A 141,794-nucleotide genomic window follows, 5' to 3' on the forward strand; every position below is an offset into this window, starting at 1 on the left:
TATTACTGATGGCCAGAATTAAAATTAATCAAGGAGCAGGGCGAGAATGGATCCTTGCACCTAAAACTATCCCACTCACCCCCTGCATATATCACATCACTTAAGCTCAAACCTTTCCATTTAAAAAACTATAGCATAATCGCATGAAGTAACTGCAGGCAGTTTAAACAAGATTGACTCCTCTGTACTCTCTACTCTTTAATCAAAGAAAGAAAATCTGGGATAAAGCTCAAAGGTCAACATTGTGCATCATCTAGTCATAAAACTCTATCAAATCAATGGAGTTCTGAATTTAGAGCATACCAAAACTTGAGATTTTATTATTCCATAACTCAAATGACACTTGCAATGTGATTGAGCAGAATGCAACTCCCAGAAAATTGAAACAAATCCACAACTTTGCTTTAAAACAAACATAATTAAAATAAGGAAAACCTTCAGCAACGAATGTTTATAATCTTGATAGTTTATAAAAGGTCACTTCAAAAGTTCCAAGTCATTGCCACCCCTACCCAGTGCTTTCAATAATTCACAACTATTTAATGCACCTTCCAGAAGGTTATAATACCATAGTTCAGTGTTTAAATCGACTTTTGAAGCCTCGAAGAATCCTACCAAAAGAAAATGGAGGTTAACTTATACACAGAGTCAAAGGGTGAGAAAGTGTAGGTGGTCACCATTCTGAAATGTGAAAAAAAAACACCCAACACCGGTTATTTGAATTAAAGTGACATTTTATTGAATTAATTAAATCTACAAGATACCTCTCACCACAATCAAAATGTCTTTAAAACTGTCAAATTCAATGCCTTCAACCGTCAAATTCATTGCTTTTGGCATCTGAAAGAGTTTATCAAATTCATTGAGTCATTTTGGTAATAGTATCATCTTAAGGGATCCCACTCTGGATCAGATGTGGTACTGTTGAGTTCAGGATCATCCCTCCACAACATAACTTCTTCTCCATCCATTGAACTGGGTATTCTGCATTTTGTGAATGATCTGATATAAGTTTGTGCATTGATAGTACCCCACAATTTGATGAAAAAACCACACAAAACATCAAGTGGAACAGCACACATATTTCTACTCTGTGGCAGGTTTTTCTCCATCAACCATCCAACTATTCAATTCAACACAAACATGATCCTTGAATAGCTTATTGAAGCATGAATCCAAAGGTTGAACTACAGGCCTTATCAACTCCCTGGTAGAATGGCAATTTTGGTGTTATTTCTTCACAGTGACCTCCTGATCTCATTGGTATATGGGCTCTGAACGTCCCACATTAATAAGTGGCATTCTTTGTATAGGCTACTGGGACCCTATCCATGCATTATCAATAAAACATCAACTCCAACCTCATCCATCCAACCAGCACAACTACTCCCTGCAGGGAACTCGATTTTCAGCGTGGTTTTACATTTGAAAATTACCACAGGCTTTAATTTCATTCCGTTGGCCTTGTAGGCTAGTACCACTGTGAACCTTTTCTTCTCATGTCCTGCGATTTACACTAGAATGGTTTTCGAACCTTTCCACTCAGCATATTAAAATTCATGCACGTTTCATTCATGTTGCTGAAGTGACATAATGGGTACTTGAGTTTTTATTGTTGTTGAATTACTGGAAACTGGTAATTATGGTATCAAGGTCTTTTGGCTGTCTCTGAGCGATCTTGGTCTCCTGCTCCAACACAAGATATTTTCATTCCATAAAACAGCTACAACATCTAGCTGTTTCTCTGAAATCTTGGCTGGACTTGGGGCTTGATTTGTCTCACTTAAATGCATACTCACTGCATTTCTGGTGACAATGTAATCATAAGAGCCCATTCCCATATATGCTTCTCATTATCAGGTCAGTGGCTGGTACCTGTTCTCATGGCACACTTGGTCTCAAGCATCTTCTTCAGGGTGGATTCCTTCTTCCATTCTCACGCCAGTCGTTCATTAACACCGAATTCCCTCACTGCAGTGCCGTTATTTGAGAAGTTAGCAAATGTTACGACTTAAGAGTTTGAAACCACCAGGGGACCCATTTCTGTTTGTCGTTCGCCATATGCGGGCATGGCTTAAACTCCCACCCATCCTTCTTGGCAACATGGTCTATATTGGCTGCTTGCTTCCATGTGCCAACTTATGAGTAAAAGATGAGGTGAAAAATTGAGGCTGATTCCTAATGTTAAAATACAGTATTTCTTAGCAGAAAAGGGGGTCAACTTCTACACTGGGTATAGGCATAAACATGATTTTTGGCACAGAGAAAATGCAAATATGAGACAACCATTAGGTCCATTTCATCTTATTCACCGAGAAAAATTCAACATCTCCATCACTTGAAAATAAAGATTTTGTGCCTCCATTACAGTCCAGAAACCCAATCTAGCTTAGTTACTGTACGCCATCAATCCTAAATTTGCCATTCATCAGTTTAAGCTTGCCCTCTCCTTCCCGCATAGAGTAGCCCAGGTTTATCACATATACATGTAAATTTTCTCATAAAACCCCATAATTCCCTCGCAACAGTTTCCTTTCGAAGCCTGAAAGCACACATTTCTCTCATCGTTCCTCAAAACAGAATTCGCATGACATGGATCTGCCTTGAAATATGAAAGTTTTCCTTGTATCTTTGAGTAAAACTGGACATGGCAGTCAATTAAATTTTGCCTTTATTGCATAATTTCCAACCACTGAATTAGCATATGTTATAGAGGTGACACTATGATCACTGACATCTGGAAGATATATGGACAATGTTTCAACAGCAGTAGACAAGAATAAAGTTTGCAGTGACCTTGGTTGAACACAACTTGTATTTATATAGCACCTTAAACATAATAAAATGACACGAGTTGCTTCACAGGAGTGTACAAAGCAAAACATGACCCTGACCTACATCAGGAGATATTAGGGCAGATGACCAATTGCTTGGTCAAAGAGGTAGATTTTAAGGAATATTTTAAAAGAGGAAGGAGAGGTAGAAACACAGAGGGATTCAAAGGAGGGAATTGGAGAGCTTAGGGCATTGGCAGCTGAAGGCACAGCCACCAATGGAGGAGCATTTAAAAATCAGGGATGTTCAAGAAGCCAGATTTAGTGAAGCGCAGATATACCTGCATCTGTCCTCCAGCCTCAGAGATAGAGAGCAGCAAGGCTATAGACGGATTTGAAAAACTGGGGTGAGAATTTTAAAATTGATGTGATGCTTAACTGGGAGCCAACATTGGTAAGCAAGCACAGACATGGATGTATAAGATTTGTTACGAGAGAGGAAACAGGCAGTAGAGTTTTGGATGACCTCAAGTTTACAGAGGGTAGAATGTGAAACCCCAGTCAGGACTGCATTGGAATAGTCAATGTAGAGGTAACAAAGGCATGGATGAGGGTTACAGCAACTGATGAGCTGAGGCAGGGGTCGTGTTGGGTGACATTATAAAGATGGAAATATGCGCTCTTAGTGACGGCATGGTTATTTGGTTGCAAGCTCATCTCAGGACCAAATACGACATGCAAGGCTGCATAAAGTCTATTTCAGCCTCAAATAGTTCCCAGGGCAAAAGATGGAGTCAGTAGTTACAGGACAGGGTTTGTAACAGGAACCAAAGACAATGGCTTTGGTCTTCCCGATATTTAATTGGAGGAAATTTCTGCTTTTCAGTACTGGATGTCAGATAAGCAGTCTGATAATTTAGAGATATTAGAGGAGTCAAAAGAGGCAGTATGAGGAAGAATTGGATATTGTCAGTGAACATGTGAAAACTGAATCTTTTTTCAGATGTTGCATGAGGGGCAGCATGTGAATAACAAAGAGAGGGCCATGAATAGATCCTTGCGGGGCACCAGAGGTAACAGCATGGGAGCGAGAAGAGAAGTCATTGCAGGTGATTTTCCGGTTACAATTTAGAGAGAAAAAAATGGAACCAGGCAAGTGTAGCCCCACCCAGCTTGATGACAGTGCACAGGTGTTGGAGGAGGGTGATTTGCTGAACCATGTCAAAGATTGCAGATAGGTCAAGAAGGATGAGGAGGGAGTTTACTTTTGTCGCAGTCACATAGGGTATCATTTTGATTTTGATAAAAGCGGTTTCAGTACTGTAACAGGAGTAGAAACCAACTTGGAGAAATTCAAACATAGATCTCTTGGAATGATGGGGATAGTCTTGAGAGATGATAATATTCAATGACTTGAGAGGAAAGGGAGGTTTGAGATGAGGCAATTGTTTGCAGGGTTTGTTGGGTGAAGGGTGGCTTTTTGAGGAGACAGGTGATGACAGCAGATTTGAAGGAGTAACAGTAGCTGAAAAGAGAGAACCATTAAGACTATTGGCTAACATGGGAAGAGAGATGAAGTTGAGTCATCAGCAGTTTAGTGGGGCTAGTGTCAAGAATGTGAGAGGTGGGTCTTGTGGACAAGTTGAGCTCAGAGAGCAGGAGGGATGATAGGAGAGAAACTAGGGAATAATACAAGCTCATGGCTAGCCAGGGGGAAAACTTTAGAGGATCTGGTTCAATGAGCTAGGAAAAAGGAGGGAAGTGGCAGAGGCTACTGATCGAATGGTCCAAATCTTAGTGACAAAGTCCATGAGCTTTTCAAATTTGTTACTGGAGTTGAAGGCGGAGGAGACAGGGAGAGGGTTTTAAAAAGGTGGCTTGCAGTAGAGAAAAGAAGCCTTGCAGATTGATCCTGGAATAGTGAGCAGTTTTAGCAGATGTGAGCAGGACCCAATAATGCTTTACATGGCCCAGTCAGATGCAACAATGGCTAACCTGGTGATTAAATAATGGTTTAAACTTGTTGCCCACCATCTCCTTTCAAGCCTGCATTCCTTGGATTTTAAGGGTGCAGATATGGGGACTGTCCTAGAAGAAACAGCCAAGGTGACTGAATAGTCTTCGCTAAAACCAACACTAAGTTGTGCAGATGCACAGCAATCCCGAATGCACCATGCAAGCGTTCTTAAAGGGATTGCACAGTGAAACAAAAGGACTTGCAGATCAGAGGAAAATTAGAATGCACACTGATGAGTGTGGCATTAAAATGTAAGTGAGGGCACAGTTGAGTAAATCAGTAGCTGGAGAAATGTCATGGTAAATGGAGGGCTGAGCTGGCCATTTGGGGTTTTGAAAGTGCAGTTGTAAGTGATTTGGGGAATAGTTTTTTTTCCAGGAACAGACACAAAAGAAAGTTGGAATGAAAAAAGGGAGTGTACATGGAGGGTAATACAAGGAAGGGATCAAAGATGGTCTTATTTGTGATTACAAGAATAGCAAAGCCACATGAGATGGCAAGGTCAAGCAGGTGGCCTTGAATGTGGGTTGGAGATTCTCCATGTAAAAAGAGAGATTATTGGAGGATAAGAGGACAGTGAACTCAGGAGAGAGAGCAGAAGTTGAGATGGAGGTTGAAATCACCAAGGATGAGAAGTCGCTTGATGCAGAAACAGAAGGAGTAAAGCAATGAGGAACCTTGGCAAGAACGTTTACGGTAGGGAACCATGATTTTAAATGAGGGATGACTGGGTGGAATCAGATATGCTCAAAAGGTGGCGCTGAGATTTAGTTGCAGACCACCATGATTATCTTGGCGGGCAAGTGGCAGATGGTCTAGCCAGATGAGGCAGCTTTCTTTAGAGGGAAGGTGTCAATATTCTTCAGTGAGGTTTCCGTCATGACTACCTTGTTAATGCAATCATCCACAATAAGCTCATGGATGGCCAGGGCCTTGCGCATTCTGGTGGGAGATGAAGATAAAAATGTTTTTTTTTAAGCTGAAGCACTGGCAGAGTTCACAAGGTCAGCGTGGGGCAGGGTAGGTTAGATGGGAAAGAGATTCCAGGCTTAATGGCAGGCAGGTCAGTCCGAGAGTTGGATGGGGCAGTTGGGTTGCTGCTCAAAATGGAGCAGCGCTCAGTGACTCAATGGGCCAGAGGATGTCAAGAGAAGCTTAAAGGGAGTCAAGCCTGAAAGAAGAGTAGGAAATTCAGGTACTAAGGAAGAATTTTGGAGGGCAGAGGGGGAAGAAATGAAAGGAGGCATGATAACATCTGGAAGGATGTCAAGGAGGAGTAAAGAAAATCTGTCAGTAAACAGAAAAATAGAAAGCAAAACAAGGTAGTCCAGAATTACAGTCAGGCATCTCATGGTGTCAGTACGGTGGAGTCAGCAAGAACTATCAATAAACTGTTGTCCAAGTTCTGATGAAATCCATAGTTTGCAAGCTGTTGTCTGCACTGACTGTGGTTTCAAAGGCCCAGGCAACAATTAGATCATGTCCATTTATGCTTTTTGAAACAGACCTCAAACTGGAACTGAAACAGAAACTTCAGCTAACTGAAAGGGAAACAGAGCCTTCAGGTTTCTTGGAACATTAAAATGGAAATGGAAATTTCAGGTTTCTGGGGAAACTAACTGTTGAAACCAGACACCAGACACAGAGCCATTCAAGCTCAGGTCACAATGGTGCAGTATAGGCAGACTGAAGGCGATAGAGGCTGAATCCAGAAACTGGGAATGGACAAATAAAGTGTTGCTGCAGCTGTTTGTTACTTGAAGATAACGGTGGAAAAAAAATAGGGAAAAAAAGGCCATCATGAGCAGTATTGAGGTGGTTCTACAGAAGTGTGCCATTTTGGTGATCATGCCCGTGGAACTTGGGTTGGTTGGGCCCTGCTGTCAGCTGGGGATCAGGCTAAAACTTCAAAGGGAACTAGAATTTTACCTGAGGTGGTTCAGTGCTTTGAGGGGCTTGTGTGAAATTAGTGCCAAGTATGCTAAGTGGTCTGTCGAACAAAATCAGATATCTGTGTTTGTTGTATCTGCTATTTAATGTGTAATTTAAATCACTTATATTGACAGTAATCTGCCTATTAATGCATGTTTATGTTGATTTTGGGTTTGATCGTCACAATGAAAGGGGGGAGAAAGAGGGCAGCGAGAGGGCAACTTTGCGCACACGTGCAGGAAAAGTTCCCTGAGGCACAGAGCTGCCTTAGGGAGATGAAGATTTAAAAACATAAAAATAAATTTAAAATGTTAAAAAATATGTTCCCTCATGTGACTCTGTCACATGAGCAGGGACATGCTATTGATGAAATATTAAAATTTTAATTTAATTTTTAATAGCTGTTGAAAACCTCATCCCGCCCCTGGATGAGGTTTCCTAAAAAATCCTAAGGCCACTTGGCCTTTTTGCCTGCCCACCAACCGTAAGGTTGGATGGGCAGCGAAAAATTTAATTCAATTGGTACTTTAATGGCCTGAACAGGCCTGTTAATTGTCAGCAGGCATACTGCCAACTCTTGCCTGCGCCCGCCAACCGAAATATCACACAACTGAAGAATGACATCGGGACGCTCACCCGGCATCATCACGCATCATTTTACACTCATTCGGTCAGGCACGCGCCCGAAAAACGAATCTTGTATTTATAGGGCATCTTTCACAACCTCAGGACTTCTCCAAAGTGCTTTACAGCCAATGAAAAATATTTGGAATGTTACAGCTGTAATGTGGGAGATGCAGCAGGCAATTTGCACATCGCGAAATCCTACCAACAACAATGAGTTCATGAGCATCTGCTCTCTTTTTAAAAAAAGCAGTGATGTTTGATCATCAAAAGAAAACGTTGGCCAGGACAACAGCAAGAACTGCCCTGCTCTTCTTCAGGGTGCTTTGGGATCTTTTACATCTATCCAAAAGGAGATATGGGTGTCTCAGTTCAATTTCAGTCTTTTTCACATATCTTCAGGTGGATATTGAAATGAAGGGATTTGGTGATTTGAAGAGAATGGCGTTAACTAGAGGAATACACAAGAGATAAGCAAAAAAATTGGGAAATTGAGATTTAGTGTTCAAAAGTGAGGTAGTGGCCTGGAATGAGATGGCAAGGTCAGGTAGTTAAGCCAGAATCACAGAATTGTTATAGTGTAGGAGGTGGTTATTCAGCCCATTATGTTTGCACCAGCTCTGAGCATTTTAATTTAGTGCCAATCTCCTGTCCATTCCCCGTAGCCCAGCACATTGTTTCTATTTAAATAATCATCCAATGCCCTCGAATGCCTCAATTGAACCTGCCTCCACTACACTTCCAGACAGTGCATTCCAAACCCTGACTCCTCGCTGTGTGAAAAAGTATTTTCTCACCTTGCATTTGTTTCTTTTGCAAAACACTTTAAAACTGTGCCTTTTGGTTAACAGTTCTTGCAATGTATGAAGATCCCCCTGTTGGTCAAGAGATCTGATGATGCTGGAGCTGGAACTGACAGCTACAATTTAAGATAGTAATGTTTTACAGAAACTGAGACCCCCAAGAAGGCCAGAAATGTGACAGGAAGATACAAGCAATTCAAACTGTGTCAGGATATAGGAAAGCCTGCTTCCTTGTCAAAAAGGCATGGACATAAGAGTAGAAGAACAACTACATTGAACTTGGAATGAGTTGAGGTGAAAACATGGGACAGTGAATGAGGCAATGCCTTTTCTTGAGGTGGGGTAGGAAAAAGGGGGATGACAACAACCTGGCAGGGAATGGATCAGAAGAATGATTGGCATTCTTTCAAGAGTAGCTTGAGCTCTGGTCCTTGTTATCCCAAAAGGAGAAAAAGATTAACGATGCAATTTTGTTATACCAATGACAGTCAGTGTAACAGGATTTCACTGTAACAAAGCTAATGCTGACTTTAAGTAGCTTTATTAGTCCTAATATTAGACATGTTTCAACACTTCTCTATGAGATTAAAACACAGTCTGGAATTCCTTGAGCTTACTAGTGCTTAAAGAATTAAAGTTTAAACATTTTACCCAGCTACATGAGACACAGTCAGCAAGAAAATGCTCATCACAAAAGCAAAAAACTGCGGATGCTGGAAATCGAAAACAAAAAAAATACCTGGAAAAACTCAGCAGGTCTGGCAGCATCTGTGGAAGGGAGCACAGTTAACGTTTCGAGTCCGCATGACTCTTCAACAGAAGAGTCTGTTGAAGAGTCATGCGGACTCGAAACGTTAACTGTGCTCCCTTCCACAGATGCTGCCAGACCTGCTGAGTTTTTCGAAGAAAATGCTCATACTCATTTTCAAGCATTCTCAGTGCTGATCCTCGAAATGTTTTATTTTTGGAAGAATTTTAAATATATTTTGGTGTTAATCAAATGTTTGAGAAGTAGAATTCCATTTTGGGAAGTCTTGGCTTTGACAGCATTGCCCAATTGATGTAAAAACGTGTATTTAAAATCTCATTAGTAGCAGCTTTAGGCTGTAAGACTCAAATTTTTCAGTTTTGAAATTAGTAGGCAAGCATCCTATCCCAGTGGATTGAGAGAGAGAGAGAGAGAGATGCAATTAACAAGGTGCCCAACTCAATATCATTTCCCCCATCATGCCTGACACCCTTCATTTCAGGATCAATGCAATGCAATTTTGCAGCTGCCTTCCCAACAGAAAGTTCAATTTGTTTAGTTTTGATGTTCTCAAAAAAAAACTTCGTTAAACTTAAATGTTAACCACATTCAACAATGTGGACTTCAATCACAGCAGGTGGTTCAAGGACAATGTATCTTTGGTTCAAATGAAAGATTGTCACAAGAAAAAGCTTCAGAGAAAGCAAAATATTTGGTCAGACAACATGAAATTGTGGTCAAGTTTTAATCACAATTCTAATTAATGCAGTTAATAACTCAACCAACATTTCTCCTTTGGACGTTAGCACATTTGTACAGATTCCGTGGGTTAAAATTCAGATCCACATCGTGCAGAAATACAGAGTTCCAATTACAGTATACATAAATGTATCCCATTATTTATTGTATTCAATCTTCTTTCCCCCTGTTATATACACTGCACTGTTCCTTTGTTAAAATGCAGGCAACCTCTGAAGACTTCCGTCGGTTCTAATTAATCAGAGCAGGTGTATTACAGCGGCTTTGGTGATACTTCCTTTAAGAGTGACAAGGCTCCACTCAGTAACTCTCAATAGCCCACCCAAGACAAAAGTAAAATACTGTGGATGCTGGAAATCTGAAATAACAAAAAAATGCTGGCGGGAAACAGAGTCAACATTTCGGGTTAATGACCTTTCATGACCATTCTGATTAAAGGGTTAGTCCAACTAAGAACCTGTTTTATTAATAATAAAAACAGAAATCTGTTTAATTAGGTACAATCAATCACCTTAAATTGGCAACTACACAGGTTTTAAACACGCCTTTTAAGAAGCAAATATGTAGAATTAATTTTTTTGTTGAATTTAGTTTGGGGACAGCATTAATTCCCATTCCACACTGCTTCATGTCTGACCAGAAAAAATGTTGAAGTAGCATCTTCTGTTGATGAGTTCATAGGAATGAGTTATGTACAATTCTATAGGATTTCTCAGTTAGAACGATATATCCTGTAGCAATTTACAGGTCATTGGATACATTCAGTCAGAGGACAAACATACTAGCAAAAATAATGATCGGAGAGTGGTTTAAATGCAAGGAAGATGGCAAGACAAGACGACAGACAGGAATGGAGTGTATGTACTTAAACACATGGCTGGAGAGGACCACAAACCTCAAGAGGATAAAATTATAGGAGGGACTATAGGAGGGAATAAAAGTAAGAGTAGAATCTTCAACTCAACTGCCTGGAGCACAAGGAGCAAAGCGTCAACCCTCCCCTTTCACCATCATTGGTGATTATGCCTTTAGTTGCAAAGCACTTTAAGTACCCTCTTTAAACCCCACTACATATCCATCTTCCTTAAAACCCAGCTGTTTGACTAACGCTTTTATTTATCTTAACAGCTTATTCACTGGGTTGATATCTATTTTTTTGGTGAATACACAATTGCCAAGAGCTTTGGGATGATTTTCTACTTTAAATTCTCTATATAAATTCAAGTTCTTCTTGATAAAGCAAGGACTCAAATGATGAACATCTGAGTTTTGTTGTATGTGAGGACATGAATCAGTGTTCTATGTGCCTTTTCGATTATAGGACAAATCTACTCTTGAATTGGCAAAAGGTATATACACAAAAGGTTTTGGCAGTAGTGTAACAGGCAGATGCAGAGGCGAATAATGTTTTGAAGGTGAAAGAAAATGATCAGAATAAGCAAATGAAGTAGGAAACTGAAAATGGGGTCAGGCATTCTGTGCCTCTAGCTTGAGCAGAGGTTAAACATTTCATAAAATGAATTTTTTTGCAGGTATAATTACAAGTTCCCAAAACTCATAAACTGTTTACAGCTGGTAGTTCAAAACTGATTTAATATCACTGGAACATGACAAATGGTTTAAATCACAGTTTCCAAAACAAAACTTGCAAAACATCAGCTCTCATCAACAGTTCATAAATATAAAAGATTATATTTAACTATTGCCTGCTTCCCAGTCACATAATATAACAAGCCAATCTGTGATCCTCATTTAATAGCAGATGTGGCCCTACACTTTTCTTTAAAAATTCATTCACAGGATGTGGGCTTCGCTGGCTGGGCCAGCATTTATTGCCCATCCCCAGTTGCCTTTGAGGTGGTGGTGGTGAGCTGCCTTCTTGAACCGCTGCAGTCCATGTGGTGTAGCCACCACAGTGCTGTTAGGAAGGGAGCTCCAGGACTGTGACCCAGCAACAGTGAAGGAATGGTGATATATTTCAAAGTCAGGATGGTGAGTGATTTGGAGGGAAACTTCCAGGTGGTGGCATTCCCATCTGTCTGCTGTCGTTGTCGTTCTAGGTGGTAGTGGTCATGGGTTTGGAAGTTGCTAAGGAGCCTTGATGAATTCCTGCAGTGCATCTTGTAGATGGTACACACTGCTGCTACTGTGCATCAGTGGTGGAGGGAGTGAATGTTTGTGGATGTGGTGCCAATTAAGCGGGCTGCTTTGTCATGGATGGTGTCAAGCTTCTCGAGTGTTGTGGGAGCTGCACTAATCCAGGCAAGTGGGGAATATTCCATCACACTCTTGACTTGTGCCTTGTATATGGTGGACAGGCTTTGGGGAGTCAGGAGATGGATTACTCATCACACAATTCCTAGCGTCTGACCTGCTCTTGTGGCCACAGTATTTATATGTCTATTCCAGTTCAGTTTCTGGTCAATGGTGACCCCCAGGATACTGATAGTCGGAGATTCAGTGATGGTAATGCCATTGATCATCAAGGGGCAATGGATGGATTCTCTCTTGTTGGAGATGGTCATTGTTTGGCACTTGTGTGGCACTAACGTTACTTGCCACTTATCAGCCCAAGCTTGGATATTGTCCAGGTCTTGTTGCATTTGGACTTGGACTAGTTCAGTATCGGAGGAGTCGCGAATAGTGAATATTGTGCAATCATCAGTGAACATCCCCACTTCTGACCTTATGATGGAAGGAAGGTCACTGATGAAGCAGCTAAAGATGGTTGGGCCGAGGGACTACCTTGAGGAACATCCGCAGTGACGTCCTGGAGCTGAGATGACTGACCTCCAACAACCACAACCATCTTCCTCTGTGTTAGGTATGACTCCAACCAGTGGAGAATTTTCCTCCTGATTCCCATTGACTCCAGTTTTGCTCGGGCTCCTTGATGCCACACTCAGTCAAATGCAGCCTTAATGTCAAGGGCAGTCACTCTCACCTCACCTCTGAAGTTCAGCTCTTTTGTCCATTTGTTAAACTTAGGCCATAAAGGCTATCCTTCATAAATCTTTCTGGTTGTTGCATCCATGAAGGAGGTAACAAGATCATGCAAAATTATGAAAGTTTAATATTGGATTTTTAATTTTAATGGCTTGCTTAAATAAATACTCATCACACTTCAAACTTGTTCACAGTACATGTTTCAACGCCATTAGTGCTACAGGATTGCAAGCTTCAATAATTCATTGCACTTCCTCTTCTTAGGTGCAGAGGATAATCATCACCTGCGAGCAATTTAAAGAGGAATTCCTCTGGCTTCATTTTAATAAAGGTGATTATTGAAAACATTGAAAAAAAAATCTATAAACTCATCAACTGTGTCATTTGTAAAATCCATAAAATTAATGACAATTTGAGCATTCCAATTAGATCAAATGAGATTTGTCTGGCTTCCTTCTTCCCCTAATCTATAATTTAGAATGCCAAAAGTTTTTATGCTTTATAATCCAAATATCCTTTATTCATTTCTTCAAAATTCCCTCTTCTCTTTAAAATTCCCCAGCTTCCATTAACCATTGGGTAGTCGAACGAAGTGCTGCTTAGCATCTTTATCCTGCTGTGTAAATGGCTACTAAAATAATTATGTGACACCCTATATTTTATTTTTTGAGAAAGCATCTAAATCTTCGGCTTCCGCTTAATAGCGGAAGAAGCGGCACAAAAAGAGGCTGGTAAAACCTAACTGGATTATCCAGCCTGTCCCATCCTGAAATGGTGCAGCTTACATGCATCATCAGCCCACTCCTGCCCCCACCCCAAGATCTTGCGCGTTCCAGGAAAACGTGGAGAGAAATAAAAGCTATTTTAGGAATACACTCTGGGAAATTCTCTCCAGGGGGCCATCATTGCTATGTTCTGTAACTTGAAATGCCTTCCACTAACATCAATTTGTCCAGCTCCATTTTGACAGCCAAATTCACAATAGCTTCGTGTTCCACCCATCTACTCCAAAAAGCGATGTCTGAAATGCACTTTTTGGCACCAAACCTACCTCAATGTTTTTTTGTTTTGCCTTCAGATGCCTTGACATCATCTCCTCCCCTCCAGACCCAATTCAATCACCTACCACCCCTGAACAGAATCTATTCTCATCATTTTAAAGATCCCAGTCTATTTATTTCTTCTAAAGTACAAGCTCCCACACCTACAGATGTCATCCACAAATTTAAGGCCTGTACTCCTGATTCACCCCATCAAAATCATTGATAAAGGTGGACAGCAACAACCGCAGCAGAAATTGCTGTGGGACTTCACAAATGGTCAAATTCATGCAGAGTTGCTACTATCAATAAGTATCCTCTAAGAGTTCACTGTCCAGTTTAAAATTTGACAATTAACAGGATGCAACTTTACTGAATGTCCTTCTGTGTAGCACTTTATCACAGACATATTGAAATACAAGATACACTATCAACCAGATTACCACCATCCACAAACTGTGATCACTTCAAAATATTCAACCAAATTGGTTTAGAAAAGGCCTTAATTTTCTTATGCAAATTGTCATTCCCCAATGCTTTCTTCTCTTTCCAAATGTTATAGCGCATCTCTAATAATTCCTTTGACAAATGGCCTATAATTGATGTCAATCAGCCGTTAATTCCTTGGTTCTAACTTGCTCCCCTTAAATTTAGGCAGCACATGGACCATCCTCCAATCCATCTGAACAATCCCAATCTGTTAAGTGCACGAGTCAGTGGTCATCAAAGTACAGGTCCCATTGATTTTAGTACTCTTATGCTAAGTACCATCAAGCCCAGGAGCCCAATCTGCCTTAAAAGTCCAAATTCTCCATCAATCTCCATGGATTCTATTTTAACATATCTATCAGCTCAGGAAATTCCACATCATCAATAGTTTAAACAAAAATAACCATTCAATACCTCAACCAGGTCCTGGGACTTTTCTCAATGGCCCAATGCAGTTCTCAATTATCGAAACTAAGGCATGTCACAATTTTCTTCTCCATTGCTCTTTTAAACTGATATTAGATTGTGTTAAGCATCAGATCATTTTTGGCTATTCTTATTCTTGATGATTGATTTTGTATTTGCTAAAACGTTTATGCTTCAGTTTGATGTATCTTCAGACATGACCATTGTGATTTAATTTTACACAGCACCTTCCTTTCAATTCAGGGGATAGATACAAAAGTCTCTATTTATCATACCATCACCCAATGAACCATGACCAAATCCTCTCATGCTTGAAAATGTAACTCTTTCTTAATCTAAATTTGACTTCAGCAGTATCTTGGTAAATGCACTTAAATCTGACGTTCTGAGCACTGTTGTCCAGGCGCTTCTCCAAGTGAAGTTCTGAATAGACACCAACACAAGCCGACATTCAACTATTTTGATAATTTGCAGATAAAAACATACATACAATACCTTTGTTAACAATCCTGACCAAATTACGAATTGTGGGCCAGATTGATTTTTGGGTGGGGAAAAGGCATTATTTCACACTTAAAATCAGGTGTGCCCACCTTTTTACCAGCATTAACTGCTCCTAGATCAAGTGCAGCTCCTATATCCTGTCATATTGCGCTGCCAGTCTGTCTTAACAGCCTTGGTTCTGTGGTAACCATGGAAAAATGAAACCAAAATGGCTTAAAGGTGACATAGAATAACAAATTAAACTAAAGCTCAAGTATAATCAGACAAACTACTTCGAGACACATCAGTCTCTGATCAATGGCAGCATTCTCACCTCACAGTCAGAAAGCAGTGGGTTCCAAACTCCTTTCTGGCAGCTGGAGCACCAATTTCATCTGACACTTCAGTGCAGTACTGAGGGAGGGCTACACAGCTAGATGTGTAATCTTTTGAATAAAACATTAAACAAAAACTCTATTTGTTCTCATGTGGTTGTAAAAGATCTCTTGACAGCATTGTAAGGACATTCAATCATTTCCCTAGTCAAAATGAATCCTTCAAACAAAAATCACAAACTCAGAATATCTACCATTTATCTTATTTCTGTTTAAGGGACCTTGCTGCGCTCAAACTGGCTGCCATATTTCATTATACTACAACAATAAATACTTGATTGTCTCAAAGCACCTCACAGCCAATCAGTACATGAAAGGCCTATATAATTGTTCCTTTCTTTAAAAAGCAGTGATGCACAAGTATTGTTTTCCCCTTCTCCAACTACATTGGTGTAATATTAGCAGTACTTCTTGAAAGCAGTCATCTTGTGCTTTTATCAAATATAATGCAGATTAGTGCCAAACCCTGGATAGTATTTTTCTGCAGAATCAGACTGAAGATCAGAACAAATTAAGAGAAACTGTTTCCACTGCAGATAAGATAATTGGCAAAAACAAAAGGCAGAATTGTGGTAATTTATGATCCAAATTACATTTCCTCAAAGGGTGACAAAAGCAGTTTCAATCATAGCTTGAAAGACTATTCTTATCTCGATCATATTTTTTATGTCCATATATCTAACTTACAAATAGAAATTGGAAGTAGACTTGAAAAGGAAAAAGAAATTAACAGCTATGGGTAAAGAACAGGGGAATGGGACTAATTGGAATGTTCTACTAAATAGCCAGCACATGCTTGATGAGCTGAATGACCTCTTTTTATGTAAGAAGATTGAGATTCTGAATCCAAATTGATTTACAGCTCCAAATAGCCTAAGGCAAGATTGTTCCCATCTGTGAATATGACCATGAATCTTCACGGTGCAAACTTATAAGATCAGATTTTGCAAACGTACTTGATGTTGGAAGGTAACTCCAAAGAGTTTGACAACCTTCATCCGCTGTCAAATTTTGTAATACGCCAGCAGTGGCTTAATTCAACATAAACAAGGTTAACCAACTTCCCCACACTCAGCGTTTTTAACTATTCACCTGTCCATGAGGAATTCTCTCCCCCACACATCCTGCTGAAGCTTTGTACCATTTCTGAAACATGAAGTTTCTAAATCCCACAGAATTATTCTTTGCAACAATGACAATCTCTGTGATTCTCAGACTGCTCCATCATCTGCATGGTTAAATATACAATGTATTCAAGTTTTGCAAAAATGTCCTGTGGTTGATAAATACAGCACACCGTCAACCTTTTGGGATCAGACTTCTAAACAAGAGGACTGCATATCAACAGGAACAATTCATCTCAGAGAAAAGGAAAATGCACCAACCTACCTTCCAATTGACAGTCATAGAATGTCAAAGTCAGTGACTACAAATAAATCTTGAGCCTCACACACCTATAAGCAGAAAGTGTTGCAGTAAAAGGAGGCACAAAGATAAAATAATAGGTCTTCCACTAAATTAATTATCTTTTATTCTAGCACCAGAAGCTATACAAGGGTATAGTAAGACCAAATTTCAAAGAGTTGATGTATAGTCACTGTCAGGATAGTTGTGTACAACCTTTCAGTGCTCCAGCTCGAAGAACAAACCTCAAACCAAGTTACAAATCTGCTGAACTTGTACTCAGAGACCATTCACAGTCAAACCCAAAAAATATCAGGAGTTTCTCAGATTCCACATTTTTACATAATAGATCCATCTTCTGTAATGCCTGGTCGTAGCATTCTGGAAAAATTGAGTTAAACTCTGTGTAGGTAAACTTTGTAGGCACATGTCCACATATAGCTGGGTACACCCAGCTACTACGAGGACATTAGGAAAGGACTACCACAGTTTTGTAAATTATACCTATAATTTTGTCAGTTAAAAGTGAAATGTGAGAATTAAATACTCATCTTTACATATACACAAGTTATGCTGTGAAAGCATATTTGTTTACAAACATATAAAAATACTTGTTAACTAGTTTGATAAGAAAATAATGTATAAAAGTATATAGCAAAACATTTAATCATCTTCATCAATGGAAAGGTCAATTCCATCTCTTTATATTACATGAGGAAAAATCAACTACAATTTAGCACTTTGAATCCCTTATCCCAAAAAAAACTCACATCAAAGGAAGGCAAATAGAAAGACTTGCAACTCCTCAACAATGATGTGGAATTGCTTTCGAAAAAAATCTAGAATGTTCATATCCAGTGAGATCACAGGTTCTTAGCCACATTGTTTCTTCAAAATCTCTCTGGGTCGTTTAAAATAAATACAGTAGACTGACTGGATCTGGCCACTGGAACAAACTGCAGCATGACATGAAACTCAGACTCTTAGCAACAATGAGGAGTTGGTTAAGGCTTATTTCTGTGTGTTATCCAGGGCAAAGAAATCATCAGTTCACCCTTCCTTGCTGCCCTTTCCTCTCTATAAATTGATAAGTTTTTTTTCTCTTGGAAATAAAGGATCCCTATGTACAATAGCTGATCAGCATGTAACCACACCACGAGAAATTAAATGGCACTTTGGACAAGACACGTAAGCATGGATTTTAAACACTTCATCCGGCAAGTTAGCTCAAATCAACTGTGTTTACATTCCAAATTTTCTTTCATAATTAATAGAAATATCATTCCTGAAACAAATACAATGGTGTGACATTCTAAGTAGCAACCTTAGTGTTTGTTTTCTTGAAATTTAACCTTTGGTCTTGAGGAAAGAGGGGTAACAAAATTCTCTCCCCCTCAAGAGCATAACACAGTCAACTTCTTCATCAGACTAAGGCTCTCTGCAACCAAACAGTAATCATGCAGGTAAAGAGGCAATACTGATAGACACACAAAATGATTTTGAAGGCAGAAATAAGGACAGGTGGTGGTTTGGCAGCTGCTGGGTGAATACAGGAAACATCTCAAAATAGGACACAGTGACAGCCACTACTGTCTTTTTCATTCCGTGAAGGTTCTGGAGAAGGAGGGCATTCTTGCTCTTGAAATCTCCTGCAGGAAAATGAGACAGGGAGGGAAAAAAGTGAATTATTCTCTCTCTACATGAAAACATGGATATTATAGCATTATACAGCACAGAGTAGTATTTTGTCCCATCATGCCAAAGCCAACTCTTTGAATGAGCAATCAAATTGCTTTTTCTGCACAATCTTACAAATTTACTTCTTCCATCTACATATCAAAATTCCATTTTGAAAGCTGCTGTTGAATCTGCTTCCAATACCCCATGAGACAGTGCAATCCAGGTCATCATAACTCATTACATACAAAAAGAAAATTCTCTCCTTCCCCTGGTTCTTTAGTCAATTACCTTAAATTTATGTCTTCTGGTTACCAACCCTTCTCCCAATGGAAATTGTTTATCCTTATTTACTCCAGAAAACAACATTATTTCGATCACATGCATTCTCTGCTTAACGTACTCTGTTCCAGCCCCAGCTTCTCCAGATAACTGAAATTCCTCATCTCTGGAACCATTCTAGTACATTCCCTCTGTGCCCTCTCCAATGCTTTGACGCCTTCCCCGAAATGTGGTACCCAGAATTGACAAAATACTCCAGCTGAGGCCTTTATCAATGTTCAGCATTACTTTCTTACTTTTGAAATCTATGATAAAGCCCAAGATCCCATGAGCTTTAAAAGTCTCAACTTGTCTTGCCACCTTCAAAGGTTTGTGTAAGTGAGCCCCTAGGTATCTTTGTTCCCTCATCACTTTTATGATTGTACCATTTAGTTTATATTGCCTCTACACATTCTTCATTCTAAACACGCATCACTTTGCACTTCTCTGCATTAAAATTCACCTGCCACATACCTGCCAATTTCACCAATGTCTTTGTAAAGTCTGCTGCTATTCTCATTACTGTTGACGACATGTTCAACCTCTGTGCTATCTATGCTGAGATCAGCCCATAATGACCCTCTTCTAGACTGCAATGGTGGCTCTCATTTTCAGTATGCCAATCATCCTCATGCATCATGATAGCAATGGGTATGCTCTCAGAGGGAGTGCCCCCAGTTTAGTACCGTTTAAGGTAGAGTTCTCTATTTCTGAAACACTTCCTACATTTTACAAGCAATCAATATCAATTCTTATGTCAAACATATTGAGCCACTGCATGCTGAAAAGTTGTCGCTCATGAAGGTCAGTTTGTCTATCAGTGATCATAGATTGTTCTCAGCATGTATACTTTTAAAAAGTACAAAGGTTGAGAAATCCAACAGACAAGAGTTAGTCATTGTTAACATTTAAACATGCAAATTACTTTCCCCCTCAATGTCCAAATTGCATTCTCTCCATCCTCTCTGCCACTGCAATTTAACATGAATGATTAAACAAAAGGTCCTTCAAAAATAAAACTTTGACTTGCATTTTTGCTGAAGCTGTACATTCCAAAAAAATCCCTTGCCATTCAAGGAAATAACTTGGAGCATAAAGCTTTAAATCCAGAGTTTTTTTTTAAAAAACAGCTCAGCCATGATGGTCAACCTCCACAGAAATTTGTGGGAGGGTTCTAATTTCAAGTTGATATTTACTCTCCAGTGCAATTTTGCATGCTTCACTGCTTTCCCTCCCAAAGTGAGGCAATAAACCCTCAGATGCTAATCATTTCCACCTTATAACTCGGACTAGTTCGTGAAAAGCTTGATCTACATTCAATCGAATTTTGGCTGAAGCCTCCATGTATGTTACTTTGAGCTGTCTTGCAAGTTGTTGCCCTTCTTCTGATGTCACCTGTGGAGTAAAAGATACACATTAAATTAACCAATAAAAAAACCAATTCTGCAAAAATTGCACTTTGCACAACTTACATTAAGAAAAGCAAAAATGTTGGAGAAGGGAGGTGGTTTAAAAAAAATACAATCACCAAGAGATCAGGGGTCAAATCCTGGAATAAAAAACAACCAAGACATGATGAACAATACTGCTTTGCCAGTGCTTACCCTGCAATAAGTTCTAAAAAAATTCCAATTACTCAGATTACACAATTGAATATGTAAAGATTTGATACATCTAACATTGGCCTAAAGCCTAAATTGAGCAAATGCACAGATTTTCTAAACTTTTGAGAGGGGGTGCTTTTACCAGGAACAATGGCATTGTGCACAACATTCAATATGAAAGAAAAATTATTCCGAACATTGTCCTTGGAAATCTAAATGGTTCCAAATCTGACCTTCCACACAAGGTGAGGCCACTTCAAAGAAAAGTAGCTTCACTCCCCAAATTGAGGAATGCTCACTGATTATTCCTCACATCTGAATAAACTAAAGACTATAAACCCTACATACACTACAATGAACAGTTTGAGTAGAACAAATTGTATAAAATGATAATGAGGGTTTTACACAATGATCTTCTCGCCACCTTCTTACGAGGTTTACATTGCAACACCATACTGGCTTAATTCGTCTTAAATGGCACCCTCATGGCTATGGTCATGATCAAACTTTCACTCATCATCCACCTGGCCTCTCCATGTTCTTTCCCTATTAACTACATCACCCACTTCAAGTGTTTCTTCCCTGCTGAATGAGACAGTCTTGCTTGGTTCAACTCTTCATTATCCAACCAACATATTCAATCAACGTTCTGCAGTCCTGCCACATCCAATCACGAATGGAGGACGACAATTAAACAACTAACTAGAAGAGGGGGCTCCACAAATATCCCTATCCTCAACGATGGGCAAGGCCAGCATGTCAGCGCAAAAGACAAGGCGGAAGCACTTGCAATCATCTTCAGCCTGTAAGTGCCAAGTGCATGATCCATCGCTGCATCCTCCCGAGGTCCCCAGCATCACATATGCCAGTCTTCAGCCAATTCAATTTACTCCACGTGATATCAAGAAACAGCTGAAGGCACTGGATACTGCAAAGGTCATGGGCCCTGACAACATTCTGGCAATAGTGCTTAAGAGTTGTCCTCCAGAGCTAGCCACACCCCTAGCAAAGCTGTTACAGTACAGCTGCAACAGTGGCATGTATCTGGTAATGTGAAAAATTCCCAGGTATGCCCTATACAAAACAAGCAGGAAAATCCAACCTGGCCAATTACTGCCCAATCAGCCTCGTCTTGATCATCAGCAAATTGACAAAATGCCAAGACAGTGCTATGAAGCGGTACTCAGACAGCAATAACTTGCTCACTGAAACTCAATTTGGGTTTTGCCAGGGCCACACAACTCATGCTCGCATTACAACCTTGGTCCAAACACAGGCAAAAGAGCTGAACTCCAGAGGCAAGGTGAGAGTGACTGTCCTTGACATCAAGGCAACATTTGACTGAGTGTGGCATCAAGGAGCCCAAGTAAAACTGGAATCATTAGGAATTGGAGGAAAACTCTTCACTGTCTGGAGTCATTCCTAGCACAAAGGAAGATGGTTGTGGTGGTTGGAGGTCAATTATCTCAGTCCCAGGATACAGCAGCAGGAGATCCTCAGGGTAATGTCCTAGGGCAAACAATCTTCAGCTGCTTCATCAATGATCTTCCCATCACAAGGTCAAAAGTGCGGATGTTCACTAATGATTGCACAATGTTCAGTACCATTCACGACTCCGTCAGTGTCCATATGCAGCAAGACCTGGACAACATTCAGGCTTGGGCTAAGTGGCAAATGCCATTCATATCACACAATTGCCAGGCAATGACCAGCTCCAACGAGAGAGAATCTAACCATCTCCATTGGACATTCAATGTTATCATCACTGAATTCCCCACTATCAAAAGTCCTGGGGTTACCATTGACCAGAAACTAAACTGAAGCAGCAATAAATATACCATGGCTACAAGAGCAGGTTAGAAGCTGGGAATTGTGTGTCAAGTAACTCACCACCTGACTCCCCAAAGCCTGTCCACCATTTACAAGGCACAAGTCAGGAATGAGATTGAATATTCTACACTTGCCTGGATTACAGCTCCAACAACACAAGAAGCTCGACACTATCCAGGATAAAGCAACCCACTTGAGTGGCACCCCATCCACCAACCAAAACACTCATCACTGCACAGTGGCAGCCATGTGCACAATATACAAGATGCACTGTAGCAACTCACCAAGGCTTCTTCGACAGCATCTTCCAAACCCACGACCTCTACCACCTAGAAGGAAAAGGGCAGCAGATGCTTGGGGTCACCACCACCTGCAAGTTTTGCACCAAGCCTGCTTTGGAACTATATCGCCTTTCCTTCATTATCACTGGGTCAAAATCCTGGAACTCCTTAACAGCACTGTGGGTGTACCCACACCACATGGACTGCAGTGGTTCAAGAAGGTGGCTCACCACCACCTTCTCAAGGGCAATTAGGAATGGACACAAATGCTTGTGTAGCCAGTGATGCCCACATCCCATGAAAGAATAAAATCTGCAGGCAAAGCATCTCCAAAGCACATATTTTTATGCATCCATAATGTTGCCTCCAGAGTCACCAAAGAATCTATCCTTGCTCCTGCTTCTTCATTTCTAGATTACTCCTTGGCTGCATCTAAACATACGAGGTCAGCTTCCACAAGTACGCTTGAGATATCCCCTGATCCTGTCTTTCAATTATCAAAGTATTTGTCCAAAGATCTTCGATGAGTCTTTATTTCTTCCAGTTAAACACTGGGAAGACCAAAGCCATTGTCTTTGGCTCTCAGCACAAACTCCGTAACTTCCCAAACCTCAGCCACATCCATCACCTCTAGCCTCATCTATTACAATACAGGGAAGAAAGAGCATCGGCACCAAATAATATTTTTAAATTATTTGTTGGAGAGAAATGTAGCACTGGAAGACTGGCAAGCTAACATTATACCTATATTTAAGAAGGGAGATAAATATTCAGGGAACTATAGAACAATTAGCTTACATTGGTGGTAGGAAAAATAATGAATTCCCTCCGAAAGGAGGAGAGAATAGAATTTAGAAACCAAAAATATAATAATGAAGTCAGCATGGATTTCAAGGAGAAAAGTCTCACATGACCAACTCATAGAGCTTTTTGAAGAGATAACAGAGAGAGAAGACAAATGTAATGCAGATGTAAATTATTGAGATTTTCAAAAAGTCTTTAATAATTTTCTATGTTAAAGACATTATATAACTGCAATTTATTGCACAATAAATGCCAATGCCAACCAGGTCCCAAGAATGAAATAAAGCAGCACCAGCGACCCTTCTGAAATTAAATCCAGAGCTGAAAGACAATAGGATATCTACCACTGAGCCCCATCCAGTGATCCCTACTTTAAGATGCACACATGAGAGCACTGGTGTGGGTAGAAGGCGTGTCTAAGAACAAAAGAAACAATAAAGCTGCGATGTCTCCTAACACGCACTCTAGATTCACAAGTCACAAACAGTCACTCGGGTGGGCACAAGAGACCAACAGATCCTCATGGAACCGGAACCCAGGAGTAGCACCTTCGGCAAAGAAGTTTTAAAACACACACAAAACAGCAAGGAAAATATTCTGTCCTCTGTCCAATATAGAATGGACTTTGTTCCAGTAAAGTTCCGGAGTTGTACTGTCCCTTCATAAATCTAGAAGCAAGGTTTTTATGCTATATTTTCTGACTAAGTAGTGGTATTAAAAAACTAAAACTGTTCCTCTGATTTAATTTGGACTTATTTAAACGCCATTCAGCTTAACTGTAAAACAAAATCACTAAGTTACAAAACAAATTCTAAAATTTAGTCGAGGCTCTAAGCTTATATACACTAACACAATACAGCAAGTTGCTAAAATCAAGTTGGCTCCAAAACTGTTAATCCTAGATGTAGAAGAGAAATATAATATAAATCTAATATAACGGGGCTGTATAAATGCTTCAGTTAGATTCCTAACAAGGAAAACACTTCTGCGTCTTCTCTGCCCATACTGTTTGCTAAGAATATGAACTTCTCCCATCACCACTCCCTCAATGATCACTAGGTGGGGTGGCAGCAGCCATGGCCACACTGGCCTCAAATCTTCCTTTGTTCCCCCTACTAGTGAGAAGTGCCACCTCATTCTTATCAATTTTCCATTACCTCAGTTAACATCAAGAACTCTCAAATTTACAACGATACTAATTGCTTCACTCTGCTGGACATAATTTATTATTACATGATGCTGTGTAATTAATTCATTTGTTCAAGTGGCATGACCCCATAATTATTTTTCACAAATGATTATAATACACATATTTGGCATTAGAACAGTGGGAAATACTTGCTCCATACTTGTGATGTCAAGTGCTCAACATAGATGACCTGGAATACCTTTCTACCAGTCTTTCAGTGAATATGTAAATAAGATTTAAATCTGTGCTACTCATCCTCTAACATATCAATCAGAACATCACACTACAATGGCACAGGTTTGAAGAAGGGTTGGGAGAGCAGTAGAAAAGAATATTTTTGTTTCTCCGTACAGATCTAGATCATAAGGTGCCAACTATTGACATCAACAGGTGAATTTTAGTCTCAGTAATAGACAATGTGGTACTGTAAACTTTTGGAAAGGTTCTCAGCTAATTTTGAAATCAGGTGGCAGCTTTGCTCATTTATAGCCAGGATTTTCAACTAATTGTCATGTAACTTTAAATAGACTCATTTTGGCTCCAATCTAATTTTACGAACATGATAGGGCTTAAATTTTATTTTTGACAAAACCAAAACAAGGAGCTTACTCTTCTCCCTGTAAAGGTATGGAAGTTAAAAGCACATCTTGTGGCATAATTGGAACTGAATAAAGGAAAAACAATTATCATTTTAATTCAGACTGCAGCAGGCTTTTCTTTATTCGTTCATGGGATTTGGGCATCGCTGGCTAGGCCAGCATTTATTGCCAATCCCTAACTGCCCTTGAGAAGGTGGTGGTAGCTGCCTTCTTGAACCGCTGCAGTCCATGTGTTTTGGTACACCCACAGTGCCGTTAGGGAAAGTGTTCCAGGGTTTTGACCCAGCAACAGTGAAGGAACAGTGATATATTTCAAAGTTACGATGGCATGTGGCTTGGAGAGAAACTTCCAGATGATGGTATTCCCATCTGTCTGCTGCCCTTATCATTCTAGATGGTAGTGATCATGGGTTTGGAAGGTGCTGTCTAAGGAGGCTTGGTGAGCTCCTGCAATGCATCTTGTAGTTGGTATATACTGCTGCCACTATGCATCTGTGGTGCAGGGAGAGAATGGCTGTGAATGGGGTGCCATTCAAATAGGCTGCTTTGCCCTGGGTGGCATCAAGCTTCTTGAGTGTTGTTGGAGCTGCCCTCATCCAGGCTTAGATCAGGAACCTGTAAAGCAAATCCCTTCACACACGCCTTCCTCATCAGTTGATCTACTCAAGTTTTCCAAAACAAAAAAAATCAATATCTTCATCCTTTTCTGACATAAGGCCTGTTGTATATTCTTATTTAAATCACAGAGATGTGACCAGTCTCATCACTGATTGATGCACATCAGAAAGGAACCAGTCATATAGGGCCATAACCTCCACCTAGCGTTGGAAAGTGCTGGCCCACAGAAATTAGAGGAAATAAACATGTGCTTACCCGGTCTTGGAAATTGTCCAGCCATTTCCGTTCACTGGAGCTGCTTGGGGCCTGCAGTGAAAGACTCCTTGCAGGCCCCAGCAAAGTGTAGCTCCAGTGTATTAAAGGGGGCCACGACCCCTTTCTTTCACAGCACTTGCTGCCGTCAAGCAGGTAAGTTTAAAGGGCCAGGGAAATCGACAAGCCAGGGGGAAGGTATAGGTCTAAGTTAAGTGGATAGGATTTGTGGGTTGGGGATGTATGGAAGTGAGGGCAGCCTGAGCCTTTACAATAGTTACCCAGAAGTTAGAAGAGGTTTTAATTCTTCTAACTTTTTCTGGGTAACTATTGGCATAACCCTGGCGGAACCATCAGGAGTTTGCGATTTAACTCGCATTTTCAGATGGTTCCCAGTGCAGCACAATTGTCCAGAGCAAGTTAGCACTTCTGGGCTATTGCCAAGCAAACCCTTACTTGGGAACCATGCCAGAGGGATTCCCCAGCACATCTTTCGGGTACCCCCTCAAATCCAACACTGGGGAGTGCAGACGTTACAGGCCATAAGGATTTGCATGATTGATGTGCCCATGAATCCAAATCATATCAAAGTAAACACACTAGAATTTCTATAACAGAGTTCTAACAAAAGGTCATCCACCTCAAATGTTATCGGTTTCTTCACAGATGCTGCCAACATTTCTGCTTTTGTAAATAAATTTGGATTTCCTTATATTTTTAAGACTTAAATGTTGCTTGCACTGCTCAATTACATGAAGTCATCATCAAGAGCAAGAAATTTCAAAACACAGATAATTGTAGATTTAATTTTAAACACTGCTGTGGGCAACTAGGAGACATCAATAGCAGAGCAACATGAGATATGCACTGGAGGCAATAAATAATCACAACACCATTGCAAACAGTACAATGTACACTTAACAACACCACTTGTGATCTATAAACGGATATGGCCAAGGCACACAAACTGGTGCCTGAAAGGAGCTTATCAGCATATATATGCATAAAGCTCACACATGTATTTAGAAATGAATGCTGAAAATTCTAACATTCTAAATTTTCTGCTTATTGCTGAGAGTAGGAGGTAGAAAGGCCAGAACTGTGATTTAGACCAACGAAAATTCCAACAAAAGCTTTCCGTTGGTAGTCCAATGTGGTAGAATTATTTTCTGCCTCTTGATAACACGTGCATTTATAGTTTCACGCATAGTCATATTGGAAAATGTCAAGTTCTATGAAACTAAATTAAGTCAGAGCCCCCTACCCAACTTAGGGAAAAAAAGCACAAAATCAAGGGAAGTCTTTTAACTGTCTGGGACTGAAAGCAAAACAAAGGTAAAGGAAATGTTTTTACGATTCTCAATATGTTTAAGTGGAACATGTACAGAAAATGGTTGGTCATCTTCTCAGTTTGTTGATTATACTTCAATTTGCTGATTCTTCGTATATTTTTATTACGATAAACACAAGATTGACCTGATCAGAAATGCTCATCTTGTCAGAACTAAATTTATGTCACAAGAATTCTGTAGAAAGAGTTGGTGCAAGTTTAACTCAAAATACTTCAGCATCCTCAAAAAAATCAAATTAAGTTAATTTGATTGAACTAAGTCCCAAGATATAGGATTATTATACAAACTGCTTGTTTTTAATACTTTTTTTGCAAATAGGGTTTGCCATTTTAACCAAAAAAGGCTGTATTCATTGACATTTCTGTAGACATCAGGAAGCCACACATCAAAAATCAAAATCAATAACCACTGGAGCTACCCAACTTTCATTTTATTTGCGTTGCCTTCACTGTACAGAGCCACAAGTAAAAGTTCAGAAATGTCACTTCATAGCATTTACCTGCCTTTGATGTTCTAGGTCAGCTTTGTTACCCACAAGGATCATAGGGAATTCATCACGATCTTTTACTCGGAGGATTTGTCTTTGGAATTTGTAAATTTCTTCAAAACTGAAAAGGAAAATAAAACTGCACAATTTAAAACATAATTTTTAAAGTGTCCTCCACCTAAAGAAAGTCTCAATTCATGTTTATCTGAATGGTTAACGCTTCTGATAAATTAGAACACGGTTTGGATTCATACCAATGTCACTTTCAACCCGTCCTAAATATACTCTGTATATACTAGCGTAAAAGTTGAATTTCTGAGACTGATGTTTTAGGTCAAAAGTCATGGAGTCTACTTTTACAAAGGGAATGTTTAAGGGGTTGACATACATGCTTAATTTGGGCCAAGTGAAATCCAAACAGGAATGTCACAATGGAATAAAGTAAAAACCAACATGAAAGAATTTGTATTAATTATCTAACATTTATTCATTTTATAACATTACAAGCTTATATTGCATTGGGTGAAATGTGTAACAAATTAGCTCCAACACTTCACATTGAAATCTTTCAAAATCACTCTGGTCATGATCTGAATCATCAAGTAACTCATCCCAATTGCCTGGCTGTATAACATCAGTATGGATCTTCCGAGTCTCCATTATCATCAGCAGTAATTTTAGCATCATCATTCCACAAGTAATCCTGCTCTGTACTGTTGAGCACATTCGATATTACATATTTTACAAATGATTTTTGACAATACTGGGAACAAGTTCATTCCACACATCTGTGACCCATTGACAATATTGCTAGTAAGTCTGCTTGCATATTTCAGCCCTTAATAAATAAGTTTTTTGCCTTCTAACATCCAATTGTTCCACATCTTTCAGAAACTGCCTTAAAAAGGTTTATTTACACACACATCCAAGGGACGAGCAACACAAAGACTGCTAGGAATAACAACACATCAGTGTTGGTCAATCCTACATCACTGACTACATTATCGACAAGGTGAAATTCAAACGTGTCCCACATAGGCAAACCTTTTCTTCGCATAGTCCTCTTGGTCTGAAGTCCCACACTTTGATCCATTTCTTGCATTCACCTTCATGCATCCAGCCTCTCTCATGAACATGGATGACAATGCATTTCTGAAATTTCTTTTTTTTGCTTGAATATCACCATCAACTTTAATTTTGTGCCATCCACTATGCAAGGTGAATCCACTGTGAACCATATCTTCAGATGGCCAGCCATCTTTACAAGGACAGTTTTATCACCAATCTTAGCTCTGTCATGTCGAAGTTCATCGATGTTTCATCTGTATTTCCAATGCGGACTAATCAATATGTGTATTTCTCTTGATGTCGGATAACAAATTGGTGGAATTCAGGCGGTAGACATTAAAATTTTCATTTTCTGACAGAGTACTAAGCCATGCCTTTATGAATTTTGTGCACTGCCCGGCACTGGCCTTAAATTCTAAAATACTGTCTTTCTTCCCTTCTCTGATGGCATAGAGTTGGATGGCTCCACAGATTATAACGTGACCTTTTTGCTAATACTCATTAACCTATTCTGCCACTTTTTTCTCTGGATGAGATCACTTGCTAAGTTTTCCTCTGTAGGCATTTATTCTCCAACATCTCTCTAGTTTATTGGATATATTTCTCCAGTCAAACTTTTTTTTACATTTGGAAACATTAAACTCTCTTACTGCTGCGCAATTATTAGTCTCCTCAGCAATGCTACAACTTTCAGTTCAAGTTGAGCTGTGTTCTTGTCATTCGTTCTTGAAGGCATTATGATAGGTCATGTGGTACACGAGGCATGGAGATTGCCACTAGAATTGGCAGAGGGAAAATCTAAATGTTTCCATGCATAACTTTAAACTAATGAACCATAATAATTGCCAGTAAGTAATTAATAATCACAACATGATTTGTCATTCACAGTCTGATCACTTTAATAATTTGAATAAATACAAACAAAAACTGAAAACATTTACTTGCTTTCATTAGCATTTTTACATTTACAATGCAATTGAATCATTAAAATCTCCAGGATTAACTTTAGGGTCTGAATTTTTTGGGCTTTGATAGCTGAAAAACTAGGGTCAACTTTTACATGATGCATATGAAAAATTACGGTTTTTAAGCCAAAAATCATGGGGTCGATTGTTATACAAGATCAACTTTTGCACAAGTATATACGGTGCAAAAACAACTAAGTCAATCAAGTGTTGTAAGATTTGCCCTGTGTTTTATCATCCTTTGCTGAAACTTAGCTTTCTTCTTCAATCACTCACTTCAATTCTCCAAACATTTATTTCTATTTTCTCTCGCTTATATTTTCCTTTTCACTCTTCCTGTCCAATTCTAGTTGAGTGTGACACAATTACAGCTAGCAGCTGAAGATGTATAACCACCAAAACTGGTGAAATACACAATACTCCTAGAATTAGTTGCCAGAAATTAGGTGAAAAAAATTCTGCAGTTTAAATGATGAACAAATTACATAAAAATGTACAAGAGCAAAAAAAAATGGAATACTGAGGAAATTTAAGATTGAAGCAACCTTGAACGATCATGTTTCAGACTTGCCAAAATCCAGCGAAAAACTCGAGTTAGGGAACTAGCAGCCCAGGTTAACACTAGTTTTTCACAGACAGGACACCATATTGCAATATCCAATGCAATTGGATATTGCATCCAATATATTTTTTTTATCGAACTGGATTCCTGATGGAACTACTTGCCAATATGTTTGCAGGGACATCAACCAACTTGCCATGTGAGTTGAATTCCTAAATGTAAAGGCTGGTAAAAGTACAATAAAACAAGTCATTTCCTAGGAGACGGCAAGTTTTCAAACAATAGATGAAATAAAGGAGTAGGGGCAGAGAAAAGGGAGTGGAGATGGGGAAGCAAGTAAAGAGAAAAGAAAGAAAGAAAGGAGCAGAGAGGGAGAAAAGTGTACAGAGCAAAAGAATGTGAGGGTAAGAGAAGGAAGAAGGCTAGAGGGAACAAGATCAGCTGGTATTTAGATAGATCCTTTAACATAGAAAAACACCACCAGCTGTTTACAAAACTGGATGCTAATCCAATGAAAAAAATACCAGGAGAGGTGAAATCAAGCTTGGTCAAAGAGATGGCTTTAAGGAAGTTCTTAAAGATGAAGCAGAGGAGATCAGGGAGCTTACTCCAGAGCAAAGGAACTATATGATTGAAAACCACAACCAATGGTCCGGCAAAAGGGGTGGGGGGTGCCGTCCTTGCCAGTCTTCCATTTTTCGAATTTCAGCAATTTCACCGTATCAAATATTCTGCTGTGCACATCCTATCCAACATTAAGTACTACGAGAGCCTATATTTGGAGGAACACAGGTAGGAATGAAAGACAGAAAAGTAGAAAGTAGGAGTGGAAGGCAAAGGAAAAAAGGGCTAGCTGCAAAGAGGGAGTTGTTCTATTTGGATGGGTTTAAACTGGCCTGGGATCTGTGACCTGGTGAATCGGAATAACTAAGACTTATCATAGGGCTTTAAACTACAGGGATGAGAAATTTCTGCCAGTTGGTGGCATTCTGACTTCTGGCTCATGGAATTCCACCCTTTTAATTTTCTTCTGACCTCCGCCTGTCCCAGTGGTGCTGTCACTCAGTCCCTCTCTTTAATCCGCCACTAATTCTGACCTGGTTTTGACCCCATATCTGTGATTGGGTGATGTAGAGGTTGTGCCCCCAGTAGCTGCTGTTCTCATTTACAGCCACCCCACCTCCTTTTCCTTTTAGCCTGTCCATCCTAAATATCGAGAACCCTTAGATAATCAGTTCCCAGCCTTGGTCACCCTGCAGCCATGTCCTTGTAATCGCAATCATATTGTACCCGTTTACATCTATTTGCGCTGTTAATTCGTCTACCTTATTACGAATGCTCTGTGCATTCAGATACAGTGCCTTTAGACTTGTCTTTTTAACATTTTTACACTTCTTTGTTTCCCTCTCTTGTGTCTCCCTGCTCAGGTTCCCATCCCCCTGCAAATCTAGTTTAAACCCTCCCTCACAGAACTAGTGAATACCCCTGTGAGGATATTGGTCCCAGTCCTGCTGGGGTGCAACCCATACAGCTTGTACAGGTCTCATATTCCCCAAAAATCAGTCCCAATGCCCCAGGAATCTAAATCCCTCCCTCTTACAACATCTCTCCAGCCACGCATTAATCTGGTCTATTCTCCTATTCCTGATCACACTAGCACGTGGCACTGGGAGTAATCCTGAGATTACTACCTTTGAGGTCCTGCTTTTTAATTAATTTCCTAGCTCCCTACATTCTGCTTTCAGGACCCCATCCCTCTTTTTACATCAGTGAGCTGTGTGTTTAATTCTCTAATCTACTTGACTTTATGGTAATTGGCACATAGTTCCGGTAACAATTCAGAGATTATTCCTTTGAGGTTCTGGGTTTTAATTTGGATCTTAACTCCTCAAACACTCTCAGCAGAGCATCTTTCCTGCTTCTAAAAAGTCATTGCTTCTTATGTGGACCACGGCAACTGGATTCTTGTCTTTTTTTTAATTAATTCACGGGAAATGGGCTTCGCTGGCTGGACCAGCATTTATTGCCAAACCCAGTTGCTCTTGAAAAGGTAGTGGTGAGCTGCGTTCTTGAACCACTGCAATCCATGTGGTGTAGGTGCACCCACAGTGCTGTTAGAAAGGGAGTTCCAGGATTTTGACCCAGCGACAGTGAAGGAGCGGCAGTATATTTCCAAGTCAGGGTGGTGAGTGACTTGGAGGGGAACTTCCAGGCAGTGTTGTCTGCTGCCCTTGTCCTACTAGATGGTAATGGCCATGGGTTTAGAACGTGCTCTCGAAGAAGCCTTGATCAATTCCTGCAGTGCATCTCCCACTCCAAGTTAGTCTCCTCTGCAAGGTGTCTTGACCCTTGCACGGGGGAGACAACATGACCTTCAGGACAATCCTCATGTTACCTTAAAGATTAGTTAGCAGCTCAAAAATTCAATCACAAAGTAACTAAAACCTACTGCCATTTTATGGATCAAGAAATTGAAGTGAACCTTCCTAGTCCAATGCAAATACTGCATTGTAAATTTTCTCCTGCATCATGTTTTTAAACATACCTTCCTCTATCAGTGACAGAGAAGACAAGCAGAAATCCTTCCCCAGTCCTCATATATTGTTCTCGCATGGCTCCAAACTCTTCCTGTCCTGCTGTGTCTAAAACTAGATGGCAAAACAAAAACTCCAAGTTAAGAATTATATGACAAAGCATAACAGAGAAAATATGGGCTGAGCTGCTGTGCACACAAAATGTTCAGTTACTGCATTTCTCTCAAATGTGAAAAGACAGTTTTTCAATCTCTAAATGAAGCTAGTGGTATCAGTCACAATTTCATCTGCATCAGTGAGGACATTAGAATGCAAAGGTCAACTTGAAAAATCACATCCACTCAGCCTCCAGACAAAACAGCAGGTGCATGCTAGAAAAACCATTTCCAGGCATTTTTTATAGTTACACACCCATCTATATAGGCAAGATTCACAATTTTTTCAAAATGCAATTCTGTAATTATTTATATAATGTCCTCAATTAACTGAAATCAGTCCATGGTTTTTCAGATCCTTTTGGACTTCTAAGAGAATGCAAGAACTGAGAGAAAATGTGAGATTACAGCCTTTTAGCATGATGCCTGACGGGACTAAATTCTGCTCTTCTTTAAAATTCATCAAATATCAGGTTAGCAAAATTAATTCAGTCAAAATTAGTTGAAAGCCACTGCTCTTTGGCTAACTAGTTACTGGAAGTTAATGGCATGCTGCAGACTAGTTAATCAACTTCTGATCACAATATTGGCATCAGCATTAAGTTTGCTTTTTCTTAAAAAATCACAAATCAAAAATATTCTGGTGAAATTTAGTTGCAGCTTCAGCCTTAATTATCTCTCACTTACCTGCTCTGATTATTATTCATCTTAGAATTCTATTGCAATAATTTAAACCAATTTTCCCTCTCAACAGTGTGAAACTAGGTATGTGCCATAGGTAGCATAACCTCATGCTTGGTACCTAATTCAAAATCACCTCAATCCTATTTTTCACTCAAAATTAAGGCTCCCAGTTCAGACCAAAAGAAAATCTGGTTTCTAAATGATCTGTTAGGTATAGCTTACTGTAGTGGATCACCCTAACCTTCCACTAGAATGGTCTTCCAGAGGGCTGCCCACAAAACTTAAAAGCATTCATATACCCATGGTTAATCTGGTTTCAGAATACTTACTATCTAATCTTGCCACTCTGTCATCAATAACACATTGCTTGGTATAAGAATCTTCAATTGTTGGATCATAATCTGTAACAAAGTAAGACTGTAAAAGAAAAAAAGCAGAAATGTTTTTTAGAAAAACATTTTTCTTTAAAAAGCCAGAACTGCCCCCCATTATGATATACAATTGTAAATATAAAATTGTATTTACAAGAAGTGGATCGCACATATTTGCAACTCAGGAGGCAGCGATTCAGTCGCATATGTCTCAGAATGACACAGCACAGAAATAGGCTATTCGCCCTATGCTGCCTCTTTTAAAGAGCTATCTAATCTTTTCCTCTCATGTCACCTCTGGTTCTTTTGTCAACTACCTTAAATCTGTGCCCTCTGATTACAGTGTCAACTCTAAGAGCAATCAAAACTAAAGTGTCTATCTCAACCAAACCACCATTAAATCATTCAACGCTCCAACAACTCTATGCATAACTAATTTCTTCCGGCATCTCTCCTTTCTCAAGTGAAATTTTAAAAATCGACAAACAGCGAGCGATTCCCTGGGCAAAAGAAACATTGGGCCGTAACCTCCGACTAATGTCGGAAAATGCTGGCTCGCAGAACTTAGAAAAAATATCTACTTACCTGGTCTTGAAAATTACATTGCCACTTGCATTCATCAGAGCTGCCTGGGTCCTGCATCAAAAGACTCCTCGCAGGCCCCAGTGAAGTGCAGCTCCAGCAAATTCAAGGAGACCACGCCCCCTTTTTTTTTTACAGCACTTGCTGCCTTAAAGCAGGTAAGCAAAAAGGGCCAGGGAAATTGACAAGTCAGGATAAGTGTTTAATGTAAGTGCGTAGGATTTGGGAGTGCCGGTCAGAGGCCCGGGGGGGCAGGGGGCACTAGGTCAGAGGTGGTCCAAGGTCCGGAGGAGGTGGGTGGGAGTTGGAGTTCCATGGGTGGGGGGTGTCGGAGTTTGGAGCAGTGGGGGTGGAGGGGGAATAGAGTCCGATGGGGTCGGTCTGGGTCTTTACATTGGTTACTCAGAAGTTAGAAGAGGTTTTAATTCTAACTTTTTCTGGGTAACTATTGGTATAACCCTGGCAGAATCATCCAAAGTTTGCAATTTAAACCGTATTTTCGGATGACTCCCAGTTCAGCGCAATTGTCCAGAGGAAGTGTGCGCTTCTGGGCAATTGCCGTGCAAACCCTTACCTGGGAACTTCCGAGGGATTCCCCAGCACATCTGTGGGGTACCCCCCAAATCCGACACTGGGGAGCATGGAAGTTACGGGCCATTGTTTCTTTATTCACCATGTCAAAACCATTCCTAACGTTACCAACACACTAAGTCTTCTCTTCACTTTCCTTACTTCAATGGAAAGAAAAGACTTGCATTTATACACTGTAGTGCCTTTCGCGACCAGTGTCCCAAAGCACTTTACAACCAATTAAGCATTTTTTGAAGCATAGTCTCTGTTATAATCTGGAAAACCCAATGTGCACACAACAAGCTCCCACAAACAGCAACATGACAATGTGCAAATAATCTGTTTTTGAGATGTTGATTGAGGGATAAATATTGTCCAGGACACCAAGAATAATTCCCCTGCTCTTCTTCAAAATAGCACTATGCAATCTTTTACTTGCACCTAAGGGGGCAAGACAGGACCCTCTGTTTGACATCTCATCCAAAGACAGGGCCACCAAAAGTGCAACACTCCCTCAGTGCTGCATTGGAGTGTCAGCTTTGATTTTTGCGCTCAAGTCCTAGAGTGAGACTTGACCTGACTCGAAGGCAACACACAACAGTCCAAGTATCTCACATCGATCATCATGACTACCATTTTGCATTTCTATTATCAACCAATCATATCCCTAGCATCATCCTGGTTTTGTCTATGCTGCTGTCACTGGGCATTATTGTCCTTTCAATTAGGATATATTTTTCAAACTGTAGCCTGATGCATTCTGACAAATTTATCAAAATCTCTCAACTTTTGTAACCTATACCCCCATATGAAGTCCAAGATTCGCTCAACCTTTTTATTTTGTTTTAGGCCATAAGACGTAGGAGAAGTAGGCCATTTGGCCCATCGAGTCTGCTCCGCCATTCAATGAGATCATGGCTGATCTGAATCCTCAACTCCACTTTCCTGCCTTTTCTTTCTTTTTTTTTTAAAAAAGATTAATTATTGATTTATTTCTGGTTTGAAACACATGTTTCATCAAGCTTAAAGGCCATTACTACAGCTCTCGAATTTTGTCTTCCAGTGTTGTTCAATTGGCTCAAGCAAAGTCAACACCCTCTCTCCTTTCTTGTAGAAACGGAATGTTGGCATGCAACTTATTTGACACTGTTCAGCAAGAACTGGTGCATCATCCACATCTACCTCACAGAAAATTACACTTGGGCTTTCTCTGCCAATTCATGGAATCGTAGCTTGATAGTTTGACACAGTCCACATCATGTTGTGGAGAAGTCAATAACCACCAGTTTGCATCCCACCTCCTTCAGCACCATTTCAAAATCTCTCTCTTGTGGAGCGGGAAATGGCGATGGCGAAAATGGCTTGGCCTTGATCCCATTCTTCCTCCACGCGTCCACCCACCCATAACCCTTGATTCCCTTACTGAATAAAAATCTATCTCAGCCTTGAATATGCTTAATGACCCAACTTCTACAGCCCTTTGCGGTAAAGAATTCCACAGATTAACTATCCTCAGAAGGAATTCCTCCTCATCTCCATTTTAAATGGTTGACCCCTTACTCTGAGATTATGCGCTTTGGTCCTAGGCTCTCCCATAAGAGGAAACCTCTCAGCATCTACCCTGTCAAGCCCCCTAAGAATCTCACATGTTTCAATAAGGTCGCCTCTCATTCTTCTAGACTCCAATGAGTACAGGCCCAACCTACTCAACCTCCATACCAGGGATCAACCTAGTGAACCTTCTCTGGACATCCTCCAATGCCAGTATATCTTTCCTTAGATAAGCGGACCAAAACTGCTCACAGTATTCCAGGTGTGGTCTAACTAGTGCCTTGTATAGTTTCAGCAAGCGTTCCCTATTTTTATATGCCATCCCCTTTGAAATAAAGGCCAACATTCCATTTGCCTTCCCTATTACCTGTTGAACTTGTACGTTAGCTTTTTGGGATTCATACACAAGGAATCCCAAATCCCTCTGTGCTGCAGCCTTCTGCAGTCTTGCTTCAATTAAATAACATTCAGTTCCTCTATTCTTTCTGCCAAAGTGCATAACCTCACATTTTCCCATATTATATTCCCATCTGCCACCTTTTTGCCCATTCACTTAACCTATCTATATTCCTCTGTAGACTTCTTGTGTCATCCTCACCACTTGCCTTCCCACCTATTTTTGTGTCATCCGCAAATTTGGCGATAGTACATTCACTTCCCTCATCTAAGTCATTTATATATGTAAATAATTAAGGCCAGAGCACTGATCCCTGTGGCACTCCAGTAGTGACAGGTTGCCATCCTGAAAATGACCCCTTATTCCAACTCTGTTTTCTATTAGTTAGCCAATCCTCCATCCATGCTAATATACTACCCTCAACACCATGGGCTCTTATTAAGTAGCCTTACATGTGGTACCTTATCAAATGCCTTTTGGAAATCCAAACATATTACATCTACTGGTTCCCTTTTTATCTAATTTTATCTCGTGATATTCACATTTTCAAGGATCTATTCTCTCTGCATCCAAAGTCTCAATTATTTCATATCCTTCAACTTCTTTCCACTGGGCAGATACTCACATTCCTTATTCCTTTCCAAAAATTGTGTCAGTTATAGCTTTGTTGGTAGCACTCTTGAACCTGCAATCTTCTGACTCAGAGGCAAGTCTCAGTCCAGTGGCTGGACACAAAAGGAAAGACTCCCGCTCTAATGCAGTATTGAGTGGGTACTGTAATGTCAGAGGTGCCATCTTTAAGATAAGACATCAAACCAAGGCTCCATTTTCCCCCTCAGGTTGGGGTAAAAGACATTTTCAAAGAAAGGCAGGCAAGTTATTCCCCAGTGCTCTGGCCAATATTTACCCCTCAGTCAACATCAAAAACAACAGGTTATCTATCCATTATCACATTACTTCCAAGGGAGCTTGCTGCACATAAATTGGCTGTCGCATTTCCTCTACTACAACAGTGACTTCACTTCAAAACTATTTCACTAGCTGTGAAATGCTTTGAGGTGTTTGGTGGTCATGGAAGGAAATATATAAATGCAAGTCTTTCTTTTTTCTCTTCAGCTACATGTCATCACAATTGTCTGCATTAAATTCCATCTGTCACCTTACTCCTAAAGTCTCAGTAATCCTTGTGGTTTTCAAGCTTCTCACTGATGTGCCATCTCACAAATTTCAACATTATACTCCCAAGTCCAATTCATATCTTTCTCCCTCAACAAAAAAACTGAACACACTAATAACCCTTGTGGTATATCAGCACCAACTCTTCAATGTGAGCAATTTGCATTACTCTTTCCTACCTGTCAGCCAGCCAGCCTCTCCATGCTGCTACATTTCCTCTTATGCCATACCTATACCTGAATGGAATGTCGGATAATTTCTTAACTTTTAATATAATTTAGATTCAGGCTTCACAACTTAGATACAATATCAATTATAAAAAATCAATTTAATTTTTGTTGAGTGATAGAAGGTCCAAGGTCAAGCAAAGCATACAACATTGATCGTAGTAGTATGAGATGGCACATTATAGAGAAAGCTCAATTATAAGATATAGTTAATTTATCACGCAAATACAACCAGCCAACATCCCACCCTCCCTCTCAAAATTTGCTGTGGATCCCCTCGTGATATGGCCTTTCTTATCACAGCTACATAATGACTGGCCTGTCTATTCACTGCATGATTATAAAATTAGCTATCAAGAATTCTATATAAGGAGAAACTAATAAGCTAACCTATATCCCATAGTAATTCAGCTTATAAGAAAACACATTTCTGTTCATGTGCATTTAATGGGATGAATTCTCAACCAGTGATCATATATCTTCCTTCATTTGAGCTAATAAAACCAGTATAATTCCCAATTTGTTATTTTGTCAGAGGTTCCCAAACATCTTTTTGCTCAGCACTTTTTCAGATTCATGTGTTATTCATCCCTGTCCATTCCCCCACCATTTTATTTTTCAAAAACATCTTTTATAAATAGAGCTCAATCCTATTGGTTTCAAAATCTGGAGGAAACAAATCAAGGAGTTCAAAATGATCACCTACCTTCAATCACACACGGATTATGTGCTTTAACCAATCAACTGCTTCAAGGATTTCTACTTTTGTGCAGAAATCAGGAAATGACAAATGTCTTTCACTAACCTCACCTAGTCATAAATGGTGTTCAACAGGACAATCTCAGCACAGTGCAGTATGTCTGAATCTCAGCCAATTTCTAGAAGCAGACACTGGATCTCTGTGCTGCTCCTGGTGCAACTTTCACCATTCACCAAAAGCAGCTCTGATCTGGTCCCATAATGTACCTCGAGTTATATGATGCTGCACCAGCAATGGTTCTTTGTGGACATCCACCCTCCTCATACTCCCTGATAACTTGATGCTCTGAGATGAGGGAACCTCTAACTTATCACATATCACTTGCATTCTGCAGTTCATTATTCAACCATATGAATTTTCTGAATACATCTGTGTTTCTAAATATTTTAGTACAACAGTTCCAATGGAAACTTCAAATTAGTTTATGCAGATGCGATCAGATTAAAACCCCTGGTACTTACATCAGAAGGGCATGTTCTCAACTAGGCAAATTAGCTCATTGAAGCAACCTAATTAAAACAGCCAGTGCTCCAAGGGCAAGTTTCAGTTCAAACATTCATTGGCCAATTATGTATACCAGTAATGCTGTACAAAGACAATATCATTCTTTGTCAACAGAATGGTAAGTCTGCATTACTGCAATATATTTTCTAACTTCCATTTTAACAACACAGCAGCATTTTACAAACAATTGCCATCAAATTGACATCAGCTACAGATTCCCAGCTGTTACCTATTTAACTGGATCCATTTTTGCCTATTACATTTTCCAAAAATATCAGTACAGTACATTCAAAAGACTTGCATTTATATAGCACCTATCACAACCACCTAAAATTCTTTACAGCTAATGAAGGTCTTTTGAAGTATGTTCACTGTTGTAATGGAGGAAATGCAGCAGCCAATTTGCCAACAAACTCCCACAAACAGTAATGTGATAATGACCAGATAATGTTTGTGTGTTGTTGATCGAGGCATAAATATTGGCCAAAAATAAAAAAGGGAAAACTCCCCTCCTCTTCTTCAAAATAGTGCTGTGGGGTCTTTTACCTGGTTTAACCTCTCATCCGACAGACAGCACCTCCAACAGTGCAGCATTCCCTTAGTGCTGCACTAGAGTGTCAGTCATGATATTTGTATTCAAACCCTGGATTACTTCTTTAATCCACAACCCTGTGACTAAATTGAGAGTGCTACCAACTGAGCTATGGTTGACACATGTGGGAAATGCTGCACTTTCCATTTCAGGTTCAGCATCAAAGGATTAGGTAACATTACATTGCATCTGGCTGTGCTAAAAGTTCCACTGCTTTGCCTAACAATGTGTTACTGCCATTGGGATATATTCTTCATTTCTAAACGTTTCAGAAATTATAAAAGTTGTAAATTGAGCTCAACTTCAATTTAATAAAAAAACAGCAGAATGCAGTTGTCAAGCATGATCGCAGTGTGCACATCATACCAGATAGTAACTCTTGAACAGGTTTTGAGTTAAAATCTTATCCATCATTTAACAAATGCTTTGGATTGGATGGAATATTGCTTTGCTGCCCCTCTCGCTATTGGCCAGATAACAGCCAATGCTTTTTTTTACTCAAGGGACGTGGGTTCGCTGGTTAGGCCATTAGTTGTTGCCAATCCCCAATTGCCCTAGAGGTGGTGGTGGTGCGCTGCCTTCTTGAACCCTTGCAGTCCATGTCATGTAGGTACACCCACACTGCTGTTAGGGAGGGGGTTCCAGGACATTGATCCAGCGACAGCGACGGAATGGCAATATATTTCCAAGCTAGAATGGTGAATGGCTTGGAGGGGAACTTCCAGGTGGCGGTGTTCCCATCTACCTACTGCCCTTGTCCTCCTGGACGCTAGCGGTTGTGGATTTGGAAGGTGATGTCTAAGGAACATTGGTGAGTTTCTGAAGTGCATCTTATAGATGGTACACACTGCTGCTCTGTGCATCGGTGGTGGAGAGAGTTAATGTCCGTGGAAGGGGTGCTAATCAAGCAGGTTGTTTGTCCTGGATGGTGTCAAGCTTCTTGAGTGTTATTGGAGCTGCACTCATCCAGCAAGTGGAGAGTATTCATCACAGTCCTGACCTGTGCCTTGTAGATTGTGGACAGGCTTTGGGGAGTCAGGAGGCGAGTTACTTGCCACAGGATTCCTAGCCTCTAACCTGCTCTTGTAGCCACAGTATTTATATGGCTAGTCCAGTTCAGTCGCTGGTCAATGGTAACCCCCAGGATGTTATTGAGAGACATATAATACCCACAAACAACAGCTACCAGTGTGCAACTTATACACTGCTTCATACTCTAATACCTTTTAATAATCTGTAAATTGGACATTTTGAGAACTGAGTGGTACAGTGGCTAAACACTGGCTTTTTACCTTTGAGATCAGCATTGAAAGTCAGAGCAGACTAAAATGACCAAAGTTTCCTTCCTGAAAGCCCCAAGTGCCCTCTGTTAAACAAGTCTAAACAGTCTTAATCTAATTCCAACTGGAGGCTATGGGCCTACTGCACAGGAGATGTTCCTCATTTAGATGGAAAAGGTCACATGACCACATTTTTGAGAAAGAAAATGCCATGCTGATGCAGCTCATCTTCAAGCTTTTGGCAGTGCAGAGGCATCATTTGTATTTCACCTGTATTTTGTATCACACCTGACTTGAGGCTGCTTGATGCTGACACTGGTTGCCTGAGCTGAGAAGAGCTCCATTCTTCAGTAACATCTCTTACTTCAAAATGAGCACAAAGCATGTTTTTTTAAACAATCCTGCTCATGATAGCAATAAAAACACCCGCAACAGAATTGAAGCCATGTTATACTTTGTTGCATTCTCACGCGCAAGATGTCTAAGCCATTCCAAACCTATGCTAAAATATTTCCCAAATTAACACTGCTTCGAACCTAATTTCTGGAAAAGTGATAGCAAATCTATTAATTTCTTCGAAGAATATTGGACATTCCAGCAAAATGAACATCTGCTTGGCAATATTAACCATCATGCACTGCATACATCAAGTGCACAGTTTTAAACTTAGCCAGTTGATCACATAATGTGATCATTGCCCTGATTAGGATATGCTCATTGTGGAGACTAGTCACAACAATGGGAAGCAGGGACTAGCAGACGATCCAACAACAACCCAGACTCTGCAGAAGGAATCCCATGTGAGGTGTTAATATTAGATTGTCCAGAATAACAGACACTGAAATGGACACAAAAGTCTGCAGAATCACATCAACCATCTCAGATGGTTTCAATGTGACCTCATGTTCCTTTGAAGTGCTAAGCATGAAACTACAGTACAAGTTAGTCAGAACAAACAGGACAGCTATTACGTGTTGAACAGAGGTGTCAGCTACAGTTTTAATGGTTCATGAGATGGGGTAGATATGCTGCCCGTTTAATGGACTAGCCAGGGAACAAGATTGCGGTCTGCAGCTTCTCATTTCTTGCGTTTAAAAGCAGAGGCAATTTTGCTTTTCAAGCTGTAGGTTGGAAACTGGGTTGAAGGGATGTGGGGTTCTAAACAAAAAAGGAGCAGGTAATATCAGGCTCAACCTAGAGGAGTGGATAATAGCAGTAAACTACTGCTTAAATACTTGTTCTTGATTATTTGCTGACAGCAAAATAGCCACTTTAACTTGTGTTAGTGTCAGCCTTGAACCATTCGACCTTTCCTCTACAAATGTTTTTTTTCAGATCACTGCTCTATGGCATCCAACAAAGTAGGCGGGTCACCTGCAGGGCAACCTTTATCTGCTCAAAGATTCCTCGTGTACAAGGTGACGAGGACCCGGGCATCACCCCAAACCGTTATTTTCCTTACTCATTAGTTCTACAAATTACAGCACCACAAACTGACAAACCTGCCTGGAGACTGACAAATAGTGCTTTTGTTGTTCTCAAGTTCTAAGGTTACCCTACTTGGCCAACAAGTCACTTTGGAAAGAAAGCGATTTAACAAACGTGGGAGATTTGCATCACCTACCACAGTCTCAAGATGGTCCATGGACCAAGAAATGGCAGTCTGAGAGGCTAACTTGTTACTGATGTCAAGAAGCCTCTGCTGAAGAAATAGGAGATATGTGGCTGATATGATCTCTGTTCTTACGAGCAACGAATGAAAAACTTATCAGAAGAACCGAGTTTCACTCAAAAACAGAAAAAATGAAAAGATTGAAGTTAGACAAGGGTATTAAATTTAGACATACAATATTTGCATACAGTAGTGACTGAAGAGTTGAGAAACACGTAAGAAAAAAAGCAACAATAAGTTGAGCAGCCCGAGCAGGAAAGAAAGCTGTTAAAACAAAATAGGGATCCAACTTGCATGGATCACGCAATTATAGTCAGGAGGTGGTATTGCCACCACACAGGGATTTGGGTGCAACAGATGAAGGAGAGTAGATTGGGAGGCAGACCACACTACATGTTCGTTAAAATAAAAATGGTTGGGGAAAATTGGGATGGCAAGTAGCAGACATGCCAACTAATGACAAGAGATAAGATTTCTGAAACACGCTCATGATCTCATGCTGGAACTTCCAAATCTTGTAATTTTTTTTGTTACCCGGAACACACACACACAAAAAGGCAGAGGATTTTTTTTTAACTCAAAGTAAACTAGGTCTGCAGCTCTGGCAGTCATGAGGCTTATCTTAAGCTGGGTTTTGGTAGACAATGATAATAATCCTCTGGAAGTGATCAGTCCGAAAATGCAGTGGTTCACAAACTGAGGTCCAAGGACCCCTGAGGGTCTCCAAAATAATCTACCAGGTTAAAAATCGAAAGTTAAAAAGGGGAAAATAGGAAAAAAATGACTAGACACCTGCTTTGTATAAACACTTTGTAGTTATTGTTAGTCCCACACAAAAGGCTGACAAACTACCCAGCCCCAAAGCTCCCAAATACTCTCACTCCTTCATACCGATTGGCATCGTGCCTGCCATGGTTTTCAGTAGTGAGTCTTGCATTTACTTTCAGTGGGAGGCCAGCTGCTGCTATAACTAGGGTGCATTCAATTTGGACTCATGCAGTGAGCAAATGCCAATATAATGCTGCCTGGCCTGTACAGTGTTTCCAGCATTTTCATTTGTATTAATCGCCTGTTGGTTTCATAGAGCTATAATGGCACAAAAAGGAAGCCACTCAGCCGATCGAGTCCATACCGGTTCTCTGTCGAGCAATCCAGTCAATCCTCTTCCCCTGCTCTCTTCCCACATCACTGCAAGATTATTTCCCTCAGGAGCCCATTCAATTTCCTTTAGTAATTATTGATCGGCTCAGATTCCACCACCTTTATAGGCAGCGTTCCAGATCATTGCCACCGGTTGCCTAAAATCTTCTTCCTCACATTCTCCCCTGCATCTCTTGTCCAAAACTTTAACACCTTGTCCCCTAATGCTTGTACCACCACCTTATGGGATCAGCTTTTCCTTGTCTGCCTTAAGTTAAACCTGTCAATCTTATACACCCCTGTCAAATCTCCCCTCAATTTCCTTTGCTCCAAGGGGAGCTTCTCCAACCTAACCTTGCAGCTAAAATCCATCACCCTGGAGCCATTCCGGTAAATCTCCTCTGCACCCTATCAAGGGCCTAAACATCCTTCCTAAAGTGTGACAGCCAGAACTCGATAGGATACTGTAGTTGTGGCTGAACCAGAGCTTTATAAAGGTTCGGTATAACTTCTCTGCTCTAGTACTTGATACCTCTATTTATGAAGCCCCAGATCCCATATGCTTCATCAACTACTCTCTCAACATGTCCAGCCATCTTCACTCTTGTAATCATGGCATAGCTGTCAGTTTGACTTGCTTAAATCTTCCACTGTGTTGCAATAGTGCAAATTCCTTGAATAACTGAACCCTAAGAACTGGGCTGGGTTTGCACAGATCCGTAAAATATTTCCAAGAATGCCATGTTCTGTAATAGAATTGAAGGGAAGGAAACTTCTATGTTTATGTAATAGCCAGCCTTCAGCCTGTTAAACATCTACATGGGGCGAGAATATTGTTAATATGGATTGGACAATAACTGTTACTATTGGATGTGATTTGTGAACTGGTTACCTGTTATGTACACACACACACATTAAAAACAGTTCAGTTGGCATGTGCTAACAGTTTGAAACAGCGAGGGGAAAGCCGGGATTTTTACAGTTTAAAACAGCGAGAGGAGAGCCTGGAGCACACGGAGAGTGGATCTAGAAGGGCAGTAGTGCCAGGAGGTGAAAAAGAGCCCCTTCAACCTATATCTACTTGTCAGAGCCAAGTGTGACATCACAGGAAAACAGGTAGGTGATTGGTGGGTATATCTTCCCTGTCTCTTTTGATTGGCCAAGTGGTTTAAATCCGGGGACGTTATTTACAGCTGAAGAGGACAGTTAAGTAATTCACTTTTAAAATATTTAACATCCAAATTAATTAATTAAATAGAATAGGGATAGCTGGGCAGGCAATGTGTAGCAGCTGTATTGCATAGGAGCTGGTGAACGTTGGTGCAATCCACGGTGACCACATCTGCAGCAAGCGTTGACTGCTCAAGGAGCTTCGGCTTAGAGTTGATGAGCTGGAGTCCAAGCTGCGGACACTGCGATACATCAGGGAGGTGGAGAGTTACCTGGACACTGTTTCAGGAGGCAGTCACGCCCCTTAGATTAATTACATCAAATTTGGTCCATGCTCAGGGACAGGAGGATGTGACTGCGAGGAGATCCAGAACTTAGCTTTGGAGGAGCCTCAGCTGGTGCTCTTGTCCAAGAGATACGAGGTTCTTGCTCCCAGTGTGGGCAAGGGCACAGGCTGCAGGGAGGATGAGCAGGCTGACCACAGCACCGTGGTGCTTAGTGCCATTCTAGTGGCGGGAGAAAAGAGAAATGTAGTAGCAATAGGAGATAGCACATTTATGGGAATACATACTGTTCTCTGCAGCAAAGACAGAGTCCCGAAGGCTGTGTTGCCTCCCTGGTGCCAAGGTTAAGGACATCTCTGATGGGCTGGAGAGGAACTTGAGAGTGGGAGGGGAAGGATCCAGTTGTCGTGGTCCATGTAGATACCAACAACATAGGTAGGACTAAGAAACAGGTTCTGCTGAGCAGCTCGGGGCTTAATTAAAAAGCAGAACCACAAAGGTAATAATCTCCAGATTACTACCTGAGCCACGTGCAAATTGGCAAAGGGTAAATAATGTTAGGGAGGTAAATGCGTGGCTCAAAGATTGGTGTTGGAGAAGTGGGTTCCAATTCATGGAGCACTAACACCAGTTCTGGGGAAGGAGAGAGCTGTTCCGTTGGGATGGACTTCATTTGAACCATGCTGGGACCAGTGTCTTGGCGAATCATATGGCTAGGGTTGCAGACAGGACTGTAAACTAATTAGTTTGCGTGGTGTGGGGGGGTGGTGTTGGTTCAATTGAAGCGAAGTTTAAAAAATCAAAAAGAAACAAGACAGCAGGGGTGCAGGGTAGTGAAGGGGCGAATGATAATCCAAGTGTGACAGGAAGGGGCAGAAAATATAAGAAGAGTGCAGCAGAAATTAGAACCAGAATGAGTAATAATGGTCAAAAGTCGAAGCTTAAGGCTCTTTATCTGAGTGCACGCAGCATTTGTAACAAGATAGATGAGCTAAAGGCACAAATAGAAATATATAGATATGACTTGATAGCTATTACAGAGACATGGTTGCAGGATGATCAAGACTGGGAACTCAATACTCAAGGGTATTCAACGTTGCGGAAAAATAGGCAAAAAAGAAAAGGAGGTGGGGTAGCTTTGTTAATAAAGGAAGGTATCAGTGCGGTGGTGAGTAGTGATACAGGTGCCATAGATTGTTATGTGGAATCAGTTTGGATCGAAATAAGAAATAGCAAGGGGAAGAAGTCACGGGCAGGAGCCGTCTGTAGGCTCCTAAAGAGTTGCCTCACTGTGGGACAAAGTATAAATCGGGAAATAATGGAGGCATGTAAGAAGGGCGCTACAATTGTCATGGGTTATTTTAATCTGCATATTGATTGGACAAAGCAGATTGGCATGGGTAACATGGAAGGCAAATTTGTAGAGTGCATCTGGGATTGTTTCTTCGAACAATACGTTGCAGAACCTACCCGGGGACAGGTTTTTTTAGATCTAGCAATGTGTAATGAGGTAGGATTAATAAGAGATCTCTTAGTTAAAGATCGAGGGGATATCAATCACAACATGGTAGAATTCCAAATTCAGTTTGAGGGCGAGCAACTTAAGTAAGGGCAATTACAGAGCTATGAAGAAAGAGTTGTCTAAAGCGGGCTGGGAAAATAGACTAAAGGGAAGGTCAGTGGATCATCAGTGGCATACATTTAAGCAGCTATTTCATAATGCTCGGCAAAAATTTATCCCTCAAAAAGGGCTCAATGAGAAGGATGAACCAGTCGTGATTAACAAAGGCAGCCAAGGAGAGTATCCAATCAAAAACTAAGGCATACAAAGCAGCGAAAACTAGTGGTAGGCCAGAGGATTGGGGATTTTTTTTTCTTTTGGAGCCAACAGCGGATGACTAAAAAGCTAATAACAAGGGAGAAAATTGACAAGGAAAGTAAATTGGCAGGTGATATAAAAACAAACAGCAAGAGCTTCTACAGGTATAAAAAAAGAAAGAAAGTAGTTAAAGTGACCGTGGGACCCTTGGAGGATGCAACTGGAGAATTGATAATGGGGAACAGGGAAATGGCAGATAATTTAAACCAATATTTTGCATCGGTCTTCACAGTGGAGGACACTGTAAACGTTCCAAAGATATCAGATAAGCAAGGAGCTAATGGGAGGAAAAATCTTGCAACAGTCTCTATCACGATGGACAAAGTATTTGACAAACTAATGGGACCAAAGGCAGACCAGTCACCAGGACTTGATGGGCTGATGGCAGAGGTAGTGGAGGCATTCATCGAAATATTCCAGAACTCTGGATTCTGGGAGGGTCTCAGCGGATTGGAAATCCGCTGTGACGCTCCTGTTCAAGAAGGGAGGGAGACAAAAAGCATGAACTATAGGCCAGTCAGCCTAGCTAGAGTCCATTATTAAGGAAGAAATAGCAGGGCATTTAGAAAAGCTCAATGCAATCAAACAGAGTCAACATGGTTTTGTGAAAGGGAAATCATGTTTGACAAATTTGCTAGAGTTCTTTGAGGATACAACAAGCAGAGTTGATAAAGGGGAACAGGTAGATGCAGTGTATTTGGATTTCCAGAAGGCATTCGATATGGTGCCACATAAAAAATTATTGCACAAGCTAGGAGCTCGCGGTATTGAGGATAATGTATTAGCATGGATTGAGGATGGGTTAACACATAGAAGACAGAGTGTCTGGATTAATGGGTCTTTTTCAGGTTGGAAAGACTTAAGAAGTGGGGTGCTACAAGGATCAGTCCTAGGGCTTCAGTTATTTACTATCTATAATTAATGACTTGGAGGAGGGGGGCAGAGTGTAATGTATCCAAATTTGCTGATGATACAAAAATAAGTGAGAGGGCATGTTGTGATGAGGGCATAAGGGATCTGCAAGGGGATATAGGCAGATTGAGTGAGTGGGCAAAAACTTGGCAAATGGAGTTTAATGTAGGAAGTGTGAGGTCATGCAGTTTGGTAGGAAGGATCAAAAGGCAGACTATTTAAATGGAGAGAGACTCCCAAAAAAGTGCAGCACAGCGGGATCCAGGTGTTCTTGTGCATGAAACACAAATGTTAGCATGCAGGTGCAGCAAGTAATTAAGGCGGCAAATGGAATTTTGGCCTGTATTGCTAGGGGGTTGGAGTTTAAAAATGGGGAAGTCTTCTTACAACTGGTGAGGCCGCACCTGGACTACTGTGTACAGTTTTGGTACCCGTATTCAAGAAAGGATATATTGGCATTGGAGGCAGTTCAAAAGAGGTTCACTAGGTTGATTCCTGGGATGAAGGGGTTGATTTATCAAGAACAGCTAAACAGGTTATGCCTTTATTCATTAGAGTTTAGAAGAATGCGGGGTGATCTTATTGAAACGTACAAGATTCTGCGGGGGCTTGACAAGGTAGATGCTGAGTAGATGCTTCCACTAGTGGGGGAAAATCTCGAATTAGAGGACATAGTTACAAAATAAAGGGGCATTCATTTAAAACTGAGATGCGTTGGAATTTCTTCTCTCAGGGGGTCGTCAATGTCTGGAATTCTCTACCCGAGAGAGTTGTGGAGGCTAGATCATAAAGTATTTAAAGAGGAGGTAGATAGATTTTAGAAATATATATCGGGGAGTTGAGGGCTATGAGGAGCTGGTACGAAAGTGGAGTTGAGGCCTGGGGCAGATCAGCCATGATCTTATTGAATGGCAGGGCAGGCTTGAGGGGCTGAATTTCCTATTTCTGCTCCTATTTCTTATGTTATTATGCTCATCTTTGGTTTGTCTCATCATTGCCTACATCAGTGAAAGAGTTCTTTAAATTTCTTTTCCAAGTAGACATCTGTTTTTTTTTTAAACATTTACAAAAATATGCTTGCATGCAGCACTTTTGTATTCTGAACAGTGTGGAGTATTATTAACTTAGACAGGAAATCCATGACAGAATTGTAAGCTTTATGTTTGGTAAAAACATGTCGACTCATGATTTGGATACTGAACCTCCTTGATTTTTAGAAATTTGTCTCTTGATTTATGAGATGGTGGGGTTGGAAGTAGCCTTACTATCAGCAATTAGTACAGGGGTCTGGGAAATCGGACAGATTGGGTGAGCTTAATCGAAAAGCTGTCTGTTACAATGACCCAGGTTATGGAGATGGAGGACCACTGGTAAAACCAGTTAACATTGTAACATCCAATCAACTGCAGATGGAGCTACTGGGCCAGCCATTGCAACCATTGACAGTGCTGACCTTATACCAATCACCAGGGCATGGGGAAATTTTAAAGACACCACATGGAATTGAAAAATGCAGATCTTAAAACGGGTCTCATTTGCTGACCTGAACATTAGGGCAGCAGTCAACTGAATTATCTGCAGAAACTGTCAACAGTCTCAGTGGGAAACGTGAGCTCTCTGCTCCCAGATGGTCCAAGGGTCCATTGAGCACCCAACAGCTTTTGGCAATTGACTTTCGGTCCCAAGAGAGGACCCAGCCCAGGGTTCCACCACAGAGGGGTGCGCTTCATGACTACCTGTTCATGATATCCTGTTCAAACAAATATTTCTAAGTCAATTGCAACTGCTGTCCAAATGGAATTGGGAACATCACTCTTGAAAAATATACTCGGGAGGCCATTAATACATGGACCCTTCAGCAAGTGTGAGAAGTCACATTGCCCTTCCCACTGGTAGTGTCTGGAGCAAACCAGTGGGAGTCATAACAAGACACCATGAATTTATTCCTCAAAACTGAACAAATGGAACTTCATTTCAATCAATAACGAGTGTGGTTTGACAGTTCGCGAAAGATTCCAGGGAGGATAGAAAGCTCCCCCACTCCTACTCAGAATCTAGCCATCAGGTGCCAAAGGACTGGAGAACAGCTAATGTGGTTCCGCTATTTAAGAAGGGTTGTAGAAATAAGCCAGGGAACTACAGGTCAGTGAGTCTCATGTCAGTGGTAGGGAAGCTATTGGAGAAAATTCTGAAGGAGAGAATCTCTCTCTACTTGGAGAGGCAAGGTTTGATCAGGGATAGTCAGCGTGGCTTTGTCAAAGGGAGGTCATGCCTAACAAATTTGATTAAATTTTTTGAGGAGGTGACCAGGTGTGTAGATGAGGGTAGTGCAGTTGATGTAGTTTATATGGATTTCAGCAAAGCCTTTGACAAGGTCCCACATGGGAGACTTAAAAAGAAGGCAAATGCACAGGGTAATTTGATAAGGTGGATTCAAAATTGTCTTAGTTGTAGGAGACAGAGGGTGATGACAGAAGGATGCTTTAGTGACTGGAAGCCAGTGTCCAGTGGCGTACCACAGGGATCTGTGCTGGGTCCCCTATTATTCATCATTTATATAAACGATATAGATGACTATGTGGGGGGTAGGATTAGTAAGTTTGCGGTTAACACAAAGATTGGCTGGGTGGTTGACAGTGAGGTTGAGTGTCTTGGGCTACAGGAAGATATAGACGTGATGGTCAAATGGGCAGACGGAATTTAACCCTGAAAAGTGTGAGGTGATACACTTTGGAAGGAGTAATTTGACAAAGAAGTATTCAATGAACGGCATGACACTAGGAAGTTCTGAGGAACAAAGGGACCTTGGCGTGTGTGTCCATAGGTCTCTGAAAGCGGAGGGGCATGTTAGTGGGGTGGTGAAAAAGGCATATGGGACACTTGCTTTTGTCAATCGAGACATAAATTACAAAAGTAGGGAGGTCATGTTGGAGTTGTACAGAACCTTGGTGAGGCCACAGCTGGAGTACTGTGTGCAGTTCTGGTCGCCACATTATTGGAAGGATGTGATTGCACTGGAGGGGGTGCAGAGGAGATTCACTAGGATGTTGCCTGGGATGAAACATTTAAGTTATGCAGAGAGCTTGGATAGACTTGGGTTGTTTTCGTTGGAGCAGAGAAGATTGAGGGGCGACCTGATCGAGGTGTACAAGATTATATGGGGCATGAACAGGGTGGATAGGGGGCAGCTATTCCCCTTAGTTGAAGGGTCAGTCACGAGGGGACATAAGTTCAAGATGAGGGGCAGGAGGTTTAGGGGGGGATGTGAGGAAAAACTTTTTTACCCAGAGGGTGGTGACGGTCTGGAATGCACTGCCTGGGAGGGTGGTGGAGGTGGGTTGCCTCACATCCTTTAAAAAGTACCTGGATGAGCACTTAGCACGTCATAACATTCAAGGCTATGGGCCAAGTGCTGGTAAATGGGATTAGGTAGATAGGTCAGGTGTTTCTCAAGTGTCAGTACAGACTCGATGGGCCAAAGGGCCTCTTCTGCACTGTGAGATTCTGTGATCAGAAACCCCCCCTCCTCAGGGCTAGCATGGGACTGATGGAATCCAAAACGACAAATATTGACTTTGACCGCCAGCAACATGACCAGACTTATATTTGTCAAATAAAGTTGCAGTCTTGACCACATTGTCTGTTCTTCCTGTCCAAAGAAAGGGACAGTAAGTCACAATCTCAGAACCAACAAAGGGAGTCAGCATCTCCAAAGTCAGTAGTGAAGTTACGACACGATAGCTATGCTAAACCTGTAATTTCTGTTATACATTAGGGGCAACTATGCTTGCATACACAGGTTACAGTCATCATCCATACTCCATAGCCTGAACAGCATGTTGCATGCTCTTAACAGGCTATGATAATTCGTCACATTGTGTTTAAATTGGGTTCAGGTCAACATCGTTGCAGGGTAAAATCAGCTTCAAAAATTGACAATGCAAACAAATGAAGGACGATCCATACTGGGAACTGATTATAAAACCAGCATGATATTATTAGAATCATGGGAATGGATACAGTATAGAAGGAGGCCATTCAGCCAGTTGTGCCCATTTTGACACTCTGCAAGAGCAACTTAGCTAGTCATACTCCTTTGCCTGTTCACCTCGACCTGAAAATTTGTCTCTTCAACTTGTTATTTTTATTCGTTCATGGGATATGCGTGTCACTAGCTAGGCCAGCATTTATTGCCATCCCCAATTGCCTTTGAAAAGGTGGTCGTAGGCTGCCTTCTTGAACTGCTGCAGTCCATGTAGTATAAGTACACACACTATTAGGAAGGGTGTTCCAGGATTTTGACCCAGTGACAGCAAAGGAACATCGATATAGGATCCAGGTTAGGATAGCTCGTGACTTGGAGGGGAACTTGCAGGTGGTGGTGTTCCCATGCATCTGCTGCCCTTGTCCTTCTAGGTGGTAAAGGTCATGGGTTTGGAAGGTGCTGCCAGTGCAGCCTTGGTGAGTTGCGGCAGTGCATCTTGTAGATGGTACACACTGCTGCTATTGTACATCAGTGGTGGAGGGAGTGAATGTTTAAGGTGGTGGATGGGATGCCAATTAAGCAGGCTGCTTTGCCCTGGATGGTGTTGAGCTTCGCTTGTTGTTGGAGCTGCACTCAGCCAGGCAAGTGAAGAGTATTCCATTACACTCCTGGCTTGCACCTAGTAGATGGTGGACAGGATTTGGGGAGTCAGGAGCTGAATTATTTGCAACAGAATTCCTAGCCTCTGAATTGTTCTTGTAGCCACAGTATTTATATGGCTGGACCAATTCAGTTTTTGATCAATGGTCACACACACACACACACCCCCGCCCCCCACCACCCAGCCACCCACCAACCAGGGTGTTGATCGTGAGTTTCAGCGATGGTAATGCCATTGAACATCATGGGGAGATGGTTGGATGCTGTCTTGTTGGTGATGGTGATTGCCTAGCACCTGTGTGGCACAAATGTTACTTGCCACTTGTCAGCCCAAGTCTGAATGTTGTCCAGGTCTTGCTGAATATGAGCATGGACTGCTTCAGTAACCGAGGAGTCACGAATGCACAATGTCCAGTATCAATCATCAGCGAACATCCCCACTTCTGACCTTATGTTGGAGGGAAGGTCATTGACAAAACAGCAAAAGATGGTTTGGGTTGGGGACACTACCCTAAGAAACTCCTGGTGTGATGTCCCAGGACTGAGATGATTGACCTCCAACAACCACAACAATCTTCCTTTTGTACTGGATAGGACACCAACCAGTGGCGAGTTTCCCCTCCGAGATTGCCATTGACTTCAGTTTTGCTAGGGGTCCTTGATGCCACACTCGGTGAAATGCTGCCCTGATGTCAAGGGCAGTCACTCACAACACACCTCTGGGATTCAGCTCTTTTGTCCATGTTTGGACCAAGGCAGCAATGAGGTCAGGAGCTGAGAAGCCCTGGCGGAACCCAAACTGAGCGTCAGTTAGCAGATTTTTGTTGACTAAGTGCTGCTTGATAGCAGTGTCAATGACACTTCCCATCACTTTGCCGATGATCAAGAGCAGACCGTTTTGGGCAGTAATTGGCCAGGTTGAATTTGTCCTGCTTTTTGTGGACAGGACATATCTGCACCATTTTCAACATTGCCAGGTAGGCACCAGTGTTGTTGCTGTACTGGAACAGCTTGGCTAGGGGTGCAGCAAGTTCTGGGAAACAAGTCTTCAGTTCCATTACCGGAATTTGTCAGGGCCCACAGCCTTTGCAGTATCCAGTACCTTCACCATTTCTTAATATCACGTGGAATGAATCAAACTAGCTGAAGACTGACATCTGCGATGCTGGGGAAATCAGGAGGGGGCCTTATTTAATTCCCCTTTGAAAGTCCCAGTTGTATCTGTCTGCAGCACAATTTCATGTAATGCACTCCAGCTCCTAACCATTCAATGCATATAATAGTTTTCATGTCGCTAATCACTCTAAATCAGTGCTTCTGGTTCTCAACTCTTCCGCTAATGGGAACAATTTCTCTCCATCCACACCCCTATGATATTTCCTCTCAATCTTCTCTCCTCGAAGGAGAGTAGTCCCAGCTTCTCCAAACTATCCACACAACAGAAGCTTCTAATCCTTGGAACCGATCTCAAACATTTCTTGTACCCTCTAACACCTTCATATCCTTCCTGAAGTGTGGTGCCCAGAAGTGGACACAATACTCCAGTTGAGGTCGAACCAGAGTTTTATAAAGGTTTATCATAACTTCTTGGCTTTGTACTCTATGCCTCTATTTATAAAGCCCAGATTCTCTTATGTCTCTTAAATTATTTTCTCACCCTGCTCTGTCACCTTCAAAGATTTGTACACATATACACCTAAGTGTGTCTGTTCCTACACTCCCTTAGCTCCTTTTGTTTTATATTGCCTTTCCTCTTCCTTGCTCCCAAAACATATCACTTCACACTTCTTTACTTTGAATTTCACCTGCATGTATCACCCATTCCACCAGCCTATGTCCTCTTAAAGTCTGTCATTATCCTTTTCACAGTTCACAATACGTTCAGATTTTCCAGCCACTAGGTATTCCCATTGTATACCTTCCTCCAGTCCTAAAAAAACTGTTATCACGACAGAAAATGCTGGAAAAACTCAGCAGGTCTAGCAGCATCTGTGAGGAAGAGAAACAAGAGTTAACATTTCGAGTCCATATGACCCTTCTTCAGAGCGAAGAAGGGTCATATGGACTCAAAATGTTAACTGTTTCTCTTTCCACAGATGCTGCTAGACCTGCTGAGTTTTTCCAGCATTTTCTGTTGTTATTTCAGGATTTCCAGCATCCGCAGTGTTTTGTTTTTAACTGATGTCACTACTGTTTTCTATCACTTAGCCAACTTCATATCCACATCCACCCTAACCACTTTCTCTTTTATTCCACGGGCTTCAACTTTGCTGACAAGTCTATTGTGTGGCACGCTTATCCAATGCCTTTTGTAAGTCCAGACACACCATGTTGCATTATCCTCATCAACCCCCTCTCAGTTTTTTTGATGAAGTTAAACAAGTTAGTTAAACATGATTTGGCTTTAACAAATTTGTGTTGGTTTGCTCTAATTAGTCCACATTTGAACAAGTGATTGTAGTTTGGGACAAAATTATTGTTTCTACAAGCTTTCCACCACCTCGGTTAAACTAACTGGCCTGCCAATGCTGGGCTTATTGTTGCACCCTTCCTTCAACAAGGGTGCAACCTTTGCAACTCAGCAGTCCTGACACCGTGCCCTATATAAGGAAGATTGGAAGATTGTGGCCAGTGTCTTCATATTTTTCACCTTACTTCCCTCGGGTGCGTCCCCTCTGGTCCTGGTGACTTACAGCCTGTCTAGGACCTCTTCTTTATCAATTTTTAGACCATCCAGTGTCTCAACTACCTCCTCTCTCACTATGACTTTGGCAGCAGCATCTTCCTTGGAAAAGATAAATGCAAAGTAACTCACTGAGCAACTCAAAGAAGATGCAGGCCTGATCGCCCTGGACCAGAGCCAGCCCTTCCATTTGGAGGTAGGAGTAACTGATCAGAGCTTAGTAGCTGCCCTACACAAAATCAAGGCTATTTCAAAACCTAATTTTTGGGAAACTTTAGGAAATTAACCAACTTTTTAAAAATACAACTGCACTATGGTACTGATCAACTACTTTATCCTGAAGCAAAGGTTTTCAAATTTGTGGGGGGGGAACCTCCAAACAACATTTAACTCTTCTTTGATTTACATCTTAATATTTTAAAGAAAGTAACTTGCAAATCACTGAGGCACACACTTATCTCTCTCCACTACTTTAAGAGCTTTAACCCATTTAATTTTAATGGAATAAAGCTTGGGCCTGCAGCTTCAGGAGGAAGGAAAAGAAGTAGGAGCAGAATAGATCTAGGTTCAAGTAAATGTTGTTAAACATTAATGAGCAGCATTACTTAATCACTGAAGTTTCCTCTGTGTGACCTGCACACTTGTGAAAACTAGTCACATCATTCATTAAGCTCCCAATCAGTATAATAAGCTATACATAAAATCATAAAAACATTCGAAAATCTCAATGTTAAAATTACAGCAGTCTATTTAAGATAGATTAAACTTGGAAAAAGTAATAACCTTTGTTTTAATACAAACAGATGCTTGGTGTGCAGCTTTTGGGTGTTTTCCAAAGCCTCAATAAAAATTCAAAATTGAAGTTTGGATCTTAAATGCGATTACTGAAATCTGACATGCCAAGTAAAAAAGCAATCTTGAATCCTGTACAAAAAAACTACATTTTCAGTATGGGACAGACTTAATATGTACATTATTCAGAGGAATACATTTCTCTCAATTTCTCCCTTTAACTCATACTGCTTACAATAAAGTGACAGCACTGTTCATTCATACAGCTTACTCAAGTCTTCAATATTCTCATTACATATGGATGGTGAAAGGGAGCAAATTTTTTTAAAATCTTGTAACTATTAGAGGGAATTATTTTAGTTAAACAAATGTTCCCCCAATCAAAGAATGTCTCAAAATTGTACATTTGCCACACATGGCAACGGCTTATACTTAACAGCATAATGGTTGGCTTCTCCCTCCAGAGTCCAGTCTCAGCAAAGCTCACAACAAATGAATCACAGGAAGGAAGCCACACCCTCAGCTACTCCCATCATCCTAACAGCCCATCATGTAACACCTGTCAAACAGCAATTGCTGCTCGAAAACCAATAACTTAGTGCAAATAGATTTGGAAAAAATTTGAATTAATCAGAACATGACCTGCTGATCAGCAATATTGACAAAAAAAGCCAAAAATTCTCTCTTCCCCACCACTTCCCAAAAAAGGAGTTGCAAAGCCCAAAGGAAAACATCACATTGGTGAGAACATCACTTGAGTTCTCACTTTGAAAAGGCGCTAATCTCAAATTTCATTGCTGGTTAAAACTGGATAGAGTTTTAAATCATGAAAACCCAACAAAGAAGTAACACACATACATAACACTTTACACATACGCATAAACTGTATAGAGGCCATGAAGTCAAGGGCTAGTTATCAATTTATTTCAACTTAGGGCAAGTTCTTAGACTCCTGACAAATAGTTATATGCAGTGTGCCAGTTTTAGTTTATTTGAAGAATCTTTTGGCTAAGTAGGAATTATTCCATACCAAGAATGCCATTGCAGCCGAAAGCAGAAATAAAACAATCGATATTGAAGAGTCCGTACCGTTTAATACTCAAAAATAGTGGGAATACAAACAAAAGGAGCTATTAATTATTTTGCAAACCATCTTTCTCAAACATTTAAGGCCAGGTGCAAAGTTTAATTCAGTTAATAAAGCCCATAGTGGAGTTTTACCTCCATTCAAACATGCAATCCAGGTTAGTCAAAAAGCGAGGAGGCCTACTAATGTAAAAGCAAAAAACTGCAGATGCTGGAAATCCAAAACAAAAACAAAAATACCTGGAAAAACTCAGCAGGTCAGGCAGCATCTGCGGAGAGGAACACAGTTAACGTTTCGAGTCCGAATGACCCTTCAACAGAACTAAGTAAAAATAGAACAGAGGTGAAATATAAGCTGGTTTAAGGTGGGGTGGGACAAGTAGAGCTGGATAGAGGGCCAGTGATAGGTGGAGATAACCAAAAGATGTCCCAGACAAAAGGACAAACAGGTGTTGAAGGTGGTGATATTATCTAAAGGAATGTGCTAATTAAGGGTAGAAAGCAGGACAAGCAAGGTACAGATGGCCCTAGTGGGGGTGGGGTGGGGTGAAGGAATTGAAAAAGGCTAAAAGATAGAGATAAAACAATGGATGGAAATACTTTTAAAAATAATGGAAATAGGTGGGAAAAGTAAAAACTATATAAATTATTGGAAAGGCGGGGGGGGGGGGGGGGGGGGCGGAATCGGAAAGGGGGTGGGGATGGAGGAGAGAGTTCATGATCTAAAATTGTTCAACTCAATATTCAGTCCGGAAGGCTGTAAAGTGCCTAGTCGGAAGATGAGGTGCTGTTCCTCCAGTTTGCGTTGAGCTTCACTGGAACAATGCAGCAGGCCAAGGACGGACATGTGGGCATGGGAGCAGGGTGGAGTGTTGAAAGGGCAAGCGACAGGGAGGTCTGGGTAATTGCGGACAGACCGAAGGTGTTCTGCAAAGCGGTCACCCAGTCTGCGTTTGGTCTCTCCAATATAGAGGAAACCGCATTGGGAGCAATGAATGCAGTAGACTAAATTGAGGGAAGTGCAAGTGAAATGCTGCTTCACTTGAAAGGAGTGTTTGGGCCCTTGGACGGTGAGGAAAGGGGAAGTAAAGGGAAAGGTGTTGCACCATCTGTGTTTGCATGGGAAGGTGCTGTGGGAGGGGGTTGAGGCGTAGGGGGTGATGGAGGAGTGGACCAGGGTGTCCTGGAGGGAACGATCCCTACGGAATGCCGCCAGGGGGGGTGAAGGGAAGATGTGTTTGGTGGTGGCATCATGCTAGAGTTGGCTGAAATGGCGGAGGATGATCCTTTGAATGCGGAGGCTGGTGGGGTGATAAGTGAGGACAAGGGGGACCCTATCATGTTTCTGGGAGGTAGAAGAAGGTGTGAGGGCGGATGCGCGGGAGATGGACCGGACACGGTTGAGGGCCCTGTCAACCACCGTGGGTGGAAAACCTCGGTTAAGGAAGAAGGAAGACAGGTCAGAGGAACTGTTTTTGAAAGTGGCATCATCAGAACAGATGCGACAGAGATGAAGGAACTGAGAGAATGGGATGGAGTCCTTACAGGAAGCAGGGTGTGAGGAGCTGTAGTCGAGGTAGCTGTGGGAGTCGGTAGGCTTGTAATGAATATTGGTGGACAGTCTATCACCAGAAATTGAGACAGAGAGGTCAAGGAAGGGAAGGGAAGGGAAGTGTCAGAGATGGACCATGTGAAAATGATGGAGGGGTGGAAATTGGAAGCAAAATTAATAAATTTTTCCAGGTCCAGGCGAGAGCATGAAGCGGCACCGAAGTAATCATCGATGTACCGGAGAAAGAGTTGTGGGAGGGGGCCAGAGTAGGACTGGAACAAGGAATGTTCCACATACCCCATAAAGAGACAGGCATAGCTGGGGCCCATGCGGGTACCCATAGCCACACCTTTTATTTGGAGGAAGTGAGAGGAGTTTAAGGAGAAATTGTTCAGTGTAAGAACAAGTTCAGCCAGACGGAGGAGAATAGTGGTGGATGGGGATTGTTCGGGCCTCTGTTCGAGGAAGAAGCGGAGAGCCATCAGACGATCCCGGTGGGGGATGGAGGTGTAGAGGGATTGGACGTCCATGGTGAAGAGGCGGCGGTTGGGGCCAGGGAACTGGAAATTGTTGATATGATGTAGGGTGTCAGAGGAATCACGGATGTAGGTGAGAAGGGACTGGACAAGGGGAGAGAGAATGGAGTCAAGATAGCAAGAAATTAGTTCCATGGGGCAGGAACAGGCTGACACGATCGGTCTGCCGGGACAGTACTGTTTGTGGATTTTGGGTACGAGGTAGAAGCGGGCCGTCCGAGGTTGGGCAACTATCAGGTTGGAAGCTGTGGAAGGAAAATCTCCAGAGGAGATGAAGTCAGTAACAGTCCTGGAAACAATGGCTTGATGTTCAGTGGTGGGGTCATGGTCCAGGGGGAGGTAGGAGGAAGTGTCTGCGAGTTGACACTCAGCCTCTGTGAGGTAGAGGTCAGTGCGTCAGGCAACAACAGCACCACCCTTGTCAGCGGGTTTGATGACAATGTCAGGGTTGGACCTGAGAGAACGGAGTGCAGCAAGTTCAGAGAGAGACAGGTTAGAGTGGGTGAGAGGAGCAGAGAAATTGAGACGATTAATGTCACGCCGACAGTTCTCAATGAAAAGATCAAGAGAAGGTAAGAATCCAGAGGGAGGGGTCCAGGTGGAGGGAGGATAATGGAGGTGGATAAAAGGATCCGTTGAACGGGGAGAGGACTCCTGCCCAAAGAAGTGAGCACAGAGACAAAGGCGGCGGAAGAAGAGTTCAGCATCGTACCAAGCCCAAAATTCATTGAGATGAGGGCGTAAGGGTATGAAACTAAGTCCTTTGCTGAGCACTGAACGTTCAGCGTTGGAGAGGGGAAGGTCAGGGGGTATGGTGAATACACGGCCGGGGCTGGGATTGGAAGATGGGATGGGGACAGAGGGACAGGCAGAGGTGGAGAGTCCTGGATGGGTGTTGGCGTCGATGAGTTGTTGGAGGCCTACTAATAATTTTGTGCTTGTGGAATCCTCCATTCTTTACATTTACCTCTTTTTCAATACTACCTATACAAAATGCCATGGAGGAAAATATATCACAGAAAAATTATTACTACTTTCATCATGTGTCAATAAATGCAAGATTTTCCCCCGAGATAAGGGGATCATGAGAAGAAAATTGTGACTACAATGCAAGAGCTACTGTTTTGTACAATACTGGTAGTGCCAAAAGCACTGCAAAATGGTAAAATGAGAGTAAACTTACCTTTGTACTATAGTTTATTCAAAATTCATAAATACCCATCACCCTTTTTTAAAAAAAGTATGGAAAGATCAAGCCCGTCAAATAAAGAAACAGAAGGAATGCCTGTTCAGTCATTTATAGACTAGAAACATTGAATGGTTACAACACAGAAGACGACCATTGAGTCAGTCATCTCCCTGCAAGAGCAATGCAACTCATACCACTGCCACACCCTTTGCTCGTGGCCTTGCAAATTTTTTTTCCCTTCAGATGCTTATCCAGTTGCCTTTTAAAAGCCATGCCTGAATTTACCTCCAGGCAGCGCATTCCAGGTCATAGCTACTTGCTGCATAAAAAAAAGATTTTCTTCATGTCACCTTTGGTTTGACTCAATTGGATACCTACACCAGATGCTTAACTTAACGTTGCAATATATAAAACTAAGAAATCTGAGTACATTATTTTCTGTAAATGCAAGAAACAGGAGGACAATCATAAAATTAGAGATTATAAAAAATTACTTGGAGCGAACAGATAAAGTTTATCCATGTTAAGGCTCAATTTGTTTAATACATCCATTAGCAAACTATTTTTGTAATTGTTGAAGTGAATTTCAGACTTTGGCAAACAATTTCAGTTACAGCAGCATGAGCTCCATTTCCCATTCCTGCTCTTCATAACAAACACTAAAATAATAAAAATACAAAGTTGCGATCCTGTACCAGAGCCAGGTCATTCTAATACCTGTGCAGCGCAACAGTTAAACAAATACAAACAAAACACACAAAACACTACTTAAAATTGGAGGGTTAAAAATGCCTAGGCTCCACAATATATGTACACGTTAATTGAAACAAAATTCATTCCATTATACTGCATAACAAACAAACTGTTAAAAATATTTAGGCAATGTATTTGTCATACCATTTCTGGCTACAATTGTACAGACTCGTTTTAGAATTCTCAAAATATAAAGCCATCAAGGACAAGTCTGGAATAAAACAAACAGGATTCTATTTGATTCAAGAACATCTAAACCTAACCAGGATTCGAACACAAAATCCTTATTGTTTAAAGAGGACTCCAATTTTTTTTGCCCAAATACACTACTTGAATTTTGATCAAAAGGAATAAATCCTTAATTAGAAGAGGTGCAGAACAGTTATCCAGTCAATTCAAATCACTCAAGGAAGAAATGCCTTGGAGCATGCAGGGAAATCACAAGCTTAACTTGTGAGAGATCAGCTCATGAATGCAGTGCAGCAATATCAAAGTTTAACATGTATGAGTTTTTAATCTTAGTTTGAAAACTACAGGTGTGGTTCAACATCATTAAATTTGTTTTACAATAAAGTCTACACAGGACTCGAGTAAAAATTATTTCTAACTATCGCAAGGCACGTGGAACACAATTCAAACAAGCTTGGAGTTAATTAGTTAAAAGATAACCTTTTACCTTACAAGGTTAGAAGTAGAGGTGTGAAAGCAATAAACAATAGAGGGCTTTCTATCTAAGCTTATAATGGAACCAGGTCTATCCTTGTCTCAACTAAAGATTTAAATTGTAGCTGCCAAATGAAAGCTAAAAGTAACTGGTGGGGCCCAACAAGCCTAGAGAGGGCAATTATATCCGCTAGAGATAGCCATTATACCCATTACTCATATGGGTCGCAATATCAAGGCACTTGATTTTAAAAGTAAAAAATTGCTCATCTGCATTTCTCTTTGAACCATCCCAAAGCATGCCACATTGTCATGGGCTGTAGGGGTTAGAAGTTTCTTTTGTTTAATTAGCCGGGTTTTTCCTCACAGAAGGCAATTGCAGGTTTGGTCTTCTGTAGGCTGCATCTCACCGAGTCAAGTGCAGCCTGCACCTTAAGCAGAGAAAATATTAACTTGATTCTTTATTGCACGAAATGTGGATGGGGGCTTGAACTCAGTTTGGAATTCATGAGGGGAGTAAAGCTGGGAGGGTTGCCTATTCTGAAGCTACAGGAAGAAATTTACAGTGGTCCTCATAGAGCCTTGTGGCAGAAAATAGTCAGTCAATGGAGTTTTTCTGTGAGAAGGCAGTTGGATATCTACCGGCAGCCAGGACAAGAAGCTGGGAAGTCCACAGTTGTGAGGATCTTTAATGAAAAGCTGGACAATCGCTTAGCCAAAACCTAATGGAAGGATCCCCATAAATCTCGTACCTTGGAGAAAGCTGGAATACTGAGGAGAAATTAAAGTAAATTCCGGAGGGTTGTGGCATACTTTTGGATTGGTCTCAGAAGTGAATGAACCTTCAAGATTACTGTAACATATAAAGGGAACTCTTTTGTGTGTGTGTGTATGTGTGTGTGTGTGTGTGTGTGTGGGGCGGGGGGGGGGGGGTGAAGAGTAGAACTGAGTTTGCAGCATAAGACTTTGTAAACTAAAGTGTTATTGTTGCTTGCCTAATTTTTTCTGATACAATAAGGTTTTGGTCAAAAAAAAATGTGAAATCTTTGGCGTTGTTCAGTCAGTTAATTACTGGGTGTTTGGATTTCTCTTGAAATGTTGATGTTAAACACAATTGTAACAATATCTACCATTGGAACATGAATTCACGAATGCATTCTGGTTCTGAGCACACAGACAAATCTAAATGCTGTTTATTGTATATATATATATATGTGTAAAAGTCGAATTTTTGATACTTTTTTTTAGGCAAAAAGTTAAGGGGTCAACTTTTACATGTGTAACATTTGAGGGCTTACTTTCAACTACTGACACTTACAGCTCTCACAGCCAGCAGATAACAGTGCTGGGTTTTCAGTGTCTGTTCCAATTTGTTTTTGAGAGGCTTATTTTCAACCACCAATGTTTGCAGCTCACACAGCAGCTGGATACTCCACACAGATACCTCTTGGGTTGGTGCAAACTGACTCTGCAGTTTGGTCCTATCTTAATTAATGACGGAGGTAAGTTCCCCCATATTAGTGGGAAAATTGCACTCTGTTTTAGCACTGATATAAAAAGATCAGAAAATCCTGCTTCAAATCTTGGTCACTTTGCCATGAGATACAAATCATCCAGCTGAGGTCATTGAGCTTCAGCTATAGAATACGGGAAGTCTAAAGTTCAGTTGAACCTGGCATTCAAACCTGGGCATTTCGAATAATTCTAGAACAATAATTATCATGTAACATATCCTTAGCCACCATGATTAAACCAACTGGCAGGGAGGAATTACAAAGCTGGCCTTTGAGGCTACTGCTACAACAACTGGTGGACAGTTGGCTTATTGCACACACAAAGACGATATTCAATATATCAAAATTGGTCAGTAGTAGTGATTAAAAATATTAACTTTCAACCTACAGTACTTTTTTTTTACACTTCAAAAAACAGCTTTTACAAACTATTTTTTGGGTTCTCATGCCACGGAAAAAGCAGTAGTACCAGATTTTTCAGATCTTTGCTGGTATAGCTACCAATTCAGCTGCTACAAGTTGATGAATCTCATCCCCACCCTCCAGGAAAGCACTTGTTCTCAGAATCCTTATCTTGCTGTCATTGGGACAGGATTAGGTATTATCAACCTCTGACTTGCCATTTGTCACAAAGCACAACAGAACACAAATATGCAATGTCACCCTAGATCAATAAGGAAATTTTAAACACTTCATAATTTAAATGGGCAAAATCAGATGTTAATATGAGCCATCACAAGGTGTGGAATGAATTTTCCACTCCTCCCCACAACTGCCAAACTGTTTCCGCAAAGCCAACAAGTCCCGAATTTCTATATCGTGGCGGTAAAATGAATTTAGAGTTGTTATTGTGCTGTAGCTCCAAGGTAAGTTGCTATCTTACAAGCCTGTAGGACAAAGACACATAGCTATACTAACCACATCCTTGCAGCATAACACTGGCATAATTTCTGCAATGTGTCGACAGCACCAAGAAAATGGAGGAAACAGTCCAGACCGACGAGAAAATAATGATTCCAATAGGTAATTGATGGTGACTTCGTTTTATGAGTCACTGCTGTAATTTTTCCCCTCTACAATCTCCCCAAATGCTTTTGCCTTTTTATCAGAAATTTTTTAAAAAGCTCTATAGATTCTTTAATTAAATCAAAACCACGTGCGTAACAAAGGATGAAAGATGCTACACAACTACATTTTATTCATAAATATCACAAATGTACAAAAACAAATTGATAAAGGGATAGTTTAAATTTTATTTTGAAGCTCATGTGAATGGAAAAGCATTTTTTAAAATGTTAAATAATACACAATGCTGTCACTCTCAATTAGGAGTTCTCTCTTCAGCAACATCCAATCAATGCATGTTGCTTGCCAAAATAGTCAATTCTTTTAAAAAAAACTTGAGCAAATGACTTTATATAATCAGTATTTTTCTTCAATGATCAACCTTCAAGTTGAGATTATAAACAGCGTGGCATCTCCGAAAGATCTGAATTTAAAAAGGGACACCATGTCTAAGTTTACATATGACAGGAAATGGGGTAGGAGTGGAGGAATGGTTGGCACCTTCCTGTTCACCTGGACTCAGGAATAAAGATAAATTGGTCCCACCATTGTGGGCAGGATGCCAGTCAGGAGGTCTGGAAGTCCCACAGGGTTTTGAAAACTATCTTGCCACTTTCCTCTCTCACTGAACTTTACCATCACAGGAGAGGTACCATCAACACCATCCAACAAGAGAGAATCCAACCATCTCCCCTTGACATTCAATGGCATCACTGAATCCCATACTAATACCACCCTGGGGATTACCATTGACCAGAAACTAAATTGGACGAACCATATAAATACTATGGCTACAAGAGGTCAGGCACTGGGAATTCTGCAGCAAGTAACTCACCTCCTGGCTCCCCAAAGCCTGTCCACCATCTACAAGGCACAAGTCAGGAGCGTGATGAAACACCTTCCACTTGCCTGGATGAGTACGGCTCTAACAATGCTCAAGAAGCTCAACACTATCCAGGGTGATTGGCACCCCATCCACCACCTTACACATTCACTCGCTCCACAACTGACACACAGAGGCAGCAGTGTGTACCAGCTACAAGATGCATTGCAGCAACTCACCAAGACTCCTTCGATAGCATCTTCTAAAACTGTGACCTCTACCTCCCAGAAGGACAAGGGCAGCAGATGCATTGGAACACTACTAACTTTAGCTGTTCTTGATAAGTCAAGCCTAACATCCCAGGAATCAGCCTAGTGAATCTCTTTTGAACTGCCTCCAATGCCCTTATGCCAGAAGGACAATACCTTCAAAATTGGACTGCTTAAGAAATAGGGGTAGGAGGCCAGTCAGCCCTTTTAACATGTTCCGCAACTCAACAAGATCATTGCTGATCTTCTACCTCAAATCCCCTTTTTCCCCGTTGCTCCTCAACTTCTTCCTCCTGCTTCGGCTCTAATACTTGCTCCCTTTCCAAAGTGTAATTGTTCAGCATGCAGCACACAATTACAAGTTTTGACGCCTATCACACTCTACGGTACATTGAAGAACCATGGCAGAAGCTCACAACCCTGAGATGTCGTCACCCTCAAATTGAGGGACAGTCGATGACGACAATTGAAATGCACCTCCAGATTTGTCAAAGCCTCTGTTGCGCACCTGTATCAAGGTGCGCAACAGGAATCACCTGCCATGTGCTCAGGGATAAACCAGAGAACACAAAATTATTGTGCCTTTTAAATTGTAATAGATATACACCACCTTTTCCTTCATCCTAATTATCAATACATATGGTTAACGGCTGAAGCCACAGTTCAGACCTCTGGGGAACATCATTCATCACATTCCATGAACCAGAAAACAAACTCTCTAACCTCCTTTCCATTTTGTATATCCGAACATATTTCCTATCCACATAGCAAGATTGTTTCTAATTCTATATGCTTTCAATTTTTATTAATGATCGCTTGTGCAGAACCTTGTAAATAAATAGATATGAGTGGCCCAATCAGAAAAAAACCAAGTAGATCTCCTAGGCATGACCCACCTTTAATTCAATTGTGCTTACCCTCTGATCAGCTGATATTGCTAAATTGTTTCCTGCTGTGTTGCTCACAGTGTACTAGGTAGTACAAACCTTGCAATTTTGCCTTTCAAGGCCAAGGTCCATTGTTGTTAAGTAAATGCCCTTTGGGTTTTTTTATTCGTTAATGGGATGTGGGCATCACTGGCTAGGCCAGCATTTATTGCCCTTTCCTAATTGCCCTTGAGAAGGAGGTGGTGAGTTGCCTTCTTGAACCCCTATATTCCGTTGGTGTAGGTACAACCACAGTGCTGTTAGGGAGGAAGTTCCAGGATTTTGTCCCAGAAACAGTGAAGGAAACATAGAAAATAGGAGCAGTAGGTCATTCAGCCCTTCGAGCCTGCTCCACCATTCAATATGATAAAGGCTGATCCTCTATCTCAACACCATACTCCTGCACTCTCCCATTATCCCCTGACATCTTTAGAGTTCAGAAATCTATTTTCTTTTTAAATATATTCAGTGACTTGGCCTCCACAGACTTCTGTGGTACAGAATTCCATGTGTTCACCACCCTCTGCGTGAAGAATTTTCTCCTCAACTCAGTCCTAAATAGCCTACCTCGTATCCTGAGACTGTGACCCCTTGTTCTAGACACCACCAGCCAGAGGAATATCATCCCTGCATAGTCTGTCCATCCCTGTCACAATTTTACATGTTTCAATGAGATCGCTTCTCAGTCTTCTAAACTTCAGTGAACGCAGGCTGAGTTTGCCCCATCTCTCCTCATACGACAATCCTGCCATCCCAGGACTCAGTCTGGTGAACCTTCGCTGCACTCCCTCTATGGCAAGTATATCCTTTCTTAGGTACAGAGAACAAAACTGCACACAATACTCTAGGTGTGGTCTCACCAAGGCCCTGCACAGCTGCAGTAAGACATCCTTGCTCCTGTACACAAGTCCTCTCGCAATGAAGGCCAACATACCATTTGCCTTTTTAACTGCTTGCTGCACCTGCATGCTTGTTTTCGGTGATTGGTGTACAAGGAGACTTTGTGTCCCTTTGTACATCAACATTTCCCAATCTATCACAATTTAAATAATACTCTGCCATTCTGTTTTTCCTACCGAAGTGGATAACTTCACACTTACCCAAGTTATACTGCATCTGCCATGTTTTTTCCCACTCACTCAACCTGTCTAAATGGCCTTGAAGCCTTTTAACACCCCTCTCATCACTCACATTCCCACCAATATATTTCCAAGTCAGGATGGTGAGTGGCTTAAGGAAAACTTCCAGGTGCTAGTGTTCCCATGTCTACTGCCCTTGTCCTTCTAGATGTTGGCAGCCGTGGTAGCACTAGGATGGTAATAGTCACAGAAGCACTAAGATGATGGTGACAGGTTTTTTTTGGTAACGAGGGGAGGGGTGAGTGGAGCTGCTGCTTGGTGCCATTAGCAAAACTACTGTTAACCACATTCACAGCCAAGGTCTGAATATTCTCTCCCTTCAAAATCCTTAAGTACACATATAGCACAATCAGTACATTAAAATACTCCTGATTCTTGGTCACAAGAGGAGACAGAAATCAGGTCTGCAAGGATCCTTGGGAAAGGCCTATAGGGCATTCAGAACATCTCCTTCCCAATTTTGATGTGGGACACCTTCAGCCTCCTGGACCCTACGCTCAGAATTTCCTCTCCTCTAAGTTCCTCTTCAAAATATACTGATCATTGAGCATGCTTACCCTCCTACCATTGTCTTTAGCTCAGCATCTTGTTTTTTTAACATTATGACTCAGCAGTATGTTCAACTCACTTTACAATGATAAAGCCATTAGATAAATGCAAGCTGCTGTTTAAACAGTTCCAGGAGATTTCTTTTCAAACAAGAGTTAGAAAAAGGGCTTTCTGGTGTCCTGGTTAACATTTATCTGTCAACCATAAACACCAGTATAGAATAACTGTTCTTTTTATATAGTGACGTGGCTTAAGGAATAAGCGTTGGTCAGCTCACCAGCAGAATTCCCACATTTTTTTGAATATTGCCACAGGAATTTTGGCACCCACAGAAGAGGGCAGACGAGACCATTTTTAAAAATGACTTCAAATTTCAGTCAGTAAAGGCAGACGAACAACACTTGTTTTTCTCCACCAAAACTGTGCACTCCGAACTCTGATCTCCAATTAGTAAGAGAGAAAGAGGCAGTACAAACTGCATACTGCCCAGTTGCACTGCAATATAAATGGGAGTAGCAGGCTCATGCCAATATAACTACAGCATCATTCATGACAACACTACAAATGCCACAGGAAGCCATTTATGTCCAACACCAAAATTGCAAGTTTGCCGTCTTTACAAAGGAGGACAACAATCACAGCAGGCGAGGATCAGATCACCAGTGAAATTAGAGAATTCCATACAAGTAAAATGAAGAACGTAAACCAGTGTTTAAAAAACTCAATACAACCAAAATAGGCATAACCTTCGTACCAGTGAATTCAAATAAAACCTTAAAAAATATAGATTTGTTACACAACATACCATCCACAGGCAAAGATGTTATATGGCCACCATTTCATGCTAATTGGTTTAAATTGTCACACAACTTCACTAGGACTTACTTGCAGCCCTGTTTCTGATCCAATTAAACTAGCAATGAAGCAGTGAAGTGGGTGTTTTTCAAACAACTTGAGCTTTGGCAGAACAGAAGTTCCACCTGACAAAACGTTGTTTCACACAATATGGATTATGCCATTTCACAATAGTCATATGCTCAGGCCTACCTTTGTGACTTGTATGAACCTTTCACATCAGCTATAATAGTGTGCGAACATAAAGTGCAGAATTAGAAAAGGTTCATGAGCCAATCAAGTCTGTCCCTTCTGAGGAGTACATAAAGTTCACTCCATTATGACCTGTACAGTTCATCTTCTGAAGAAAAATCTTGGGAGATTCTCCTTGATCCTCAAAAGATCAAAGGCAAGTAACAAAATACCTGACCAAACTTGGATCCAATCTCAAGTAACCCTTCACGCCCCATTACAAACAGCATTCAAGTTCAATCTATGATTGTAGCTACAATCCTAAATTCTGATTTTTAAAAAGGCACCTCCTTACTATTATAAAAGCGGAAAAGCCTGGAATAGGAAAGCAGCTAAATGAACATCTGAGAGAACAAGCAAGTTAAAGCTGATGCCCAGGTGCACTACTGAGGCAGTGTGACATTGTTGGAATGCCAGCCTTCAACTTAGTTATAAAAACTGTTGAGCGATTCAGTTGAACGTTGAAGATTCCTTGACACAATTTCAACAGGAGTAATAAGTTCGTCCAGTTTCCAGGCAGACATTATTCTACCATTACCACCATCATTTATTTTATGGCTTTTTCTGGACCTTGTGTATAATAGCTGTCACATCTGCTTACTCAACAGCATAGGCCCACTTCCAGAATGTAATAGTGTAGCACTGAGAAGTTTGCTAAGAAATGTAATAATCTCTTTTATTCAGTGAATTGAGCAATTAAATGTAAATTTGTCCAATATTTCCTCCATTTAAGTTTTGTAATTAAAGAAAACAGTATAAGCCTGATTTGATGATTCACAGTATGTGAATCATGTGCCATATTTTCTAGTGCTCTATGCAAGCTTCCCAGCATTAGTCAAGATCATGGGCTGCAGTGATTCAAGATGATGGCTCACCATCATCTTCTCAAGGGCAATTAGGAATGGGCAACAAATGCTGGCCTTGCCAGCAATACCTGCATCCCATGAAAGAATTTTGAGTCTGCCAACTGTAATAGAGCTTCCAAAGCCAGAACCTAAGGGCACACAAGAAAATTTAGCCCAGATGATTACCAGCAACATGATGAATACTGTATCAAGAGAATAGCATCATCGTATATCCTACATACTATATAACTAAATACAGTGAAAACAGTTAAATTTAGATAATGAATTCCATATGACAGCAAACAGCAATGACATTCAGTACGTAGATCAGATAAGCTTTTACCCTGATTTACTGTTGGTCTTATCAATCAATATTTTCTCCACAGCATGCTATGACATGTCATGGGGAAATATTATTTAGCTACGTTTTACATGTCTTACCCAAGCAAATTCTAAAAATATAGAAGAGTTTATGAACAAGTGTTCACTGAAGTCATGTCACTTGAGTTTGTAGGAAAACCAAACCCAGAAGAGATTGTGGGTTGTCCATTTAGTAGCCCATTGCTCCAATGACTTCAGAATTCACAAATAAGAACATATAAAAATAACAGCTATGATCTCAGCAGTACTATAATCACCTGTTGAGCAACAGAGGCCATCAGGGAATGTGTACCAGCATTACAGTATACATAAGTGTTGTATATAAAAAATGGACCATTACCTTAACTCACCTCAATCTCACTGTCCTAATTACCAGATAATAATTTTAATAATAGCTAGGCTAAACAGCTCTAATTTCGTAAGAGAAAACATAATCATTATATGAAAAAGGGGGTAAAAAAAAGGGACTCAAGATTGGCATTATGTTCAGAATGAGCTTAAAATCAAATGGAGTTCAGTCTGGAGACTTCACATTTGCCTTCACGATTGAGTACTGCTTATGGGATTTTGGTAATGCATAAGGTATACCGCGAACACCCACTTCCTTGGGACAACCCATTGTAAAGTCATCCCACTACTAGTTACTCAAGAACACGAATTAGCCAGGTCTGCCTTCCAGTCATGTTACAACACAGCAAAAACACATACCACTTTCTCTGACTAACTGTCAGCAAGGCCACAGGAGATTCACTTAAAGATTTTGTATCAAACATACACATGCATTTGTCATACTTTCAATTATGTCACACTTTGCTGACTGGCTGAAAGTAAAATAGCAGCAAATCAAAGAACAGGTGTGGACATACAAATCAGAAGTAAGTGAAGTAGCTAGAAAATTTGTGAAAGACTTTTATGAAAGCAACCAATCTGAATGTCCAGTTATGGTAAGCTATCAGGCAAAGATAAACAAAGGCAGACAGACAAAGGTAAACTGCTACCACCATGCACCAGTGATGGAGGTGGTTAACGTTTAATGATGGGGTGCCAAGCAAGCAGGCTGCTTTGCCCTGGATAGTGTCAAGCTTCGAATGTTGTTGGAGCTGCACTCATCCAGGCAAGTAGAGAATATTCCATCACACTCCCGACTTGTACCTTGTAGATGGTGGACAGGCTTTGGGGAGTCAGGAGGCAAGTTACTCACCACAGAATCCCTAGCCTCTGACCTGCTCTTGTAGCCACAGTATTTATCTAACTGGTCCAGTTCAAGCAGTTTTGTCTCAAAAAACATAGACTTCCCTAATCTAACATTTAAATCGAGTGACCTCAGGACGTGTTTACACATGATAATTGGACTTGCTGACTTGAGACGGGTTTGGTCAGGTGAAACACAGTTCCATCTTCGGAGCAAGATTTAATGTGAGCAATGCTATGGAAGATGCCTTTCAGTTTTCCTAAACATTCTGGGTATTACAGCAGTTAGTAATTATAGCTTAAAACATCCGCAAACAAGTAGAATATTTAGAAGAATGCAGAACAGTTTCATAAATGTTACCTTGCACATGGCAGTTCTGAGTAGATTAAGTTTGTTTTTTCTTTCTCTAGTCATCAAAAGACTGATGTTATCACCCACATTCTCAACCACAATTTGTAAAATGTAGCCAGTAACAATTCAGATACAGGAAGGACAGTTAAGCATCACAGTTCACAAACTGAACTGCAAGTAGTACCTCATTTTATCTACAAAAATTGTCACTTTTGGAAAAAAAAGAATGGAATGAAAGACAGGGTAACAAAATGTAAAGCCTATTGTAAGAATTAACTGTAGGGCATTCAAGTTCTACAAGTTCACAAGTAGTCAATGATGAATTGTAATATTTTTGATGATGCATCAGTTATGGCAGCTAAGCCATAACTTAAGCCAGCAACACAGCATCAACAACCATAAATGAGTGTAATGAATGAAACACATTTGATAAAAATAAAATTATTTTACATTAAAAATGTAGTCTTACATGATTCAGGTTCAATACACATGTTCTTACTTTAAATTCACTCAACCTCATTATGTTGGTTTAACAAAGTTCAAGCAGTAAACACTTGCAATGCAATTTCATTTAAAGTGCTTAATGCATCTTAATGTTTTGAAGCAAAACAGATCTTGAATTAACTTGAGCAATTTAGATTAACTGCAACAAAATTTGAGGTCATTTTAATTAGAACTGGGTGAGGCCTAGGGTCAAATGTATGCTTTATATCTGGCTTCTACTGCACAAGCCTGAAGTTTTGAATGTTAAAATGAAAGTCATTCCTGTCAGTCCTTCAACTAGTTGTTGTTTCACTACTCTGAAACTGCACTCCTTTGTCCTTACATTGCGGATTAGCTATGTAACACTCCAAACAAAACCACTTCAGTACAGTTTTTCTTATTCATTCAAGGGATGTGGACATCGCTGGCAAGGCCAGCATTTGCTGCCCAGCCCTAAATGCCCTCAAAAAGATGGTGGCGAGCCACCTTTTGGAACCACAGCAGTCCATGCGGTGCAGATACACCCACAGTGCTGTCAGCAAGGGAGTTCCAGGATTTTCACCCAGCGAAAGAACAATGATATAGTCCAAGCCAGGATGGTGAGTGGCTTTGAGGGGAACTTCCAGTTCTTCTGGGTGGTAGAGGTGGTGGGCTTGGAAGGCACTGTCGAAGAAGCCTTGGCAAGTTGTTGCAGTGCATCTTGTATATAGTACACACTGCTGCCACCATGTCCCAGTGATGGAGGGAGTGGATGCTGAAGGTGGTGGATGTGGTGCAAATCAAGCAGGCTGCTCTGTCCTCGATGATGTCAGCTTCAGTGCTGTGGAAGCTACACTCATTCAGGGAAGTGGGGAGTATTCCATCACACTCCTGACTTATGCCTTGTAGATGGTGGACAGGCTTTGGGGAGTCAAATGAGTTACTCCCTGCAGAATTCCCAGCCTCTGGCCTGCTCTTGTAGCCACAGTATTTATCTAGCTGGTCCAGTTCACTTTTTGGTCAATGGTAACCCCTAGGGTATTAACAGTGGGAGATTCAACGATGATACTATTGAATATCAACAGGAGTTGGTTAGATTTACTTTTGTTGGACATGGTCATTCTAAGGCACTTGCATGGTGCAAATGTCACTCCACACTTCATCAGCCCAAATCCAAATATCGTTCAGGTCTTCCTGCATGAGGGGACTCCTTTGTTATCTAGGGAGTTGCAAATGGTACAAACACTGAACAATTATCAGTGACTATCCCCACTTCTGACTTAATGAGGGAAGGAAAGTCATTGATCAAGCAGCCGAAAATGATTGAGCCAAGGACACTGGCCTAAGAATATCCTTCAGCAACGCTGAAATGATTGGGCTCCAATATGGCACCGCTTAGCTCTGTCTGTGGCATATTGTGTGTGCTGTTTAGCATGCATATGGTCCTATGTTGTGGCTTCACCAGGTTGACACCTCATTTTTAGGTATACTTGGTGCTGCTCCTGGTATGTCCTCCTATATGCCTCATTGAGCTAGTGTTGGTCCCTGGCTTGATGGTGATAGCAGAGCCAGGTGGTTATAGATTCTGGTCAAATGCTCCTCTGCTGCTAAGGACCACAGTACCTCGTGGATACCCAATATTCATTTTTTGTATATTTGAATTTAAAAGCTGCAAACATCAGTTGTTTGCAAAAACAAGGAGTTAGATAGATTTCTAGACTCTAAAGGCATCAAGGGATATGGGGAGAGAGTGGAAGCATGGCACTGAGATACAGGATTAGCCATGATCATACTGAATGGCACAGCAGGCTCGAAGAACAAAATGACCAAACTCCTGCTCCATTTTTTTTCTATTTTTGTTCCCAAATTCCCCAAGTTTTGATTCTCAGATTTGTAACACCTTAATTAGATAAAGAAAGAGCAAAGTCTGCAAACTGAAGCGACAATTTCCCAGTGACCATTAATCAGAACACCGTTAGAATAATTAAGCTACACTCCTAAATTGGAAAGTACACTAAAAACTTTGACATCTGCTGCATTTTTGCCAGGGAAGTATTTTATTTTTTTAAATGGCCCCTGGAGTTTCAAGATGGGAAAGGGAGGAGGGGGCAGGGGGGTGGAAAGAATTTGGCTTTTTTCAATTTTTGACCTGAGATTTCTACAGTAGTACACTTGTAATCAAAACTAAGATTATAATGTGAAAAGTACTTTCATTGTTAGGCACACAATTAAAAATAAACAATTTTCTTTGAAGCTAACCTTCAGTAAAACAACAACTATCTTCAAACCCGTAACATTTAAGGTTAACTCGCTTACAATTTCCTTCCCATAAAACCTGTACACATTCGATTAACGTAGCATTAACAGCAGAAAATAGCTTTGCTCAATTAGTGAAAACAGCCATGCTCATTTGCACTGACTGAAACCACATTACTTTACAGATAAAGACGATAAAGGCTATACCATTTAGTGCACTACGTCTGGAGAGTCCATACAGTCATACAGACACTTCCGATATACCACAAACTACGGGCTCACACAATGAGTTAAAAAACTTTGGTTGTACACAACAAGTTTAAATCAAAACAAAATCGGTCAAGATAAGGAACAGTTTATCACATGATTTCTTGTGACTGAACAAAGGTTCTACAAATAACCATGGGCAGGTTGAACTGTTATTTGAACTGATATATGTCACTCCCATCAGAACAACTGATTTTTTTTTAATATATAAAATGTCACACAATACAACCATCAATTGTGCATCCTCAAAGATAATTCCAGAGAAGAACTAATAGTAAACTGAAATTGTTCAAAACATTAAGCAAACATTATTGGTCTTAAACGACCAGCCTGTAGGTTTTACGAACCATTCTTCTAGCACAGATTTGAGAAAGCAAAGTAAGGCCTCCAAGCAATCAAGACAGCCAGGAGTCATTTGCCTAAAATTTTACAAGGATATATGGGGGAAAACAAAATATTCAACTAAGTACTTATTTTTGAGTTGTGAACCGCATCAAAATTTAAAACGTCTAAAGATGCCTTGTTCAAAACAAAATATAGATGTCGTCATACAAACAGAAGAGAAAATATAAACTCTTTGATCTGAACATGCTTGACAAAATGACCAAGCCAGTGTGGTTCAGCTGGTAGTAGCCACACCAAGGCAAATTTTGAACGATCAGTGTTATAGGAACAACTAAAAGTGGACAAGAAATGCGTAAATCATCAGAAATAACAGCCAATCCTAAACAAAATCTCAACAAACTGCATGATCACTTAGCAGTAAATCTGGGGAAAAAAGAATGTAATTTTAACATGTTCATAAAGTTCACTATAAATCAGAGTTGCATGTAATACTGAATGAGAAACAGCTCAAGAATTTAATTGCCAGTTGTGCCAATGACTGAGACATCAAATTAAGCAGCATGCAGAAACAAATAGAATTAATGAGGCAAAGTGGAAAATCATGCATCTCATGGAGTGATCTTCACAGTTAATTTCCAATTGCAGAAGAAGCATCATACAAAACGAGCCAACTGTGGCTCAGTTTGTAGCGTTCTCACCTTTGAGTCAGGAGGTGCTGGCTTCAAGGTCTCCTAGACTTGGGCACAAAAATCAAGGCCAACACTCCAGTGCAGTATTGAGACTGCAGTGTCTTTCAGATGAGATGTCAAACCGGAGCTCCAGCTACCCCCCACTAATGGATGTTAGAGATCCCATTATTGACATTTTTATGTCAGGGGAGTTCAGCAGAGAGTTCCAGAACTTTGGCCCAGCAAAAAAGAGCAATATACTTTCAAGTCAGGGTGGTGCACAGTCAACTGTGGCTACAAATGTATACCATCTGTAAGGTACACTGCAACAACTCACCAAGGCTTCAACAGCACTTTACAAACCAGTGACCTCTACCATTTAGAACAAGGTCCTCTCAATGAGGTGCACCATCTTCGATGACATTTTCCGTTGTTTTGCTGATGATTGTGAAGTGTCATGGGCACTAATTTACTAGATTGGATTTGTCCTCCTCTTTGTTTAACAAGTCACACCAGGGTAATTTTCCACATCACCAGGTACATACCAGTGCTATATCTATGCAAGAAAGTTTGGCTAGAGGTGTGGTTAGTTTTAGAAAGAAAGAGAACAAAAGACTTGCATTCATATAGAGCTTTTCATGACCACTGGACATCTCAAAGGTCTTAACAGCCAGTGTTAGTGTTCCTTTGAAGTGTCGTCAGTGGTAAAATGCAGAAAATAAAGTAGCCAATCTGCACACAGCAAACTCTCACAAACAGCAATGTAGTTTGGTAGTACAGAACTTGAGTATTGCTGAAAAACTATATTTGTTGAAGCTCTTCATCTTGCACTCATCAGGACAATTGCCAGAATACCAATGTCAGGGGGAAGCAACAACTTTATACTGTATGAGAAGAGAGTGCTGATTGGTTGGCACACGGACTCTGATCAGGAGAGGTATTGCCATGGAGAATGCACCAGTTAAAACGGTGACTCAGTTAACTGCCAAATGTTTAACATTTTTAAACCAGGCAACTTGACTCTGATTGGTCAAGGCATTGCCCTGAGGCATGAACCAGCAAATGGCTATCACTTATTTTGTGATTTTATGCTGTTTGATACGATCTGCCAGCACGTCCCTTCCGCTGTTCGCAACGGGCAAGGTACAGACCACGCTCAACCAGCCTGTGCTTGCGAAACTGAAAACAGTGTCCAACATTAGGTGTGATTCAGCAATTGGGCAGCATTTGCTAATACTCAGTGCGCTAAAAATTGCACTGATGACCAATTTAAGATCATCAGTTGGGCTTGCAGCGCAGCACATTTGTGTGCATATTAATACGTTAATATATTAATACACAGGGCCCTGTCCTTTGCAGACAGAAAGAACATGTACACATTGTGCCTGTTTAATCCATAGCCATTTGCTGGTTCATTCCTCAGGGCAACGCCTCTACCAGAGTCCACTTGCCAACCAATCAACACACTCTTCTCATACAGTATAAAGTTGTTGCTTCCTCTTGACATTTGTATTCTTACGCTTGTCCTGATGAGCTCAAGACGAAAATAAACGGTCTTTTTTCAGCAATAAACAGCAGTGTGATAATGACAGTTGCATTTCCTGCCAATGCCATGCATGCTCCTAGCGTACACAGTTCAAGTATGTTGCTCCATAACATCATTTGGAGCGTCTGAGTAGGCAATGGCCAGGACCAAAGATGGCGCTGCTGAAATCACAGCTGGCTGGCAGCTTCCTTTTAACGGGCATTCGGAAAGTAATATGAAACTGTATTAATTTGTACTCATCCAGTGTGGGTTATTTAAATTAGAACATACATAAAGGAAGGACAGGTATAAGACACTGCGTTCCCTCCGTTATGGATACCAGCATGCTGGAATTAATCACAGCTGCTTGTAACCAGAGCCTTGAAAAGAGTGCATTTTTGCAGGGGATAATTGCGGAACAGTCTATGGAACAAGGAGTAATGGTAAATGTTGAGTTTCACTGTGAAAACTGTACTCTGCATGCCATCCGTAAAGCCTGGAGAAAGCATATGGCAGCATGCACTTTATGACAAAAGCATTACATAAGGAAGCATTGACGGAATTCCCAGAGAGGGTTTGCCCAGGGAGGGGATGGGGGGAAGGAGCAGCAGATATTGCTCAACACTCCCTATGGACGCCCCATGCCAACTGACACACTCCCCAGGATCCGCTGAATTTTGAAATGTCACCACACAGTGCAGCCCTTAATTGCACATGCTCAGACATCGGCACATGCATAGACTGATGCCGGTAGTCTGAGCGCCACTAAATGACGTCAGTAGATTTCCACGTATTTGTGGGCCAGTGCACATCTTGCATTGGCAGGAGACACAATGGATAATGACCAGGATTGAGGGATAAATATTGGCCTGGACACCGGGCTAATTTCACTGCTCTTCTTCAAAATCATGCCCTAGGATATTTTGCATCCACCCAAGCAGTCAGATGGGGCCTCAGTTTAATGTCTCATCCAAAAGACAGCAGCTCTGAAAGTGCAGCACTCCCTCGGAGTATCAGTGCCAAATTTTGTGCTCAAGCCCTGGAATGAGACTTGAATCTGGGACCTTGTGACTCAGAGGTGAAAGTGCTACTAATTGAACCACAGCTGACACCTTCTAGAGCACGTTTCAGCAGTTTTGTTGGGACCTATAGCTTCTGCTGTACTTAGTGCATTCCGTTTCTTGACATCACGTGAAGTGAATTGAATTGGCTGAAAACTGGTTTCGCTGATGGTGGGGGCCTCAGGAGGAGGCCAAGATCTACTTGGCACTTGAAGCTGAAAATGGTTGCAAGTGTTTCAGCCGTGCCTTTTGCATTCACAGGCTTGATACCCCCACCACTGAGGATGCTGATATTCGTGGAAATATATCTGCTTAATTGTCCACCACCATTCACAACTGGATGTAGCAAGACTGCAGAGTTTACATCCGATCTATTTGGTTAGCTCTGTCTATAGCATGCTGCTTCCACTGTTCAGCATGCATGCGTTGAGGCTTCACCAAGTTGGCACCTTTTCTTGGTGCACTTAGTCCTGCTTTCCAACATGCTCTTCTGCACTCCTCACTGAACCAGGGTTGGTCCCCTGGTTTTATTGTAATGATACAGTAAGGAATATACTGGGCCATGAGATTACCAATTATGGCGGAATACAATTCTGCTGCTGGCGCACGGTATCTCATGGATGCCCAGCTTTGAGCTACTTGAGTGAAGATGGAGCTTAGTCTCCACAAGGACTGTGCAGTGCTAACTCCTACCAATGCTGTCATAGGCAGATGCATCTGCAGCAGGAAGACAGATAAACATAAGTTCACTTAGTTTCTTTCCTGGTGTTGATTCTCTCATCACCTACTGCAGGACCAGTCTGATAGATATGTCCTTCAGGACTGAGCCAATAGCTGTGCTGCCAAACCACCCAGCGATGGACACTAAAGCCCCTCACCCAGGGTACATTGTGTCTTCGGTACCCTCAGTGCTTCAATATGGAGGAGTACTGATTCATCAACAGAAAGGCCAGTAGATAGTAATCAGCAAACTGTGTCTTTGTCCATGTTTGGCCAAATGCAACAAAACTTCATTGGGTCTGTAGGCAACGTTGAGGATTCCCAGAGCTACACCCTCCCGATTGTATGCCACTGTGCTGCCACCTCTAATGGATCTGTCCTGCCAGTGGGCAGGACATATCCAGGGATGGTGATGGAGGAATCTGCGACATTGGCTGTAAGCTACGATTCCGTGATTGTGGCCGACAGGTCATTGCTTGACTGGTCTGTGGAGCAGCGCTCCAATTTTATCCAAGTGAGGAGGGCTTTGCAAAGTCCACAAGGCTGGGTCAACAAGTGTGCCTTTGTCATGTTTAGTGCTCAGGTTGATGTTGGGTGGTTCATCTTTACTGTAGTTTTTGTAGGCATTTGATACAAAAAAAAGTTTGCTACTTCATTTGAGAGCGCAATTAAGAATCAACCACATTGCTATGTGTCTCAAGTCATATCCAGGCCAGTTTTTCTTCCCTAAATGCACTGGCGAACTACCTGGCTTTTACAATCATGGCACCATGACTGATACTGGCTTTTTAATTCCAGTTTTATTTTATCTATTAACTGATTTTAAATTCCCCAGCTGCCACGGTGAATTTGAACTCCTCTCTAAGTACTTGCCCATGCCACTGGGTTACTAGACCAGTAACAGAATCATTATCCTACTGTGACCCAGTACTTGAGCCTTGTAGCTGGAGGAGAGACTGAGGAGCCAGGGGGTGGCCCAGTCATTGAAAAAATGCCCTGCTCTTGCAGCCATTGCTGTTTCAATTGTACCCACAAACATGGGGAAAAAAATCACCACTGGTGAAACCACTGAAGGTCATCGAGAGATGGTAGGCCTCTCTCTTGTTGGAGATTGTTATTACTTAGCGCTCCATGGCACAAACATACCTTGACTTCTCAGCAAAAGTTGCATGCTATCACTGTCCTACTATAGGCAGCCTTGAGCAGTTTCATTATCAGAGACCTGAGCACCAGAGCTATTCACAAACTGCCCAATTTATGTAGTTATGTAGGGCACTGATGGAGCACTTGAAAATGATTGCTGATTCATTATTCCCTTTCTCATCTCAGCAAGGTAAGAAGCCTCTCTAAGGGTCAAAAATAGTAGATAAAGACAAAAATCTAACACACACCTAAACAGATCAAGCAGAATGCAAAATAATTGGAAGCTAACTGTGATGCGACATTTAAGGCTATTTTATCTTTTCTTCCAGTCTGTACAAGTAGGCCATTTTCTAAACCGTACAATACAATCTGGATAGTTTAATTCACTAGTATGATGAGCTTAAAATCTGACAATTCAAGCCATATTAAGTTTGACCCTCCAATGTAAATGTAGATTCCAATATAGTACTATTATGTTTCTCTTTGGAAACAATTTGCTAGTCTCAAACAAGCAACTCTTTTGAAGAAGGGAAACTTCCAAGACAAGTCTTCTCATGAGGCAACGAAAGAGCAGTATTTATGCCAGCCATGACATCAGTATGCTGGATATCTCAAACTCTGAACAAAATAATTTAATTAAAAAGTGAAGAAGCTTCATCAGTCCAAGTATAAGTCATATGCACAAATTCAAGCCAGTTTTTCTGGTCAAGTCCAGTTAAAAAATTGGACTGGTGGAGTGGAAAAAGGAGGCAACTATTCTCTGGTCAGAATTCAGGCATATTATCGGAAAATCAATGAAATACTGCTTCGAACAAACACCCTAAAAGTGCCTGGAGATCCTTCGCACGGATGTAATTACAAAAAATTCAAAGTATAAACAAAACAATTATAAAGTGTTTATGTAAAAAATACAATTTTCATCAAGAAGGTTTTGAATATCACAAATGAAGTATTCTAGGCATACCAGGAATCATTACCCACCTGTATAAACATGTTTGAGAGTATCAAGTTTAAAACATGTTTGTATAATTTCACAGCTATGCACTATTAAACATGTATAATGAAGGCATGGCTCTTTGCAAACATGGTATCCAGTAACTTCAGTAGTTGATCGCTTTTGATTGCAAAACAAAACATGACTTTTTTTTAAATTAACAAATCCAATGTCAGATCAGGTGATAGTTTCATTGCAAAAAAGGGTAGGTCATATGTCAAGATATGTGGGCACAGAATTATTTACCAAACTATGAGGTACAAATCTCATGAATGGCAATCAGATCATTTTAGCTCAGTTATTAATACATTTGACCTTGAATCAGAAGGTCATGCATTGAAATGCAACCCCAGGACTTAAACACACAATCTCAATCAGGGGCAAGTAAACAGCATCGACTGAGCCACATGTGGCTCTTTTGAGTTTGAAGTGTAGGTCTTTGAATTATTTTTTCAGATGTCCTTCCCCCACACAGTTCTGATAAGAGAATGGAGAAAAATAAAACACATAAATCAACCACAGTAGAACAAGTTCTTCCATTTACCTGGTTAACACATTATGAATTAGTTGCAAAACACCATTTACTGCTGGGTGTTCATGAATAACTTAATGCTATTCACAACCAAAGCACAACACTACTGAAAACTGGGATCCAAATTTGGGTTTTAAGTTTCTGAAAAATTAACTACCTGAAGGAGGTTTTTTTCCATTAAAACCTGAGATGAAACTTCATTATGCCCACACTCGTATCCTATGCTGGATTAAATTTATATTTTTAAAATGTGTTACTTTCAGTTCTTCAACATGTTGCATGAGCTGTTTGTAAATTGGAGCAAGGTAAATTCTGTTGAAATTATTCTTTAATTTATTTTCTAATGGAAGGATATTAAACTGGACTTTTTCTAATGATGTCCATTAAATATTAAATTTCTGCATTCAGTGAGATGTTTGGCATCAGTATTGATTAAGATCACCCAAGATCCTCAAATTTATAGTGGTGGATATTAGAAATTACTTTGGCTCTATGCATTTTTGCCGATATTTCCAGTTTGAAGATTTTTTTCTCTATACCATTTCCAAAAATGCCATGGATATATAATCCTGCAATTAACATTACAACATAGTTTGTACTATTGTACTGTTTGAGAATGGTTTCAAAATATTATGATAGGCACTTATGATAGCTATATGTCCAATCTTCAGGTTTAGAAACTTCCTGGTTACTGCATGTGTTTCAAGATCTTGAAGAAAAGTTATTCCACATATTTTTTTAAAAAGCAAATAAAAAAGGGCAGCTAAGTAAAGAGACTAGAAAGTGGATTATGCCCGAGTTCTGAGTTAATGCAAGTATGGCTGAAATGTGCTTTGTATCAATCTTAGAGGAAATTAGAAATACCATTAGCCATGATTAAGAGCTGCTTGAAAACCAGCACATACAGATCATTGATTTTATTTCTTGAACAATAATTCAGGAAATGAGATAAACATTTGGAATCATTTTCTGATTCATCCTATTTGCACTGGATTGCCAAGCCCAGTGGGTCCTGAGCATACAATAACTGTCCATGGTTTAAATGGCCAACAGTGGCCGTCATTGCTGCCAGTATCAGAAGCACTAACCTTCAGTATACTCATACCTGCAGCAGAAAAAATTCCAGATGTTATTTGGAACAAAAAAGTACTCTGATTTATGAAACAAAACCATCATAATCATCCAGCATAATGAATATTACAAGGATTTCAAAAACCCTTGCTACATTGCAGCCTGATCTCAGCATGCTGACTCTAAATGATCCACTCTCCTATTTTGTCTTGTAATGTGCAGTCAGTTCTTCCTCCTGCAATGTTGGACTCAACAATTCATATATTTGCAAGATTAGCCATAATATTCCTGCCAATGTGCTTGCACAGAGTGCTGACACTGAATCACAATGTTATGAGAGAGATAAGGAGAAAACTTTGTGCATGATGATGTTGTGATATACAAGTTGACAATTGAAAAACCTAGAAACTGCCGATGGAAAACAGATAAAAGGAAAATTCTGCAGATGCTGGAAATCTGAAACAAAAACAAAAATTATTGGAAAAACTCAGTAGGTCTGACAGCGTCTGTGGAGAGAAAGACAGGGTTAACGTTTCGAGTCCATATGACTCTTAACAGGTGTCCTTTGCTTCTGATCGGAAAATAATTCCAATAGTTATGCCTTGACATGGCACTAGAAACCAGTGACTGTAAAGCAATGTAAAAGCAGCTTAAATCGTCTAATCAATCAGATTATAATTTCAGTGCAGTGCCAAATAAATCCTGCAATTTCAAAAAGGTGCCATTTTGGATGAGACATTAAACTGTTGTTCCATCTGTAATTTTGGTGGATGTTTCAAGATCACATAGCACTAGAAGTGGGGTTGCTTTGTTAGTAAGAAATGAAATGAAATCGATAGCAAGAAACGACGTAGGGTCAGATGATGTAGAATCTGTGTGGGTAGAGTTGAGGAACCGCAAAGGTAAAAAAACCATAATGGGAGTTATCTACAGGCCTCCGAACAGTAGTCTGGATGCGGGGCACAAGATACACCAGGAGATAGAAAAGGCATGTAAGAAAGGCAAGGTTACAGTGATCATGGGGGATTTCAACATGCAGGTAGACTGGGAAAATCAGGTTGGTAGTGGATCCCAAGAAAAGGAATTTGTGGAATGTCTACGAGATGGCTTTTTGGAGCAGCTTGTGGTGGAGCCCACTAGGGAACAGGCAATTCTAGATTTAGTGATGTGTAATGAGGCAGATTTGATAAGGGAGCTTAAGGTGAAGGAACCCTTAGGAGGAAGTGACCATAATATGATAGAATTTACCCTGCAATTTGAAAGGAAAAAGATGTAACAGTATTACAGTTGAATAAAGGTAACTACAGAGGCATGAGGGAGGAGCTGGCCAGAATTGACTGGGAGATGAGCCTAGCAGGAAAGACAGTGGAACAGCAATAGCAGGAGTTTCAGGGAGCAATTTGGGAGACACAGCAAAAATTCATCCCTAGGAAGAAGAAGCGTACTAAAGGGAGGACAAGGCAACCATGGCTGACAAGCGAAAGTCAGGGACAGCATAAAAGCTAAAGAGAAAGCATACAATGCGGCCAGTGGGAAGCCAGGGGATTGGGAAGCCTACAAAGACCAACAGAGGACAACTAAAAAAGAAATAAGAAGGGAGAAGATTAAATATGAGGGTAAACTAGCCAGTAATATAAAAGAAGATTGCAAGAGTTTTTTTAGATATATAAAGGGTGAGAGAGAGGCAAGTGGACATTGGGCTGCTGGAAAATGACGCTGGAGAAGTAATAATGGGGAACAAAGAAATGCCGGAGGAACTGAATAGGTACTTTGCATCAGTCTTCACGGAGGAAGACACGAGTAACATCCCCAAAATTCAAGAGAGTCAGGGGGCAGAGGTGAGTATGGTGGCCATTACCAAAGAGAAGGTGCTAGGAAAACTGAAAGGTCTGAAGGTGGATAAATCACCTGGACCAGATGGATTACACCCCAGAGTTCTGAAGGAGATAGCTGAAGAGATAGTGGAGGCATTAGTGGTGATCTTTCAGGAATCACTTGAGTCAGAGAGGGTCCCAGAGGACTGGAAAATCGCTAATGTAACCCCCCCTGTTTAAAAAGGGAGTGAGGCAAAAGACACGAAATTACAGGCCGATTAGCTTAGTTGATAAGATTTTAGAGTCCATTATTAAGGATGAGATTTCAGAATAATTGGAAGTGCCTGGTAAAATAGTGCAAAGTCAGCATGCCTGACAAATCTGTTAGAATTCTTTGAGGAGGCAACAAGTAGGTTAGACAAAGGAGAGCCAATGGATGTTATCTACTTGGACTTCCAGAAGGCCTTTGACAAGGTGCCGCACACGAGGCTGCTCAGTAAGATAAGAGCCCATGGTGTTAGAGGCAAGGTACTAGCATGGATAGAAGATTGGCTGTCTGGCAGGAGGCAGAGAGTGGGAATAAGGGGGTCCTTCTCAGGATGGCTGCCGGTGACTAGTGGAGTTCCGCAAGGGTCGGTGTTGGGGCCACAACTTTTCACTTTATACATTAAAGATCTAGATGAAGGAACTGAGGTCATTCTGGCTAAGTTTGCAGATGATACAAAGATAGGTGGAGGGACAGGTAGTATGGAGGAGGCGGGGAGGCTGCAGAAGGATTTAGACAGGTTAGGAGAACGGGCAAAGAAGTGGCAGATGGAATACAACGTGGGGAAGTGTGAGGTCACGTACTTTGGTGGGAAGAAGAATAGAGGCATAGACTATTTTCTAAATGGGGAGAGAATTCAGAAATCTGGAGTGCAAAGGGACTTGGGAGTCCTAGTCCAGGATTCTCTTAAGGTTAACTTGCAGGTTGAGTCGGTAGTTAGGAAGGCAAACGCAATGGCTTTTATTTCGAGAGGACTAGAATACAAAAGCAGGGATGTGCTGCTGATGCTTTATAGGGCTCTGGTCGGACCACATTTAGAATATTGTGAGCAATTTTGGGCCCCGTATCTCAGGATGTTCTGGCCCTGGAGAGGGTCCAGAGGAGGTTCACGAGAACGATCCCAGGAATGAAAAGCTTAACATATGAGGAACGTTTGAGGACTCTGGGTCTATACGCGATGGAGTTTAGAAGGATGAGGGGGGATCTGATTGAAACTTACAGAATACTGAAAGGCCTGGATAGAGTGGACGTGGGGAAGATGCTTCCATTAGTAGGAGAGATTAGGACCCAAGTGCACAGCCTCAGAGTAAAGGGAAGACCTTTTAGAATAGAGATGAGGAGAAACTTCTTTAGCCAGAGAGTGGTGAATCTATGGAATTCATTGCCACAGAAGGCTGTGGAGACCAGGTCATTTAGTGTATTTAAGACCGAGATAGATAGGTTCTTGATTGGTATGGGGATCAAAGGTTACAGGGAGAATGGGGTTGAGAAACTTATCAGCCATGATTGAATGGCGGAGCAAAATTGATGGGCCAAATGGCCTAATTTCTGCTCCTATGTCTTATGGTCTTATTCAAACAAGGGTGGAAAGTTTTCCTGGTTTCCTGGGTACCATTCCTTCCTTAATCAATACCAGCCATAAATAATTAACTGTTAATTTCTCTAATTACTGCTTCCTAGATCTTCCTGTGCATTTGTGAAGCAGTTTGTAGCAGGGCCTAGCTGAGGAAACTAGAGATTCATCGAAGACTTCCATGACAGACATGCAGCTCGAAGGCAAAATTTGTTGGAGAGACAGAGAGATGGTGGTAGGGTAAAGCTGGGAGTCATCCGCATAAAAATGCTAACTGAACCCACACCTGAGGATGGTCTTGCTAATTATGGATGAGGAAGAAGAGGGGTCCAAGAATAAATTATTTCCAGAGTCTCGAAGTCACTTTGTGGAATGGGGAGAGATTCTCTCCACATTCCAAACTGTCAAGAGTAGAAGAAAGCGCAATACACTGGGGTTCAACAATGGAAGAGCCATTGACGGAAGATGGCATTATCAAATGGAGAAATCAAGGAGGAATAATGCACCACAATCAGCAGAGAATGCTGTTTAAGGCTTCAATTAAGACTTTATCAATACTATGAAACAGGCAAGGCTTCGGGAAAGGAATTATTGGAGAAATAGGCATGGAGTTGGGAAGAAACAACATGCTCAAGGAGAGGAAATGGAGGTGGGAGATGGGCAGGAAAGAGAAAAATCCTGAAAGACTCAAATATCCTTTGAAGAGACTTTCATAAAGCATCCTTTAAATTCCAAGCTCTGACAGAACTTGCAGAGTTGAGTAAATGTGCCACCACCCTGCAGGCAGGGCTATTGCTTGCTCTCTCAAATATGCATGTTAAATTCCTGTTGCTTCAACCAAAACTGCAGAATACAATTCAATCTCAGCAATCCACACCCTTTCACAACATGATCAGCTTAACTATCCACAAGAAACAATGGCTTGAAATAAATCAAATACTCAATTGCCATTTTGATTTTAAACACGAATAGCCACCTGCAATCACTCAACTATTACTGCTGCAAACATACCTTAAAAGATGATCAAAACAAAACCAGACTAAAGTTTCCATAAATAATGAGGAGGGAATCAAATAAATAATTTTAGCATCTTTACATTTTGCAACAGCAAAATCTGTGTGTTCTTGGACTACAAGATCCAATTGCAAACTGCACACCTTCAATGTTTAAAATATTCCAAGGCACCTTTCAGAGCCAGTAAGAAAAGAGGGAAGATAAAATGGATTTTTTTTTAATGACGGAATGGATACAGCCATGGTAGTGGGGGGTGGAGCATTAGGCTATGAAAAGTTTGGCCAAAAAGAAAAAGTTGAGAGAAAGGTTTTGAAGGCGGAGAGAAATTTAGAAAGGGAATTCCAAAGATAGGGCCAAAACAATTCAACACTTTTCCACCAATGGTGGAACACATGCAGGAAGATGGAGTGGAAGAGCAACAGTCCAAGGAATCAAGAACCTATCCATTTCGACCACGGTTTTTTTTATACTTGGCATTAAGTCTTAACATTACCAATTGCAACAGTTACAGCAAAATATTCACACTACAAACTTTGGAACCCATAAACAGACGCACTATGTATTTTTTAACTCCTGTAGTGAGTTATTATTGACAGGTGGATATGAAAGAGCAAAAGGACAGTCAAAGGACAAGTCAGGCCAACTGAGGAGGTAAGGGCCACAGTCATCACAAGAGGATGCTGCCAATATCACAGTAAACGAGGAGATGAGATAGTAAAAAGTGTTCTGATCTCAGTCGGGACTAGTAACTTAAAAAAAATCCAAAATCCCTGTTATTCACTGAAAGAATGAAGCAACAAGATTCCACAGTTTAAAACAGAAGAATTTTTGCTAAAAGAGTCAAACAAAGCAAATCCTACTTAGCTAATCACCTATATACTCTAAAACCCTGTCAACATGAGTTAAACAGGAATTAACAGGCAAAGTTTAGCTAATTATGAACTACACATTAAATGACAGATACAACTATAGACAGCTCTTAAGAATTGGCTCAGCAGTCTACTCAGCATAGATGTCAATTTCAGTTACAAAGTAATTCAAAACCATGTCTTCCTCACAAAGAATTTTAGCTCTTCTTCTACAATGTAATCCGATCCTTAGCTGACAGCAGTACACAACCAGAGTTCCATGTCTTTACTGTCTTCACCAAAACTGGCACATCTGCAGAACCTCAGCTCGATTTCAGTGGCATAGATCCACCAATGTTATCAAGTAACAGCTGCAACAACTGTGTATTTGCTTATTCTCAATTTCTTTCTCTAGCCTCTGTCTTCTTCAGGTTGCCTGTACTGTACCACTGGACTCATCAACCGCTACTGAGTTCTGATGGCAGTCTCCTTTTACATAGTTTCAACTAGAAGTTTTAGTTTCCAATCTCAGTTTCAGTCTTCATTTCCTTACCAACTGGGAAGGTCAGTTTCCCTTTTGCATTGGGCATGTTTCAAAAAAATACAAGATTTGACCACAGATTCCATCACAGAAGTATTTATGTTATGGTCCCAGCTGATGTTACTACTGGACAAGCCTAATCCCAGGATGGAACCCAGCTTGATAGATCCCAACTTTTATTTGTTTGTTTAGATACGTGGAGAGCGGCTACTGAACAGTCATCGGAGTCAGCTAATGAACTTTTAACAAAAGAATAAAACATTTATTAACCAAGAAAAGATTAACTATACTACAATACTACTTCACCCACAACTATACCTTTACAGTTTATACACAGATTTGTAAGGGTAACACAAGTTACAAAAAGCTATCTTATACTCCAATGTTCACAGTAAGTACACAGTCAATGTAAACCAATAGGTGACCAGTGGTCATACACAACACACACAAACCAAGTGACAGATGCTACCTCAACCAGATCCTATGGATCTCTCATCAGCTTCCCCTCCTTCAGACGCTTGTCACACTGTGAGCCAACTAGTCTCACTGAACTCTGTCTTTAACACAAGAGTTTCCTACCTCCACTCTCCAAGAGCTTGCTTTGGAATCTTCTCCCAAACCGATGCTTTCTCGCAGACACCTTCTACAAGGGTCCACCTCCAGCGTCTCAAACTCTCCTTCTGACATTCTTCTTCCCTGGGTCACCAAATGCATTCAAGCTTTCCTCCACACACACTCTCACTGACTCAGCCGTCAAGAGTACACCGCTGCTTCACATGTCCATAGCAAAGAGTTACAAACCTTCAGCTGTCTCTTTGGACTTTCTGGTTTCTCACAAAACTTTATATCGCTTTAAATCTTCTCCCTGCAGTGTTCGTTTCTTTAAGCATGAAACTTGGAGCCTTTCTCTACTCCCTACTCTTAACTCGACTTAACAGGGCCTTTTCCAGGTTCGTGTCCTTCCTTTGACTAGAAGGTCTGCTTGGGATTTTCTCCTGTTCCACTCCCCTGGATTTTGGGGACTTTCTTTTGCTTGAGACTTGTTGTCTGTCCCCTTTGCTCCATTCTCTCTCTGGCAGCTACTTCCAACCAACTTAAGCTTGGAACTAGCTATCTGCCCCTTCTAGGTTGCTTCTGCCTGGCAGCTGCTCCCAACTGAAATCAAACTGCTTTCTCTTTAGTTTGTGTGGGGGTGGGACAACAGCACAGTTTTTTCTACTCGTGTTTGCTTTACTTCTCAGAGTCATAAAACTCATTAGAAATGCAGGCACTTTTTAAAGTGAAACTAAAACTCAACTTGACCTTTTCTTAACACACAAAGTACAGAAATGCAATCAAGCTTAAACTTAAAAGCTAAAACTCATTCTCAACACCCACAAATACAAATATAACTTGCTTAAACTCTATGTCCTAACACTTAAAAAAGTTGGCAGCACTCAAAAGTAGATTGTCACCTGGTCTGGATGGTCATTTTTCCAGGCTGAAGGGAGCAGTTCACTGGTGAACTGCAGGGATCAGTATTCGGGCCACTGCTCTTTTGGACATACATCAATGACTGGATTTAGATATAAAAGAACAATTTGAAAGATTGTAGAGAACACAAAACTCCGAAATGTAGTACGCAGTGAGGCAAGAAAACTTCAGAAGCACATCAACTTAATGGTGAAATGAACAGACAAATGGTAGATCAAACTTACTTTAGATAAGTGTGAGATGATGTATAATGGAAGCAAGAATAAGAAGAAGCAAAAGAGTTTTACCTATAGTGCAGGAACTGGGTATTCGTACATAGAATATACAGCACAGAAACAGCCCATTCGGCCCAACTAGTCTATGCCAGTGTCACATGTCGGCCATGACTCAGTTGGTGGCATTCTTGCCTCAAGGGTCCCAAGGTTCTGGGTTCAAGTCTCACTCCAGGGCTTGAGCACAAAAGTCAAGGCTGATACTCACGTGCAGTGCTGAGGGAGTGCTGCACTGTCGGCTTTCCAAAATGAGGCGTTAAGACAGAGCCCCATCTGCCCGCTTTGGTAGATGTAAAAGATCCCATGGCACTACCTTGAAGAGTGGGGGAGGTATTAGCGGTGTCCTGCCCAATATTTATCCCTCAACCAACATCACAAAGACAGATTATCCGGTCATGATCACACGGCAGTTTGTGGGAGTTTGTGCGCACAAATTGGCTGCCGTGTCTCCTAATTACAACAACGAACACACTTCAAAAAAGCTTCATTGGTTTCAAAGTGCTTTGAAGCATCTAGTGGTTGTAAAAAGCGCTATATAAATGCAGAGTTCTTTTCCCTTTCTCAACTCAAGCCTCCCATCCTTCCTCATGTAATTATCAGCATGACTCTCAATGCCTTTTTCCATCATATCCTTATCCAATTTCCTCTTAAATGTATCTATACAATTCACCTCGACTACTCCCTGCGGCAGTGAATACCACATTCTCAGCACTCCCCTATTTCTTGGTGACTATCTTATATCAATGGCCTCTAATTTTTCTCTTCCCAAGTGGAAAAATTCTGGGTCGACTTGATCAAAACCTTTGTCATCATTTCAAAGACTTCTATCAACTCATCCCTTAACTTTTCCCCACTTCAAGAGAATAAGAGAGCCAGCCTGTTCATCCTCATAATAGGTCTGACTTCACAGTTCGCGATCACCCTTCAAAATCATTTTTGCACCCTCTCCAGGGCCTCAATAACTTCTATTATAGTACAACAACCAGGTTTGTATGTTGTAACAAGTGTGACCTAACCAAATACAGGTTTAACATAGCCTCTTTACTTTTCAATTCTTTCCCTCAACAAGTGGACCAGACTTTGGTTTGCTTTTTTAAAATGGCCTTGCTAAATGTTTCTTGTAGTGATTTTATAGTTGATACTTATAGTGATTTGTGCATTCGTATTCCCATTGCTCCTCTGCCCCATTTAGATTCTTATTTTCTATTTAATCTACAACCTCCTGATTTTTCTTGTTGAAACACAATACCTCATTATCCATGTTGAATTTCATTTGCCAATTATATGCCCACTCTGCAAGTTTGTTAATTTTCTCTTGTTGCTGTCTTGCTCCGTATTGTCTCTACCTTCCCAACACAATGTCCATCATCAAACACCCCCAATTTGGTGTCATTTGCAAATTTAGAAATTGTTCTTAATTCTAAAGGAAAAATGATCAGTCTGAATTTCAAACAACAGTGGTTCCAACACTGATCCTTGGGGGATCCCACTTCCCAACTTCTGCCATTCTGAATAGCCATCCTCTACCCTTACTCTCTGCTGTTTTGCAGCCAGCAAGCTATTAATGCAACAATGATGCAGGATCTCGGGATTTATAAATGAAGGCAGACAATACAGAAGGGAAGGAATTTATGCTAAACATTTATAAATCACTAACTAGGCCTTAACTGGAGTACTGTGTTCAATTCTGGGCACTACACTTTACGAAGGATTTCAAGGATGAAAAAGCTTGCACAGTAGGTTTATTACGAGGATGCTAGGAATGGGGGAACTTCAGTTGTGTGCAGAGACTAGAGAAGCTGTGACTGATCTTCTTAAGAGCAGATAAGATCAAGGAAAGATTTAACAGAGGTGCTCAAAATTAGTAGGGGTATTGATAGAGTAAATAAGAAACTGTTCCAACTAGCAAGCATGTCAGTAACCAGTACTCTGATTTTTGATAATAGGCAGAAGAACCAGTGGTGACACGAAGATAAAAAATAAACACAGCAAGTTACGATGAGCTGGAATACAATTCTTGAAAAGTTGGTGGAAGCAGATTTAACAGTAGCTTAGTGGGAAGTATATATACTTGAAAAAGGAAAATTTTGCAGGGACGGAGTGGTGGTGGGGGGGATGGAATTGAGCTGGGAAGGGGCCTAGTTCTTTCAAAGTGTCAGCACAGGCACAATGCTGTATGATTCTACAAAAGAATCCATTTATTTCATGTACAACGCCACTTTTTTCTTGGATGGCAAGCAAATACAACTGCAAATCTTCCTGGAACTTGATTTTCAACTATGTGTTTAAGCCTCCACTTGATCTGGATGATTTACTTAACCCTAACATATCCTGAATGCAATCTAAATGCTTCCAAAACCAACTGCAATATGTAAAGTTACAAACGTATGAATCAACAAAAATTGTAGTAGGATTTAAACTGAATGTCATTTGATACAATCTGAAACTATAAAACTACACATCACCACCACACCCTCTGCCAATTATTTTTCCACCTCTCCCAATTGCTTATCAATGAAACACAATGTCGGTGCATCAAGAGCACCTCACCAAAGTTGCCAGTCACTACAAATGGACCTAGATAGACAACATTGCTTGTAAATGACCATGGCATTATCATACTGAGCACAATCCTGTCTGCACATACATTTTGACAGCAAGACTGACTGAACAGTCTTCATGAGGGTGACCTACGACTGCAATTGTTTTCTTCCCTTGCCAAGGGGCACAGAGCCTAGTTGATGTACTCTTACTGCTTCTGATCATGATCAACTAACTCAGTCCAAGACAGTAGTTGAACATGGGATGTTTGTTAGCCTGTATGGCTCAGTACCACTGTGCTCCTACCAACTGAGTTACTGGGGGAGCAACCTCAATGCCTTTCATATTTCAATTTATTTCAGGTATGAAGGCAAAATTTCTAAACACACCATTAACTCAATCCACATAACACAGAGCTACCAAAATAAAACACCAGTAATTCTAACTCTCAAATAAAAAATAGGGATGTGTCCTCCAACAAACTCACAATTTGGCGGTTTAAGATTTCAAAAAATCTTCTGTCCAAAATAAAGAATGCAATGCTGAAAAAAACACAGCATATCTGCAGAGAGAAAACATAACTTGTTTCAGGGAGAGGATAGGTTGTTGGATAGATGAGGTGAGTGACTGCCCTTGACATCAAGGCAGCATTTGACATAGTGTGGCATCAAGGAGCCCTAGAAAAACTGGGGTCAATGGGAATCAGGGGAAAAACTCTCCACTGGTTGGAGTCATACCTAGCACAAAGGAAGATGGTTGTGGTTCTTGGAGGTCAGTCATCTCAGCTCCAGGACAACACTGCAGGAGTTCCTCAGGATAGTGTCCTCGGCCCAACCATCTTCAGCTGCTTCATCAGTGACCTTCCTTCCATCATAAGGTCAAAAGTGGAGACGTTCACTAATGATTGCACAATGTTTAGCACCATTCACGATTCCTCAGATGTTTAAGCAGTCCATGTACAAATGCAGCAAGACCTGGAAAATATCCAGGCTTGGGGTGAGAAGTGGCAAGTAACATTTGCGCCATACAAGTGACAGGCAATGACCATCTCCAACAAGAGAGAATCCAACCACCGCCCCTTGATGTTCAATCGCATTACCATTACTGAATCCCCAACTATCAATACCTGGGGGTTACCACTGACCAGAAACTGAACTGGGCTAGCCATATAAATACCGTGGCTACAAGAGGTCAGAGACTAGGAATTCTGCGACAAGTAACTCACCTCCTGACTCCCAAAGCCTATCCACCATCTACAAGGCACAAGTCAGGAGTGTGATGGAAGACTCCCCCACTTGCCCAGATGAGTGCAGCTCCTACAACATTCAAGAAGCTTGACATCATCCAGGAAAAAGCAGCCCGCTTGATTGGCACCACATTCACAAACATTCACTCCTTCCATCAACGACGCACAGTAGCAGCAGTATGTACCATCTACACGATGCACTGCAGGAATTCACTAAGGCTCCTTAGACAGTACCTTCCAAATCCACGGCCACTACCATCTAGGCAAGGGCATCAGATAAATGGCAAAACCACCGCCTGGAAGTTTCCTTCCAAGTCACCCACCATCCTGACTTGGAAATATATCGCCGATCCTTCGCTGTCGCTGGGTCAAAATCCTGGAACTCCCTTCCTAACAGCACTGTGGACATACCTACACCACACAGACTGCAGCAATTCAAGGTGGCAGCTCACCACCACCTTCTCAAGGGCAACTAGGGATGGGCAATAAATGCTGGCCCAGCCAGGGAAGCCCACATCCAGTGAATGAATTTTTTAAAAAATTCAGGTGGAAGTCATTGATATTTATAACTAAAAGCATCACTCAATGTGAATTCCATACTCTATTCACATGGTGATGATCTTGTATATTTACAGAATTTTCTGCATTTATTCCAAATTTTTCCATTTTTAAAATCTTATCTGATGTTCAATTTAGATGTTGAGTCAATGGTTAGTCAAATCCTTGTTAAAAACTAATTGCAGGAGTTGACTGTGCTCCCTTTAAGGCAGTTTTGTTTTTAAAAGGCCAGCAACTCCATTTACAAACCAAGTGAAGGAAGTCGCTGAACTAAAAGAGGAAGCTTCACAACTTGCATCCTATAGACCAGTCTCCAAATTTATCATCTAGGACTGAGTTAGCCCTTAAATCAAATTCGTAAAGGCTCTGGCTTACTTCTTTACCGGCCAAGTGATGCCTGCTGAAACTGTGGGAAATTAGATTATCTTTCCAGAATTTAAATCAATTTCGTATGCTTGGTTTTGCTCTTTGTGAATTATTACTCAAAGAGAAATACATAATATCTTTGGGAAGCAAATACTACCAAAACCCAAATTAGTTTTGCAATCTTTGAGGAGATACTGACATAAACCTATGCAATCTGGAGATTAAATCAGACTTGGAAGTCAATTACTTAAAAAGTGTGGGGAAAAGACAGCATGCTATTCAGACTGCCAATGTACCTCACTGCATTAAAACTGCCATCAGTTAAAGAAACGTTTTTAATTTTTTGCCAAATTTCAGTGATGTGATTAAAGTTTGCCTGCACACCATCTTTCTTCTTATGAAATCACATTTTGAAACCATCATTCCATCACAGGTCCTACCATAAAATCTCAGTTTTTTTTAATTGAGGGAACAGAGTTTTGCACTTCAATACTACTAACTAGTTCAACATCCCGAATATAATAAAATTATGTTCACTCCCTCTGGTGGGATACAAGATATTCAAAATCAATATTTAAAAAAGCCATTACTTACAATACAATGAAAAATTTCCAAATAGAGCTAATTAATGATAGAATCCCAGTCTCAATATGCTGTGATACAAATCTAGCAATTAACAATTCGAATTAATTTCCTGGTTCAAAACCCCTTAATTAACACAAAACTAACTGTTCCATGTCCCACCATAATTTACATGTCCACTTGATGTTTACTTCAAACAGTGAATTCTATTAGTATCTATCATACTATAGACAAAGCTGGTACTAAAAAAAGGTTTGAATACATTTTCTGAACCGCATCAACAAAAAAAATGCCACTGTACAACATCAAACATGTCCAAAATTAGTTTACTAGTAAAAACAAGAACAATGACTCAAATGGGTGAAAACAATTTCAAAGTTTAAACTTTAAGCGGCATCGAGCATTCCATCATCTTAATGCACAAGACTTCTTTGCAGATTGCTACAGCTAAATGAAGCCTGGCGTTTTTCTCTTGTGCTACCAAAAGCAGGATACCACAATTTACACAAAACAAGCCGATTTGAAAAACGTGCCGAACTATATCAAAACCACAAACATGATGAAAACAGTATGCAATCAATCAAGGCTGAATTGGAGGCATGTGGTGTGTGGATTTAAGTGTCAAAAGGAAAAAACACCACCCTGTGTTAGAAACCAAATAAACATATTTGCACAAACTGCTCTTCAAGTCAAGGAAGTTGTCAAACAAATATCTTGTAAGAAAATATATTTAAAAACTGCAAATATCATTCACCAAGTTACAAATAGTACTACCACACTGACACTTTAGCACCTTTTTAGCCTGCAAACAGAAGTAACTAACTTGCCGTGAAAAACACAACTAACAAACCTGCTAGAGAGGACTATTTCCTGAAGCCTTACTGTAAGTCTTGCATTCAATTGTTCAATCATATTAGAGAAGGAGCCATTTTTTTCCTTGACAATGTCTCAGAATTTCATACCTATCTTACACACAATTCTACGTTTGAACCTCTCCAATCAGGTTTCCTTCCCACCACAGCAGTGAAACAATCCTAATCAAAGACAAATGATAACTTTCATGACTGACACACTATTGTATTTGTCCTTCTCAGCCTGTCTGCAACCTTTGGCAGAGTTTTACCTAGCTGAGTGGGGCTATCATGACCTGGTACCATTCCCAACTATCCAGTCCTGGCTTGGGTATCTTCTGTAATGGCATCTCACCCAACTCTGCACCATTACTTCTGGAGGACCCAAGCATCTGTAACTTGGCCCTCTCCAATTCCTCAAAGTGATATCATCATCCAAAAGGTGTAATATCAGATTTTACATGTACAGTGACAACATCCAGTTCTACTTCACCACCATCCCTCAACTATCTGTGTTTCACAACTGGCTGCCCAAGACCCAGTTGTGAATGTGCCAAAATTTCTTCTAATTAAACACTGCGAAGACTGAAGGCATTGTCTTCAATCCCCATCACAAACTCCATTCCCAGTTAAATTACCCTCCATGGCCACTGCCTCAGGCTGAATCAGAATATTCACAACCTGAGTGTACTATTTAATCTCGAGCTGGGTTTCTAGCTCAAAGGCCCTCTACACGTCATAAAGATTGCTACTTCTACCTCTGTAACATGGCTTCTTTCTAACCCATCTGATGCTCAAACCCTCATCCATTCTTTTTGTTACCTTCAGATTCAACTATCACAATGCTCTCCTACCTCTCAACATTAACTCTCCATAAACTTGACCTCATCCAAAACTGTGCTGTCCATATCTTAACTCTCATCAATTTCCGTTCACCCATCAGCCTAATGCTCGCTAGTGTACATTAGTTCCCGGTCTACTGATGCCTGAGTGTTCGAATTCTCAGGTGTACAAATCCCTACATCACTTTGTGTCTCCCTAACTCTGTAAATTCTCCAACCGTATAATTCTGCGTCCTCCAACTCTAGTTTCTTGGCCATCTTCAATTTCCTTAGCATTTGCCCCCATGTCTTTAGCCATCAACACCCAAAAGCTCTGGAATTCTCTCCTAAACCTCGCCACTTCGCTCTCCTTAGGATGCTTACTCATCCTAATATCTCCTCCTTTGGCTTGTCTGATTTGGCTCTGAGGCATTTTAGTACATAAAATCCTTTATAAAGGCAAGTTATCATTTTCCTTATTTGTGTACCCCAGAACCAAAACAACAAGTATCTAAAATTATGCTTTTAAGAGCACACAGACAGAAATGAACTTGAAGTTTAGAAGCAGATTCAAACATGCACTGTATTAAAGCAGTGTCCAGTGGCATTGCTACTTTTATTACCTATTAGCAATGAGACAAAATGTGTGCAGACAGTGGTAAAAGACAGCAATGGTCTGAATCCTGCAACATTTATATTGTACTCACATACAAGTCTGAATTTTGATCAATTCAAATCTGAATGAAATTATCCAGGATTTACGCTTCGCACATGGCCAGTTGTCTGAAATTGCTAACTTACTGCACAGAAGGAATTTAAAATTCCTTTTTGTAAACGGTAATGATTCATATTGCACAAAACTGACTAGAAATTGACATCACTTCAGTTGCAACTCTGAACACAAATTGCACTAATTTACACTTCAACAGTTCACTATAAAGCAATTTCACAAATACAGCAACGCTAATAGCTATGTGAATTTCTAAATACATTGTAACAATGCTCAGACTGCAACAGCACAGCATGTTCCTGGACTTCCACAAAGAATGAAAAAAGCTGTGCCAACACTTCCCACGTAGTCGAGAGAAAAACACTGAACACAATTTAAGTACACAACTGAACGGTAGCAAAGAGTTATTTCACTTCACTCTCAGCGCATGAGGTTGATTCTGTAATTTTCATAGCTTGCTTAAAATCAGTTGGGAGGTGTGGGAAAAGGAAATTTTCAGATTGTATACATGAAAAAAGGTTCAGAAAACAACATGATGTTTGTCATGTTAGGGTATTGGGGGACATGGAGCATCAGTGAGCAAGTGGAGGATGAGATACAGATCAGTCATGATTTAGTTGGCAGATTTGATAGGTTCAATGGCCTAAACCCGCTCCTATGTTCTATAGTATATCGCTAAATGGCTCAAAAACAAAAGCTGTGACACTCCTGAATTAGGGTGTTAAAATGTCCCTTCTTGATCTATAGCAAAATTGTTTAAACAGCAAGTACTTATGACAAGCAGTGACTAACTCCTATGCCTAATATTGCTGGTTATGTCAGCAATCCTATGATTTCAACTAAGGAGGGAAACTTCCTTGGAGTTTCTCTTGCTCCACCACTATAACTTCAACAGAAGTTCAGTGGAAATTCCATTTGTGCCCATTGCCGAGGTTTCCAAAGTTACAGCAGCTGTGTGGGAGAAGCTCAGAGGAAATTTGCACAATGATACAAGCCACCCAGCATTCACTATTTTAAAAATATTAAGTTCTGAATACATAACAGCATAAATTAATTGCAAGTCAAGACCCCTATGTTATATCAGACTTTATTAGTGATGTGATAAAATGAGTTAACAGTGTCATCCCACATCTGCATCTTGTTTAAATTCATAACAGAATGATGGGATGCTAATCTGTTAGACACCTATCCAGGTTCAGAACAAAATAGGCTTGGGCAGCTTGATCCAACTTCTGGCTAGATTTACATAATCGAGCGAAACATTAACATGGCATTCACATTCAGGAAAGCCATGAGTCTGGTCAGTGAATAATGTTCTGAAGTAGTTATTCAAGATAAAATGTTGGATTATATGCATAATTCATTTCCTATGATTTGGAAGTATTTAAAGCAAACATTTGGACCAAAATATCAAACAAAATTTTTTTTAATGAATGTAACATCTTAGCATTGGGCAAGGTTCAGGCTCTTCAAGTACAAATTATTTTGCGGAGCTTAAGTTGTAACTACAAGTTATCATAAGTAACCCTACAATGTACTTTACGTGAGAGTCATCAGAACAGCAAAATTTACTGAAGTGAAATGTTAATTATCTTTTGCAGCCGGGGGGGGGGGGGATGACTGATCACTCAAGTGGTGCATCGGGAAATGCAATTCCGGCATCCGTGTCATTCCAAGTTAACAACGGCATTATGTCAAATGATCACAAAGAAAAAAATATTCTTTCATCCTTGTCCCTACACCCCATCTACACTGTCCTTTATCAGGATCAACTAACTTAATTTTAAATGTACTGAACCTAGGATCTCAATTTGTTTATTTCAACACTATACCAAATTAGCAATACAGAATTTTCATCCCAAATTTCAATTCAAAACAAGAAAGGTTACTGCAGTTAGCGCAGTTCATATTATAATTATCAGGCCTAACAACTGGCTTCTACATTTCAAAACATTAAAGTTAGATAGTACAGCATAAAAAATGCAATACCGGTTTTAACAACATTATTTTAACATCTGCCATCAGTGACTAACTTGACGAGTTATCAACTGCCAGCATTACCACATCTTAAGTGTGCAAGTTGTTACTGCTCAAATTTCAGTACATTATTCTCTAAAGCAGTAGTTTATCGATTTACTCCCTCACCTGCATATTATCTTTAACCACATTGATATTGTGCGTTGATCACATCTAGAAAAACTGTTCTAAGCTATTAAATACCATCAAGAATCCTAAAAACTGCAAATGCAATTTGATAACCATTCCAATGCTCTGTAGAGCATGCCACATTCACACAAGTCATACCCACTATGTTATATCAGACTTTATTAGTCAACATGCAAACTTTAAACTCAATTAAGTCAAATCAATTTTGAAGAATGACTATGAAAAGGGTTGCCAGTTGTCACCTGATGTTCCAAAAATATTCCCATGTAGCATTCATGTTCATCAGGTAGAAGGATTAAGGCCAGAAGTTAATACCAAACCAAATCCAGTAATGACTTGCTGTCTCGTCACAGTTCAGACAGTAAGCTGCTGGAGTCAAGTAATTCAGTGAAGTGTTTTTCTGATGTTTTCTCCTCTTATTTCAACTCAAAAGAGTAACTGCTGTATGACAGAACAAGAGCCAACAACTTGGTCACTAATATGTTTCACCCTAACTGCCAATCTTCTATAGCCTCAACAACAAACTTTTTTTTCCACTATTTAAGGTTTCCAAATGGCTTAATTAATAATTAACTTCTCCACTGAAATCCAAGGCAAATTTGATTAGAAGCACAACATGAGAATTGTGCATTCTTCAGGTGTCTGCTCTTCCATTCCAGCATGTTGGCATTATAACTGCCAGTGAATACTTAAAACAACATTTCCAGCATCCCCCCTATTTACTGACAGCAAAGTGAGGGTAATCAACTTCCTTACAGGTCAAGCAAGGGAGAACCCTAGAACATAACATGCAGCACTCAAATTTTACAAAATGCTGATCGCTTTCCGTTAAACTAGTTTCCTCAAACCAAACAGTTACTATGGCAAACATAGATCAGTGCTTCAAATCTCATCCCGTACAATCACTCAGGGTTATTATAAGATTAGTTGATGTTAGAAATTCAGAAGTTCTGCCCAATGCAATAATTATGGTACACTGTTATATTAGTTGATACTCTCAGTTTAAGATTTCATATTGATGAACAAAGATAACAAGCAGAGGCACTTCAAAAAGAACAGTTCTGCAGGTAATACAAAGTGTAGGATACAAGGTATAGCCACAATTCTCCACCCCCCACAGCAAATTTCTGAAATCAACTACAATGCTATGCAATATAACAGAATGCTTTTGCACAGATGCAAATGGACAAAGAATGACGACCAAAACAACATTGGTTGAGCCTGAGAGATGGTTATCTCTTTAACCCTTCTGGCAATGAATTGCACATGGCATGGAAAAAAATCTTAATTCTCTGAGTGACTTTACTAAAATCACATGATATTCAATAACAAATCCGTAAAGCTGAAAAGAAACTTGCTTTTTCTGTAAAACTAAATTCCTTGATTTCTGCCATTCCAGCAGCACACACTGTTCAGGTTCCAGAAAGATCTGCTAGGAAACCAGTTAATTGTAAAATCATAAAATGAGTTCCATAATAAATCATACTTACATTGTCTGAAGTATGTGCAGATTCCATCATCAAATTTTTCATTTTAGATGCCAAAATATATTGCCAAAGTTTAACTAAGAACTATGCCAGTGTTAGGTCCAGGACGGGAGGAGTGCGCAGTTTATCTAGCCCCACTACTCCACAGGTCGCAACATTAGTGTAAATGTTTAATTCACTCACCAAAATGGCCAAATGTTTGCCTTCGCTACTCTTAGGCCCAAAATAAAAGAGACTTTGACCAGGTTTCTTTCAATAAACTCAATGATTGATTGTAAAACATAACTTCTTTTTAAAAGAAGTTGCAAGAACTGGTTAACATGCAATTTGTAAGCTGGAAGTGTAACTATCTATCCCTCTTAAAATTCCCCAGCACACACAAAGGACAAACAAATAAGGGTCTCTGCAGAGATAGGCAGTTGAAGGAAAAACTTTACCAAAAGGGATAAAGTTTGCAGGGTTCTGATGTTGTCGGTGTGGTGCTCCCTCATGTGAAGACGGGTCGCGAGTCCCAGGAGATGTCTGGAGGTTCTCACCAATGGAACTTAAGTATAGAGGAAAATAGAGCCGGATCAATCCTCTTTGTCTCAGCCTCTTGGGTTTCCAAATGCAGACAAGATCCACTGAGATGAGGATTCCCAGCTGGATACTGATATCCACACTGTATTTCACACAAGGCAAGGAGAGTGCAAGCTGGGCAGCTTTTCCCCTTTTCAGTTCGTTCCCAACGGAGTTCAAAACAACAAGTTCAAAGCAAAGCTTCTGCATCAGGTGATTCCCAGTAAATCATCAGGTCTTTGTCTTTAAAACACTTTTTTCCCCATCAATTCAAATGATTGCAGTTCAAATAAGCAAATAGCTTTCCTCCACGATTACCATGCTGTAGAGGTGATTTCTTGGAAAAAGCATACTTGTTCACATTCCAAGGTGAACCCATAACCTTTTTGTTAAAAAAAAAACCCACGTGTATAAATAATGCAATGTCCTTCCAAATTTTAAAAGAAAGTTTCAGTTTCCCAACACCAGTTGTATTTCCCTTTCCACACCATTTTACAAAAGAGTATGCAATATTTTGAACTATTAACCTATCCTGGTGCAAATCTCAACTGTTCTGCTGAAAATATATTCATCATAAAACAAAAACAAAAACAGAATTACCTGGAAAAACTCAGCAGGTCTGGCAGCATCTACGGAGAGGAGCACAGTTAACGTTTCAAGTCCGAATGATCCTGTTGAAGGGTCATTCGGACTCGAAACATTAACTGTGCTCCTCTCCGTAGATGCTGATGACCTCAGACCAACTGAATACAGTCCAACATTCAACTCTGATCTTAAAGCACAGAATGAGGCTTAATGATGCCTTGTACAAAATTTGTTACTTCATTGTTTTTACATCCAGTAGCCCCTTGTAGAAAACCCAGACTCCCATAAGCCTTTAATTTTAAATGAACTTTACAATTTGCACTCCGCCTTTAAAGATCTATATATCCATATCTCTAAATCTATGTTCTTTGTTCAAGGTATAGTTAAGGAATACTTAAGGCGTGCAGCTCCAACAGAAGTTTAACACCAGCCAGGACAAAGCAACCCATTCACAACCCAAAATATTCATTCACTTTACCACTGGCAAACAGAGGATTGTTGCAATCCCCATTGAGGAAAAGTAGCCAAATAATGAAATTTACTGAATCACCTCTAAAGAAGAAATTACCAACAGCATTTTACTTTTGTAACTTTTACTTTAACACAAATCAGGATCAATGTAAATTAAACATGAATCAACAGGCCAATGACACTTCAGACAAGATAAATTCTACTTTCAATAGTCGATACAATAAAGGTACATCCTACATAAGTATTCCCCTTCAGCACGTATGGCATTACGCAGCTACAAAGTTCCACATTATGCTTTTTTTAAATTCACGCATGGTAGGGTATCCAACAACAGCTTTCACTTCCAAGCTTCATGGGTATGATCATCATCAGCAAAGCACGCTTCTAAAAGTCCTCTCTCCCTCTCGTCACAACAGTCCTGATTGGTGTAGCTATCCAGCGTTCCTTTTCAACTGACCGACCAAAATTACCCCGGTTCATAGTTTGGCCACTTCTAGGAGAACACCCAGCTATTTAGCATCTCCAACCTTTTCAGACAACTTTCCAGGTTTTCGACTTTTAGCCAGCTCTCTCAGTGCCAAGAGCTTATGTCCCTTTTTAACTAAACAAGAAAACTGATCTCTTCCTGAATGATTTGTTTCTTCTCAAGAGAAAAAGTGTCTTTCTCTTTCTGTCTGTTTGCTTTCTCTGTCGCAACATCTGGGCCTTTACCCTCCAGCTCCTCAGTTTGTAGATCTCCTTTGCATCTAGCCATGTGGCACTTGTAGCTCAACTTCCCTCCTGTGGTACCCGGTCAAGGATCAGCAGGTCACATGGACCAGTATTTATTATCCAAAAAATTTAAATTTGATCCCTTTGCAATTGATGCAAACTCTTTAAAACAATTAGATTCAACCGACGTTTAAAAGAAATTACAAATCTTCCTTACTGCACTGCTTGTGGGTCAAAAGTCATTACTAGCTGCAGTGTGTACCACTTACAAAATGCACTGCAGCAACTCACCAAAGCCTCTTCGACTGCATTTTGCTTCCAAACCCAAGACCTCTATCATCTAGAAGAACAAAGGCATCAGACACTTGGGAACACCACCACCTCCAACTTCCCCCCACAAGTTTCACAAGATCCTGGCATGGTGCCATGTCCTCATTCATTCATCACCACTGGGAACTCTGGGTGTACTTAACACTCCATGGGCTGCAGTGGTTCAAGAATGGGACTCACCACCACCTTCTGAAGGGCAATTTAGGATAACGACGAAAGGTTGAGTTACCAGCAACAGCCACAGCCCCTGAACGAGTAAAGAAAACTTCCTTTTTCACCCAAAATGGCCTTCACATCTGCTCACTCCACTAACCTACTCCTGTCTTCCTGACAACTCTTACATTCTGCCACACTTTTTGCCAGAGTCTCATTTGTAGGATTCAATGTAATTGTGCTTGAACTCGAGACAAAATCATTTTGACACAAACAGAAAACAAAAAAGGTCCATGCTTCTTGTGCCTTATCAATGTGAAGTATGTCCATTCACCTGATTCTGAAAATTCATACATATGCCCATCACATTCTTTTTTACAAATCCATAAAATGTCCTTAAAATCTGTTGGGTGTTTCAGTTAGAAACACGAGATGGTTAAATTACTGAAACTATCAGAAAGCGAGGCACAACAAAAACTGAAGACACAAAGCAGTGTGAAGAGATGCGGTTGAGGGGTGGGAGGGCGGAGGTGGTGGATGAGGCAGGTAGATATGGAAGCACAAAAAATTAGTAAGACCAGAGAGGTTGCAGGTGCCCAGGAATCTGTGGGAAGTTAAAACAGAACAAGGGTGCAAACCACCCCACCAATGCAGTGTTCTGATGGAGGGTCACCACTGCATCAACAACACCTCTTGCCGAAGAGAAAGTGGAAGCTTTCATTAAGATCTGCACTTAAAGTCAGTATCAAGGTCAATTGGTTGCCAAGTGCATAATAGAAAGATACAGTGCTGCTCTTTAAGCTTGTGTTGACCTTTTTAGGAATAATGTAGAAGATCAAAGAGGTCATAGTGGGACAGGGAGGTAGAGAATGAACTATAACAGATCAGAGGTATTTGGAAAAACAGTCATCTAATCTGTGTTTGGTCTCCCCAATACAGAAGAGATCACACCATGTTCTGCTTCTTTTTAAAATATTATTCATCTTTAATATCCTCCCATTTAATGAAATCCACCCTGATCGCTCTACAAATTCTGCATAGCCTGCTGAATCTTTTCCGTATTTTCAGTTTGTATCACCAGTTTACTTGTTAGAGTACAAATTCCAACCTCTACTTCGATCACACCAGAAGCAAATCTCTAAAAGGCACTTTGGGCCTTTTCAAAGCATTCTTCAATTCAATATTAACGTGTTTACAAATGGGGAAAGAAAATATTACCAGTTCTTGGCTCCTTTTAATGTTTGCCAGAGATAGATTTAGAAAACATATTATGATTTAATGAATATAAAATTTGTCTCCCATGAATAGGCTGATTTAATGAAGTCGCAATCAACTTGTGGTTAGTTTTGAGAGGGAGGTACAGAATGATTCTCCACTAGCCTCCATATGTACTATGCCTGTTAAAAAGTGAGTGAAGAATGAGTGATGAAAAATGACTAAGGTAAGAAATGGGTCATGGTCCCTGTGATTTGGTGGCCATGGTGCAGTTAGATTACTGCGGTGAAATGCAAATTTACAAAAGCACAGAAAAGCGAAGTAACTGCTGAATTCCATTCTCCAAAACATACATTTTAAATAAATGTTTAGATTCACATTAACTCGGAAATAAACACATCCTACGTATCAGTGAATATAATTTTACTAAGCGGGTACAATACCAAAACATGAAAAGACCCTCTGGTCCATCCTGCCTGTCCAACACTATTATTATGCCTGGTGCAATGCATTGTATACTCTCCAAACTCCACCAAAATTCTTGTGATCTGGTGGGAGAGGGGGTAAAAAAAAAAATTAGAAAACCAAGGCTACTTTGGGAGGAAAAATCTGGGAAATTCCCCTCCGACCAACAAGTCCATGAGATCACCCTGGCCACAATAACACTGTACATTATCTGTTATAGGAAATGATCTCTGCCCCAGCCAGATTCAGGTCCTGCTCACACTTAAAACAACTGAGCAAATCGAAATCCACCAAACTAGCCAGCACCCTATTCCAGGGGTCCACTATTCTTTGAGAAAAGGACCACCTTCTGACGTCCAACTTAGATCTGGCCCCACACAACCTAAAAATTGCTACTCCTGGATCTCCCGGAGCTATCTGATCAGAACAAACCAACTCCAACACCCCCATCATCTTGTAAACCTTAATTAAATTCACCCCTTAATCTATAGAATCACAACTCTGTAGCCTATTTTGATAAATTAGATACTTCAAACTGGGAATTAGGTTAAAACTTCATGTGTCCACAGCAATCTAAAATAAGTGGCTGCAACTCGATTACACGATTATATCACTTTTCTTTAAATTGAGTAGATAGAATAAAAATCTTCGCATTTCAGTCCAAAAAAATTGGCTTTGGCCTTCCTGAACCTGGAAGCAAAAAATAAGTCCCTTAAGTCCCACCTTTTCCCACATGAAAATAGCCAGTCATTATTCATTTTCCCAGGGACACATATGAAGAATGTGTACTTGAGCAGAAGTTTCTCAACAACCATGGAACAGTCTCATTACAAATCACCATATGGGAACATGGGGTACAGATCAGATGGAAAATAACCACACTCACTTGTACAGATTTTCAAATATTATTACAGTCAGATTTTGACAAATGATTTTCCATTGGGATTTTCAAACACAACCCAGGTAACAGACTAACACCAATTTCTGACAATGCCAATAAATTAGAGTAGATAAAGCGTGGGATTAGAAATGAAGAACATGGTCTATTTCTGACTAATAATACTGCTGCAAAAATTACACTTAATTTTTTAAAAATTCATTCACGGGATGTGGGCTTCGCTGGCTGGGTCGTTGCCCTTGAGAAGGTGGTGGTGAGCTGCATTCTTGAACTGCTGCAGGCCATGTGGTGTAGGTATACCCACAGTGCTGTTAGGAAGGGAATTCCAGGATTTTGACCCAGCGACCGTGAACGAACGGCAAAATATTTCCAAGTCAGGATGGTGGTGTTCCCATCTATCTGCTGCTCTTGTCTGTCTAGATAATAGTGGTCATGGGTTTGGAAGGTGCTGTCTAAGGAGCCTTGGTGAATTCCTGCAGTGCATTTTGTAGATGGTACACACTGCTACTGTGCAGTGGTGCAGGGAATGAATGTTTGTGGATGTGGATGCACAAAAGAAAACTGCACAAAAGAAAACTTGAGTACAAGTGCTTTTCACATTACCTTTTGACGTAACACTTGCTATTAGATCTGCAACAACAACTATGATTTTAGCATAAAATAAAATGCATGGTATCAGAGGGTTGTCCCACATGCAGACAAATTTAAGATCCGCTTCCCCCTTCTCCCTCAAATTAGTGCTTTTTGGTGTTGATCAGCTGTTGGAAGTGTCAATTTTAAAGGTGCATTCCCCAGTTCTATTCGCTTACTATATTGAGTGGCAAATTAAAAATAAGAAATTCCCATTGGCAGTTTTTATAATTGTTCTTATAATGTACCACCTCAAGCAAAGCAGTACTTTCTCCAAGAACAAATTCCCACCACAACCACTCTGCGCTAACAAAATATTCACAAATTTACAACCCAATCTTTATTCAGCTTAAAAAGCGATTTCTCTGATGTATGATCCTGAACTGAGGTGATTGTGGAGCAGAAGCATTATCACCTGCTTTCAATTTAAACAATCTTCAATGTCAAAAATCAAGTGATGGAAACAAATTTGTTCAGAACTTCAACATGATTTCAAAACTAATTCTGTGATTACTTCGTTTTAACACTCTAGACATATTGTACACATATGCATGAGACAGGAATCACTCATTAGAATTACAGGAAGCCTGAAAGTTAATTGCTCCGAGGTCAGAAACAAGAAGAGCTCCTGAAACTAAGAGCCTTAATTTGATGTTGTAAAAATATAGACTCATTTGACATCAAATAGGTATTTATCTAAAAGTTTGCGTTATTTGTCTGTCATCAGATGATTTCAAGCATCTAGATCAGTTCTTTCTCAGAAGTTCTGAAATTATGGCCTACATGAACATTGCACTATAAAATTAAAGGTCACTTTAGGCGAAGCTCCATGCCAGTGGCATTAGTTCCTACAGACAAATTTAATGCACTCGATCGCAACTTGAAAATAAATCGCCAAGATTCACCAAAACCAGATGTTCAGAATGTCTGTTTTCTCCAGTCTTCCCTGCCACCAACTGCAGCAGGTCTCAGCAAGTTTATTTTTAGGATGTAGCCAGCTGTGCAGGATCCATACAGCATAAAATGGCATTAGCACTGGTCTTTACAAGAAAACAGCATCGAAATAAAGCAAAACCTACCAGTAAATTAGAAGGCAAATCACAGAACTAAGCTGAAGATGGAATTCCTGGCTGTATTTCTGAACTACTAAAACAACGATCAATTGCTGCTTAAGATCTCAAAACTGATGCTCAAGGCTGCGCTTCAATGATTGAAATAAAATGCCAGAAATATTTCAAATTACAACATACTTCCTTTAACAAAGTTACTCAAATAAAAAGCACAGTTTTGCCAAATTAACCTAATAAAACGATTTTCATTCATATGGTACATTTAATGCAGTAAAACACAAGAGACTTCAGAGGAGCATTATCAAACACAATCTAAAACCAAAACTTTTAAGGAGCTATTCGGACTTCATTAGAGGTAGGTTTTAAGGAACAGCTTATAGGAGGAAAGGGAGAGCTGGAGAGACTTAGGGAAGGAATTTTCAAAGGGAACGGTGCAGGAGTGGGAACAGAAGCCAATGCTTTTGAGTGGACATAAAGAAATAGAACCAGGCAAAAGCAGTCCCACTCAGCTAGTCAATGTAGGAAAGGCATTGGAAAAGATTGGTGTAGTCAAACATGCCAAAGCCTACAGCCAGGTTGAGGAGGAATAGTCTACCGTGGTCACTTACATAGAATGTCATTTACGACATGGGTAAGAGCTGTTTCAGTGCTGTGGCAATACAATACCTTCAGAAACATTGAAACTGGAAAACCCGATATATAGGTTTTAATTTGGGTAAATTGTTCAGCTAAAACAATAAACTGACTCTAAACCTGATTTATTACAAGAGTCTTTGAAAAGTTAATAGCAAAACAATCAAGTTGCTTGACCCCATTAGATTACATAGAACATTTTGTTTTATTCTTGCATGGGATGTGAGCGTTGTTGGCAAGGCCAGCATTTGTTGCCTATCCCAACCTGCTCTCAAGAAGGTGGTGGTGAGCCAGCCACCTTCTTGAACCACTGAAGCACATGTGGGAAGTGGAGTTCCAGGTTATTGACCCAGCAACAGTGAAGAGACAGCAATATAGTTCCAAGTCAGGATGCTCTCCCACAACCAAATGTCTGCTGCCTTGTCCTTCTAGGTGGTAGAGGTTTGCTGGTTTCAACAAGCAAATACTGAAAGCTAGATTTTTGAACTACTCGGAATTTCATAAATTGAAAAAACATTGCTCTGCTGGAAGATTTACAGATTTCATTGTATGCAAGTTTATTGACACCATCTCATACATGAAAGCAAAAGCCATCACAGTTGTTGTATTACCCAACACAAGACTTTAAAAAAAAGAACTGTGATTGTTTCTCTTAGGTGCTACTTCAGAGTTAGTCTTTCGGCATTTTCCTTTCTTAACAAGTACCTTAAAAACTTCACGGGTGTAAAAACCAGTGACCTGCAGTGTTACTTATGGCATCTCACAGCGTATTAGGTGCAAGAATATGAAACAATGGAGCTGGAACCAAGGTCACTTTTTATTCAGCTGAACCTTTGCACACATCTGAAATTAAATACGGGATTTTTTTAAAAGCCGTAACTTGCACAACTTATATTGGGGGAAAGTGTCTTGGATACGTGACCAATATAGGGTCTAGTAGGCAGGTATAATCATTCTGTAGTTCTCCGCAAATTGGACGGATGACGCCGATCAAGCACCCATAGGCCAACCATTCACAATCTACCCCATCATCGATTCTACCTGCTCTCCCACCAACTGAATGTCTGAAAAGATATTTTGCTTCTTACGTTCAACTAATACCCTTTCTAATACAAGAACCATAAGGAAACATAGCTACAAACATTCCAGGTCATAATGTGCTCACATCAGTGTACAGTTAAACCTATAACTTCAATCCTATTTCCAGATCGAGAATCTTCTTAAAAAAAAGAAAGACAGAATCAATGGCTTATGACAAGAGTCTGCTCCATATATCAACTGCTGTATTGCAAGAAAACAGAGAAATTTAAGGCCTGTTTTACACAATCATGCCTTCTAGAGCTGCACTATCAGTGCAAGTTAAATTGTCGCCCATGTCATCTGTGTGGCTCGAAATTTCAAAAAAAAGTTTTCATGATGAAAAGTTAAGTTCAAGGCCATTCCTGTAACTAGGAGACCAAAGTCCAAGAATCATCCTAAATATACATATTGGAAAATGTATCAGTCTAAATTCTTTTGCAAGTTGGGTGACCAGAAATGTGCACAATATTTCAAATATGGCCACTGCAAGCCTGATCAATAATTCATATGCCACGTTTCTTACGTGTGTGACAGACAGAAATGTCTGAACTAGTGCATTCTCCATGACAGTGCCTCTATCAGAGTCCACTTGCCAACTAATCAGCACTCTCTTCTCATCAAGTATATACTGCTCTTCCCTTTACATTTGGTATTCTTGCGAATTGTCCTGATGAATGCAAGACGAAGAGCTTCGACAGTGTCTTTTTTCAGCAATATTCAAGTTCTGCACTACCAAACGGCTGCTTATTATTCTGCTATGCAATGGACAACTTTTAGAAACTGAGCATTAAAACTCCAAGAAACTGGAGTTACGTCACAAATAAAACCACTAATGAAATTCATTCAAATTAAGTGTTAACGTTCATGCGCAGATTTTGCACTCAAAATATTACGCAACATATGCTAATCCAGTTTAATCAATAACAGTCCTCTTTTGAGGGAATTCAGCACAAAGTACTCAACTAAGTAACTTCATGACTCAGGCCATATGGCAATACTAGCTAAACTAGAATATGCAAGGACAAAGGACAAAGGACACAAATAATGGGTGAGAATACATTTACGAGACACCCCAAGGCCTTCAGCATCAGTTCAAACTTGTACCTGACAGGAATATGAAGAACTGCTCTTCAATCCATGTAATCTGTTACAGCTTTTGCAGTAAAGTGACATGGACCATGTCCATCGTCAAAAATGCATCAATTCATCATCAGTTTTACACGTACAAGTGAATCAAATGTTGCACTCTTCCTGTATCTTGTAAACAAGTGCTACAAATAGTCCTCAGGCTCCTTTTAATGCCAATCTAGTACTTATATCAACTCAATCCATTTCCTCCAGTGAGGTCAGATTCAATCAGCTGAATTCATTCTTAAAATTATTGAGATAAAAGTTCTAGCTTGGCACTTGCCTACCTGCAACTTTCCTTCCATTAAAAGTGAACTAAAGAAAAGCATAAGTGCAGAAGTAGAATTTCTACTCCACCGTGACTAACTCCAATAAACTGCAACTTTCAAGAACAGGCATATATTTTCTGGAGTTTATAAGAATGAGAGATGAGCTCATTGAAACGTGCAAATTTTAACAGGTTAGATGATGACAGGCTATTTCCACTGGCTGGAGAGCCTAAAACTAGGGGTCATAATCTCAGGATAACAGGTCAGCCATATAGTCCTGAGATAAGGAGAGGGGGGTTGTCAACCTTTGGAATTGTCTATTCCAGAGGGCTATAGTTAGGATCCATGTAGAGGAACCATAAATCAAAACAACCAAAATTAACTGAATGACCCTAAATGCATAAATAACCAATAGGGTTCTACTTTTTGTAGTTTTTACTTTAACAGGACTTGGAACCAACCTAAATGAAACATGAATTAACAGGCAAATGATACTTCAAATTAAAAAAAGGTAAAATTTCACTTTAAATAGTCGACACAACAAAGATACATCTTACACAACCACAAGCAATCCCTTTCAGCATGTATGGCGCTACGTAGTTATACAGTTCCACAGTATGCTGTTCTTTATTCACATCCAGGTTTCACAGGTATGATGGTCATCAGCAAGGCACACTTCTACAAACCCTCTCCCCTTCTGGTCACGACAGTCCTGACAGTGTAGCTTTCCAGAACTCCTTTTCAACTGACCAAACAATAACACTCCAGTTCGGCCACATCTGGGAAAATGCTAAAATAAAAGCAAAATGCTGCAGATGCTGGAAACCTGAAATAAAAACAGAAAATGCTGGGGGGATAAACTCAGCAGGTCTGGCAGCAACTGTGGAGAGAGAAACAGAGTTTCTCCCCATGTTCCCAGGTCTGGGAAAACACCCAGCTCTTCAGTGTCTCTGAGCTATTTACACAGTTTTTCAGATTTTAGACCTTTTTGAGCCAGCTTGCAGAATGCCTCCATGGTCTCATGTCTCTTTCTGCCAAACAGAAAAACTGGCCTCTTCCCGAGAGTGATTTGCTTCTGTTCTACACAAGGGTTTAGTGCGTATCTCTTTCTGTCTCTGCCTGCTTTCGTGTGTCAGCATCTGGGGCTTCACCCTCCAGCTCTCCTGTTTGTAACTCTCCTTTGCGTCTGCCAGCCACGTGGCTTCTCGAACTTTCTTCCTGCTGGTACTGCTTCCAGGTCAAGGGTCACCAGGTCTTATGGGCCAGTGTTTCTTATTATCCAAGAAAATTATAATTGATCCTTTTACAATTGTAACTCCTTTTACAACTCTTAAAAGTCCTTTTCAAAAACATTCTTAAAGACAACTGCAGATTCCATAGTCATTTTAAAGAAATAAGAAAGTTTCTTTACTGTACTCCTTCTGAGTCAAAGGTCATCATACTATAGATGCTCAAGTGATGAGTACATTCAAGACTGAAATCGTCAGCATCAGGACGACAAATGTTATTGTCCAGGATGTTGTCAATGCCAATTGGTGGTATGGCAATATGACAGTGGAGGCTGTTGAAAGCTTCATATATCTAGGCTCCACAATCACCAGCAATCCATCATATGATGCTAAAATCATAACACACATTGTAAAAGCTGCAAATGTTATGTTCAAGCAGTGTTTGGAAAAACAACCTGACTGAGAACACAAAACTGCAGTCTACCAAGCCTGCAACCTCAGTGCACTCCTCTACAGTAGTGAGGCCTGGACAACATATGCTGAGCAGGAAAAATGTTTTCACCTTTGCTGTCTCAGACATAGCTTTGGTATTTCCTGGTGGTTAAAAGGTCACCAACTCAGAGGTCCTTAAGCATGCTAATTCCATTAACATCCACTCATTACAAAGCCAACAAACATCTGCACTGACTTGGCCACATTCACCAGTCGTACACCAAAAAGATTTTTTTTACAGTGAGCTGGCCATTGGGTTACGACTGGCTAGGCACTCATACTTCCACTACACGAACAACTGCAAGTGAGATATGAAGATGGCGGACATCAGCACAGACAACTGGGAGACAAACGGCCATGACCACTGGAGGCTGACTGTTTGGAAGGGCACTGGAAGAGAAGAGAAATGGAAAGCTCAACTGGCAAAGAGGGCAGATTTCTTTCTCTTCCTTCTTACTAGAGTGTTAGTTGAGTCGCCATGTTTCCAAAAGTCACCTCTTTCCACCCCCCTTCCCCCATTCATTTTACTATAAACAAAAAGGGTCCTTTAAGTTTGTCCAAAACAACAGTTAAAACTGGAGAGTTGCGCTGGGTTTTTATTTAGTGTGGAATTGAGAACCAGTTTGTCCCTGATTTGTCCCTGCACCTGACATATTACTTTCTGGCAGTATACCATTAGGGAGTGTAAACTTTGCAGTGTTAGAGGCCTAGAAACATCTTTGTTCAAGCATCGAAAGAACTTACTTGAACTCACCCAAACTCTGCTGCCTGCATCATATTCCATACCGAGTAGCACCCACCCATCTTCAGAGAATTACATTAGCTCCTAGCAACATGTTTAAAACTTGCATCTCATGTCTAACTCACATCACGCCCCCAAACCCATTGGTGCCTGCCTACCCTCTTATGTATCTATTCTATCTCCCATCTCTAACACAGCAGGGTTATACAAGAGGCCAGAGGAACACAGTGGAAGGAACACATTGCGGTGGGTTATAAAGCTGGTGAATGTTACAGAGATAGGGAGGGCAAGGCCATCAAAAAATTTAAATACAAAGATGAGAATTTTAAATTTGAAGCAATGGGAGTACAACATTTGCTTCAGCCATTGGACAGTAACTGAACTTTGCCACTTACACAGGCACAAGAGGGCTCGCAACTGCAACACGTCATTGCATTCCCCACCTAAGCCTCAATCTGGCTTCCTTCAGTCGAGCCTCAATCTCGTGCCTAATACCAGCAAAAGGTTTCACGTTAAGTAAAACAAAAATAATCAAGGTTGAGTTGCATAACTAATTTTGATTAATTTTGTTACTGCAGCTTCGATGTATTTTTATATCATCAGGAAGAGAGCCTCAGAAGAAAAAAGGTTGAGAACCCATGGCCTAAGCTGCACAACAACCTTGAAGTCAAAATATTACATGTATACCCTGTGGTGTTAAATCATAAATATTTGGCGGGTGTGGTGTGGGGAGCAGAGGTGGGGACCTGAGCTCAGAAGATGGCTTGCCCCTCTAAAGCCACTACTCAAAGGAGAAATCAGATAATTGTAGCTGGTGAGGTCAGAGTAATTATGGACAGTTGGTAAATTGTAGGTTCCAGACTAGCTTTCAAAAGATGATGATTTTACATTGAAGTGTAGCATTTTAACTCTGCATATCAGATTCAAAATTTGTATTATGTACAAAGTAAACCGTGGAACCAGATTTTTTTTTAATGTTTTGTTCTTACAGCTCGACTCCAACAACCAAGTCATATAATTTGTATTGCAGTAACTGTAGTAAATGTCACTGATTATTCAAGAAATAACATAGATAATATTTTATTGAGGGTAACAACAAAATCTTTTAAACCAAGAAATCTGCCAGCTTCTTTCCAAAAGCAATGAATCAATCTGACTGACCCACAGAAATAACTAGGCAAATTTTAATGTCAGTTTGCAACAATATCATTGTCCCATTCCAAAAACATGACCACCCTGCAAATGTCGCATTTGAACCCCCAGATCTTTTTTGTCAACAATGAAATTGTCCACAGTACTTGGCCTGGATTTTGCTAAGAACAGCAGCAAGGCTAACAGTGCTCACCATTATTGTGGAGTAAGTCAGGCAGCAACTTTCAGTATTTGCACATGCTCAGATTAACTAATTTCAGTTTAGGTGATGTCCAATTTGCCTTGCCTGTCTATCTACAAGTTTCATTACGCCCACATTTCAAAGAGAAATTCTCTATTAAAACATATGAAGGGCGACAAAGAGTTAGGGTTTGAGATTTCATGTTTAAGTATATTTTGGCAAAATGGCAAATCTCTTATATATACAGCTAAACAACGCACCACTACTTAATTGTTTTCACAAGTGTGGAGTCTCATGCCTTCAGACTTTAACTGTTGTTGGAGATTTTCCTTTTTTTTTTTGCTTTGTCTCATCTATTTTACCTTCTGTACATGATCTTACATTAGAATATTTCATTCAGTTTATATGTCCCTGTTTAGGCTCTGCTTGTCTCAGTGAGGATTCTTCATAGGTTGAAGAGACAATGTTGCCTGACTTGTGCATACACATCAGATACCTTGAAGAGGTCAGCATGCTGAAAAGGATCTTTAATTACCCTAAAAGCACCACACAAAAGCTGCAAGCATAACTAACGTCAAGCACCATTCCTTCACTGTTGACTAGAAAATGAAAGCCCTGACGTCACCGATGCAGAGTAATCAAGTGACTATAACAATAAAGGAGCAAAGAATGACACTGACAAGGTATTTAACAATGTGTTGTCAGGACCATAAAGAGAATATAAATTGACATTTTAATATATTACAAAATTTATTAAATGCACAGTAGCAGATTTCCTGTGGTGCCGCTAATCTGGATGATCCATCGTTTTATAAAGCGCAGAACGTATTATTTCTGGTACGAAGCTGTAGCTTTAGCACTGCGAAAGGTTCAAGTTTACTAATCATCTTCCTTTTTAAAAATTAATTATTGAGTTATGTGTGTGTCAATAACAAGGGCAGGATTTATTGTTCATCTTTCACTGCCTTGAGGTGATGAAGAGCCAGATTCTTGTATCACTGTATGGTGCAGGTACTTACACCACACCGTTAAGTGGGAAATTCCAGGATTTTGACCCAGCAACAATGAAGGGACAATATATGTGTAAGTCAATACAGAGTGACTTGAGGAACTTGCAGGTGTTGATGGTCTCCTTCTCCTGCTCCCTTGCTCTTCTCAGTGGTAGCAGTTGAGAGTTTGGGAGGTACTGCCGAAAAAGCCTTGACAAGTTGTTGCAGTGCACTCTGCAGATAGTGGCTGCAGCATGTACTGTGGGCTGATGGTGGAGGGAATGGGTGTTTAACATGATGAATTGGCTGCCAATCAAGATGACTGTTCTGTCCTGAATTGTTTTGAGTTTCACAAGTGTTGGTGCAGCTGCACCCATCCAGGCAGCTGGAGAGGATACCATCACATGCCTGACTTGTGTTTTTGGGTGGTGGAGGGGCTTTGGGAGCATCAGCTGTGTCACTTGCTACAGAATATCCAGTCTCTGACCTGATTCATTTATGTAGCAGGCCAGTTGAGTTTCTGGTCAATGGTAACACCCAGGTTGCTAGGAGTGAGAGATTTGGTGATGGCAATTTCACCAAATGCATATATGTTATACACCAAGCTTTCTTCAAAAAAAAGTGCTTGGTAAGGTTACTCAGAGGTTACAGACATTCTGGCTACTGTGTCAAATGACTGCCTTTGTTTATTCATACAGTACTTTTATAAAGCACTTAAGTCTTACACTTCTGTGACACTATTCTTTCCATTCATCAACAACCTACGGAGATCAACAAGCATCTAAAAAATATAAACGAGAGAATGGAAATGGTGCAATTTAGAAACAGTGTTAAATATTAACTCAGATGTTGCAAGGGAAGTGGCATGCTGGCTATAGCCAGTGACAGGTTTAACGTGACAGCTGGAAGAGTGCTGACAGTTGTAAGCAGATAGTGGTTGAAATGTAGCAGCTGCTTAAATGATACAATACATCACAAGTTATCGATACAAAAATACAAAATTACAAAACAAATATGTTTTGCTCGCCACCCATAACAAATAATGCCTCTTAGAAACTTATGAGCAAGCGTAAGCCATTTGGCACCTCCAGCATTTTATTTAGATGAGCTTCTTCTTCAAATTCCCCAATCAGGTCATACGAAAAGATCATTCCAGTCACATTTAAGAGAACTCGCAAATCAAAACCCCAGGAGTACGGTAACCACTTACGTAGAAAATGGAACGGGGCGGCATCCAAATAGATCACGAGAGTAATGAAACCCCGGTTCCTCATTACATAAGAACACCCCCCAAAAAAATCATTACACTGCCCTGGTGAGGTTACATGTACAGGTTCCTCAATCCTAAAGTTTCTGTTCGCGGTAAACAGGCTCTCGTACCAGATTGTTACTCTTACAGATTGTTAAAACCTAACCAAAACTAAAAATGCAAAAAAGCTAAAAGATTCCTATCAACCCCAATACGAACTATTATGAACGTCTAGTTCAATACAAAACCTTAAAAGTTTCAACATTTCCATCCAAACATTATTTTTCATACTCTAAGATACTAGTCTAACGTGTTAGGCATTGGCTCCGATTCCGGGGGCGCTTTTTGAAAAAAAAAAATAACTTGGAAAAAAATGGTTATTGCCTAAAAGGGGGGAGGGAGAAGAGAAGGGAACGGCTGTATTTTAACGAACGAACTGGTTTTAAAATCTTAAACCGATAAGAATGGCTGATGGGCAAAGTTGTCTCTTAGTTTGAGCTGAAATGGTGCAGCGCCCAATCCCAGCCTCGGCCGAACAGGACGGGAGCGAACACGAGGAGGAGGAGGGGGGAGAATCCAGAGCCCGAGCAAAGCTCCTCTCCTGCTGCTCACTCATTAAACAGTCACAAACTCTTCATCAATGAACAAAAGCAAGTAACACAGACACATGTGAAGGCAGGCCCTCCCGGGGTGGGGAGCACTGCCAGCCTCCCGCGCCCCCGGCGTCACGAAGCCGAGCCGAGCCGCAATCTCAGCTCCGGATTCATCCCCCCAACTAGGCCGAAGCCCCGGTCTGAATTAGTTTGGCTAAAAGGCGGGGCTTGCCGCACACACACACACACACCGTATACACACTGACCTGGATGAACTGGATGGTGAGAGCGCTTTTGCCCACGCCGCCGCCCCCCACCACCACCAGCTTGTACTTCTCCTGGGCCACTCCGTCCTTGGCGGCTGCCATGGTAACCGGGCCTGGAGCCTGGGCTCTCTCTCTCTCTGTCTGTCTGTCTGTCTGTCCCGCACCGACCTCCCCACCGACTCACGGAGACCCGCCTTTGGGGAGAGGGTAGAGGGAGGGGGAGGGGGAGGTGGGTGGGGTGGGGAAAGAGGAAAACTTCAACACCGAAAAGGCCTAAAAACTTTACTGAATTATACGGAGGAATAATTTGTAAGAATGTGACTCATTGAAGTGGGTGCAAGAGCCAGCAGAAAGCAGCAGCATTCGGAACCGCCACACAGCAAATGGGAGGTCGGGCAGCGGGAGCCGCTACAAATGGTGGCCGCCGCCTGGAGCGCCTCAGAAATTATAATGAGATGCAAATCACTGCTGAATATTCATGCTGTCAAAATCAATGCCTCAACTCCACCACCACCACCACCACCACGGCTGTACAATGCAAGTGAACGACACGCTTTGTGCACAAACGCCCAGGTTCGACTTTTCCCAGCTCGCACAATGTCTGTCCCCTCCCTGGTGGTGTTTTAACTCCGCATTGCCCGGCCCGGCTGCAGTGCAAGCTCCTGAAAGAATCCTACAGGAAATGACAAATTTATTCTTGAGCCTTCTGCGCCAGGAGAAGCTCAGAAGCATTGTCAACTCTGAGGAGGATGGTGCAGAACTGCAAAAGGACGTTGACAAGTTTGTGGAACGGGCAGACAGGTGGCAGATGAAGTACAATGCAGAGAAATGTGAAGTGATTGAGTTTGGTCAAAAGAACATGGAGACACACAATGTAAAATAAAGGGTACAACTCTGAAGGGGGTGCCAGAGCAGAGGGACCTGGCAGAATATGTGCATAAATCATTGAATGTGGCAGGACAGGTTGAGAGAGCAGTTAATAAAGCATACAATATCCTAGGTTTTTTTTAATAAGGGCATATGAATTAGGAACAGGAGTAAGCTATTTGGCCCCTCGAGCCTGCTCCGCCATTCAAAAAGATCGTGGCTGATCTGATTGTGGTCTGAACGCCACATTGCGCCTACCCCCAATAACCTATCACACCCTTGTTTACCAAGAATCTATCCAACTCTGCCTTAAAATATCTAAAGACTCTGCTTCCACCACCTTTACAGGGACAGAGTTCCAAAGACTCACAACCCTCAGAGAAAAAAAATTTGCCTCATTTCCGTTTTAAATGGGCAACCCCTTATTTTTAAACAGTGATCTCTAGTTCTAGATTCTCCCACAAGAGGAAACATCCTCTTGACATTCACCCTGTCAAGTCCCCTCAGGATCTTATATGTTTCATTAAGATTATCTCTCAATCTTCTAAACTCCAACGGATACAGGCCCAGCCTGCCCAACCTTTATTTGTAAGATAAACACCTACCCCCATCCTACGTATCAGTTGAGTGAATCTTCTCTGAACTGCCTCTAACACATTTATATCCTTTGAGCAATTATCCTAGTGTCATTCTCCTGGTAAACCTGCATCCACCACACTCTTAGGCAAATCCCAACCACTCACTGCATGAAAAAGCTTTTCCTCATGCTGCTGTTGCTTCTTTTGCCAATTAATTTATATCTGTGCCCTCTTGTTTTTTATTCATTTACGGGACGTTAGCATTGCTGGCTAGGCCAGCACTTATTATTTATTGCACATCCTTAATTGTCCTTGAGCAGGTGGAGTTCATGTGCTGTTGTACACAGTACTCTAGATGTGGTCTCATCAATGCCTTGTACAACTGTAGTAAAACATCCCTTCTCTTATGTCCATTCCACTTGCAATAAACGACATTACATTTGCCTTCCTAATCACTTTCTGTACCTACGTACTAACTTTTCCTGATTCATGTACCAGGACACCCAGATCCCTCTGCATAGAGTACAAGAGCAAGGAGTTATGTTGAACGTGCTTTAGACACTAGTTCAGCCTCAGCTGGAGTATTGTGCCCAGTTCTGGATGTCTCACTTTAGGGAAAATGTGAAGGCATTGGAGACAGCGTAGAAAAGATTCAGGAGAATTTTTCCTAGGATGAGGAACTTCCATTGTGAAGATAGATTGGAGAAGTTGGGACTCTTTTCCTTGGAGAAGAGAAGACTGAGAGGAGATTTGAAAGAGGTATTCAAAATAATGAGGGGTCTGGACAGAGTAGATAGGGAGAAAATGTTCCCACTCATGACAGGATCGCTGGTTGGAGTCATAGCTAGCACAAAGGGAAATGGTTGTGGTTTTTGCAGATCAATCATCTCAGTTCCAGGACATCACTGCAGGAGTTCCTCAGGGTAGTGTCTTTGGCCCAACAGCTTCATCAATGATATTACTTCCATCAAAAGGTCAATGCACAATATGCACAATGTTCAGCACCATTTGTGACTCCTCAGATACTGAAGCAGTCCTTGTCCAAATGCAGAAAGACCTGGACAATATCCAGGCTTGGGCTGACAAGTGGCAAGTAACGTTGACACCACACAAGTGCCAGGCAATGACCATCGTTGAATCCCCCACTATCAACATCCTGGAGGTTACCATTCACCAGAAACTGAATTAGACTAGCCATATAAATACCATGGCTACAAGAGCAGGTCAAAGGCTAGGAATCCAATGGTGAGTAACTCGCCTTCTGACTCCCCAAAACCTGTCCATCATCTACAAAGCACAAGTCAGGAGTGTGATAGAATACTCTTCACTTGCCTGGATGAGTGCAGCTCCAACAACACTCAAGAAGCTTGACACCATCCAGGACAAAGCAGCCCACTTGATTGGCACCCCTTCCACAAACATTCACTCCCTCCAACACTGACAAACAGTGGCAGCAGTGTTTACCATCTAAATAATGCACTGCAGGAGCTCACCAAGCCTCCTTAGGCAGCACCTTCCAAACCCACGACTGCTACTATCTAGAAGGACAAGAGCAGCAGAAACATGGGAACACTGCCACCTGGAAGTTCCCCTGCAAGCCACTCACCATCCTGACTTGGAAATATATCACAGTTCCTTCACTCTCACTGGGTCAAAATCTTGGAACTCCCTCTCTAACAGTACTGTGGATGTACCTACACCACATGGACTGTAGCGGTTCAAGAAGGCAGCACATGAACTCCACCTGCTCAAGGACAATTAAGGATGTGCAATAAATGATAAGTGCTGGCCTAGCCAGCAATGCTAACGTCCCGTAAATGAATAAAAAACAAGAGGGCACAGATATAAATTAATTGGCAAAAGAAGCAACAGCAGCATGAGGAAAAGCTTTTTCATGCAGTGAGTGGTTGGGATTTGCCTAAGAGTGTGGTGGATGCAGGTTTACCAGGAGAATGACACTAGGATAATTGCTCATTCGGAGAGCTGGTGCAGACACGACAGGCCTAATGGTCTCCTCCTGCATTGTAACAATTTTGTGATTTGCTAATTTATTCAAAATACTTTTTTACATTTATTTTCACCAAAAAATATTGCAATCAGTGCTCCACACCCTCTGAGTTCATCAGAAGTTAGAAACTTCATTGACTGAAATTTTCTGATCATATTTCTTCAGCATTCACTGAATCATCAGAAGCATATTTTACAGAGGGAACAGTTGATAAATGATAGGTCAAGCGGATACAAGAACTTGCAATTGCTAAAGAACTGCACAGTAGTCTGTCAAGCCAACTTGTTTGTTTTAATGCAACAGCTGACATGAATTGACACTGACACAAAGTCTGACACTGCATATGTGCAGGAAGTGCTCCCCCTACTGTTGTGGCACAAATAAACATAGCCTTATTAAGGTAATAATCCAACATGTGGAGCATAAAATATCCTCATCTTCCCTCGCAGCTAATACAAAAGCAAAATATTGCAGATGCCGGAAATCTGGAATCAAAAGCAGAAAATTCAGGAAATACTGAGCAGGTCAGGCAGCATTTTGTGGAGACCGAAACAGAGATCTTACCACAGACCTGAAACTTTAACTCTTTCTCTCCACATATGTTGCCAGAGCTGCTGCAGCCAACAGGGGATGGCTGCATTGCAATCAGTCATCATTACCATAACCCATTTCCCACTTCTTACAAGCAAGCAGAAGCTTCTTAACCCTAGACTTAGATTATTCAGTGCAGTATATAGAATGATACAACACAGAAGGAGGCCATTCAGCCTATCGTGTCCGTGCTGGCTGATGGAGCTATCTAATTCATCCCGTTCCCTTGTTCTTTCCTTTTTGATCTTTTACTCATAACCCACATTGTTCCAGTTTTTCAGTAAATCTGTTTCAACATTCAAGCCATTATTTTTCCTTCTCCATAATTTTTGGTCTGCTCAGCTCCATTAAATAGTTGCTTACTTTCCCATTTTCAGTTTAAAGTTCATATTCGAAAAACTAACTGTTGGTTTTACATGTTGTCATATTGTTATTCATAAAGAGAGAGGAACTAACTGTTATCCAGAGGTGCCACATTCACTGTCACACTGCAGTCATGTGCAGTCATACCAGCTACATGGAGAACAGCAAGAAATACACTCAGTGAAGCTCTAGCATTTTGAGTCTAAACTGCGATTCCAGCAAGGATTTCACACAAACAGCTAGTTGGCCTAGCCACTTTATGGAATGAAACAGACTAGTGTTGTGGATGAAGACCAAGGTTGCACAGAGACTACCAAAAGACCTCGACGCCAAAATTACCTGTTTCCAGTGATGCATCATCATTCAGCAACAAAAACACGAATACCCATTAAGTCACATTGGCAACATGAATGAAATGCCTATGAATTTCAATCCAAAGTGTGGAGTGGAAAAGTTTCGAAACAAGTCTAGTGAAAACGACGGGATAGGGGAAGACAAGATTCACTGTGATACTAACCTGCATGGCCGATGGAAAGGAATTAAAGCCTATGGCAATTTTCAAACATAAAACCATGTTAATTGTCAAGTTCCCTGCAGGAGGTTTTGCATGTCCATAACAACGTATGAGGATGGAGTGAAGTTATGTATCAATAACATAGAGAATATGCATATGCATTCATGTGCGACATGTTCAGGTCCCATATAACTGATGAGATTAAGAGGTGCCTGCGAAGAAATAACATCCACATTGCAGTTACACCAGGGGTTCTAACCTCCATTGTTCAACTTTTTAATGCGTGCCTCAATAAGCCATTCAAGGATCATGTTTGAGCCAAGTGGCATAGATGGATGGTTGATGGAGAACAAAATCTTCAACAAGAGTATGCTTGCTGCCCTGTTTGATGTTTTGCGTGATTTCATTATCAAAATCGTGGGATGCTATTTTTTTTGCTATTAGTGCACCAAGTGTCATCAGATTGTTCAAAAATGCGGATTATTCAATTCATTGGATGGAGAGAAAGATGATTTGTTGTGAAGGGTGATTCTGAAAGCAAAAGCGCCAAATCTGATCCAGAGCGGGATCCTTACAATGATACAATAGCCAAAGTGATTCAGAATGAATTCAATGAGCTGTTTGCGTTGGATGCCAAAATCAATGAATTTGACAGTATAACACCCTTTCATCGTGTTTAAAGGTATTTTTGTAGAATTAATTCATTCAATAAACCAAGGCACATTAATTTAATATGAATTACCAGTGTTACGTTTTCTTTTCACGTTTCAAAATGGCAACCATCCACACCCCAAATCAGCGTTTAACATTTTATACTCAGCATAGAAGTCAACACCTGTTTTTGGAAGGATTTTTGGAGGCTTCAAAGGTCTAATTATACACCACAATCTACAGTACCAATTTCAGTATCAAAGTATCCACCTTGGGGTCTCAATTTCACCAACAACTTTTGCTGAGTTCCAGATTTTCATGATTGCACCCTGTGCCTGTACAGTTGTCCTTTCAACAGCTCAGACAGGGATTTAGCATGTTTGTTGAAGTGTTGACCTCTGTCTACCTGTGTATCAGTAAGTTGTCACTTGGAGGGTGTATCTTGCTTGGCAGAGTTGCCTTATCCTTCCTTCCATTCAACAGCTCTGCAGCAATTTTGCGTCAGCCATAAGAAGTGTAGATCAGAGTGACAATAAGGCAAGGTTTGGGTCTTCCTTTGTCTCTCGACATTTCATGAGGGTTCTCTTGACCATCTGGGTGTGTCTTTCTATAAATCCATGTTCCCCTGGGTAATGTGATGATGAGGTGAAGGAACCCCTACTGTTGAGCAAATTCCATAAATTTTCTGGAGCTGAATTGGGTTCCATTGTCACCTATTATTCTTTCAGGAATCCCTTGCTCTGCAAACAGATCTCATACTGCAGAGATGATTGTTGGTAACTCCCAAATGTTTCACCTTTGAGTTAAAAGGGAACTTTAAATAGTAGTCTGCAACTATGAGATAGCATTCTTGATTGTGTGTGAATAAATCAGCTCCCACAGTATGCCATGATCTGGCTGATACTTCAGTAACTATCATCTCCTCTTTCTGCCATCTGTTTCTATACTTCTGGCATAAATTGCACGTAGACACAATTTTTTCAATGTCTTTATAGATGCTTTTCCATTACACAGCTGATCTGGCTCTAAACATACACTTCTCCTTTCCCATGTGGCCTTCATGTATCTTCTGGAGATGTTTTTCCTGCATTGTTTTGGGTATGATTATTCTGGAGCTGGTGAGCAGAACATCATCTTTGAGTGAGATGAAAGACCAGTACAGCTAGATTGTTGGCTATGTTTGCTGTATCTTATCAGACCATCCCTAGACCACTTGCTGAGAGACCATCTGTAACTCTTCATCTTTGCTGGTATCACCTCTGATTTGATGCAGTTTCAGTGGTGTTACATTCATTTGGTGATGGGTCTTTATACCTAGACCTTTTATCCTATGTTTACTGAGATAAGCTGCAGCTCTTCAGAACTGCTCAATGCCAGGATAGCAGGACCATCTGTTTCAGTGACATATAACATACAGTTAGCATCTTTTTCTTTGTGTGTCCCTATGATTTGGGCTGTTCCTAGATGTTGAATCTCAGTTCCCCCGTATGCTGTGAAAGGACGTTGCTCATTTTTAGAGCACTTTTCCCAGGTATCCAGTTACTTTCAAATTTTCAGGAACGGCCTTCCGGTATAGTCTGAGTGTGATGATATTACTCTGTTATCTGGTATCAAACTTCAGCTTCAGATTGATAGTTTTAGGCTTATTTCCCACCTCTTCCTGTTCTGAATGGCTATGTGAATTTCTTTCCTCTGGAAACTATCACATCCAGCTATTTCATGCAGTTGTATGGTTCTATGCCTATTGTGTTCTCAAACTCATCATCATCTTCCTGGTTATGGATGTTTTGATCTCTTTTTCTACTCTTTCGCCCTGTTGCCCTGTCTCCGTTTACTCATTTATCATCCTCTTTCTTTGTCCTGCACACCTTTTCCCAGTGATTTGGCTTTCCCCAGGCTCTGCAGTTTGATCCATATGTAAGATATTTCCTTCTGTCCGTGAACTCATGTGGTCATCCACAGCTCTTGCACATCTTTCCTTGTCTGGTATGCATTTTCCTTTGGTGTTTCACTGCATCAATCCTTACTGCCTTTCTCTTGATTTAACTGAAAGCTAGCCATTTGGGTAGTCAGCGTCTTCGTCTGTCTATTTGTGGCGTTGTGTGCTTGGGCAGAGCTTACAGCTTACAATATTATTCCAACAGATTCTTTCTGTACATCCTTTTGTACTAATTATTGTTGTGCAGAGCCCCAAATGAGCTGATCAAGCAGCCTTTCAGCTATGTCCTTAAATTTACATTTTCTGACTGCATTTTTCAGTCTTGGTAAGAAATTGTCAACAAGCTCACCTGATTCCTGCTTCAGCCTTTGAAATTCATATCAGTAGATCTGGTGATTTGACTTTGGCTGGAGATGTGTGCTGCATTTTTCAAAAATTTTGTCTAGGATTTATGCTGTCCATTTTCACTCAGTTTCTCTCCTGCCCATCGTGCATTCGAACTCAATGGGAACTAGAAGATATAACACATGTGCTGATGGACCTGCCCTGTACAGTTAACATTTACTGTTTGCATTTTAATACAGTATAAACCTTGCCTCAAACCTAATATAGTATGATTTAGCTAATCTTTATGGAACATGCCCAATTGTCCTTCCAAAAAAACTTACAGCGTGGGAGACTATTTGGTCCATTGTTCCTATGCTAGGAAACATGGAATGAGAATAATCAGAAAGTGACTGGTAAAAATGACAAACCTTTATTGCTTTAAACCTTGAATGCTAATTATGGCCCATTGTTAAAAAGAAAAGGAAAAAAAAGTAATTCCAGAAGAATGAATATAACATCCATTTGGAAAATTCATACAGAGAAGAATTACATCAGATGAAAAAAGAAAATATCACTAGAGTTTAAAAGGCAACGTGTGAAAATAAGGAACTCTAGGATCCAATGTGTTAAAGCACCATGTTTTGCCGCACTATAATACATGAAGCAGGGCTTCCAAAACTGTGGGTGACAACTCTTTCTCTGGTACATCCATGACTGCTTCGGTGCTGCATCATGCTCTCGTCTAGACCTGGAAAAATTTATTAATTTTGCTTCCAATTTCCACCCCTCCATCATTTTCACATGGTCCATCACTGATACTTCCCTTCCCTTCCTTGACCTCTCTGTCTCAATTTCTGATGATAGACTGTCCACCAATATTCATTACAAGCCTACCGACTCCCACAGTTACCTTGACTACAGCTCCTCAAACCCTGCTTCCTGTAAGGACTCCATCATTCTCTCAGTTCCTTCACCTCCGTCGCATCTGTTCTAATGATGCCACTCTCCAAAACAGTTCTTCTGACATGTCTTCCTTCTTCCTTAACCGAGGTTTTCTACCTACAGTGGTTGACAGGGTCCTCAACTGTGTCCAGCCCATCTCCCACGTCTGCCCTCACACCTTTTTCTCCCTCCCAGAACCATGATAGGGTCCCCCTTGTCCTCACTTATCACACCACCAGCCTCTACATTCAAAGGATCATCCTCCGCCATTTCCGCCAACTCTAGCATGATGCCACCACCAAACACATCTTCCCTTCATACCCCCTGGCGGCATTCCGTAGGGACTGTTCCCTCGGGGACACCCTGGTCCACTCCTCCATCACCCCCTACACCTCAACACCTTCCCATGGCACCTTCCCATGCAACCGCAGAAGGTGCAACACCTGCCCCTTTACTTCCCCCCTCCTCAGCGTCTAAGGGCCCAAACACTCCTTTCAAGTGAAGCAGCACTTCACTTGCACTTCCCTCAATTTAGTCTACTGCATTCACTGCTCTCAATGCAGTCTTCTCTACATTGGAGAGACCAAACGCAGACTGGGTGACCGCTTTGTGGAACACCTTCGATCTGTCTGCAAGCATGACCCAGACCTCCCTGTCGCTTGCCATTTCAACACTCCATCCTGCTCTCATGCACTCATGTCTGTCCTTCGCCTGCTGCAATGTTCCAGTGAAGCTCAACGCAAACTGGAGGAACAGCACCTCATCTTCCTATTAAGCACTTTACAGCCTTCCAGACTTAACATTTTGTTCAACAACTTCAGATCATGAACTCTCTCCTCCATCCCCACCCCCTTTCTGATCCCCCTTTTTTCTAATAATTTATATATTTTTAAAATATATTTTTCTTTTCCCACCTATTTCTATTATTATTTTTAAATTTATTTCCATCCATTGTCTTATTTCCAACTTTTAGCCTATTTCGATCCCTTCCCCCTACCCTACCCCCACTAGGGCTATCTGTCACTTGCTCATCCTGCTTTCTACCCTTAATGTCACCAGTAGCACACCCTTTAGTTAATATCACCACCGTCAACATCCCTTTGTCCTTTTGTCTTGACATCTTTGGCAATCTCTTCTTTGCCTCCACCTATCACTGGCCCTCCATCAAGCTCTACCTGTCCCACCCCCCTCAAACAGCTTATATTTCACCTCATTTCTATTTTTCTTTAGTTTGATGAAGAGCCATACGGACTCGAAACGTTAACTGTGTTCCTCTCCGCAGATGCTGTCAGACCTGCTGAGTTTTTCCAGCTATTTTGTTTTTGTTGGTCACCACCTCCAGTGGGTTCATGAGACAAGATTTGCTATGATGTTGCTGTGAAGCTAGGATTGACTGCTAACAGCTGCGAGGCCCTATTTTTCCAATGTTGTGTGTGCACTAACTGCTTTAAGGCCTGATTGCCGCTTCAAAAAGGCCAGTGAAAAGATAGGTGATTTTGTTGTAAAAACCCAGTGGTTTAAAAACTGCACCCGCCCACCTCGCCCCCAGCTCCTTCAGCTCCCTCTCCCCGCCCCCCACATCTCTAACACCACCCACCCCCGCAACATGGTTCACACTCGGGGGTGACGGAAATTTTCAAGCCTCAAAATGGGACAAAGTTTGGGAAGTACTGGCTTCACTATGTTTTATAACTCATAGTTGCTGCTGAAAATTGAGTTACGTGCAAGTGAGCAAGATTTTTATTTCGAAGTGTGCAGGTTATTTTCCTGTGATTTTAAGCATGATGTCTACAGTTTAGTTATTAAGACTTGCTTGCAGTCATCTTTATCAAGACCAGCAGCTGACTTATTTGCACTCACAAAATGAGCGAAAGTACATATGTCAAATGGATAAATCAGGCTTGCATAGCACCTCTGCTTTGGGTTTGTAAAAATACGAATTTGTCACAACCTAGTTAAGACTTCAGATTTTACAATCTAAGTGTATTTATGAGACCTGAAAGCTAACAACCTTTCAATCGTTTCACAATTGCAGTAGGAATTGATTTTTATGAATGCTGTTTTTAGTGGGAAAGGGTTAAGTTCACAGCAGAAGATTGGTTCACTTATCCAATTGTGCACACGTATAGGGAGCTGTTATTTGAATTATTACAGTTACGGTCCTTTGCTTTCATTGGATATTTTTTTTATGATAATATCCTACTTAATATTAATACAGCATTCACAGTAATCATGTCTCAGCAGTGAGGAATGAGATGATTCAACCTTTCCGTTAATATCTACCAGACTAATGTGATTACTAATGGGCGAGTACTCTTTGGTCAGCCTTACATTGTCACAACGAGAAGTTTAACTGTAGTTATGTATCAAGGCAGTTTGGTGAAAGATCTGTTAAACAGACCAGGCCTTTACAGAAATTATCCAAAGTCAGCTGAGGATAGAAACTTTGTAGACTTTAAAAATACAATTAAAATTGAGCTAAGTATGAATCACACCTACAACTGTCTAAATGCGATATTCTGTTATTACAATTCACGGGTTATAAAATGTGGTGCACAATAACTGAAGATACACATGGAAACAAACAATATTAAAGTGTTAAGTGCTTTACGGTCAAAAAAGTGTAACCACTCCTATTGATCGTGAAAACTCAAGAAAACTTGAACTTTTTTTAAGTAAATGCTTGAAAATGATGAAAATCAGATATGGACAATAAAAAGGGCTATTTAAGCAACTAACAAGCGCACCATTTGCAAAATAAGTGTTTTGTCTGGTATTTTCTGACTGTTAAGGTTCAACTTTATGTATATTCATAGTAGTTTTAGGTGGACATGGACTTTAATCTCTTCATCCGAAGGATAAAATCCTCAAGAACATGACCCAAGCATCCTGAAATGACACCAACCAATGGACAGATTTTTGCTCCATTTCTTCCTGAACCTGAACTGCTCTCCCGTCAGCTTCGATGGTTACATGACACAGAATCTACACACCTTGAGCTTGAAACGTTAAATATTTCAAGAATTTTAATTATCATTAGCTTCCCAGCCATAGTTTTCTAAGACAACTAGATCTAATGTCAACTAATTTAGGATTGATGCCAAGTGACAGAATTGTGCCTTTTCACCAAATTAGACAAAATCTTTCCCCCTATGAGCCTATCAGCGCCGTCATTTTGCCAGATGGTGGTAGTGCCCCAAAGTTAAATTGATGTTAACCTTGCCCAAATCTTTCGGTTTCCAGATCGTAGGAGACCAGATATCGGTTGGCAGATGTGCGTAAGGACCTTGCGGAAGTCCTGGCTTGAGTCAGAGACTTCGGACAGATCCACACAACTGACATTGATAGTTACCCAGGAAATGTTAGACAGTTTAAAACCTGGTCTAACACCAGTGTAAAGACACAACCATCACCCTTAATTACCCACCTCGACCTCCCGACTATCTCCCCAACCATGCGAGTACCTCTCCAACCCAACCTGACTACCCCTGACCAATCTCTGCACTCACCCACCTACCCACCTCACCATTCATCCACCTCACCATTCACCCACCTACTTCCATCACCCACCCCACTCACCAAACTATTCAATCTACCCACATCACCCACCACACCCACCCACCCATTCACTCAGTCACCCATTGACTCATTCATCTGCTCACCCATTCACTCGCCCAGTTATTAACGCACATTCTAAGCCTGGACTTTGAAAGTTACCTGAATATCCCCCTTCTTGAAGATACTTAGAATTGTTGGATTCTTAGAGGTGTTGGTGGGGGGAGTTCTTTTTCTTCCGAAATCTCTAGAATGAGTGCATGGAGTCTCGATGTGAGTAAAAGCCCAGTGAAGACCTCAGCTGGAATATCATCAGAATCGCAGGCTTTGTTGTTTTCCATCCGCTTGATTGCTTGTTGCAGCTCTCCCATCATTAGGAACTTTTCATTGCAATCATTGACCTGACCAAAATACCTTATGCAGCAAATCGCAAGGTTCTATGAATTGTGTTCCAAAAATAAGGGTATCCAAGAAACTTCATCACAATCAGTAAGGGATGCGTGAGGAGACTGGCGACTATGCCTGAGTGCATCTACTCACCAAGGTTCCTTAGACAGCACCTTCTAAACCCACAACCGCTACCATCTAGAAGGACAAGGGCAGCAGAAACATGGAAACACCACCACCTGGAAGTTTTCCTCCAAGTCACTCACCATCCTGACTTGGAAATATATCACCATTCTTTCACTGTTGCTGGGTCAAAATCCTGGAACTCCCTTCATAACAGCACTGTGGGTGTACCTACACCTCATGGGCTGCAGCAGTTCAAGAAGGCAGCTCATCACCACCTTCTCAAGGGCAGTTAGGGATGGACATTAAATGCTGGCCTAGCCAGTGATGCCCCTCTTGTCCCTTTGTGCTATCCCTATCCCAGTCTATGGAAAATTGAAGTCCCCCATGTAATTACTCGATAATTCTTGTACCTCTCTGTAATTTCTTTGCACATTTGTTTCTCTACATCCCTTCCTCTAGTTGGTGGTCTATATACTACACCAATTGATTTTATTGTTGCCTATTTCATTCCTGTTCAAGATAATTTTCTGCAGCAGTATGTTTCCAGTCCAATGAGAGGAAAGGCACTATTGGACCTGGTTCTGGGGAATGAATTGGCCCAAGTGGATCAAATATCAGTGGGAGAGCATTTAGGGGACAGTGACCATTGTATCATGAGTTTCAGGTTGGCCACAAAAAAGGACAAGGAACAATCCAGAATAGGGATAATTAATTTGGGGAAAGCCAACTTCAGTGGGATGAGAAGGTATCTGAGTTATGTGAGTTGGAATCAAATGTTGGCAGGAAAGACAGTGGCTGAACAATGGGTTACCTCCAAAGAAAAACTATTGCAGGCAATGTCAAGGTATATTCCCTTGAAGGAGAAAGGTAGGACAAATGAATCCAGAGCGCCCTGGATGACAGGAGAGATAGAGGTAAAGATGAAAAGGAAACAGTGCACGTACAACAGATGTCAGGTATAAAATACAATGGAGAATCAGGCTGAATATTAAAAAACATGTTGGTGGATTGGGCAGACAAATAGCAGATGAAGTTCAATGCAGAGAAGCGTGAGGTGATTCGTTTTGACAGGAAGAATGTGGAGAGACAGTTTAAAATAAAAGAAGAAACTCTAAAGGAGGTGCAGGAACAAAAAGACCTCAGTGTATATGTACGTAAGTCATTGAAGATGGAAGGGCATGTTGAGAGAGCAGTTAATGAAGCATATAGTATTTTAGGCTTTATTAGCAGGGGCGTTGAGTACAAGAGTAAGGAGGTCATGTTGAACTTGTATAAGACACTAGTTAGGCCTCAACTTGAACACTGTGTCCAGTTCTGGGCACCATACTTGAGGAAGGATGTGAGGGCATTGGAGAGAGTACAGAGGAGATTCACAAGAATGATTCCAGGGATAAATAACTGTAGCTATGAGGATAGATTGGAGAGGTTGGGACAGTTTTCCTTGGAGAAAAGAAAAATGAGAGGAGACTTGATAAAGGTATTCAAGATCCTGAGGGTTATGGACAGGGTAAATAGTGAGAAACTGTTGCCACTCAAGGGAGCATCAAGAATGAGAGGGCATAGATTCAAAATCATTGGGAAAAGGAGTAAAAGTGATGTGAGGAAAAGTCTTTTCATCCAGAAGGTGGTTAGAGTCTGGAACAAACTTCTTGAGAGGGTGGCAGATTCGATCGAGGTATTCAAAAGCGAACTGGATGGCTACCTGAAAAAAGAGAATGTGCAAGGTTACGGGGATAAGACAGGAGAATGGGACTAGATAGAATGGTCTTTCAGAGAGCCAATGCAGACTCGATGGGCCAAACTCCTCCTGCATTGTCAAGATTCTGTGATTCAATCCTACAATTGCTCCATGATGATATGACTGCAACTGTCCCCCACCAAGTCCTGTTTTCTCAACTCTCAAATGGCCAACATTCCAGAAAACACTTCAAAGACACTCTGAAGCATAGCAGCATTGACATTAATGACGAGGAGGAACTTGCTACCAATTGTTCAAAATGGCAACAACTTGTCCATCAACCTGCATCATGCTTTGAGTCATTATGCCTTAATAATGAGGCAGAGAGGCAGCAGAGAAGGAAAGGAAAGGAAGCAAATCCTGCACTACCTCGTGGGACTTCCTGTCCCATGTGCCCAGAGATCTGTGGGATGAGAATCGGCATGTTCAGTCACATGAAGACTCATCACAGAAACTCGCAACTCTGAGTAGATGTCATCATCGAATCGAGGAATAGCCGTCACCGTTGATTGTGGGGGTTTGCCATGTTGCCACAAATTGGCTGCTGCATTCCCTATAATGCAACAGTGACCACACTTCAAAAGTATTGAATGTAAAGCAGTTTGAAATGTCCAATTTTGTGAAAAGCACTGTATAAATACAAGTCTTTCATTTTTTTACAGGGACAAGAAGCTGCATACCTAAAATTTAAAGGTTGCACAAATTAAGATTGTCTATTTATAACAAAGTATTAAAATAAAGTATGTGTACTGCTGAAATATCATTCTCCAAGCAGTCATTATCCACATGTGCATATGAAGGGAAGATCATTACAGAAATGAGAAAGGGAAGCCCTGACTGATTTATTTTCTTCTATATTCTGAAGCGCTGAAGTCAACCGTTACATATCCAGCACTGCCAGAGCTAAACTACAACAACTCAGCACATTCCAGGCTGGAATCTCCCTGATTTTTCTGGGATTAGAAATACTGCACACAGCATATTTACTCACTGAGCCATCTCCCTGTTTCCCATTCAACTATTTAGTTAAATAATGCGGGGGGGTGGGGTACACCGAGAATACTGTGAACAGTTTTGGTCCCCTCGCATTGGAGGCAGTCCAGAGAAGGATCACTAAGTTGATCCCGGGTATGGAGGGATTTTCTTATGAGGAGAGGTTAAGTAGGCTGGGCCTGTACTCATTGGTGTTTAGAAGAATGAGAAGTGACCTTATTGAAATGTATAAGATTCTTAGTGGGTTTGACAGGGTAGATGCTGAGGGATGGTTTCTCCTTTACGAGAGGCATTGGCTAGCCTAGTAAGCCAGAGACCTGGGTTCAAATCCCGGCATGGCAGATGGTGGAATTTGAATTCAATAAAAATCTGGAATTAAAAGGCTAATGGTGACCATGAAACCATTGTCGATTGTTGTAAAAACCCATCTGGTTCACTAATGTCTTTTATGGACATCCTTACCTGGTCTGGCCTATATGTGACTGATGTGGTTGACTCTTAAATGCCTAGCAAGCCACTCAGTTGTATCGAACCGCTACAAAGTCACAAAAAGGAAATGAAGCTAGACGGACAACCCGGCATCGACCTAGGCACCGGAAATGACAATGGCAATCTCAGCCCTGTCAACCCTGCAAAGTCTTCCTTACTAACATCTGGAGGCTAGTGCCAAAATTGGGAGAGCTGACTCACAGACTAGTCAAGCAACAGTCTGACATATCATCCTCTTGGAATCATTACTTACAGGTAATGACCCAGACACCACCATCACCATTCCTGGGCATGTCCTGTCCCACCGGCAGGCACAGTGATACACAGGGAGGTAGTTGCCCTGGGAGCCCTCAACATCAGCCCCCATGAAGCCTCATGGGGCAAGGAAACCTCCTGCTGATTACCACGTACCGCCCTCCCTCGGCTGATGAATCAGTGCTCCTCCATATTGAACACCACTTGGAAAAGCACTGAGGGTGGTAAGGGCGCAGAATGTACTCTGGGTGGAGGACTTCAATGTCCATTACCAAGAGTGGCTCCGTAGCACCACTAGTGACCGAGCTGGCCGGGTCCTAAAGGACATAGCTGCTAGACTGGGTCTGCAGCAGGTGGTGAGGGAACCAACAGGAGGGAAAATCATACTTAACCTCATTATCACCAACCTGACTGCCGCAGATACATCTGTCCATGACAGTATCGGTAGGAGTGACCACCGCACAGTCGTTGTGGAAACGAAGTTTGCCTTCACATTGAGGATAGCCTCCATTGTGTTGTGTGGCACTGCCACTGTGCTAAATGGGATAGATTTCGAACAGATGTAGCAACTCAAGACTGGGCAACCATCAGGCGCTGTGGGCCATCAGCAGCAGCAGAATTGTACTCAAATACAATCTGTAACCTCATGGCCCGGCATATCCCCCACTCTATCATTACCATAAAGCCAGGGGATCAACCCTGGTTCAATGAAGAGTGTAGGAGGGCATGCCAGGAGTAGCGCCAGGCATACCTAAAAATGAGGTGTCAACCTGGTGAAGCTATCACATAGGACTACTTGCATGCCAAACAACATAAGCAGCAAGTGATAGACAGAGCTAAGCGATCCCACAACCAACAGATCAGATCTAAGCCCTACAGTCCTGTCATATCTAGTTGTGAATGGTGGCGGACTATTAAACAACTCACTGGAAGAGGAGGCTCCACAAATATCCCAATCCTCAATGATGAAGGAGCCCAGCACAGCAGTACAAAAGATAAAGCTGAAGCATTCACAACAATCTTCAGCCAGAAGTGCCAAGTGGATGATCCATCTCAGCCTCCTTTGGAGGTCCCCAGCATCACTGATGCCAGTCTTCAGGCAATTTGATTCACTCCACATGATATCAAGAAATGGCTGAAGGCACTGGATAGTGCAAAGGCTCTGGGCCCTGACAATATTCCAGCAATAGTGCTGAAGACTTGAGCTCCAGAACTTGCCACACCCCTAGCCAAGCTGTTCAAGTACAGCTACAACACTGGCATCTACCCGGCTATGTGGAAAATTGCCCAGCTATGTCCTGTACACAAAAAGCAGGACAAATCCAACCCAGCCAATTACCACCCCAGCAGTCTTCTCTCCATCATCAATGAAGTAATGGAAGGTATCATCAACAGTGCTATCAATCAGCACTTGCTTAGCAATAACCTGGTCACTGACACCCAGTTTTGGTTCCACCAGGGCCACTCAGCTCCTAACCTCATTACAGCCTTTATTCAAACACGGACAAAAGAGCTGAACTCCAGAGGTGAGGTGAAAGTGGCTGCCTTTGACATCAAGGCAGCATTTGACAGAGTATGGCATCAAGGAGCCCTAGCAAAACTGGAGTCAATGGGAATCAGGGGGAAAACTCTCCACTGGATGCAGTAATACCTAGCACAAAGGAAGATGGTCGTGATTGTTGGAGGTCAGTCATCACAGCTCCAGGACATTAATGCAGGAATTCTTCAGAGTAGTGTCCTTGGCCCAACAATCTTCAGCTGCTTCATCAATGACCTTCCTTCCATCATAAGGTCAGAAGTGGGGATGTTCACTGGTGATTGCACAATGTTCAGCACCATTCGCGACTCCTCAGATACTGAAGCATTCCATGTCCAAATGCAGCAAGACCTGGACAATATCCAGGCTTGGGCTGACAAGTGGCAAGTAACATTTGCGCCACGCAGGTGTCAGGCAATGACCATCTCCAACAAGAAAGAATCCAACCATCACCCCTTGATGTTCAACGGCATTACCATCACTGAATCCCCCACTAATCCTGTGGGTTACCATTAACCAGAAACTGAACTGGACTAGCCATATAAATACTGTAGCTACGAGATCAGGTCAGAGGCTAGGAATCGTGCGATGAGTAACTCACCTCCTGACTCCCCAAAGCCTGCCTACCACCTACAAGGCACAAGTCAGGATTGTGATGGAATATTCCGCACTTTTCTGGATGAGTGCAGCTCGCATTACACTCAAGAAGCATGACACCATCCAGGACAAAGCAGCCCATTTGATTGGCACCACATCCAGCAACATTCACTCCCTCTGCCACCGACGTTCGGTAGCAGCAGTAATTCACCAAGGCTCCTTCAACAGCACCTTCCAAACCCACGACCACTACCATCTAGAAGGACATGGGCAGCAGATAGATGGGAACACCTTCACCTAGAAGTTCCCCACCAAGTCACTCACCATCTTGACTTGCAAATATATTGCCGTTCCTTCACTGTCACTGGGTCAAAATCCTGGAACCCCCTTCCTGACAGCACTGTGGGTGTACCTACACTACATGGACTGCAGCGGTTTAAGAAAGCAGCTCACCACCACCTTCTCAATGGCAACTAGGAATGGGAAATAAATTTTGGCCTAGCCAGCGAAGCCCACATCCTGTGAATGAGTAAAAAAAAAATTCTAGGACCTGAGCTCACAATCTGAGTGAGGGATAATCCATTTAAGACAGAGTTGAGGAGGAATTTCTTCTCTCAGAGGGTAGTAAATCTGTGGAATTCTTTACCGCAGAGGGCTGTAGAAACTGGGTCGTAAAGTATACTCAAGGCTGAGAAACAGATTTTTAATCAGTAAGAGAATCGAGGATTATGGGGAAAAGACAGGAAAGTGGAGTTGATTATCAGATTAGCCATGATCTCATTGAATGGCAGAGCAGACTCAATGGGCCGAATGGCTTACTTCTGTCCCTACGTTTTATGGTCTTAAGGGTGGGGAGGGGCAAGATTGGGTTCTGTCGCAACCATTTCATTCGGGTGCTGTGAGGTCTCTTAACTACCGAAAAGGCAACAGCAATGTGCATGGACACTGCTGATGGGAAGTGCAACAAAGGAGTTAGAAACTAATGACCTCCAACAGCATGCGTAACAGGCAGACCAATTCATCAATGAACATGCAACACTGATTTGACACCATTTTGGGGCTCCACACTGCAGCCATGCCCTCTCTCAATCTTTCACAGGTGAGCAATGTATTCCATGGAACGAAGGACCTCCCCAACACCCCCACCAGCCCTGACACCTCAGCAGCCCCAACACCTCACCAGTGTAATTTAATGGGATCATTAACTACATGCAGGTTATGTTGCTGGGTCATTTCTTGAAATTTAATTTGAATTAAAATCAAATCGAAATTTTAAAAAATGAATTTTGACCAAGAAGTATAGCTCATTACCGGGTGAAACCTTATTTCATTTTCACTGTGCAGAAATATGCTCATTTTTCCCTTACTTGGCTATTTATGACCCCATTTGATGTTACTATGAGACAAGTCAAATCCCAGGGTGGAACCTGGCTTAATAGATCCTAACTTTTATATTTTGTTTAGAAACGTGGAGAGTGACGACTGAACAGGGTCACAGGAGTCAGCTGATGAACTTCTAACAGAAGAATAAAACATTTATTAAACAAGAAAAGGTGAACAATATTACAACACTCCTTCATCCACAGCTATACATTTATAGATATATACAGATTTTTAAGGATACACAGGTTACAAAAGCTATCTTATACTCTGATGTTCACAGGTACACAGTCCATTTGAATCAACTGGCGACCTGTGGTCATGCACACCACTGTCTGAAACCAAGTGACAGATGTCAACTCAAACAGGTGCTATGGATCTCTCATCAACTCTCCCCCTAAACTTGTCACACCGTGAGCTAACCGGTCTCACTGAACTCCATCTTTCACACAAGGATTTCCAATCTCCACTCTCGAAGAACCCACTTTGGAATCTTCTCCCAAATGATGCCTTCTCTCGGATACCTTCCACAAGGGTCCGCCTCCAGGGTTTTGAACTCTCCTACTGTTGTTCCTCTCCCCTGGATCACCACGTGCATTCAAGCTTGCTTCCGTACTCTCTCTCAGATACTCAGCCATGCCAACAGAACACCACTGCTTCACATGCCCATAGTAAGTAGTCATCAACCTTGACTTCTCCTTGGATCTTCTGGCTTCTTAGCAAGCCTATTTTGCTTTAAGTTTGCATCCTGCATCTTTCCCCCTTCAAGCTTGGAGCCTTCCTCCATGCTCCTTACTTTCACTTCCACTTAACAGGATCTTGTCCCAGATTCCTGCTCTTCTTTTGACCAGAAGATCTTCTTGGGACCCTTCCTTTCTGTCTCACTCCTTAGTCTTGGGACCTTTTGGTTCTTTTGGGAAATCTGCTCTCTCTGCAGTTCCCTCTGCTGTGTCCAGCTTCTCCTGGCTTCAGATGAACTAAAAAACTGCTGTTCTATTTCTCCCTGTGTCTGTGAGCCTCTTGTTGCTCGGCAACAACACAGTTTTTCTACCTTGCGTTTGTTTTAACTCCCGTTCAAGAATCATAAAACCTCATTAAAATGCAGGCATCCTTTTAAGTGAAACTAAAACTCATGTTCCCCCCTTTCTTATCACACAAATTACAGATTAAATTTAAACTTAAAACTAAAACTCATTCCTAACACCCACAAATACAAACACAACTTACTTAAACTGTATCTAGTTCCTAACACCACCCATGTCAGTTAGTAACTGGTTTGCGTACAAGTCCAGAAGTCACCAAAAAAGTGCTTCAGCATCAACCAGACACCACCCTGCAGGCTACTGAAATTTTTAACAGGTATAGAAAAGCACGCAAAATGCATAAAATTGCAGCAACAGCCAGAAGAAATAATCATGTAGAGCAGGGCAAACTGCTGAAAGAGGGAGGAGCATAAAGTGGAGAAGGGCTCTCCACAGGAGGCCATATCAGCAGAAGGTCTTTAGGGAGCAGGTCTATTGGAGAACAAATTGTAGGAGTACAGCAGGATGCCCTGGAAACCCCTTTGTGCACTGGTATCCAGAGCCATGACGACAAGTCTGAGCTTTCACTGCAGCACTGAGAGGTTGGGTGGGTCATGCTTGTGATCTAATGGAAGCTGGACATTGGTTATCAGGTGCTGGCTCTATAGGTGCGCTGATGGAGATAGCCACCTTCATAGCCAGATTTCCATTTGGAAAGAATGGGCTCCAAACTCTGTGGAAAGTCTTATTCCAAGTTGTTACAGGGCTCATCCATGCTCCTTGACATTGAACGCAGACTTTCTGACAGGTTTTCCGTTGCGCCAAACATTTCTTCTGTAGCCTGGCCCATCAAAGTCATCATCTGAGTCCCCTGTTGCAGAACTAGTGTGCGACCTCACCCTATAAAGAGAGGTGACATCTGCACTATCCTTTCCCGTTGTCCTG

At 41.1% G+C, this 141,794-nt stretch overlaps 1 protein-coding gene and 1 non-coding gene across 4 annotated transcripts; both read right to left on the reverse strand.

Moving 5' to 3' along the window:
- Positions 1-16,950: 16,950 nt before the first annotated feature.
- Positions 16,951-120,562, reverse strand: rras2 (RAS related 2). 3 transcript variants are annotated; one of them, XM_078549243.1, is made up of 6 exons: positions 119,991-120,562; positions 34,152-34,239; positions 32,995-33,097; positions 27,867-27,975; positions 20,115-20,233; positions 16,951-18,489 (listed from the first exon to the last, which is right to left on the reverse strand). In XM_078549243.1, the coding sequence occupies exons 1-6, from the start codon at positions 120,090-120,092 to the stop codon at positions 18,402-18,404; spliced, it is 609 nt and encodes a 202-aa protein (XP_078405369.1). In that variant the 5' UTR covers positions 120,093-120,562; the 3' UTR covers positions 16,951-18,401. The 3 variants fall into 3 exon arrangements, with proteins under 3 accessions (XP_078405369.1, XP_078405371.1, XP_078405370.1); XM_078549245.1 differs by having other exon boundaries at positions 34,152-34,223; positions 119,991-120,199; XM_078549244.1 differs by lacking the exon at positions 119,991-120,562 and adding an exon at positions 56,190-56,208.
- LOC144685143 (U12 minor spliceosomal RNA) lies at positions 43,165-43,309 on the reverse strand. Its single transcript, XR_013577648.1, has one exon. It is a non-coding gene; the product is annotated as a U12 minor spliceosomal RNA (small nuclear RNA).
- Positions 120,563-141,794: the final 21,232 nt, after the last annotated feature.

Source organism: Cetorhinus maximus, chromosome 9 (genome assembly GCF_964194155.1).
Source record: "Cetorhinus maximus chromosome 9, sCetMax3.hap1.1, whole genome shotgun sequence".
Classification (NCBI taxonomy): domain Eukaryota; kingdom Metazoa; phylum Chordata; class Chondrichthyes; order Lamniformes; family Cetorhinidae; genus Cetorhinus; species Cetorhinus maximus.

Bases quoted from the DNA above. Each gene is read 5' to 3' on its own strand.
- rras2 (XM_078549243.1), bottom strand. From the start codon at position 120,092: ATGGCAGCCGCCAAGGACGGAGTGGCCCAGGAGAAGTACAAGCTGGTG. The intron at 20,234-27,866 runs GTAAATGCTATG...TTTACTCCACAG, and splicing joins ACCTAGAACATCAAAGGCAG to GTGACATCAGAAGAAGGGCA. The intron at 18,490-20,114 runs GTGGAAATGATT...ATTTTCCTGCAG, and splicing joins GAACTAGTCCGAGTTATAAG to GAGATTTCAAGAGCAAGAAT.